This window comes from Sarcophilus harrisii, chromosome 4 (assembly GCF_902635505.1).
Source record: "Sarcophilus harrisii chromosome 4, mSarHar1.11, whole genome shotgun sequence".
Taxonomy (NCBI): Eukaryota; Metazoa; Chordata; class Mammalia; order Dasyuromorphia; family Dasyuridae; genus Sarcophilus; species Sarcophilus harrisii.
In genome coordinates this window covers 455,919,623-456,030,330 of record NC_045429.1, presented here as the reverse complement: position 1 = coordinate 456,030,330, position 110,708 = coordinate 455,919,623, and the positions used below count along the sequence as shown (strand labels likewise).

The 110,708-nt window shown below is 40.5% G+C and overlaps 1 protein-coding gene across 3 annotated transcripts; it reads right to left on the bottom strand.

Annotated features, from left to right (window-relative positions):
• Positions 1 to 31,550: 31,550 nt before the first annotated feature.
• Positions 31,551 to 81,477, bottom strand: CAB39 (calcium binding protein 39). Of its 3 annotated transcripts, none has more exons than XM_023503750.2 (9): positions 81,372 to 81,477; positions 76,321 to 76,480; positions 60,271 to 60,435; positions 52,947 to 53,065; positions 42,317 to 42,485; positions 40,404 to 40,463; positions 37,306 to 37,371; positions 35,681 to 35,824; positions 31,551 to 34,281 (listed from the first exon to the last, which is right to left on the bottom strand). In XM_023503750.2, exons 2-9 carry the CDS (start codon positions 76,432 to 76,434, stop codon positions 34,093 to 34,095), a joined length of 1,026 nt encoding a protein of 341 aa, XP_023359518.1. In that variant the 5' UTR covers positions 76,435 to 76,480; positions 81,372 to 81,477; the 3' UTR covers positions 31,551 to 34,092. The 3 variants fall into 3 exon arrangements, with proteins under 3 accessions (XP_023359518.1, XP_031824027.1, XP_031824026.1); XM_031968167.1 differs by lacking the exon at positions 81,372 to 81,477 and adding an exon at positions 81,275 to 81,348; XM_031968166.1 differs by lacking the exon at positions 81,372 to 81,477 and adding an exon at positions 81,261 to 81,341.
• Between the last annotated feature and the right edge of the window lie 29,231 nt (positions 81,478 to 110,708).

Sequence of the window (110,708 nt, the reverse complement as noted above, 5' to 3'; positions counted from 1 at the left end):
GGTTTTCTTGGCAAAAATACTGGAATCGTTTGCCATTTCTTTCTCCAGCTCATTTGATAGATGAGGAAACTGAGGCAGAGTTAAGTGACTTGCTCAGAATCTCACAGCCAGTAAGGGTCAGGGGGTGGATTTGAATTCGAGTCTTCCTGACTCCAGACCCAGTGCTCTATCAATCGCCACCCCACACCTGACGCACAGTAGGTGTTTTGGAAATACTTTTTCTTTATTATTGTTCTGTAAGAAACAATCAGCAGGATGATTTCAGAGAGGCCTGGGGAGACTTACAGGAACTGATGCTGAGGGAAGTGAGAATCAAGAGAACATTGTAGACAGAAACAACAAGATTATGTTGCGATCCAGGAGCCAGCTGCCAGTGGCAGCTGGAGGCCTAACTCAGACCTGAAGGCTAAGGCTGGTCCTTAACATTATGGGATGATCAGCTGTGACAGGCCGGGCTCTTTTCAACGAGATGCTTCAGGCCAGCTGTGATGGGGAGAGCCGTCTGCACCCAGAGGACTGTGGGAACTGAGAGTGGACCACAACACACCATTCTCACCTTCCTGTTGTCCCTTGCATCTTGTTTTCTTTCTCAGTTTCTTCTTCTTGATCTGATCTTTCTTGTGCAGGAAAATAATTGTGGAAATATGTAAAGAAGAACTGCACCTGTTTAATCTATATTGGATCACTTGCCATCTGGGGGAGGGGAGGAAGGGGGGGGGAAATTTGGAATATAAAACTTTTACAAGGGTGAATGTTGAAAATTATCCATGCAGATGTTTTGAAAATTAAAAAATAAATACTTTTCTTCTTTCCTTCCAGCAGATTGTTGCAAGCACTGTGAAGAGAGGGGGAGCCTGCTTCATTTTGGTCCTTGTGTTCCCAGGTTTTCTGGGATCTGGAGGTTTTTTTTTTGTTTTTTTTTTTTAATAAACAGAATAATGACTTCACTGGGATCAGGCTCTCCCAGCAGTACAACTCCCTTCTTGCTTGGAGCACTGGGAGCTTGGTGAAGAAGCCTGGGAGCACTGGAATCCTGGGCCCCTCCTGGGGTGGGCTGCCCTCCTGGGCTTGGCACACAGCGAGCCCTTCACCAGAGCCAGGATCCTGCCTGGAAGGGAGTTACCTGGCTCGGCCTTTTCCTTTGGGCTGAAAAGGAAACCCCAGTGGGGCAGATGGAGTGATAGCTGAGAGCTGACTTTTGACCCAGAACCGGCTCCACGGTGCCAGGCTGCAGCCACCAGCTCGCTCCTTGACTCCGGGCAAAGCCCGGCTCCTTGGGATCTCAGTCTGTTCCTCTGTCCAGGGGGGACTCAGAAGAGCCGTCTCTCAGAGCAGCTGGAAAGGAAACCTTTTTCTGAGTCCTAGAGAAATCAAAACGAGAGACCCTCCTGCCTTCCTTTTATGGGGACACAAACACAGCGACCTCACTTCCCAGCAGACAACGCTGCCGCCGCAAGGTTCTTAGGATCTTTGGTTTACTATGTCCAAAGGGCTATAAAACGTGCATCCCCTTTGAGCCAGCTGTGTCTCAGCTGGGCCTGTATCCCAAGGAAACCATAGAAAAGGGAAAATGAGCCACGTGTGCAAAAAGGTTTGTGGTGGCCCTTTTTGTGGGGGCCCTTTTTGTGGGGCCCTTTTTGTGGGGGCCAGGAATTGGGAAATGAGCGGATGCCTGTCAATGGGGAATGATTACATAAATCATGGTATTCACATGGAATATTCTTGTTCTACAAAAATGATGAACAAGATGATTTGTTTATTTCAGAAAAGTCTTTATTCCTTCTCATGATAAAGGGCCCGGCTCCCACTGTTCAAACATAAAGCCAAGGTGTGCAGGGAACTGGACAAAGAACAAAAACGTTTATAGCCCCTCCCCCCTCGGCTCATTTTTAACCAATGCAAGCAGGCAATATCAGTCCTTCCTTATGCTAATTATTCACAGCTATTAGGGGCCTATCAGAACACTTACTTTCTACAGATCCTTATAATGCATTTCCTGTCATCAAATTTGGAAATGTCCAATCAAAAGGGAGCTAGTGTAATGTCCCTTTTGCATTTACCTCATCTGAACCAACTGATCTGGGAAAGGCTTAGAAGGATTTACATGAACGGATGCTGAGAGAAACGAGCAGAACCGGGAATACACTGTACACAGTAACAGTAACAATGCGCCATGATCGACTGTCACAGACTCGTTCTTCTCAGGGCTTCGGTGAGCCCGGGCAATCCCAATCGACTTGGGACAGAAAATGCGTCTGCATCCTGAGAGAACTGAGGAGACTGACTGTAAGTCGACGCGTGCTAGGTTCGCTTCTTTTTTCTGTTTTTTTCCCTCTTGTGATTTTTTTCCTTTTATTCTGATTTTTCTGTCCCAACACGATTCATAAAGAAATGTGCATTTAAAAGTTGGTGTATATGTATAACCAGAAAAAAAAAAACCCAATTAATTTTAAAAATTAATTAAAAAAAAGGATCTTTGGTTTTGAACTGACTGAGGCAATTGAACCCAAGTCCCCAAGAGCGGCTCCGTTCCAGTCAAAACTGAATCTGTCCAATTTCCAAAAACATCAAAATGTAATAAAACCGGCACGGGCCTAAGGTCCTGAGGAGCCAAGGTCAGGTTTCCCCGGTGAGGCAGAAACAGAGTGTGGATGGAGGAGGAGGGGCCGGCCACCTTCACACACACACACAGACACACACACTCCCGGGCACGCTCACCCACGTGTGTGCACACACTTTCACACTTATACACACACATTCACATGTCACAACTCAGTGCAACCCACATGCATGTTCACACTCTGCACACTCATGTATACACGGCTACTACATAGACACTCATACACACTCACACACATTTACACACATATGCCCTCATACCTCCCAGTCTATTTCCTTCCAGTCATCCCCCTCCCCCCTTCCCCTGCCATTTTGGAGGGGTAGAGCTGGTGCTGAAAAGAAGCAGCGGACCCAGAAGTAACTGGACTTTGATCTGGAGGGGAAACTGAAGGCTTCAGGACCTGGGACAAGGACCAAAAACTACCCCGGGGCGAGTGGCAAGCAAGATGCCCTCAGCTGAGGGGGGAAGATGGCACAGTGGGCATAGAAATGACCATGGAAGAGGGCAGTCTGGCACAGTGGGCAGAGCCCCGGCATGGGAGATGATCTAGCTTCAACCCACCCCCCATGGCTTACTACCTTCTTGTCTGTAAAATGGGGAGGGGGGAGAAGGAACTAAGGCACCTTAAAGGTCTCATCTCTAGAGTGTTTGGTGACAAGGATGGGTTTTAACAGGGCCGTTTCTCCCAATGCAGAGAGACTGATTGCTCGGCTTCCAGGGCCTGCTTTTTAGAGCGCTGCGCTCCCCAAAGAATGCCTGAGATAATCTCCGCTCGGGTGTGTGACTCCCCCTTAGTTACTCCTCAGACTACACTAGAGTTTGAAAGCTGCAGGTAATGATCCCGGCTAGGGTTTTACTCCCGTTACTCACAGGCCCCATCAGTGTTTCCTTCAACAACCAGCCACATACATGATGGGCTCTTAGCAAAGACGCAAAAACACCATCACTCTTCCTGAAACCTAAGGAACACACCTTTCCACCCTCCTAATCAAGCAAAATAATACTGACAAAGTGCTTAGTGCAGTGTCCGGCACATGCCATATAAATGCTGGTTATTATGATTAATATTAAATATTTACATCTTTGGGGAAAATGGGCACAGCTTTAGAACACTGAGGCACACATGTAGGATACCCAGGTAGCAAAAACAATTCCTCACTCCTGGGCGGGTCCTGCAGAAACTCAAAGTCCCTCTTCATGTCACAGAATCCCCTGGGATGGGGTTTCAGCTGAGCTTGGCCCTCACCGGGCAGGAGATCCATAAGGTCCAAGGTTCTATTCCCCAAAGCCACGCTCTTCCTCCTAGCTCTATGTTTATTTGAAACATCTGCTCCCTCCAGTGGGCCATGAATAATCTTGACTCAAAGAACTTGCTGAAGGGGGTGTCTCTAGGCAAGACAACGCTCCGCCATGACTCAAGGGGTGCTGGGACAGGAGGAAGGGAACTGGCCGTCAGAGTGAGGAGGATCATCCGGTCTCTTCCCTCCTCCTTGCAGGGTCAGTCCTAGATGGGATTCGATTCCAGCCTTGATTGCCTTAAATTCCCAGATTAGGCTACTTTAAGGCCCCCAAAGTATTGCTGATTCATTTTTTTCAATCGTGCTGTTTTCTTCTTGATCCAATAAAGAGACTTTTGCACCTAATTAAGGAATCGAGGCAAAGAAACTTCTCATTTCTACAGTAAAACTTCATCCTGTGTGACTACGTCCCAGTTATTTGGGGATTTTTTTCATTGAGGATAGGGAGATCACACACACACAGAGGGAGAGAGAGACAGAGACAGAGAGAGAGGCAGAGAGAGAAGAAGAAAGAAGAAGAAGGGGAGCGGGGGGGAAGGATTGAAGGCAGCACCATTTCCCCAGACCTCTATGAAGAAAGGTCATTTGCTCTGATCAGTTCAACAAGCCTCTGACCTCAGCCTTTGGGTATTGGGGCAGTGGATGGGCCTGGGGCCAGAGTGGACCTGACTTCAATCTTCCCAACAATGAGACTGGCCTCCAAGCAGACGGTGCTACCCCAAGATGTGTCCTCCTCACTTTAGTGTCTCAGGAATGAGATAGGGAGGAGTCCTATCCAGGGAATGGGACTCCCAGGGATCCTTCCCAACCTTAAGCTGAGCTCTAAATAGGGGAATATGGCTGAGATTTTGTTCAGGATGCTAACATGGCAAGGGGGTGATCTACCCCTTGAAGGGTATTTGCTTCCTCCTTCACAGTGGTGGAGAGCTCACCATTCCCAAGCCTCAGTCTGGCCCGTGGGGTCTCTTAGTTTGCACCCACTCCAGTCTCCAAAACCCCATCCCCATAGGGACCTCCTTCCAAGGATGCCTTTCTCCTTGTTCAGGCAATTAGACGGAGCAGAGGGGAGCACTCCAGGCCTGGCAAGCTCAAATCTAGCCTCAAACACTTACTAGTTGGGTGATCCTGGGGAAAGCCTCTATCTGTCTCATCTATGAAATGGGGATGAAAACAACCCTCCCCTCCCTGGTTTCCTGTAGGTTTTGCCAACTTCCTAAGGAGGGCGCTTCCTGGCTTATGGCAGGAGGAGGGTTTTAAAGCAGGAAAACCCCAGGTGGGGGAGCACTACACAGGCTTCTCTGGGTCTTATGGGAACACCTCCAAGCCATTAGGGTCGCTGAGTCTTGTTCAGCGAGGCCCAGAGCCATGGCTAACCCAGGTGGGGGCAGACATGAAGCAGCTGCTTCAGTTCACTTTGGAGTTACAAGCACAGGTATTGTTAACCCGTCTGGGGACCTGACTAATCATCAGCTGCAGCGCTGGCTGTGATCCCAGCTTCCAAGTCAGGGACTCCTGGAAAACAGGGAAGCCCCGGGTAAGCTAAATATTTAGCATAATATTACACACATCACATAGATTATGGAAACGATCAATCCCATCACCACAGATCAAACGAGATAATATTCGTAAAATGCTTAGCACAAAGCCTGGTACATGTGGATCTGCTATAAAATGCTTTCCTCCCTTTCTTCCTTGCCAATCCCCCCCCCCCATCAGTGTCTCAGTTTTACCCAATAAAATCAGGGGACTGGACAATGACTACCACTAGCTTTACAATTTGAAAAACCCTTTTCAAATGTTACCTCGCTTTTTTAAATGACCCTCAGAGATAGGTACTCTCATTATCTCCTTTATACAGATGAACACACTGAGGCCAGCATAGGTCAAGAGTCTTTCCCAGGGTCACACAGCTTAGGTGTGACAGGGTCTCTCCCAGTTCTAATACCGCCTGTCAGATTAGGGCAAGCCCCTTAAACTCCCAAGTCCCCCAGTTTGCTCATCTCAACAATGAGAACATGACTGGATGATAAGTTGGAGGCTGCGGCAGATCCCACGGCCCCGGCCCACTTCTCCATGGGAGGAGGGACAAAGCATTCAGTCTGGTCCCTTTCACTGATCCTCCACGACAGTTCTGAGCCTCTTTTCTTGCTCAGACTTGTTCAAACCCCAGCGCCTGCCCCCAAGAATTCTGGGATGTTTGGAAGCTAGCCTGCCCAGGAGCAGTATCTGCAGTATTCCTCGGGGATGGATGAGCTGGCCTGCCGGTGCCGAGTCCTAACAAGCCGGGCAATGGTCAGGGGGTGGTTTGGAGAAAGGGAAAAACGACTGCTCCCCTTCTCCCAAAGCCGATCAATTTCTCAAATGAGATCATCTATGGAAAGAACTCAGTTGGCACTTAATTAATGCTTCCTTCCTTCTGAGTCTGAGGAAGGGAAGAGGGAGTTGTGGATCCTAGATTTAGAGCTGGAAACAGCCTCAGAAAACACTGAGTCCAATCCCCTAGTTTTACTTCTGAGAAAACTGAGGCTGGAGAGAGAAACGGAGGGGAGAACAACAGACAGCTAGCTGTAGCTCCCTTTGGGGAGACGTTGGCCAAGTTTTCTCCCCTCCCTGAGCCTGTTTCCTTTTTTATTAGTAGGTGATTGTTGGTTCATTAGGATTCCAGTCCTAGAGATAGAGAAGATCACAAAGAATATCTAGACCTGGCCAGGGCTCCTTTACCTTGTCTGTGTCCTGGGTATCTGGAGCACAGGAACTCTTCAGAAACGTATCAAATAAAATACACCCAATCACAAAGCAGCCAATTACAATGAAATACAGATATCACATTTGTTCTTTTAAAAAAAAAAAAGTTCATAGATCCCAGGTTAAGAAATCATGATCTAGCTCAACCCTCTCAACTCAGCTCAACTGAGGCAGAGGTTAAGTGACTCTTTCAGGATCATGCAGCTACCTAGTTAATGCTCAAGGATGGATTTGAGTTGAGGTCCTGACTCCAGGTCCAGTGTTCTATCCTGATTCACCACCTTGGCTATCCAATTATTAAGATCCATACTCCTTGTCATTTTATTATATTGGTTCAACCTGTCCATGAACAATGAATATTTCTCCACTGATTTAGGTATATCCATTTCTATAAAGAGTGTTTTGAGCTTCTATTCATCTAGTTGCTAGGTAGGGTTTGTAGGAAGATTACAAAATATTGTATGCGTTCTATAGTTATTCTGAATGGGAGTTATCTTTGTCTCTTTCTGTGGATTTTGTTAGTAATATGCAGAAATAGTTATGATTTAGATTTAGAATTTTCTCCAACTTTGATAAGATTAACAATTAAATATTGATTCTTGAAGGTTCTCCCAATATACTATTATATTACCTAAAACATCTATTATTTTGATTTCTCTTTACATATGCTTATCTCCCCAATTTCTTCTTTTTCTCCTTCTCCTTTTTCTTCTTCTTCTCTTCTTTAGCTAACACTTTCAATTATAAATCAAGTGGTGGGGGTGATCTCAAATAAATAGTGGATAAATGGTGGTGATAATTGTTTTGGAAGATGATAAGTCATAGCTAACATTTATATAGATCTTTTTACATTGATGATCATCTTCATAATAATGTCTTGGTAGGTGCTATTCTTGTCCCCATTTTATGGAGGAGGAAGCTGAGGTTTCCCTGTGTCACAAAGATAGGAAGTATCTGAAGAAGGATTTGAATCTGTCTTCTTGACTCTGCTTCATCTCTGATTTTATTGGAAAGGCTTCTAATTTAACCCCATTATATAGAATCCTGACTTTTGGTTTAGGCACTACTATTTGTCACATTAAGGAAAGTCCATTTGATTCTATTATGTCTGATGTTTTTAACAAAGCTGGACATTAAATTTTGTCAGAAGCCTTCTCTGCAACTATTGATGGAAATTACGTGATTTTTATTGTTCATGTTATTAAGATGTTCTGTTATATTTATAATTTCCCTATTATTGAAACAACCCTAAACTCCTAACAAAAACCCAACCCGGCAATAACATATAATCTTTCCGTCGTGTTGCTGTATTCTTTGCTAATGCTGTATAAATTATTTTTTCAACGCCAGACTAATCAAATTACCCAAAGATTACTATACAGAACCATAAAAATAATCATGAAATTCATTTGGCATATTAAGAAGTCGAGAATCTCAAGGGAAATAATGGGGAGTAGGGAAATGGGAAGGAAGGAAGGCGGCCTAGAAGTACTAGATCTGGAACAATACCACAGAACACTAATCCTCAAAATGATTTGGTATTGGCTAGGGAAAAAATGGAACAGATTATGTAATAACAAACAAAGGAAGCCAATGAATCAAGCAGGTCAGAGTTCAATAACAACAAAGACCATTGGAACCAGTGATACCACAAATAGTTATTTTCTGTTTAAAAGAAAATCAAGCTCTGTAGAATGTAGAGATTCACCTTTGTATGTACACTCCTCTCCTGTTCTACACTGCATTTGAAAATCCTCATTTTACCAGTGGATACCCATCAGTTGGGGAATGGCTGAATAAGTGATGCATGTGAATATAATGGAATGGTATTGTTTTATAAGAAACGATTTAACAGGCTGATTTCAGAAAACCTGAAAAGACTTAATGAACTGAGACTGAATGGAGCCAGCAGAACCAAAAAAATATCGGACACAGCAACAGCAAGAGTGTGTGATGATCGACTACAATAGATTTGGTTCTTTTGCAATTCAATAATCCAAGGCACTTCCAATAAACTTTGGATGGAAAATGACATCTACATTCAGAGAAAGAACTGTGGAGACTGAATATAGATAGAAACATACCATTTTCACCATTTTTTCCTTTTCTTTTTTCTTTCTTGTGCTTTTCCCCTTTTGTTCTGATTTTTCTTTCTCAACATGACTCATATGGAAATATGTTAAAAATGAATGTATGTGTATAACCTATACTGATTGTCTGATAGCTTGGGGAGGGAGGAGATAAAGAAAGAAGGGAGAAAACTATTTTGGAAATCAAAATCTTACAAAAATGAATATTGAAAACCATTCTTACATGTAATTAGAAAAAATATGTACTATTATAATACATTCAAAAAAAGAAAATACTCATTTTATTAATATTCATTTATGCTCACATCCCTCTACAAAGCAGTTGGAGGCAACCTTCTTTTTTCTAATTTTACGACATTTTAAAATTGTGGATGTTTTTTCAGTTGTGGCTCTTTCTATTTTGATGTTTGTACTTATTGTTGAACAAATGATAAGAAGATATGATTTAAGGTTAGGGTTAGGGTTAAATGTCCTACAGTTGACAAGGTTCTTTCCATTGTACTGCAGACAGCAAAACTTCCCATGGGAAAGACAATTTCCCATAGTCCTTCAGGCTAGCAACATCTTAATTTACTCCTTGGTCTTCTCAGGTCTGATTAAGCTCTAGAAATGCCATAAAAGAATAGAGAGCTAGAATGTTCACATAGTCATACACACGCACAACACACAAACTGTGCTACTTGACAACTAGCAAATTAAGAACATTAGTAAAAGCATTAAAATGATACTGCAGGATTGTCAAAAAATAGGTGTGCTCATACATTGTTGATGAAATTGCAAACTGGTAGACTTTTTTGCAAGATTTATTATTTGGCAACAGAAAAGTCATCTCATCCTTTGTTGTGTTAAAGCCTTAGCTGGGAATATACCCTGGAAGGGTTATCAAAAGAGGGAAAAAATACTCTTCAAAGATATTTTAATATTATTTGTATTTGAACAATGGAAACAACCTAAATGTCTAACAAGAGGGGAATGTTTAAATTAATTATGGAGAGTTGATGTGATGGAATATTATAATGCAATTATGACTCAAAAGTCTAAGAAATAGACTTTGGGAAAGCTGTAATCAAGAAGTGAAAATAAAAGACAACAGAACAGGAGACCAGAAAGACTGTGTACTGTTACCTCTGAAGGTCTTTAACCAAAGCTGGGGCCCTTTCAGTCTCAGGGACAGGGGCGTTTTGTGGATGGTCTCCTTTTCAGGTTCTGAGTTAGAGGAGCCAGATGGGGATATCCCTTCTGTGATGTGCCTTTCCCTTCCCTTCCACCCACAAACTCTTATCTTGGACTTTCCAACCTCAGTTTCCTTCTCTGTAAGACGAGGGGATTTGGTGCAGATGGTCTCTAAGGTCCTGTGACCTATGAAAGGCACAGTGCTCCTAGAAGCCTGAGCTGTTACAGAAGCAGCCAAGACCCCCGACCAAAATGGCAGCAGCTGCTCCATTTGGTACCAGCATCAGCCTCCCCTCTCCCACCCCATCTCCCATTCTGCTCCGCTCCACTCAGGCATGGCAGTCACTACCCTGGCCCAGAGCTGCCCCCGGGCTAAAGAACTTCAGATCAGACCAGAAGGAACCCGGGCAGCCTCTAGTCTGATGTCCACAAAGAGGAAGATGGCGGAGGTCAAAGAGCCCTAGGTTTGGAGTCAGGCTCTCCATTGCCCAGAGAACCAAGGCCCAGGAAGGGAACAGGATCAGTTTAACCAAGAGACCTCCCTGGGCCCTCCCAGTCCTGGCCCTTTGGGGTCCACAAGGTCCCTTCAGCTTAGACACTGTCACCTAAGACGAGTCTGCCCTTTCTTTATTTGGGAAGTCCTTGAAGCCGGCCATCTGGTGCCCCCGGACTTCCCCACTGGAAACAAGTGCATCATCTCAGGCAAAAGAAATGGGAGAGAGCCGAGCCAGACCCCTACTCAGGGCCGACCCAGTGCATCCACTAGCCCCAGGGACGGCAGCTTGTTCAGCCTCAGAGGATTTCTGCAGCAGAGATTTTCCCCAAAGGATTTGGGCTCCAGTTGTTATTGCGGAGGGGAGGGGCCAAGCAGCCTCTCATTAATCCAGGGATTGCTCTAATCTTTTCTCTTTATCTCCTGGCTATCGGCACATCTGCTTGCATCTCCATAATGCTTTCATTTTTTTTTTTTTTTTAATTCTCTGGATCCCTTTTGTTTTTATATCACAGTCATTTCTGGAAATGGAATGTCTGGTAGGGGAGTCATGGAGAGTGAAACTGGTGCAGAGAAAGAAAAAAGCATCAATGAAATTTAAAAATAGGAGCCCATAAGGAAGTCTAGAAGAAGGCCCAGACAGGCGGGGGAAATTTTGTTACCACCATATTAAATTTAATACACTTCTCAAGAGAAGGTAGGAGCCTTCAGGTTCAGACACAATTTTTTGAAAGGAGGAAACTGAGTGAACCAAAGTGACTCCATCTTGTAAGTCGGTTCTGGAGCCGGCTCTGCCCTGTCCCATTCAGTTATGGATCTAGTTCAATTTCTGTCTTGGGAGGGAATTGTAGTGCATTGGTTGGAGCCAGCCCTGCATGACTGGGAAGCTGGACCTCTACCTGTTGCTTCGAGCCTCTTTATGAAGGATGCCGGTTATGCTGACCAGAAGAAACTCGGGCAGATGCGAGGACTGATGCAGGAGCTCTCTCACAATAGTTCATCTCAAGCAACTCATGTGTCTTATCTGAAAACTGGCCCCATAAGGGACAGTTATTGTCTCCTTGTCTTTTTGACTGACTGTGAACACTTGAGGGGGAGTGGGATACCTATTTTTGAATTGCACCTCTTCACTCTTGGAATTTGGAAAGCCCCTAGTCTTTCCTCCAGTTAGAAATCAGATTACCCAATTTTGTATCTTGTTTACATCTTAATTATCTTCTTTTAATGAATAAAAACCTGTTATTTTGAACCCCGTGTTAAATCTGGACTCTAGATTCGGACCCAAGCTGAGGAGCCTGGTCCTGATTTGTTATGGATTTGACATGCATTGCTTCAGAAATCGATCCCTTGGAAGCTTGAACTTTTGTTTAGTCAGTCACTTCAGATTTCCCGCATCACAAAGAAATTCTTCTGTGTAACCTGAAATGCTCATGTTTGTCGGTGTCTAATAAATTCCTGATTAAATTTTTTTTTATATTTTGCATTTTTAAGTAACTTTAAAAATTCTGAACTGGCCACCAGAGGAAAAGAAGCATTTCCACATACAAAGCAAAACCCCCATGAACTGATGCTGAGCGAAAGGAGCAGAACCAGGAATACATTGTATGCAGTCACAGCAAGATTGTGCCATGATCGACTGTGGAGGTTTTCTTGGAGCAACCTTAGTCTCAGTTGAAATAAATAATTACTCCAAAATCTCAGCCAGCTGGTAAAAATGCAAACGTTTATTTCTCCTTCCAAATTAGCCCGGTTAGTTGAGGCCTATCTCTCTGCCTGGCTCCAAGAGATCTTGCAGCTTTGTCCTTGGCTTCTGCCTCTGCTTTCTTCAGCCTCCAGTCAGCACCAAGTTGGAAGATGCAATGAATCTCTCTGTACCTCCAGTCAGTTCCACCAGAAGAAGTAACTTTAAGCTTCAAAAGCTCCCTATATTTATGTGATCTCCCAAAGGTTAACTCCACCTTCTGGAGGGAGAGGGATTCTGGGTTATCTCCCAGAGTGCTCTCTGGTCCTAAGGAAGGTGTGAATTCAGATATCTCTTTCTAGACCCTGAATCTCCCAAACTGTGAGCTCCATTGAGTTCTTAGAGCTCTCTAAAGGTGTGAACACAAGCATCGTTTCCATCAGTTGTACTTAGTACCTAGTTCAAGTTCTGGCCCAAAATATCTTCTTCTAAGATCAAATCAACTCCAATGTCTTAACACTCTGTAAAGATTCCAACATCCGACTATGAAAGATTTGGTTCTCAGCAGTTCAGTGATCCGAGGCAATGCCATAGACTTTGGATAGAAAATGCCATCTGCATCCAGAGAGAGAACCATGAAGAATGAATGTAAATCAACACATATTCCACTCACTTGGGTTTTTTTTCTGTTCTTTTTTTTCTCTCTCATGGTTTTTCCCTTTTGTTTTGATTTTTCTCTCCCAACACGATTCATAAAGAAATGGGTATTTAAAAAACAATTAATGAACACGTATAACCAGAAAAATAAAGAAAACAATAAAAAAAGAAAAAGAAAGAACCCTCCCCCCCCCCCACAAAAAAAAGATCATTGCTTGGGAATTCACAAATATCTGTCACATACAGTTTGTTGATTTTTAATGGTATCCAATACATTCTATGTGCTACTTTCGAACCCTGGCAGTTTGCACTTCCTTCTGAACATCTGGTTCCTCTTCTGTGCTCATTCTTTTAAATTCTTCAATGACCTTTTTCTGCACCACCCTTCGTAGCCCCTCCAAAACTTTCTAAAAATATTAATAATAACTCACATTGATATGCTACAAAATGCCCCTCCCAAGTTAAACTCATTGCCCCTTAACTGACTGCTGTCCAGACCGATGTCACTTCCCTCAGCCCCTCCTCCCTCTGACTGGAGGGGGAATCCCAATCTCTTCCCAACTCCCATGTTCCACGCCCCTTTTCTACCACTTTTGTGCATTGTTTCTCCTTTTAGACCTTAAGATCCTCGAAGCCAAGAACTGTGTTTTCTATTAGTTGTAACCCCAGCATTCAGCATGAGTTGTTTAGTCATTCAGTCACATCCAGCTCCATGTGACTTCATGGACTTCCAAGGTACTGGAGGTTTTGCTAATTCTCCAGTGTTTCCCCATTTTACAGATGAGGAACTGAGGCAAATAGGGGTGAAGTGACTTGCCCACACAGCTGGTGTCTGAGTCCAGACTTAAACTCAGGAAAGGGTCTTCCTGACTCCAGCTCAGGAGCTGGGATGAGAGCTGAGCTTTCTACCGTGGTCCCACCGCACTCCACTCCACTTTCTCTCCACGTGGTGGAGGTGAGCCGGCTGTCAGACATGGGCAGGGAGTCTGGTGCATTTGTTGCTCGGGTCAGCTTGGTCTGAACAGCCCTGGCAGAGAATGGCAGCTATAGGGACTTGTCTGGGACTTTTTTAAGTCTTAAACAAGCCCATCCTCCCCCACAGAACCGGGTTCCTTGAGGTCGGCTCACCCCAATTCTGGATATCGTGGGTAGAAAAGCAATAGGGAAACACACCCTGACCCCAGACACTTCCTATCCAGGGGATGCAGCCATGTGGGGATGAGTCTGCCACAGCTCCCCAGAGCTGTCCTGCCCCCGGATTTTCAGTTAAATCCCCAAAAGACAGAAGTGGGAAAGGCTCAGCCGGCTGTGAGATCTGGCGGAAGAGTTTTCAATGTTCTTTATACCTTTTGTTACCTTCGTTACCACCACATAGAGGCCTTCCTCTCCACTCCCCCAGAGCCATCCTTGTAGCAAAGATCTAGCTCAGCTAAACCAACAGCAGATCAGCCTTGTCCGAGAGCATGTGCCAGGGTCCGGCCCAAGAGGAGGTGGGTTTTCCTTGGCCTCGCTTGTTATAATTCTCCCTTCCTCAGTTCCTCATTTTGGTGGCTGCTCTCTCCAGCCATGTTGTTTCAGGCATGTCTCATTTTTTCTTTCACTCTGTTTCATTCCGTCCATCCTCTTCCCGTGTTCCTCGGAATCCTTCATATTTGTCGTTCCCAACACGCCATCGTCGTTCTGAGATTTTCAGTCGTGTCGGACTTGCCATGATCTCATTTGGGGTTTCCTTGGCAGAGATACCAGAGATTTGCCATCTCCTTCTCCAGCTTTTACAAATGAGGAAACTGAGGTAACAGAGACGTGCCCATGGTCACCCTGATGGCCAGGGTCTGGGGCTGGCTTGGAACTTAGGAAGATGAGTCTCCCTTGGTCTGGACCTGACCCCCTCCTGTGCCACAGTTACTTTGTGGGAATCTCAGAAGGGGAGAGATGAGCGCCTACATGATGACATGATAGCAGTTTAATTGGAAACAAAAGACTAATGTCTTTTTTAAACCTTTTTAAAAGAGCCTGAATAGCTGTCACTCCTCGGCTGTGCAGAGCAGGCCGCCGGTCTCTCCCTACAAGGCCCCTTGTGACCATCGGTCATTGGCTGGGTGCCATCTTGTTGGGGGTGATGACAGAAAGTGGATCAAGACCCAGCAACCAAGGAACTGTGGAAAGCAAAGGCGAGGATGGGTGGCCAGTCAAGTCCGGCACCATTCACCTTCCTCCGACCTTCTCCCCCAGTCATAGCGTGCTCTTTTCCTGGCCTCCACCCCTCTACACCCATTACCCATGGCACAATTCTGTCACTGAGCTCAGATACCAGTTTGTTTATTCATGCCCCAAACAATGGATAACCAATTTATTTCCAGTGCTTTGCCATCACAAGAAGTTCTTCTGTGACTATTTTGGTTTCTTTGTTTGAGGGGAAGGAGGAAATAAGCATTTATTAAGCCCCTCCTGTGGGCCCAGCACCGTGCTAAACACTTTACAGTTGGTCTCCTTTGTTTGACTTCTAGGTAGATATCTAGAGAGTTCTGCGTCAAAGGGTTGGATAATCTAAACACTTTACACACAAAATTCTAAGTTCGTTCCTGCAATGTTTAGAACAATTCTCGCTCCCCTAACAATGCACTAGCTAATGCTTTTGTGAAAATTTTCTAGAGCAAGCCCCATTTTTGCAGTCATGTAACTGGCTGAGAAGTAGAGAGAAGAGAATATCCTGCGGGGCTGGTTTTGGCTGTTTTTTTTTTTTTTTTTTTTTTTTTTTTTTTTTTTTTTTAAGCATTGGATTCAAGAGAATAAAATAAATAAAAAGCCTTGTGGCCGAGGCTGCCTCGGGGCAGAAAGTGCCCCAGGGGGTTTTCTGAGGCTTTTCTCATTTACCTTGGCAAAGACCTCATTCAGAAAGCAGGACACTGGGCCTGGAATCCCCCAGGATTCTGAGGTCAGTTCTTCCCCTCACGATATTGTAGCAGGGATTTTTATCGAAATAAGAAAATAAAGTAGAAATTCTTAGAACAATCATTGGAGGACTCTTCTGTAATGAAGAATTCGAGATTTATACGAACTGATATTGGCACAGTTTAGTGGAATCAGGAGAAATTATAATGACTATAACATTGTGAATAGAAAACTCCACGCTAAACACTGTATAATTTATATTACATAAGGAGAAATTATATTATATATCATATAAGGAGAAAATGTATTAATACTCCCTTTTTTACAGAAGTGGGAGTCTATGGTTGCAGAACATTGGACATACTATCAGAGGAACTGTTTCCTTTTTCCTCCCTTTCTCTTTTATTCTTTATTATCAGGGACAGCCCATGGGATAATAGGACAGATATAATTGGAAATGAAAATATTAAAAACAAGATTTTAATGAATTATTTTTCGATTTCCATCATCACTGAAGATGGTGCATGTGGTATGAGGATCTGAGTATAACAGTTGTGGCTAGCCCAGGCTCTGCCCCTCAACAGCTGTAGGAATTGGCCAAGGGGACACTCTCCAAGCTCGAGTTTCTGCCCACGGCCTTATGTTCCCCATCTTAGACAAGTTTATTCATAGTTCAGTAATGAGGACTTGGACTACGGAGTCTGATTCCCAAAGAGATCATGAGAGAGAGGACTCACAGCTGCAAAAATATTTATATTTGTGGTTTATTTTATGCACCCACACACACATATATAAAATATGTGGTGACCCAAGACAGTTCCAATAGACTTGGGGTGGAAAGTGCCACCTGCAGCCAAAGAGTGAACTATGGTGACAAGTGCGGATCAAAGCCAACAAATTTTGCCTTTTTTTCCCCTTTTGCTTTTTCTCTTTCCCGTGGTTTTTCCCCTTTTGTTCTGATTTTTGTTTCCCAACATGACTCATATGGAAATGTTAAAAATGAATGTATATGTGTAACATATCAGAGTGCTTGCTGTCTTGGGGGGGGGGGGGGGGGGGGGAAGGTAAGGGAGGAAGGGAAAAAATTGGAACTCAGAATCTTACAAAGATGAATCTTGAGAACCATCTTTACATGTAATTGAAAAAATAAATAAAAATGATGGTCAGTTTTCTTGATGAGGCTTCTGCTACTTGAAGGCAGAGAGGGGCATCTTTCTCTCCCCCCTTTTCCTCCTTCACTCTCTCCCCTTTACTCTCTTGTGCTTTCTACTTCCCCTTACTCCAATTTTCACCCCTTTTCTTCAACATTGCAAAGTCAGGGAAGCCCAGAGTAAACTTCTAAATCTTTTTTTTTTTTTTTTGCATTTTTTTTTTTTTTTATTTAATAGCCTTTAATTTACAGGATATATACATGGGTAACTTTACAGCATTAACAATTGCCAAACCTCTTGTTCCAATTTTTCACCTCTTACCCCCCCCCACCCCCTCCCCTAAATGGCAGGATGACCAGTAGATGTTAAATATATTAAAATATAACTTAGATACACAATAAGTATACATGACCAAAACGTTATTTTGCTGTACAAAAAGAATCAGACTCTGAATTATTGTACAATTAGCTTGTGAAGGAAATATTTTGCATTTTTTTTAAAGGCAGCTTTTGTTTCAAAGTTGACTTCATCTCCAAATATATTGTTCCTTCCAATGTACACTGAGGTGCCCCTGGATTCTTCAAATTTGAGCAATGCCCCTCCCCCCCAGCAGGTGTTTATTCCCTTCCCTTCTCTCCCACTTTCACTCTGACACTTCTGGAATATTATCAAGTGAAATAACATTTGTAAAAGCACTAAGCACAAAGCCCGACACACAGCAGGTGTTTAATAAATGCTTATTCCCTTCTCTTCTCTTCCCAAGTAATTTTTATGATCTGACTCCAGTTAGAAGAAAGAAGATGTGGGGGAATGGAGAGGGACACAAATGGTTTTCTCCCATCCCATCCAATCAGAGACAGAGACCCAGCTCCCTGCCTGAGCACTGAGGAAGGGCAGAAATGGACACCAGGTTTATCTTGCTTGATGGTAAGAAAAGACAAGGTCACATGGCTAGTATCTAAGGCAATGGACAGGTCTTCTTGATTCCAAGTGCAGAACTTCACCTGCTAGATGATGATGACTCTGAAAAGTGGATCTGATTCCTGGCATTGCCTGATAAAGGCTTGGGAAGAGCCAAGAAAAGCCTTTTCCATTCCTCAGCTTCTGGCAGGAATTCTGGTTGGTAGGCAACTCAGAAAAGCCAGGAGTAGTTAAAATTCGCAGAAACTTTTTTTTGTTGTTTTCTACCATCTAAATTTCTCCCAGTATTCTTCCCCTTCTGCTTCCCAGAGAGCCATACTCATATAACATAAATTGGACTTTCAGAGAAGAACAAGAAAAAGGGAAGGGAAAAAACCTACATAGCAATGTCAGAGGGGAAGTCCTTTTGATGAGACTTGGAGAACTGACAAAATCAGGCCGCGTACTGGGGGAAGTTGGAACTGACAAAATCAGGCCGCGTACTGGGGGAAGTTGGCAGCAGAACGCCACCCGCGCTCTCCCAACCCTCACCACCTGGTACCACAAATTCTGTCTTCATGCCTCGCTTCCTGGTCTCCCATCATCGCAGCACAAAACAAAAGTCGGACGGCCAAGGTGGAGTGGATCAAACTGGGCTGTGCCCAGGGATTTTTTTCCCCCCAAAGCTGATAAAAAAAGCCAAAGTTATTCTGGTGCTGCCTAAGTGGACTTTGAACTTGAATATTTTACAATCCCAGGACCCAAGGATCTCACGTAACGAGAATACTAATATTTACAAAGCACTCTAAGGCACATAAACACTGTACATATATTACTTCATCTGGCCCTAATAACAGGTGGGAAGCTCTTGCTCTTAATTTTCTAGTGACTCGGTCAGTTACTAATTTGGATCTTCCTCACTCAGTGTTCTACCCACTGGGTCACCTCTGAGTAAGGAGCATCCTGGCTTGATCTTCATCCAAATCCAGACATCATCTATTTTTTGGAAATTCTCAGTCTGACTTTTGAATCCCAGAAGGACCTTGAGACTCTTCCAAGGTCAAAGCCCTTTTCTTCATATTCCTAAAGTGTTATTTGCCCATTATAATACTCCCTTTCCCCAAATGGACGTCTGTGGGACTCTAGTCACATAAGTATAGCTTGAGAGTTGGGAGATCCCTGAGGCCATTCAGTCCATTTTGGGGGGAGTAAGAAGGCTTAATGATGAGAAGGGACTTAAGATCACACAGGCAGTAAGACACGTCCTGCGATTCTTTCCATGGTACTATGGCAACTTCCTTTGGTTTAGCTGTTTTCCTTTATTGTAAGGGAGGCTTCTCTACACCTGGGTGGGAATCCAGGACTCTCTAAAAATGACTTTTTTTTATTTTTAATTTTTTTTTCCACTGAAGTTTTTTATTTTCAAAACATACAGATGGATAATTTTTCAATATTAACCCTTGCAAAACTTTGTGTTCCAAATTTCCCCCGCTTTCCCCTACCCCTTCCCCTAGATGGCAAGTAATCCAATAGATGTTGGTAAAAATATATTAAATTCAATATATGCATACATATTTATACAATTCTCTTGCTGCACAAGAAAAATCAAATCAAAAAGGAAAGAAAATGAGAAAGAACAACAACATGCAAACAAACAACAAAAAGAGCAAGAATGTATGCTGTGGTCCATACTCAGTTCCCACAGTCCTCTTCGGGTGTAGATGACTCTCTCCATCACAAGATCATTGGTCTGAATCATCTCATTGTTAAAGAGAGCAATGAATGACTACACTATTAAGGGGAAAAATCCAACAGTAAAATTTATCTGAACACAGCTGTTTTCTCTAGCAGTTCCATGATCTCAAGGTAGGGATGCTAGTACAAATTGCAACCTATCTGCCCATTCTTGTTCTGTAGAATCTTGGTCCCCATCTTTACACAAATTTGCTACAGCCAATCGAGGCCTCCTGATGGGATTTTGCTGTGCACAAGGGCAGCCCCACTGAGCTGGCCCCCTGTCATCTCCATATTTTGGGGGGAACTCCTTGTCCCCCATTGGGGGACACTTATTGGACTCCTTGTCTCTCCTCTCTCCAAATCATCCTCCAGAATCATGGCTCCAGAACACTTCCTAGGCTCAAAAGCAGGCAATGGTTCCCTCTTGCCCCAGGATCAATTACGACCTCTTTGGTGGGATCCGTGACATTGCAACGTCTGACTTGCAGGCAGATTTCCTATTTCTGCCAAACTGGCCCATCAGCTCTTCTCTAAAGTGGGAATTCCCTTCTGTCCCTCTGCCTTCGGAAGGCTCCTCAGGCCAGCAATGCCCTCTTTGATACCTTCTGGCCCTTACTACTTACTATTAGCCCCATCTTCCATTAGAAGCTTTTTTTAATCCCAAGGTTTGTTAGTATTTTCTTCCTCCCCAAATTGTCTTCTCTTTCTTTATCTGTGTAGATGTTCATTCATTCAATGTCCATTCAAATCAGCATTTATGCGACATTTGCCATACACAGGCACTAGACTTTGCCTTGAGGTTATACAACAAGGACTTAACGAGTCCTTGTCGAGTTGAAGCATGTCTTGTAAGACTCATGGTTAGGTCACAGCCAGCTTCTCCCTGCAACACAAGTTTTTCAAAGGTTCCTTTCAAGCTCTTAATTTTATCTTTATAGATGCGCTCTAATCTTTAAAAATATTAACAAAAATAAATATAAACCTATTTCCTCAAACAGAAAAAGAGTCTTCTAATATGATACCATGAAGTTCACACAACTTAGTTTTTAGAAGTATTTAACACTGTCATTCCAATACTGACGGCTTGTCTCTGTTCCCTTTTAATTTCCTTTTACTTATTTGATTTCATTGATGCTTTTTTCTTTCTTTTGGTTATGGCTTTCCCCACTCCCACTTCCTTAACAGCTATTGAGCTTTCTTGGAGCCCCTGAAATTTTTATTTTTTGGAGATGACACATCACAAGTATAACTTGTGTTAAATTGGATGGAGAATGATCCTGTGGGAAAAAAATGCTTCATTTAGAACTGAAGCTACTGAATTCAAATCCCAGTTCTGCCACTTATTGTGTCTGGGTGACATTGGGCAAGCTGCCCCCTTTTATGGAGCTCAGTTTCTTCTAGAAAATGAGGGAAATGATTCTATCAAAAATGTGGGTTTTTAAATAGACCCAATAAGGTCGTTCATCCTTCAGTGGGGAGGAACACTCCCTCACTTTAGGACAGCTCACGTCACTAACAAGTGACTCCTTACAAATCTGATTTTTTTTTTTTTACTTCCTTTCATTTTTCACACAGTAGTTTTGCCCTCTGGGGTCAAGCTGGAACAATTCAGTACCTCTTGCTTGTGACAATCCTTCAGATGCTTGAAGAGAGCTGGTATCCGTCCCCTCTGCCTTCTTCTCTTTTCCAGATTAAGCACATTTGGTCCTTTAAATATGCATTTGTTCAACTTCTCCAGGCTGATGCTCCTCAGGCTCGACCTTTTCTGGCTGAGGTCCAGAGACCTGGCTGGACCTGATGGATTAGGGGCCTGTTCTGCTCTCCCAGCCCCAAGTAAGAAGGCACCTGCCAACAAAGGGCAAGTAGCCATCAGTCCTAACCCTGAAGTTCGCTAACCCTCGTCCGAACACCCTTTGGACAGGGTCGTTGAGATCAGAGATCATGGATATGAGAAGCTTTGCAGACCATAAAGTGATTTAAAGTAATACTGGCTTAGATGGACACTGCCAATTTGTCCAGTTCTCTCCTTTTCAATTAAAGGCAGCTGGAGGGGCTCCAACCCTGGCACTGACCCACACTAGCACGTGGATCCAAGGCTTCCAACTGGGTTGAGAAAGGTCAATTTTCCAAGGACAAGATGGTGGACACTCTTCTGAGAAGGTTCTCAGGGATTTGTCAGACTCCACCCTGGTAAGATTCCATCCAGAGGATCATCTCCTGCGCTGAGGTCAGTGAAGGAGAGCAGGGACGGCCTGGCCGGCATCCCCACGATCCTTTCAAAATCGTTCTGAATGTTTCCTTCTGATTTTCTTTTTGTTTGCTCTGTGTATTTCTAAAAATGTTCCGATGGTGTTTGGTTTGGTTTGCATCACCACTGCTAACTGCACTCCTCTCTTCCTTAGACTTTCACTAAGTCCAACAAAACACACCTTAGAGTAAGTAAACAGTTAAAACAAATCCACCCAGTGGCAGGTCCCAAATTTCTCTGAGTCAAGATATGGAGGCGGTGTGCTTCATTCCAGGAATCCCAGAGGGCCCTTGCTTTAATCAGAGTTCTTTAATAGTTTCTCTTGCCAATGTTACTGCCATCGTAGGACATTTTCCTGGTTCATCCTGCATCCCTTCCTGCTTCCCAATACCATCCGAACTCTTCTCTTTTGCAGTTTCTTAAGGCTTGATAATATTCCATATCTACATATCACAACTAGCTCAGCCAAAGTCCAATTGATGGGCATCAATCTCTTTAGTTTCCAGTTCTCTGATTTTCCTTTTTTTTTTTTTTTTAATCATTCCTTGAGGACCAGGAAACTTACTGTGTTTCTGCCTCATCCCTTTCCTGCATTATCTTAAAAAAAAAAAAAAAAAAAAAAAAGTTTTTATTCACTTGTCTTGTTTTTTAAACCATCATAATTTTTTTTAGTATCTTCCCCTGTTCATCCTCTGTAACAAATAGTATTTCATCATCATGCCTCATGACTCCCCTCTCCCACTAACCTCATGTTTTCCTTCTAAGGATGGTGCATGAAACCATTTCAGTTCAATGCTCTTTTGCCTATTTCAGATAAGGATGAAGTTTATTTGATGCTTTCCTATTTCTGCCCACCCCACCCAACTTTGTGCGATATTCTCACATGCTCCCCCTAGGAGAAACAGTGATGTCTTTCCCCTCCCTTTTCTCATTTCTGCACTCAGAGGGCTATTCCTCTTTCCCCTTTCCTTTTCTCTCTGCTCTTCAGTCCTTCAGAACAGAACCCATTCACCCCCTTCCAGGAAAGCGTCCCTATCTCTTTATAGAATGTTAGTATATATCATCACCATAGAATCCATTTTAACTGCTTTAATACATTTTACCTTTCTAGGTTTCTTGACTTTTATGTTTCCATGTCAGATTTCCTTTTCGGCTCTGGTCTTCTCTGGAGGGGCACTTGAAAGTCCTCTATTCCATCAAAATGTGAGCAAAATAAAGATGAGCAATAACAGCATGGGCCCACATCCAGTGCTCCTGGCATTGCCCTTCCTAGTCTGCAGCCCATTGCCAACAAGCACATAGCAGGCAAGATGGCAAGGAGAGCCATGAGGGAGAAGCCAGGGCCGGCCAGAGGAAGGCTAGGTCAGTCTTGACATAGGGCAGATGTGTGAGCAGGGGTGGACAAAGGCCATCCCAAATGAGAAGGCATAGGTGAGAGGTGCTGTAGAAATAAACCACCCCCGTACAGGACACTTCAGACTTTGCAATACAGATAGATTCTTAGGATAATCATGTGAGGTGAAATAGCATCCCCATTTTGCAGACAAGGAGACTGAGGCTCAAATAAAGTGACTGGCCGATGGTGAGCACATAACTACCGAGTGTCATAGCCAGGACCTGAATCAAGATCTCTGGTAGAGGAGAAAACCAAACTAAACTCATTTGGGGTTTGCTGGAGTTGGACGCCGCTGCCTTTTGTGAACGGGTCTCCTCAGGGTGACTTGATACTACTTGGTATCCTGGAGAACCTGCCCCAAAAGGCCCAGGGCATGCAAGCTCTGCCCCAAATTGAATGTCAGTAATCACTTATTATGTGCCTCCTGTGTGCTAGTTATTAAGAGGAAACTGCTCCCACTGACTAATCTGAGCAACAAGGCTATTACTGACTGCTCGAATTAGGCTCCTCTGTCTGTAATGAGACGGTCACTTTGGAAACGGGATGATTGAAAGCCCATTTTAGAGAACGAGGGGAAAAGGGTGTCTCAGGGTCACTGGTTTAGAGCAGGAGCATCTTCTAGTTCAACTTTTTCATTTTTAAAGATGAAGAAATAGACCCAGCAAGGTGAACTGATGGGCTTAAGGTCATCCTGCTGCTAAGTACCTGGGCCAGAATCCGACCCCAGGCCTTGGACTCCAGATCCAGCCCCCTCGGCCCGGCACTGTCCAGTCTCCTCAAAGCCTGGTCAGGAATCTTCATTCATGCTTCAGTAAAATGGCTGCACGGCCACTAAGGGCCGCCTCCAGCTTTTAACATTTTCTGATCTTTGGGCCAACTATAGCAACTGGCAGTTTAGGGAGTGAGCAGGAGCAGCACGAAATGAAGCTGAGCAGGGTTCTCAGCTGATGACAAGGGGCAAAGGCAGGTTTGGGAGGTGGGCAGCAATTTTCCCATCCTTTCTACTGCAGGAGCATTCTAAGGGTTACTCAGGGGGCTCATTAGGGCTCAATCAATCAAAAGACCCTTACACATTTATTAAGCATCTGCTATGTACCAGGCACAACACTAGATACTAAGACCCAAATACAAAGGTTCGCCCCATATCTTAGATATAAGATACACATGATATCAATAGAAGACTATTTCAAAGAGGTCAAGCAGCTGCAGGATCAGGTTTCTCATAAGAGGGAGCTCAGACTCAGCAGGGAGTCTTTCTAAAGGACAGATCTGGGGAGAAAAACCATATTCAAGGCCCAGAAGGAGATGGAACCTCCTGAACAGGAAAAGCAAGTTGGTGAATGTGGCTAGATCACAGAGCGTGTTTAGGGAAGTGATTTACAATCCTTTTGAATAAGGGAGTGATATGGTCAGATCTGAGCTTCAGGAAGATCAATATGGCTGCTCTATGCAATACAAACCGTTTGCGATTGGAGCTGTGGGACTGAGCAGAAGGGGAAGGATGGAAGGGCTCTACTGCAGGTAGAACCCACAGGACTTGGTACATGCTGGAAAATTTGGGGTGAAGGAGAGTCAGGAGCCCAGGAGGGCAAAGCTGTTTTAGTAAGAAAGGGGTTATTCTGGAACAGGGAATAAAGCATCCTTGTTCATGCCCTGGAATCACTGGATAGATAACAACTGACTGGGGAAGAGGATGACTTCTTAAAATTCCCCATTTGGAACCACGAAAGGGCCTCAAAAAATGAAGGCGAGCTGCTCTACCCCAAGAGCTGGCAGCCTTTCGGCCACAGCACAGCTCCTCTACACCGGGACACTCCTGTCAGTCCTCTCCTTAAGTTGTCTCCTGTCCCTCTCATCGCATCGATCAACAAACCATCAGAGCAGAGACAGGGCAAGGGCAGGTACTGGCGGCTCCAGGGATGCTGGCCTTTTCCATCCAGCTCTCTTGAGCTTTCTCTGGCAAAACCCTCAGATTCTATCCAAACTTTGTTGTCACAAGCACAGGGGAATGTGATCCCCCAAAAAGCAGGAGGATGAAAATGAACCCCAAGAAAGGACCCCCAAAACAGCTCTCCAAGCAAGAGATAGTCTACCTCTCAGATCCTGGAGAAGAGAGGAATTTATCACCAAAGAGGAACTAAAGAACATTATGAAATGCAAAATGGACAACTTTGGTTACATTAAATAAAAAATTTTTGCACAAACAAAACCAACACAAAAATAATAGCTCCAATTGAGCTCCCAATAGCTGGGAGATAAAATTCTAAAGCCAGTGTTTCTGATAAAAGGCCTCATCTGTATAATAAAGAACTGTGTCAAATTTATAATACACATCACTCCCCAATTGAGAAATCGTGAAAGAATATGAACAATTTTTAGATGATGAAATTAAAGCCATCTATAGACATGTGAAAAAATGCTCTAAATCACTATTGATTAGGCAAATGCAAATTAAAACAACTCTGAAGTATCACCTCACACTTCTCAGATTGCCTAAGATGACAAGAAATTATAATGATAAATGTTGGAAAGGGTGTGAGAAAAATGGAACATGAACGCATTGTTGATAGAGTCATGAAATGATCCAACCATTCTGGAGAGCATTGTGGACCTATGCTCTCCCGTGGAGAGCCCTTTCAAGGCTACCAAACTGCGCACACCCTCTGACCCAGCGGTGCTACTACTAAGTCTATCCCAAGGAAATCATAAAGATCACAAAATCTTCTGTGAAAAAAAGTTTGTAGCCGCTCTTTTTGTGAGGCAAAGAATTGGAAAATGAGTAGATAGATGCTCATCAATTGAGGAATAGCTGAATATCAACTTATGGTATATGAAAGTAATGGAATATTCTTGGTTCTATAAAAAATGAACAAAACAAGGTGATTTTAGAAAGTCCTGGAGAGATTAACAAGAACTGATGCTGAGTGAAACAAGCAGAACCAGGAATACAGTGTACACATTAACGGCAAAACTGTGCAATGGTCCTTCAGTGATTCAAGGCAATCCCAATAAACTTGGATAGAAAATGCCGTCTGCATAGGAGACTGAATGTAAACCAACACATACTATGTTCACTCTTTTTTTTTCTCCTGTCTCAACATGATTCATAAGAAATGTATATTTAAAAATATATATATATAACTACATATAAACTATAATGTATACAATATCTTCTATACAATTCTTCTATACATATTTCCACATTTATCATGATGCACAAGAAAAATCAGATCAAAAAGAAAAAAAAACAAGAAAGAAAGAAAAAAACAGGCAAACAACAAAAGATGCAAATATTATGTTGTGATCCACCCTCAGTCCCCCCCCCCACCCCAGGCTGCTCTCTGGGTACAGATGGTTCTCTCCACCACAAGTCTACTGGAGTAGGCCCGAGTCATCTCATTGTTGAAAAGAGCTGGATGATAGCTTCTAAAAAGGCTATATTGGAAGCCCAAGTCACACCATTTCACATCCTAGATCTTCAAGGATAAACTAAACTTTTTTTTTTTTTTTCCAAATTAGGAGTATGGTCTTTGGGTTCAAAAAGTTTTACTTATGAGAAAGAACCTCACTCATAATAAGATTTGCAAAGGACCTGGCACTTTTACTCACCTTGGAGAGCCGATGATAAGAAGAACAGATTCAGAGAATTACAAAATTGAGCAGAAAGGAAACTCTGGAGATCCTCTAGCTCAACTCCTCCCATTCTGCAATTGCCTAAGGTGAGAGCTAGCAAGAGCCATAGCCTGAAGTCACAGAAACAGCATGGGATGCTGTGGTGGGCACTGAAGACCTGGGCGGCCATGGGAGATTCTTAACTTCTCTGGGGCCATTTCCTCATCCACAAAATGTAAGGGTAGGTCAGCCCACAAGGTTTCATTAAGAAACCACTGTTTTGGGGGGCATTGTGCAAGGTTACATTTTCCACAAACATGCATTTTGTAGAAACTAAAGTTTGCACTCTCTGTCCCCCTGACTCTTCCCTCTTCTACGTGTCCACATCCAGTTGGTTGTCAGGGCTCTTCAGTTGCCTCCTCAACATATTGACATCGACCTCTTTTCCTTCACTTCCCTGGGTACTATCCAACCTCAGTCTTTAGCACCTCTTGCTAATTCATCTTCCTGCTTCCAGTCTCTCCTCTCTTGAATGGAGCGTCCACAGAACTGCCAAAAGTAATCATTTCGGTGCCCAGGCCTAATGATGCTGCTTACCTCCCAAGAAAAACCTTCCTGATGATTCTAGAGGGAACCTCTCATAGTCAGGCTCCATTCAAACTACTTTTCAAACCTGGTTTCACATGGCTCCCCTTCCCATACTCTTTGCTCCAGACAGACTGAATTAGCCAGCAGCAAATATTTATTAAATACCCACCAGGCACTCTGCTACATTTTGAGGGTAAAAAAGAAAACAAACAACAAAAAAAAGGACAATCCCTCTTCTCAAGGGGCTATAACTAATGGGGCAACAATGTACACAATCTACGTACAGAGTAGAGAAATAATGTAAAAAGGAAAGGCTACCTGTAGAGGATGGGATTCAAAAGGGACTAAAGGAAGCCGGGAGGCAGAGATGAAAAAAGGGTGACCCACACAGGGAAAACAGCCAGAGAAAATGCTGGGAACTGAGAGATGGAGGTCAGCAGGCCAGTGTCACAGGCTTAAAGTACATGGTGGGGCTTGGAAAAGGGAGGAGGAGCTGTGGATGAAGGTTTTTTATATTTGGTCCTGGAGACCACTGTGGGCCACTGGAGCTTACTGAGTAGGGGGTACCATGGTCAGACTTGTTTTTTAGGAATATCACTTTGGTGGCTGAAAAGGGGATGGCCTGGAGTAGGGGGAGCCTTGAGGCAAGTAGAGCCTCTTTTCCCACTTCCCCCCAGCAGTGGCTAATAGATGGGAGGTGAGGAGGGTTGGATATTACTCAGATAAGTGAAGAGGCAAACTGAAGGGACCTGACAACTGAACGTGGACATGCAGAAGAGGGAAAACTCAGGGGTGACTGAGACTGTAATCTTAAAAAAAAAAAAAAAAAAAAAAAAAAAAGACTGTGGTAGCACTAATAAAAATAGGGAACTCTGAACAACTTAAAGGGGAAGATGTCAAAAATTCTGCTTTGAATGCATTGCACTAGAAGCGGTCCCCAAATGGGAGAGTTGGCAAGCAATGGTGACATAGGACTGGAGGTCGGGCTAGAGAACTGCGCCAATGGTACATGATGGGGCAATCAAGCAACAACCATTTATTAAGAGCCTACTACGTGCCAGGTACCATACTAGGTCCATGCTAGCAACTGACACTGTCTCTGCCACCGGGAGATGCAAACCAGAAGGGTGTCATGCCCATAAACTGGAGCAAAGGGGGTGTCCAAGAAGAGAGAGTCGCATTTCAAAAAACTACGAAGATGAAGCTGAGTCTTGAGAAAAGGACATTTCTCTGAATGAGTAGATCTTTTAAGATGGGAAATGGTTATGTTAACACATATTTAAGTTTCATTTATGAACAAAGCAAAAAACAAGAAATAAATATACCCAGGAAGGTTATTTTTAGCAAACAGAAAGGTCAGACAAGAAGAGACATTTCCAACTGTTCTCTCCCAAAGTCATTAAATTGTGTAAAATCTCCTCTCTACTTATACCCCAAGGAGACCAAAGAAAGAGGGAAAGGACCCACATGTAAAAATAATATTCATAGCAGGTCTTTTTGTAGGGACAAAGAATTGGAAACTCAGGGATGTCCATCAATTGGTTTCCACTCAAAAAATTATGAATATTATTATGCCATAAAAAGCAATGAAAGGAATGGTTTTAGAGAAAACATACAAAATGATACATAATGAAGTGAATGGAACACAACTCTGTAAAGACAAAGAAAAGTACTTTATAGACTTAAGACTTCAGATTCTAGAGGACTGATGATGACGGTTGCTACCCTCATTTCCTGACAGAGGGGAGGGACCTTCCATGCAAAATAAGACAGACACTCTTAGACATAATCAATGCAAGAATAGGTTTTGCTTGGTGAGGTATATTCATTACAAGGATTGAGTTTTTCTCTTCGATGAGAGAGAAAGTAATACTTACTAATTAAAAAACAAATATTTCCAATTTTTTTCTTAAAATTAATTTAATCTGAACATTTAAACTTGGCTAATTTAAATTATTTCTCAAACTAGTCTCAATTTAATATTGATAATATCATGAAAGTGTCTTGCAGATGAAAACCTGTGAACAGTTGTAGTGAAAAGATCACTTAACACTGGGTGATATCAGGCAGGTCCTTTTGGAACCTGGAGAAAAAGGGAGTTGAGAACTAGTGGAGCTTTAAGATGCCCTTGCTCCTCCCACTCCACAATTTGTAGGATAGGAAGAAACACTAGCCTGTGATCACAGCACCTCGATAATTTAATACGTAAAAGATCTGGGGAGCTTCAAGTCTGCTGACCAAGACAAACGCCCTCCCATTCCTCACATCCAAACAGCCAGGTATCTCAGTTCCCAGGCAGTTGAGTAGGTACCCAAGGAAACTGAATCCATATTAGCAAAATATTAACAAGAGTCATCTTCCACAGGACACGATTTGGGGACAATCTCATGAAACAATAAAATTAAATTTAAAAAGAATTTTGTAGTTAATCAACATTTGGAGATCATCCACCTCTGCAGCGCCCCCCTGGAAAACTGAAAGTAGCCTGAACACATCAAAATCTCCCAGAAACCAGTGACAGACTTTGTAATGGGACCCTCACTGCCTCTAAGCAGTGACAGTCCTAACTTGTGCGACAGAAGCAGAATTAGAGATTAGGGGAGTCGGGTAAAACTAAGGCAAACCAAAAGTTAGGTGTGACAGTTCTAAGACCAACACTCCAAACCGTCATTAGGAAAACATAAAATTCTAGCATTTAAGGAAATCAAATTTAGTAATTTTTTCTGATAAGTTCTATCATGTTAAAAACATACATTAAATGGTTATGTCTGAGTGCTAATTATTAACTTCACAGTTATGTTCTAATGTGTTCACAGACCAAAAAACCAAGAACAAAAAATGACAACTAAAAAACAGGTCTCGAGAAAATATCTTACATAGTGGAAAATTTTCATCTGAACTTCAAACCCCATCTGTGTAGAAGGGAACCTTGTTCAAGGGTAAATAGACCCAACCTGTGGAGAGAAACATTCAAGTTAATATTTTTTGTGAAGAATGTTTGGAAATTGGTTTCTGTATTAAGATAAAATTTATCTAATCGGTGGATGGGAGGTGTCAGGGCTTGAACAAGCAGGCTATTTTAAATGATTCTTTATCAGAGTTAGAACACAGAAGCTCATATATGCTTTCCAAATCAGTTTTCATTTGTATTAAAAGAAGGTAACTGGGTAAAGGTGTTGTGTAAAAACAAAGGAAGTTGGAAAGGCCTTAGATATTTTTTCAATCTCCCACTTAAGGTGACAGAGATGGCTCCCCAAGGAGCAAAACCAAGCTGCCCGACCCGGGGACCACGGCTTCAGCTCTAAGGCAGCCTTTGACTCAAGAAGGGATTAACATGCCCTTGTGACTTGGGCTTCATCTTCTCTCAGAAGCACCTCTAAGATGGTGGGATTGCAGTCCCTTCTAAGAATACAATCTGCTAAGGGACAACCCAAGGCCAGGCACTGCAGTGCCCCTGCCCACCCCAGCCCAATTCTCAGATCTTCCACCCTTCCTTCACAGCTAGGTCAGCACTGTGATGACCTGACACGGACAGCCCACTTCTGGAGGAAGAGGAAGAGACGAGGGAAGGAACTTTGTGAACCCAAGCCCTTCATCTGCCTTTTGGTAGAAGTGGTGCCGTCCCCTGGCCTTCTCTCCGCTTCCTCACGTGCCCGTCCCCCAGAAAGGCTGCCTTTTCTTCCCCAAGGAGCCAGAAGAATGGCCGAGATGCCAAGGCTATCTGGCACATTCTCATGCCGACTTTAGAATTCGTTTTCATTTTGCTAGGGCAATATTTCCTCATCTCTCCCGAGGCCCTTTCTCCCAGGAGCTTCAGGCTTCAAAGGCACTTAAGAGATCTCCAAGGCTGAGCCTGTGGTGTCGCATAGCGAGTATAAATAGCAGAGCTGAAGCTGCATCCACTGGCAGCTCTCCTGCCAGGGCCCACTGGCCACCTCCGGTGAAAGAATCGCATGGTATTAGGGGAGGGATGTGCATACTGATTTTGCCATAAGGCAGCAGACTTCTAAAAGGACCCTATTATATATATAATCAGCACAAAAACGATTATCAGAGAAGAGTGAGAAACAGATGACAATAGATAGGAAAGCAGCATGCAGTGAAAATGAGCATTTTGTAAGAGAGCTATGAATCTGTGAAACTCTCCTTTGAAATACAGTTTGTGTCCCTTTGGAAGTACATAGTGATTGTTTTTTGTGACAGAAGATGTTATTTGTACATCACATCACGGAATACAAGAATGTCAAAACACATTACAAAAGCAGACAATTTTGTTTCTTCAAAATTTTATTTCAATTTAAATTACAGGGCCAGCCAGATTTTCCAATATAAATGCATTTTCCTTGGGCAAAATGAAATGCTTTTATATGCAGTAGTTACAATTGTATACATCTCTACTTTTTTTTAAAGGGTAAAAGTCCCATGAAATAACTGCCTTAGTCTATGCGAGCCTTCCTAACACTTGAGAAGAAACCACTTTCAGTACAACTTTTCCATACTACAAACATGGCAAATGATCAGAACTCTAAAACATAACTTTTTCTTAACGCTCAATGTTTTCACATTCTGTTGTTCAAAAAACAAACAAACCCAAATAAAGAAAAAAATACCACAGCAACTGCCTCCAGAACCCAATAGGATAGTCCCAAACCCAGGCTCCATTTCCCACATTTCCCCCACCCCTTTTTCTGCTCTATGGACAGAAAACTTTTGTGCTAGGACACTTTGCCAGAGTGGAAGCTTTGATGTTCTGAGAAATATCTTGGCCAATCAGCTCTGTTCCACTCAGCTGTGACCAGGGCATGTGCCCTAAACCACCTACTATACAGTGCCGGGCAACAACGGTAATACTTACAATTCTTGCGGCCACTTGTGCCTTTCTATATTTAAAAAAAAAAAAAAAAAAAAGTGGAAACTTCCTTTTCCAGAAGTCACTTCCCTTATTTCCAATAGGAAATGTGGATTATTTTACAGAGTAGTTTCAGATTGCTTTAACCAAACCCATTATAATAGTGAGCTTCATTGACATTAAACAGAACCAAATGGACTCCATTTTCTTTAGAGTCATGCTCTATCTGGCTTCCTTTCATGAAGACTTTAAAAATTAACAGAAACATCAATCGAGAGTCCCATTCTACCAGCAGAGAAATAATTTAATTAGGAAGAGAGGCTAGCAAAGGATAGATAATTCTATAAAGTCCTTCATCAGCTGCAGCCAGGCGGCACTTGAACTTTCAGAACCTGATCCAAAAGCTGTGGAGTTGTGATCCTGGCAACCTTGGCAAGAGAACAGACGCCATTCCCCGATCACTCTGCTCAGCTACATTCCAGCAGGAGTTGTTTTGTTGTGGTCACAGTAACAAAAGTGATGCAACATCAGTTCTTTCTTTGTAAATACTGATAATTTGCAATATCTAGGGACGGGAAATGGGGTGGAGAGCAGGGAGGAACCTTTCCTGCAGGATATCTATGACTAAGAACTTATCATGGTCTACAAGAAGCTGAGGCTTCCATTCTTCAGTCTCACAACTATTGTACTGGACCACAGAGACACTAGGAGAGAAAAGGGGGTGTTCTATGGGGTCCCCACCCCTCACCCAAAGAATCAGCAGGAATTAAGCATCATCTTTACCATTTATTTATAGATCTGGCCAATATTATTCAGGAAGAATACAGTTTACTGGCTCCAGTTTCTATTTGAGCCTATTCTAATGGATGGCACCCAGTAAGAGAAGGGAATACAAAGAATTTGGTTGTTCTTCCCTTTAATGCTGCAGAAAGTACTCAGGAAAGTGTGAAATCAGCATTTCCATGGGATTGGAGAGATTCAATTACATAGGAGCATTCATTTTTGCAAAAACTCAATATTAGGTAATAGTTACAGACTAATACAATAACATTCTTCTGCTGTACAAATTAAATCATTTTAAAGAAATGAGTAGTCTAGTAGTTATATACAAAAGAAATCTGTAAGCACTGTTGAAATGAAATGTCACTGCTATTTCTACTGTCTTAAAATACCTTCAAAAAAGTAAAATGAACAAAAACCCTTGAACATCTCCAAGTTGACAAGTCTCAAGAAAATCAAATCAAATGTCCAAAAAAAAAAAAAAAAAAAAAATTTTTTTCCCCCTAGAAAGCACTGAAAAGCATATATACATTTTTCCTTATGAACTTTCTCAGGTTTCATTCACACTTTGGAAAAACTGCTAAGTTGCAATATCTCTATTAGCATGACAACTATCCCCCAGAGTGTACTTTTCTGATACATTTCCCCTTTGATTACAGATAAAGCACTGAACATTTGTTTTTTTGTTTTGTTTTGTTTTTTAAATCAAGGCATACAATCAGATACCAATGGTGCCAAGTGTGCGCAGGTCATGTTGTGCTCGGATCTCAAATAAGTGCAAATGTATTGGACTGAATTAGATTGGCAAGCATGCAACCTGTCACTTAACTACCTTTAACACCTTTTTTCCTGAATCAAAGATAACTTCTATGTTTGTTTTTTAAAACTTCACATTCCTAGAACCCCTTAAACAAGCAGTGTCTTTGAATTCTGAAATGACATAAAGATCAAGAAAAGGTCCACACGGTGCTCTAATGTGCAAGAAAGCAGCAGCTATGCTTTTCAACTTGGACTAAAAAAAAAAAAAAAAAAAAAAAGGAAAAAAGGAAAATGAAAAACCGTTCACTGAACAGCAGATTAGCAGTAATGTTCCTCATGAATCGATACGAGTGCCTGATGCTGAATATCTAACAGCAAATGCTGACTTGGGGTTTAATATTTTAGATGTTTGTTTATTGGAGATTAAGCTTCTTGCTGTGCTGGTCTCTTCAAATCCCTGATCTGTTTAACTAAATAGGTCTTCTCATCATTAAATTGTTCATCCTCGGTCCTGTCATTCTGAAACTTGCTGAGAAACTCAATCAGTTTCGTTTGGTTCTTGAGAAGGATGTCTAGGATTGGCTGTGTTTTGTTAGGATTGGCTACAAACACCTGCAGAAAAGAAGAAACAAGAACATTAGCCCACTCTCAACAACGGCCCCAACCTGTCTCATATACTGAAATAACAAAACCTGCTTATTTCTAACAGGGAGTCCTACTGTCCCCAGAATGTTTTACGATACTTGTCCACTGTCTGACATATACAAGTATGAAAATGAGAAGCATTTAAGCAACGTGAGGACTTTTTTTTTTTTAATTTCACCGAATTTCAATCTGTTAAAGGATAAAAATAAACAAGCCAACAGAACACAACCAGTAAGCTTTCTTCAGAGATAAATCCATGCCCACCCTAAAGTCCAAGTCAGCACAAACTGGTGCAATGAATGAGTAAAGGAGCAAGGGAAAAGTAATCTGTCTGTTTTAGCCCTTAATGCTAGACCTTTTAAACTTTCATACAAACACCGGAATGAGGCTGACGAGAATTGTCCAGCAAAAGGTATTAATGACTACATGAAAAGACTGACAATTAGAATATCCAAACAAGCCTTTGTTTGGCAGCTGCACTTTAGACCTATGACAATGACTGCGGAATATGGAGAACCCCAGACTGCCCGGCCCTCCCCCACTTCCTTCACTTCCACTGATGCTCAGGGGTGAGTCTTCTCCATTCAGGGCCGAGGAGAAGTCACAGAATGGAGATAGAGGCAGGGAGGGTAGGCCCAAAGCCCATGGGGAGAAGGGGAGGAGGCGGCAGCTGCTATCAGCACGGAAGGCCACACAGGGCAGGCCACGGTGCTTGCTGTTTGTTACTCAGCAGGGAAGTGAGATTTGCTCTTGGGCGGAACATTCAGGGGACTCTTGCTCTATTTTCATAATGGAGCAAGATTCTGGGCCCAAAGATGTGAACATGGATTCTTAAAACCAATAGCATCGAAAATAGGGGAAAAGTTACTCCCAAAGGCAAGTCTGTAGAGAAAAGTAAAATTTCTTCAAAGTGCAAACGATCCCAGTCTTTCTGTCCTTGTGTTCTCCAGTACCAGAATTTTAATATTTTAGTCACACTCTCAGTACAGCTGACTAATCAGTGAGGGAGGAGTGAGCAGAAGCTGGGAGACCCAGAGTCAGTCACCTTACCTCGGATTCTCAGCTTACAATAAGGTTACCGAGAATGCTGGAGGTAGAGTGCCCTGAGCACAATGCCAAGAAGCATCGAATTCATGGACTGACTCAGAGCAGGAGGGGCCCTAAGGAGCTCAGCGGTCCAAATGACTCATTTTCCAGGTCCCAGGAGCAGGCTGGTCCCTTCCCATCCCAATTTGCAGGTCACAGAACTGAGGCCCCTAGATGTAGACTGTTACTATTATACAACAACCGTTACATAACCAGATGATTAATTCTAAAAAGATTTGCAGATTAAGAAAAGATCCAGGAAAAGGTTTCAATACTGTACCTTAAAGACATGAAAGGCCTCAAACTGTATGTTGCGGCTCTTGTCTCGCAGAAGGTTCATCATCAGTTTGAGGTTTTCAGGTTTACTGATATATTTTGTCATAATTGTGAAGTTGTGTCTGTCTAACAGAAGTTCCCCAAGAAGCTGAGAAGAGATTTTTAACCAAGATGTGTTACATTAGGAACAAATCTGTTATAAGAATACCTCATTTAATTGGATTGGTTTGAAAACAAGAGGCTCCTCCTAATTGATTTCTTAGTGAAGAGCTAGCCCTTAGAGAGTCCGAGCGTATGTGATATTTTCATCACTTGGGATGGAAATTTTTCCAAAACTGATTTCATAGTTTGCAGCCTCCTCCTCAGCGCACATCATATGTCATTTTCCCCTTTCTTAGTGACTCAGGATCATCAGCACGAGCACAATCCCAGTCCTTAAAGACCAAGTTCTAGGAGTGGCCTCTGAGCCAGTCTCCTCCTCTCCAGAGGACACCCCGTCTTCCATATCCCTGACAGCGGCTCAGTTTCTGCTTGAATACCTCAAGAGGCAGCTCTAATACTGACCATCTCTAACAGTAAGAAAATTGCTCTGGACCTCTGCCTCTCTCCAACTTCTCCCTGACTCCAGTTCTTGACTTTAAAATTAACTGCACAGACAGCATACCCCACACTTCCTCTTCCACTTGCAGTTTGCTCCTTCCCGTCCCCTGCCCTCCCAGGCCCTCCTACATTTCCTCAATTCCTGGGGGAGTGACTCTGGTGACTTGGAGCAGAATATCCCATTCTGGAGGCTTCTTTACCGAGCCCACCACTAACATACATTACAAGCCCTCTTCTACTTTGTGGACAACCTTTACATGCTGCCATTGCTGAAAAATACAGCCTGTGGCCAACCTGAAGCCTGGCTGGTCCTCAGGTGGCGAGAGCCCAAGGTCTGGGGCCTCCTTCTGAGTCCTGCTGAGTAGGTTGGGCCAGAGCCTGCTCTTAATGGCTCCCTCCAACCCTTGTGGAAACCGGCACCAGACTAGGGTTCTGGGTTCTACATTATCTCTTTTTAAAACTTCCATATTCCTCATATAATAAAAGAATTCATAGAGCAAAGGGGAGAAGAAACCCTCAGAAAGTGACAGTCTGCTTCCACATGCTCTCAGACACCATCACCTTTTCTCTGGAGGGAGCTAGCATTTTTATGAAGGTCGTCACCAGGGAATTGCTATAGAAAAATGATTAAATTTGGATCTTCAATGGAAAACAGGCCTCCTGTCTAAGAACTCGGAAGAATTTCAACACGCAGTAACACCTCCTCAGACGCTTTTATACGAGTCTCCTTCACAAGACCTCAAATTTTCCACAATCAATGAGCGATTCCCAGGCCTGGCAGAAGCCTGTGCCCTCCGAAGGGCATCCTGTAGCCCACAGCCGGCCGGCCGCCGCACAGGAGTCCCTGTAGCCTCAAGAAAGCCTCCTTCCCGGCTGTGGCTGGTGCCTTAAAGGAGACCCGCTGCTTCTTTCCCATCTCGTTAGCACAGTGAAGTGGCCTAGGTCCCTAACCCACACATTCTACCCCTGCCACCTGCCCCCCTCCCCAGCCAATTTCCACAGAAATAAAAATGAAGCAGAAGTCCATACCTTGAGTGACTGTCTTTTTGTCACATAATTTTCTGAATGAAGTAATTTTTCATATTCACTGAAGAACTAAGAAGAGAAGAAAAACATTCATGGGTTTTCCTCAAAATATTAGACTGAACTAACCCTAATGCCACATAAAAATGCCTGCGACCCTTTTCCAGGACCCATTTTCCCCCTGGGGTTCCCAAGTCCTCTAGGAGCTCACCTTCACTTTCTGGCTTTTCTCACTAGAAATGCCCACTCCTGTACAGCCCCCCGCCCCACATCCGGTACTTATAGCCAATCTTTTCATTGATCCTTTTCAAAGGTCTCCCCCCAATCGCCCTGATTCCTCTCCACTCCCAGGCCAGGTTTTCCTGAGAGCTCCAGGTGATTGGTCACTCTCCCTTAATCTATTAAACTTACAGCTTCTAGAAAGAGGCATTTCATCAGACACCATGAAGACTCGCTGTTCCTCAGGACATGAATTTCAAACCTGCCCGGCCACCTTGTGCCTCCTCCCTCCAAGCCCCTCCATGACAGCCTTATCCTGACCCACCCTGCCTCCTCCCCAGCCATGGGTTCTGACCTCCTCCCCTCCCTTCTGGACTCACTCCTCAGTGGCCACAGACCATCACCACCTTTACTCAAATCATTCCAGGTACAAAGAACATCCCCTTCTCCAATCCCATGGGCCCAGCGACCTCAGCCTGAGCCCACAGTGTCCCAGCCCAGGCCTCCTTCCACTGGATGCCTGTTCTCCCCATCACCTCTCCCTTCTACTCTCCCTGATGATGCCATTCCCTGGATGCCTTTTCTCTCTGATCCGGTAGGATCCTGGCTGTGGGAGGCTCACCACAGCCAGATCTCCTCCCCTCAGTGGCCACATCTTGGCCCCAGCTGCCCTCTTCTCCCTCCCAATCCCGACCCTTTGCCGAGCCTCTTCAGCCCGGTCTTACTCTCGAGCTGCTTTCTTCTTTGTCCTGCCAGCAATTCTGCTTCGCCAAGACCAAGTTCTGGGGCCCTTCTCTCTGGCTAACCAGCTAGGGTTCCTCAGGTGGTGAGCTCAGCAGCTCCGGGGATTCCAGGGCCTTCTCTGGGCCCAACACTCCCAAACTGGAACCAACCCTCCCTGAATCACCAACTCCCTGCTGGTCGTTTCATTGGGATGTCCTTGAGGCATCTCAAACTCCCCAGGAGCTCCCCTCCCCGCCCCCCCCACTCACCTCCTGCTGCTGGGATGCTGCCATTTTAGTGCATAGTCCATGACCTCAGGGTGTCCTCACTCAGCCCCTCCCCCAACTGCCAGATCCTGCCTTTTCTCCACAGAACTTCTCTCATGGGCGGCCCCTCACCAGCAGGACTATTACAACAGCCTTCTAACCACCTCCTGCCTCTGACCTCTTGCTATTCCAATGCATCTTCCACAGAGGTGAAAATCCTTTCCGCCCCACATACTCTGACCAAGCCTGGCCCCTCCTGAGAAACCTGCCTAAGAGCAGAGCCCGGATCCTCTGAACCACCTTCTGACACTCCCCTCCTCCATGCAGTCATGGTGCTCCCCCAACTGTCCTCACCCACAGTGCTCCCTCATGCCTGAAGTGCTCTCAGCCCTCGCTTCCACCTCCAACCCAGGGCAGGCACTGTCTCCCCCCCGCCCCCCCACCTTGTATCCCCAATCCTTCACTCAGTACCTGGCACACAGGGAACTCAATAAAAACAAAGCTTTTTCACTACCTTTTTGAGGGCCACCAGATCTGCACCGTTTCCCGAGTTGCCCACCACAATCGCTGGTCTCCTGCCGCCTCCTTCCCACACTGTACTCATGGAATAGCCCTCCCCTCTCTCCCCCATCCCCAGCCAGATCTGGCAATCCTCATACACCTGGCAGACAGCACACGCCCAAACACTGAATGTACCGACTCCCGCTCCCAAGTCTTACTCAGGCAACCTTGGACTTTAATTAGGAGCTTTAAGCCCTACCCTAAATGCTGTTTTACTAATTTTCAGTTTAATGGCAAACATTAAACACAGGGCAAACTTAAAAGGAAAGCCCGTAAGTAATCCAAAGCTTGGGAAAGCCCTCCCTCTGGTGGAAGCATTTATCATTACACCAAAGTCAGAAATCCTAATCTTTAGGACAAATCCAAGAATGAACATCAGATCTGGAAGGGACTCCACACAACACTAGTCCAGCCCATTCATTGCAGATGAGGAAACTGAGGCCGTAGGGAGTTTAAGGGATTTGCCTAAGATCAAAAAGAAACTGCCTCAAATTTTATAAAGAAAGAAAAGGGATGCCCTTTGGATAGTTTTTCTTCAAAGAAAACAAAGGTGTTTTGTGGGCTGGTGTTTCAAACTACTGACATCAAGAGTCCCCCAGGAACCCCACACAAGTGAGGTCCCACAGGAAGGTCTCCATCCGAAGGCTCTCTTATCTTCAGGGGTAAGAACACACTTGTAAGTGAGGGGACCTGGGACGCCTCAGAGAAGGTGGTCCCTGAGAACATCCCTCTGGGCAATGGCTAAATGAAGTGTGTGTGGACGGAAGAAATATGAAATATGGCGAGCTGGACCACAGAACGTCAGACAAGGTGTCTGTACCATACAGAAGCAAAAGATAATATAATTACCACTTAAGGTGTTTAAAAAAAGGCAGAAATACGGCCAGACAAAAACCATTCTGGCAGCCATAGAAAGCAGCCTAGGGAGCTCACACATCATCCCCTGCACAGAGATAAGTTAATTAACAAAGAGAAGGGAATCTTCCTTTAATTATCCACTCCTTTGAAAAAGGAGAAAAGCTTAGGTAAATCCACTTTAACTTCATCTTGGTGGTCTCTACTAGGCAGATTCAAATTATATTCTGGCATGATTTTTCTCTAGATACAGAGTCATAAGAACTTCACACCATTTGGGCCTCAGTTTCTCCATCTAAGAAAGGAAAGGTTATTACAGAAACGAATAAAACAGTCCCAAATCTAAAGTTTCTTTGAGATTCAAATTCTAGGATTCTATTTATCATCTAATCTTAATGTTTAAATATTTACTCCTTCATTTCTAGTAGCTAGAAGAAATTAACACTTATAATGCAGTTTTATAATTTTGTATAGACTCACTCTATCATAATGCTGTTCCAAAAATTCGGCACTCAGCAACTTGTGTCTTGTAAGTAAATCCTAGAAAAGAAATTAGATTCTCATAGCTTTTCTAAATATTTAAGGTTTTTAACGTTCTAAGCCCATTCTTCAACCAATGAAAAGTTTTGATATGTTAAAAATGTCTATGCAATACTTACGGGGGAAATTAACTGAAAATGTAATCAGCAACATGAAATAGTCATAATTTGAAAGAAATAACAAAGCAGCAATATAATAGTATCCTGACATATTGTTGATTCTGGATCCCACAAAGATCACACTGAAACATCAAAGCAAGTAGGACCAAAAGAGAGGAAATGATGAGGTGTGGGGAAAGGGCAAAGGAGGGGTAGGAATAGCAAAAAGCAAGTGTAAAATACTAAAAAGACTTTAAACAAAGTCATATATCGAAATCTTAAGAATAAAATCGTTCACTTTATGACTTTGTGTTAAGAGTATTTCAACAACCAGATTATTGTGGTAGCTTTAGTTAATGGCACTTAGTCACCAAAATGAATCAAACTACTAAAATGCAATTTTAAATCATCTGTAGCAAGTTAAATGATTTTGTTTAAAGGGAATCAAACGAGCTGAGGGAAAAAGGAGAGAGATTCACATAATCAATTATTACCCTGAAACTTATATCTTATTTCTGAAGTAGAATCTCATTTAAAAAAAAAAAAAAAACTTATCACATTTAAAGAAAAACGAGCTGGCAAGCTAACATTGACAAGGGCTAATAAAGTCGAATTAAGGATTCCCTCTCATCTGACCTGTGGCTTCAAACATGTGTTACAAGCTCTCCTTTAGGAAAGCCCAGACTGCTTCCTGGGATCCAATGGGATTATGACCACAAGCATCCATTTACATTCAATCTCATGCAGAAGATAAAGAGAATTACTTGCAATTAATTAATCTTTTCCTTCAAAAATAGAGAATTTAGCTTACTGCCAGTTACTCAGTAAACCACCAGTGTAACTGAACACCCTAATGGCTTACACTGAATCCTTTCTTTTAAACTTTGTCCTAAATTTTAATTATCCTAGGCCTCGTTCAAGGTGTCGTTAAGTGTGTCTATTTAAGAGAGTGTACCATGAAACTTTTCCAAAACTCATTTCCTCAGTATATTCATGGCTTTTCTTTGGTGTTAAAAACCTTTGGAGGTGGGAAAGGAGAAAAAAAAATGAGCTATGGGCCTTTAGATTCTTTAAGAGGCCCCAGAGGCGAGAGTGTTAAAGCAAGGATCAAATTGTCTTCTTTACGGTAACTGGAAAAAATAAAATACTATTTACATTTTGTTTAAAAACCAAGATTCATTTTTCTCTGAATCAGATGCTTCAGTAGGCAGCTGCTTTTCATTCCTTGAAGCTACAGATTCTACCTACTTCTATTTATTATGCCCATTTCCCCCAGATTATGTTTCTTGTATGAGATACTAGTCTTAGATAATCATCATTTTTAACTGGAGTAAAATAAAACTAAACATTAACAGTAAAGATTTTTGTTCACTATACACTAAATTATATATGGGGGGAAAAAATACAAGTTTCAAATTTTTCCTATATATCCTGTGAGGTTTAGACATGAGAATTGAATTAATTTTGTTTCAAATCTAACAAATAAAGATTAAATAAAATAAAGGAAGAAATGAAGTAAATACTTTAAAATACCCAACCAGATCCTCCCTTCTAGCTGTTTTTGAGAGCTCTGCTATTCCAAAAGTCCCCCTAAGAAGGCAGTAATATACTAAACATCCTACAGAGAAGCAAAGGCAACTGGGCCCTTAGCAAGTCCATCAGGTTAGCCCTTGCAAAACTTCTGTCCCTGGGCGTGTACCCAGGGACATACCTGCAAACGTGTGTGCACCATCAGTTCCCTCATTTATACGTTACCTTGAACGTGGCAAATGCATCTGAAGCTATGTCAAATGTGGACATTTCAACATATCTGAAGAAATCATAAAACTGCTCTGACCACAAAATTATTTTGGCAAGAGGTTCATGTCTGATGCATTCTCTCAGCATTATTCCACAATTAAGAGCAATTTCTGGAGATTCGTACCTGGAGAAAGAACATAGTAAAAATACTTTGAAAAGATCTCAACACGCTGCCCTACTGCCCCATTCTGGGCAGATCAGGGTGCTAAACTTTGCTGTGAATGCCATGGGAGCAGAGAGGTCGGGTCCATGGCGTACCTGTCCTGTCTTCGTCAGCCCTACTGTTTGTTATAGAGAGGCCGGGAGAGGTTGCAGGACTTCTCTGAGGACCCTAACCAGGGAATTTTACTACTGTTAATTCCTAAAACTAACAAAAACCCCACTCAGATGACATCACTGCGATGAGGAGCGGGGTGGGTAATGTGCATCCATGTGGGACTTTTCACGACCTATCTTTTCTTGACAAAGATACTGGAGGGCTTTGCCTTTTCCTTCTCCAGCTCACTTTACAGATGAGGAAAGTGGGGCAGGCAGGGTCTGGCCCACATTTGAACTCAGGGAGTCTTTGGACCTCGAAGCCCCACTCTCTCTGCATGGTGGCACCTGGCTGGGGCCCCCCCAAAAGAAAAGATGTTTACAGGAGCGTTTCATACCAAACCTCCCTGAGTCTGCAGTTTGGCTCGTTTTACATTGGGGCTCTTAGCTTTTCAGACAAGGACCCAAACTGAACCCAAGAACTCTGGTTTGAAGTTGCTGAGAAAGTAATTCGCTCGGGGCAAACATCAGGTCTTCTGCCTGGCAGCTAGTTTTCCCACTTGGTCACCTTTTTTTTTTTTTCCCCATCCCTCATACAAGTTGCCAAATTAATGTTCCTAAAACACATGCCTGATGTTCTACTGCTTCTAGGATGAAATAAAAACTTCCTGGCTTTCATTTAAAACATCTACACAAGCTGACTCTCCTTCCCTTTTCCTGATTTATTCCATCCTCCTCCTCAACATTCCAACCAAACTGGCTTAACTGGCTTGCTTCCTCGATCCCCACATGTCATGTCCCATTTCTGTTTTGTCATCCCAGCTGAAAGTCACTCCCTAACTCATGTTTATGCCTCATGCCTCCACTCAGGGACTGTAAGAGACCATCCTTCCTATTCTCCCCTTAGTGTTCTTTTCAAATTACCCTAAATTTACTGATTATATAAAGTATATATAATAAACATCTCAATCTGGATCCAAAGCCTTTGACCACCTGGCTCCAGGCTGTCTTTCCAGGCTGACTCCCCATTACTTCCCCTCACACAGTCTCTATCCCTTTGCAAAGGCTGACCTATACCTGTTGGTGCCCACCCTGCCTGTATTAATGTTGTACATGTTAAGTATGCATTGTCAACTGTGAACATGTCATATCCTCTTCCCAGTAGATCAGAAGCTCCTTCAGGGCAGGAACTGTCTCATTTAAAAAATATATAGTATTTTATTTTTTCTGGTTACATATAAGTATTGATTTTTTAAATACACATTTCTTTTTAAATCATGCTGGGAGAGAAAAATCAGAACAAAAGGGAAGAACCATGGGAGAGAAAAAAAAAAAATGAAGGGAAAAAGTGAATATAGCATGTGTTGATTTACATTGAGTCTCCGTATTTCTTTCTCTGAACACAGATAATGTTTTCTGTCCAAAGTTTATTGGGATTGCTTTGGATCACTGAACCACTGAGAAGAACCAAGCCTTTCATAGTTGATCATGGCACGTTCTTGGTGTTATTGGTACAACGTATGCCTGGTTCCGCTTGTTTCACTCAGCCCTAGTTTGTATAAATCTTTCCAGGCCTTTCTAAAGTCAGCTTGATCATCATTTATAGAACAATAATATTCCATAATATTCACATACCATAACTTATTCAGCTATTCCCCACAACTGAAAACTACTCATTTTCCAAATCTGTCACCACAAAAAGAGCTGCTACAAACATTTTTGCACATGTGGGTCCTCTATGATTGCCTTGGGATACAGACTCAGTAATGGCACTGCTGGATCAAAGTTCGATTGCCCTTTGGGCATAGTTCCAGATTACTCTCCAGAATGGTTGGATTATTTCACAACTCTACCAACAATGCATTAGTGTTCCTGTTTTCCCACATCCCCTCCCACATTTGTCATTATCTTTTCCTTTCATCTTAGCCAATCTGAGAGGTGTTAAGTGGTATCTCAGAGCTGTTTTAATTTGCATTTCTCTAATCAAAAGCAATTTAGAGGATTTTTTCATGACTATGGATGGCTTAAACTTCACTTTATAGTAGCTTATGTCTAATAAAAATACTTGTTGACCCATCCTCCAAAATCTTGTGTCAAGGAAACATATAGCCCTAAAAACAGTTTAAACATCTAGCACGCTCTCAAACTTGGTCCTGCAAGAGTGGCTCCCTCAGACTGAAGTTCTTGATACTGCTTATGACCTTGGAAAGGAGGGAGTCTTCTCTGCTTCTCTTCCTATCCAAACATTTTACTGAAAATACCTGGAATATGCTGTACAAGCCTGCCAAGAGGTGCTCTATACCTGTGACCTCCACCTACTGCCTCCCTCTCTACAAGCTCCAACATTTGACAAAGCAAGCTTTCATTTCTTCCCTTCCACAGGTTTCCCATGAATCAGGAAAACTTCCACTTTTCTGTCACTCTTTTCATGAATGGGCTACAAAGATTTTTCTCTTTCTTCTTCCGATATGAATTCCACTTCCTTATCTGGTACTCAAATGACACAAAATTCACCTGAATTCCTCTAGTGTTATTTTGACAGTTCATAATACTCCTTCCATCTCCTCCCAGTTTTAATTTGTGACATGGCTGGCCAAGTTCTCCTTTTTTTTCTTCTTTCTTTTTTTGGAGGCAGAGTTAAGCAACTTGGCCAGGATCACACAGCTAATAATTGTTTGAAACCAGATTTGAATTCAGGTCCTCCTAAACTCCTGGTCTGACACTTAATCTACTGCATCATCTCACTGCTCTCCCTGCTTCTCTTTCATCAGCTGCATATTTCATAAAATGTATATTTGCATATGCCAGATTAAAATATAAAAATAAAAATGAAGGACTTCTCGCCAGGAATGGAAGAAACTAACAAGACCTAAAAGGGGAAAAACAACTTTATTCGATGTTACTCTTATTATCTTCAAAAGATTTCAAATAGCAAAGGAGGAAGAAGAGGAAAATTGTGTATGTGTGTTTGACCACTAAAGTTAGACGCCAGAGTTAAGGTAATGTTATAAAGATATTTATAGGGGGCAATCTGCAAGAAGGAATCAAATAAACGATAAGTATTTATTAAAGTTATTTGAGAGAGGCCCCATGTTCAATCCTAGGGGCACAAGGCAAAGTATGTACATGGAGAATAAATGCATGAGCAATAAGAATCAGTGATAAAACCTATAGCCTGCCATTCCTATGTAACAAAGGCCTGGGTTACAACTGAGATTAACTAGAAATCCTTATGGGACAAGGCAGTTAGAAAATTAATTTTAACACAATCTTAGTGGGTGAGCCATGTGACTGGTTTATGGCTTTGAAAAAAAGTAAACTCCTACTAAGGTAGAAGAAAATAGGCTAAAAGGTGATGGGGGGGGGGGGGGGGGAGGGGGTGGGGGGTGTTAAAAAGAGGGGTATGGGGTATTAAAAAGATATCCTTATGTAAAGAAATGGAAGATCCAGTGGAGATCACTGGTAAATAAAGACAAAGGCAGATGGAGAAGCCACATGATTACTGAAATACAGAAGATCACAAGCCTGGCCCAGAGCAGGATGCAGGGACAAAAAGGGACTTCACTTGTTCAGGTGCCTGCTGGAGTCCTTTATGCCAAAGTAAGACCACTACATATTTTCCCAACTTGCTTTTTAAAAGATAACTTCATTCTTCAAAAGGTGGAGCAACCAATAGGGGAGTGTCCTTCTAGATCTGAAACCAGCAGACAAGGAACAGCTGGCCGGGAGCCCTGGGAAGCTGGGAAAAGACCCAAAGCTAAAGAACAATCAAAGACACATGCACAGGGAATGGGGAAGGGGCTGATGAAGAGGGAGGGGCTAGCTGAGCACTGAAGAAGGCGGGAGAAGCCTTGGGAATGGAGGGCAGAAAGTCAGTGGGCTGGAAGACAAAGCAAGGAGGGAAGGGTCACTGCTGTGCCAGGAGTACCCACAGGACACTTACCACCATCACTTTTGTACATGATACAGGGGCAGAGAAGTGAGGAGGAAGCACAGCCCAGGAGTGTGAAATCGTACCCCGAGTGAGAGGGATGGCTAAGCAATGAGAAAGGTGAGCACCTACTAAGCACCTCCTGTGTATCTGGCACTGTGATCAACACTGGCAGACATTCTCATTTCTCACCACATTTACACCTGAAGAAATGGAGGAAGACGGGGGCTGAGTGAACTTTGCCAGCGTCACTGGCCAGGGAAGTGGCCGGACTCGGGTCTTCTTGGCTGCAGGCCCCCACTCCATCCGCTGTGCCAGAGAGGGGGTTCGCTTCTTGCTTCTAACACCGCTGTGATCATTACTCACAGGAGAGGCGGCAGACAGGTTTCGCTTCAGTTTCCCCGGTCAGGGAGATGCCTCTGGACTGGAAAGGCACTGAAGGCCAAGAGAAGGGCCCGGCCGAGAGGGCTGCGGGGCCGTCCTTGGTTGTCTTTTTAGGAGAATGGCGTGGAGTCTTCCAGAGGAAACCAAGCCCCTGCGCTGAGCTTCTTGATAAAACAGCACAAGAACATGGTGGCCCCCGTCTGTGAAGGAAGGCACTGAGCAGGAGAAGTGAAGGTTGTCTCATCATGGGGGTGACCACGGTGGAGAACGCTCCTTTCTTGCTCGTTTTTTCCAGTTGTTTGACTCTTCCTCATCCCATTTGGGGTTGTCTTGGCCAAGACATGGCACCGGTGGGCCATTTCCTTTTCCAGCTCATTTGACAGATGAGGAAACTGAAGCAGACAGACTCACCCAGTTACGAAGTGTCTGAGGCTGGATTTGAACTCAGGAAGCCAAGTCTCCCTGACTGCAGGCCAGGCTCTCTGGGCCCTGTGGTATCCCCTGCTGCCCCAAAAAGTGTGCCAAGGGTTAAATATGTGACAGATCCCCTCAAGCTCCTTGCCTGCCAATGACAGCAAGATGTCAGCAAAATTAAGTGGATTCAGAACTGCCTGAAGGAGCCTAAGAATAGTCATGGAGGATCTAAGGTCCATTGGGAAGACCCAGCCTGACTGGGCAACATTTTTATTAGTGACTAGAATAAAGACATGGAGCCCACATTTCTCTATTTCCCAGATGACACAAAGCAGAGAGATCAATAGCAGACCAGATGACAGTGAGGTCCCAGAAAGATCTGACCAAAACGTGTTGCTAGTATCATAAAGTAAAATTTAATAGCAATCAAAGTGAAGTCTTACACCAGAGTAAAAAAGCCAACTTCACAAACAGAAGCCATCTGGGAAAGACCCAACAGCAACCATTACATTAACAGGCCAACAGTTTGCTCAGATACCTCCTGCCTGAAGGGCATCTCCTTCAAGTTCTTAGCCATAACAAAAATTGGTCATCTAGATTTTTACACATTCTTTTTCTCCATTCTTTGATCTCTTTAGGGATATAGATCTAGGACTTCAGGGCCTGACTTTTAGAATGCTTTCCAGAATGGCCAAACCAATTCAACAACTGTTTTAAAGAGTCTATTTTGCTTTCGCCCCTCTAGCATCCATTATCTTCTTTTTCAGTCATCCTTAGCAATCTGATGGGTGTGAAACAGAACCTCAAAGTTGGTTTATTTTGCATTTTTCTAATTATTAGTGATCTAAGCATATATGAGTGGGCACCAAGTGTGCAGCTGTAAGCATTACAGGTACAATTAAAGTATTCTGATACTAGGGACAAAATGCTTTACACTGAATCTCCTTCCTGAAACCTCGTATCTTTCATGGCTAGTACTGTTGTTTAGTCATTTTTCAGCAGTGTGATTCGTTGTGGCCTCTTTTGGAGTTTTCTTGACAAAGATAATGGGGGTAGTTTGCCATTTTCTTATCCAGGAGAAGAATCTTCACTATCTATTCCCTGTATAATGAATCAGGCAAACACTCAACCTAAGCAGAAATCGGACACAGGATAATGCTAGCAACCAAACTGGGCCCTCAGAAAAGGGAGACAGGACTGCGGAATGCTACAGATGCTGACACGCCTGGCCGGTCCAACTGAAATGCCTTTTCTTCTCTAAGTTTTTGTTCCAATGATAGGGCAGATGAAGAGGGATTTTAGAAATTAAATAAGAGAAATACAAAAGGTGTATTTGGAAAAAACCCAACAGCCCCACCAAATGAGTTTGTTTATCTTTCTTAAGTTTCCTCTATTAGATGAATTTTTATGTCAAATGCCTGCTGCCCTTTATGTTTCCTTCCCCCACCAACAATGCTTTGTACTCTTCCCTTTTTACTGAAAATCCATTCTTCAATGATATTTATGATCTATGTCATTAAAGAGTAAAAACTGATTTTCTTTGTTTTTTGGGGAAAAATATTGTAATGTCTGGACTAGTTCTTTGAAGGAACTCGGGATCAGCCCGAGTCCTTGGTCTTAGTGGAGGAGTGAAGGAGGCAGGAGACTCACGAGGATGGATGGTCAAAGATGAAGTCCAGAGTCTTCTTTGTGTCTGTGTGGGTGGCAGAGAAGCCCATTCCCAGTTCTCCCAGCCCTTAAATACTTCAGTACAACTACATCACTACACCAAATGAGCATGTGCAACCATTACATGATCAAATCACATTAAGTATATGTTTAGAGAATCATTATCTCCCACTGAGTAGGTACTTAACTTATAAGCACCCTGCTGTCCTTGACTCAAGTACACATTTTCAGAGTTCTGGCCCTTTACAAAATATACCAATTAATCCTCTCATTTGGTATAAGTAACAAATAGTCTCATACAATTTGGCTGATTTTTTTCTTGGCATGCAAGGTTTCTCCATGATTGTAAAATATATTGTTTAAAGCTGAAATCTAGAATTGGTTGATATTTTTAAATAAGCTATGTCTCTCCTCTATTGTACCTTTTTACCTATTTGCATTTTACATATTTTCCCAAGGTTTTGGATAATTTTCTTGCATAACTTCCTAAAAATGTTATTTTCAGGCTTCTTATCTCATCATATTTTTCTAAGAGACCAAAAGCTCTCAGTTTTTACTGCATTTCATCTCCAGGATTGGTTGTTTTGCCAAGAGAGCTGTCTCTGTAACAGAGAAATTCAGGGGCGTGCCCAATCTTGCTAGCTTTTGATTTTATTCTGTTTTCCCCCTTAACATTCTTGTATAGAGTATCTACTCATTAAAGAAATTCTCTATCATTTGCATCATAACTGATCTATTTCTCTTATTTGTCCCTGATTTGTGGGAAAGTTATTTCCACTTCAATTTCCATTGTCATTTCTTCCTTTAATTCCTTCTCTCTCTCTCTAGATAAATAGATATTCCTAAGCCATATTTTAAACTTTTCTAGAAATTTTGAAGATTGACATCCTTCTGGGTATCTTTTTATTGTTGTCCCAATTCCTACCCATAATTTAAAAAATGTTATTCAACTTTTGAAGCCTCACTTTGGTGGCTCTCTCTCTCGCTTTCTCTGACTCTGCTGATTTGAAGTATTTTTCTTCATAGGCCTTTTCTATCCCTTCCTGGAAGCTTGCTATTCTGTTATGGTAAAGTTCTTACCATTCTGAGAAGATGGGGGTGGGAGGGGAGAAGAGACAGGCTTCTTCCTTAACCATCTTCTCAGAAGTTCCAAATACTCTGTATAGCTCTCTGATGCCCTTATCATGTATTACTTATGTTTCATCATTATCTGTGCAAGTGTCATATCCTTTTGCTGCCTACAAAAGCAGATACCAGGGCATATCTATATTTTCTATCTCTGCTCACACCTGCTCTGCATACAGGAGGGGCCAAACCAATTTGCTGTTGAGTCATCTCTGAATTTTCTCCGTCACCCCTTCCCTTTACCCCTGGCCATTATCTTCTGAATGTTCTTTCTTTGAACGTCTACAGATTCCATTTCTGCTCTCTTGGCACACTGCCAAAAATCTAGCTAGTTTATACTTTTCTGACTCCAGTCCGGTGACTGCAATTACCTCTTAATGTCTCCCTGAAATTCTTCCTGTGTACAACCACTAGATTCAACTCCCTCAAATCTTGTTCTAATGTCACTACAATGCTTTAGAAGCCACAATGAATGTTCCATGGCTTGACCAGTTAAGCCCAAATCCCTCAGCATGGTGTTCAAGGTTTTCCAGCAACTAGCTAGACCTGACTCTGCCCAAATTATTTTTCACAGCTCTAAAGCACTCAACTCTTGTAACTCCTTGTCCTCCAGGCATCCTAAGAAAGCACATTACTATTTCTTCCCTTTATTCATGCTTTTCTCGGGATTTTCCCTGCCCTAGGCAGTACCTACCTAGTGCTGGGCCTAGAGTCAAGAAGACTCATCTTCTGTAAGTTCAGATCCAGCCTCGGACACTCCCTAGCTGTGGAACTCTGGGCCGGTCACTTAACCCTGTGTGCCTCAGTTTTCTCATCTGTAAATGAGCTGGAGAAGGAAATGGCCAATCCCTCCAGTATCTCTGCCAAGAAACCCCCAAAGGAGCCACAAAGTGGAACACAACTGAACACCACCACTTCTTGGATACCAAATAAACAAAACCTGCCTGGGTTTTGTACCCTTCTTAAGTGTAAGCCCAAGCTACAACGGAGAATCACTGAATCCCTACTGCACACATGGGCTACTCCATCATGCTGGGTCATTTAGCTGTTCCCCACATGCATTTACCTCCTAACTGGGATGGCAAGGGAAGTGGCCTTCACATTTAAAAAAATCTCCCACAGTGCTTAGAATTGTGTAGAGACCCCTGCAGATCACTTACCACATGCTTCCTAATTTAATAAAATGCTTACACTGGTCGTCTTCTACTAAGCAAGAGTGTCAAAGGATCAAGTATCATGAACAACAAGTTGGGCAAGTTTTACTTGGGGGCTGCCTGCCTCCCCCTTAGGTGAAGTCCTAATCTGATAACTAAAAAGCACCCTATTATGCTGAACAACCTCTTGGTGGAAAAGCATGCAAAATACTAACCCCAAAACACCCAGAGCATAAATACACCCAACATCCCCAAACGCAAAGCGATACCAATAGAAAAATTTCCCATTGCATATAAACACTATTTGTGTAACACAGGGCAACAAAAACCCAGCCAACATAAAGGAAGCAACAAAAGTCCTACAATTTAAAACTTTATCATCAAATGATGTCTACAGTTTTTAAAATGAGGTTACTCATAGCAAATCTTTAACTACTCAAAAGTACAAACCTGATTATTAACTGATGTATGTTACTTTGTTTTCCAATCAACAAGTTTCTGAGAAAGGAAACCTTAGCTCTGTTAATGCAAAAGAGTTCTTTAGAAAATTCTCTGAGCATGCAATTCTGCTTTTCTAAGGTAAAAGGGCACACACAGTTGTACATCACAACAGGAGTAGTCCAGTATCTGAAATCTGAAGAGGAAAAGGCCAATGTGAGCTTGTGGATAGACTACGATCACTGTGTGAACCAGCCAAGTGAGGAGACAGGGCAAGCTAGATCATCACAGTAAGCAGTCCTTCCAGTACCATGTGTGTAAGCATATCCACTAATTTAAGAAAACACCACAAAGCTAAAAGCAAACAGAGGCAAACCACAGTCATAGCTCCACAGATTATAAATAAATACGATATAGAATTAATAGGTAACCATGACCATCAGCAGCTAGTGATGAGGGAGGAGGAAGTTTTTTTCACTTAGTATTTTATTTTTCCCCAGTTACATATGAAGATTATTTTTAACATTTGCTTTTAAAACTTTGGGTTTCAAATTCTTTTCCTTCCTCCCTCCCCAGACCCCTCATTGAGAAGGCAAGCAATTCAATGTAGGTTATGCATGGGTAGTTATGAAAAACATGGAGGAATTTTTTTTAGGTTTCAATTGTTTTTTTGTTTGTTTTAAATATTAGGCTACTCAAATATAAAAGTCTGCTGGTCCAATGGCAATTCCAGGGAGAGGCACCCTTAGGTGGATTAGTGAACATACATATTTAACAAGAATCAAAGTTGCTGCATTATAAATGGATACTTTGTTTACTATTTTTGACTTCTTACTCCTGTAAGATAAATTTTATCGCTTTACAAAAAGCAAGCAGTCCAGAAAGTTTATCTTCAAAACAGGTGATTACTCTGTCCTACCAACACTAATTTTACCACCAATTTTTCAAAGCTTAGACAACTTAGACAAAAGCATCAAGTATCTTTTCTTGAATAGAGGACTTCTGAATTCTAAAAGTCATGTCATCCAGTTTCAACTTTAAGTTTCTGTTGGTATCATAGCGTTTTTTATATATTGACAGTGCTCATGTTTAAGACCCACGGGGAAAATGCCCTGACAAAACTACCATGAAATGTTTTCACTACATCTGCCATCTTTCTTTGGCTTAAGACAATCTTTTTTAATTTAGAACATAAAAGTTGTAATATTGTACATACCCTTTTAATAACATGAACAAAATATTCTGTTGAGTGCAGATATATTCAACGGTAGGAGTTCTTGTACCAATTTGTCTTCTGAGGATGTTGTTGAAAATTTGGGCCACATCTTTTTTGCCCTGTTAGAAATACAATCAATTATGCATTTACCTAACTAAATATATGTAATACAAAAAACCATGAGAGTAGCTATCTTTATAGCAGAGAATGACGACTTCTTTAGCATTTCCAGGATCTGTGATTTTGGCTTCCACTGACACAGACTATGTGACTATTCCTCCTTAACTAAGGAGATGGTCTTCAAGTGTTCTGTTGTCACCTTGGAAAAGACCTTCCCTTTTAATGAGGTCCATCTTCCCACAAAAAACTAAGTCTGGACTTAGTGGGATCCAAGAGACCTTCTACTCTGTTGCAACAACATTCTGAGATTTAGGGTCCCTTTAAAACTACAATAAAGTATAATAGAGTAGAACCCCAGTTCTAGTTTACTCCATAACTGGCTTTAAAATGTTCATAGCTATTTCTTAATTTATTTCAAACATTTTATTTCTTTCCCCAAAATGGAACAGCACTGACCTGGCTCTTGAAGCAAAGAGCTTCTAACTCAGCTAGAAAGGCTCAGCCTGAATCCAGAGAGACTCTTTCCCATAATTCTGCCATACCCAACAACTCAAATGAACAAAAAATATAAAGTAATGTCTAAGCAATGACAAAAAGGGCAAAGGGAGCTAAAAATACTAGATTTTTGATTACTCAACACACACGATCACACTCAGTCAGACACACACACACACACACACACACACAGAGTATTCCTTTCATCAATGAAATCAGAAGATGACAAAAAGTATCACTAAGTAGAAGGATAAACAGATAAGATTGTTCTGGGAGGATTACATAGACCCCATCACATGTCTACAGGCAAAAACAAAAAAATCTTTTTTTTTTTTTTTTTTTTTTTTTTTTTAAAAACAAAAAAATCTTATGGGACATTCGTTCATCTTGCCCCACAGTATTCAAAATGATCACCCAGCACTATGTGCTGCAAAGGATTATGAGGTGAGCAAAAAAAAAAAAAAAAAAACTATGCAGAACTTATTGAGAATGAGCTCAGACTGGTTCCTCATCATTGTGCTAGAAGATGAAAAGTGGTCAGAAATGCCTTTTGGGGTGGAGTAGAATGAAGGTCATAACAGAAAGAGGCTCTAGAAAGGAGAGAACAAAATGGCTCATGGGGTGGGATTGATAACAAATTGATGTAAGGAGGATGTAATAAAGCAATCAGCTGCCCCCTGCACATCTACGGTGGGTCTAGAAGAGGAGACTGAGATGAATAGGGCACCAAAAGAACTGACTGATGTGATTGCTGAGTGACTTAAAGTCAAAAGTTGTTCATTTTTTGATGTTGTGGAACCCCCTTTGGCAATCTGGTAAAGCCTACACACATCTTTTCAGAATATTCTGAAATGCTTAAAATAAAATAAGTAGGAATTACAAAGGAAGTCAATTAGATTGAAGTAATATTTTTTGAAAAACAAGTTGAGTCCTCCAGCTTAACAATTCCTGATCCAGGCCATCCCTGAGAATTCATGGAGATCAGTAAGATACTAATTATGAAGACGACAAATGTCCTGATTTTCAAAAATGAGAATGGAATCTTCCAGTTAGAGCCTAAGGATCTGTATTTTTTTTTTTAATAGCAATTAGCAAAATTCTAGAATGTGTTATTAAAGAGATGGTTCAGTGAATTTCTAGGGGAAAAAAAAAGCAGTAATCACAAAGAGCTGGCTTCATCAAGAATCAGTTGTGCCACACTAACATAATTTCCCTTTTTTGACAGAACTGTAGGTAACCAGGGAAATGCTACTAACCAGAATTTAACAAGCATGTGGCAAAATATCTAGGCTATCCCTGTGGAAAAGAGAAGTTTAAAGAAGAGTAGAATTTGATGGGTTTGGAACTGGCTGAATATACAAAGTCAAAAAATAGGCAGAGGTAGTTTTAAAACAAATGGGAAAGAGCTCTCCAGTGCAATGTTCATCACCTCTGTGCTCTGCCCTATGAGGCTTAACTTGAAGGCACAAAGGGCTTATCAATGTCATTGATGATACTGGGTTGAGGGAGAGTCGATGAGTTTAATGCCAGAGGACAGTCCTTTCGTCAAAAGATGTAAGGAGTGAATGGTCAGAAAGTTCCATAGTGTGACTTGACAGCTAAAAAAGTATGGGCAGATAGAAGGGCATGATACCAAGGAGAAGCTGTAGTCTAGCTTGGCCAGACTCCATATCTAAAGTGTTATTTTAGGTTCTAGGGACCATGTTTTAAGAAGAATGCTGAAAAGCTCTTACAGAGCACCCAAAAAGAAAGCAATCAAGATGGTAAGAAGGTAATCCTGCTACATGAGGATGACAGGAAAGAATTCAGATGTTTAAGATGGAAAAGAGGAGATTTGGAACGAGGGAGGGAGGGGGAAAGAGTGGGAATAATAACTTCCTCAAATATCTGAAGGATTGTCATGTGGAAAGGGGAAATCTTACAGATCAAAACTAGGGGCAAAATTAGAAGAAAAAAACTAGAGTTTGACATAAAATGAAAACATCCTGGGATGTGGGAAAACTGGGACACTAATACATTGTTGGTAGAGTTGTGAAATGATCCAACTAATTCATGAAAACAATTTGGAACCATGACCAAAGGGCCATCAAACTGGGTATACCCTTTAATCTAGCACTGTCTCCACTAGGTCTGTATTCCAAAGAGATCATAAAAGAGGGAAAAGGACCCACATGTGCAAAGAGGTTTGTAGCAGCTCTTATTGTAGTGATAAGGAACTAGAAACTAAGTGCTTGAACCTCATTTGGGAAATGGATGAATGTTATGGGATATTATTCTTCTGTAAGAAACGATCAGCAGGATGATTTCAGAGAGGCCTGGAGAGACTTACAGGAAATGATGCTGAGAGGAGTGAGAACCAAGAGAATATTTGTAGACAGAAACAACAAGATTATGTGATGATTAACTGTGATGGATGTGGCTCTTTTCAACAATGAGGTGATTCAGGCCAGTTCCAATAGATTTGTGATGGAGAGCCATCTGCATCCAGAGAGAGGAGCATGGAGACTGAAAGTGAATGACAACATAGTATTTTCACCTTTTTTGTTGCTGTTGGCATGTTTGTTGGTTTTTTCCTTTTGAACTTATTTTTCTCGTACAGCATAATAAATGTGGAAATACAATCAGAATTACACATGTTTAACCTACACTGGATTACTTGCCGTCTATGGGAAGAGGGGAAGGAGGGAGAAAAATACAGAACACAAGGTTTTACCAAGGTAAATGTTGAAAAATATCTTTGTATGTATTTTGAAAAATAAAAAGCTATTATTAAAAAAAAAAATTCCTAGTAGAGCTATTCAGTGTCATAGACTGCCCCAAGAGTGGACTCTTCCTTCACTCAGGGGCTGCCACTAAAGACTGGATGGCTACTTTAAAGGGATGGTGTAGAGGGAACTGGTATCCAAAGATGGACTGGATGTGATCAAGGATTCTTAGCCTTCATGTATGTGTTTGTCATGGATCCCTTTGGCAGTTTGGAGAAGCCTACGGACCTATTCTCATAAAGATGTTTTTTAAATGCATAAAGTAAAATACAAAGAACCTCAATTATATTGAAATATAGATCTCAAAACATTTTTTTTTCCCCACAAAGGGTCACAGATTCTTAGGTTCAAAATCCCTGGTCCAGATAGTTTCCAAGGTTCCTTCTGAGATTCTGTGACTGAACATTGGGCCAAAATTTCAAATTCCACTGGGGCTCAAAAAAAAAAAAAAAAAAGATTCTAGTTGGAGAAAAGAGGGAAGAAGAATTTTTCTGAAAGTAATCTTGAGAATTTAGAGTACTGTACCACCCTAAGCGAGTCAAAGTGTGATATGGCAACCAAGAAAGCTAGTAAGATTGCAGGCTGCAGAAAGAAGAGCCAGGACTGATTGTCATGAGCAATCACAAAGGAGAAGATTCCAAAAGAACAGAAAAGACCACAAGCGAGACTTTTACCAAAGCATCAGTACACTGATGCTTCTGTCTTTCTTCTTTATGAAAACAGCCTAAGCATGCAATGAAATGGTCTGCAATGAAAGCATGAGAAGGGATTAGGCAGACTCTCATGGACGATTTCCTACAGATTAAATGAAGTGCAGAGAGTATTAGATACTACTATATCAACTGTTTGCTAACTTTAAAAACGCATTCAATGCAATAAAAGTACTGCTTTGAAGGCTCTCTTCAAACAAGTTTTTCCTGTGCCTGTTAAGGTCACACAAAATACTATGATTGAATGACAATGGAGAGAACTGTCAAACTCTCTCCCTCTGGCTTCTTACTCAATTGAGGGTCACGCCGATTGTTCAGCTAGCTCTTTTTTTTTTCTTTTTTGCTGAGGTAATTGGAGTTAAGGGACTTGCCCAGGATCACACAGCTAGGAAGTATTAAGTATCTCAGGCTGGGTATGAACTCAGGTTCTCCCGAGAGACAAGAGAGACAGAGACAGAGAGAATGAGAGAATGTAGGTATGTGTATAGAGAGGCTACACATAAGAGAAGTAATGATTTGTAAAGAGCTATGACATCCATCAAGAATACAAGCATGGGAATGGGGTGGATGTGAGATACTGAGAATGAGGAAAAAAAAAAACAAAAAACAAAAAACAAATGAAGAGAAATCCATCCAGAGGCAGTACCGAAAGCCCCCAAATAGTCAATGAGCCAGAAAAGTCGGTCGAATGTTCTGGAGCAGCACCTCCTCCAGTGAGAATTTATTAAAGACCCAGACAAGAATTTCAGGGGAGAAGTCATGGACAGGTTGTGATCTGTGTTGGTGGACACATGGACAAAACCACAGATCCAGCTAAATCATTTATTTTATCCTACTTGGTAGTTTCAAAATTCTAACTTCCAAAACTTAATCGATTATTTTCAATATGTTAACAATAAAGGAATCACAAAAGTAACAATCTAAGATAATTCTGAAAGACTCATGATGAAAAATGCCATTAAGTATAGACTGAAGCAGACTTTTAAAAAGTTTTCCTTTTCTTGTGTTTTTACTGGAGGGGGCGGGGGGGGCGGAGGGAGGTCTGTTTTTCTCCCCAACATGCATGACTACACATGTATGATCTATATCAAATTGCTTGCCTTTTCAAGGGGGGGGGGGGGGGGCAGAAGTGAAAGGGTAGAAGAGAATTTTTAAGAAGCTAATGTTAAAAATTATTTTTATATGTAACGAAAACTCTAGTTTACTATAGATTCTGTCACCCTCTCCAAGTTTCTAACTTCCAAATTCAGTTTCAGCAACTAAAATACAAAAACTTACTCCTTTTCCCTATTATATCCACATAGACAGTGACTCCCAGGAGCTTGGAGTAAGCCTCTGCCCTGGTGACCGTGGGTCTCGGAGGCTACTTACTCTGTTACAGACTCATACATGATGTACAGCACAGGCTGCACATCAACCTTGACTCAGAAAGTGATGACAATCCTGTATCTTTGTCCCTCTCAAGTGGAAGGGGAAGAAGAGGGAGTCCCTGAGGGGACAGATCAAGGGGCAGGGGTGGCACAGCAAAACTGCTCCAAGACCAGTGGAGAGGAGCAGCAGCAAGGAGCTGGGGATCCGGAGAAAACAGGAAGGATTCAACATCACAGGGAATGGCTACTTTCTAAGGTGAATACAGAGCTTCCCCCAAGTCTCCAACCTATGCTTGAAGGTTTAGGGCAACTAAGTTTGTTTCTCAGATGAGCACACGCGTGAAGAATGTGCACTAACATCCATGTATCAAGGCTGATGGATGGATAATATTGTGCCCATAGCAAAGTATTCCTAGAGCAGAGGGCCAAAAGACAAGATATTTAAAGGCAATCTTGGTAGTCCCAGTAAGCATCCAATACATATTTAAGTGCCTATTGTGTCTAATTCAATTCAAAGAAATTTGATTCATAAACTTTTATTAACCACCAAAAACATTTAAGACATTTTTAAAAATATCTGTCCCTGTCCTCAGAGATATGAGAAGGGAGGTGGGGAGAAAGAGAGAAAGGGAGAGAGTAAGGGAGGGGAAGAAAGAAAGAAAAAGGCAGAAACAGAGAGACAGAAAAATAGAGACAGTGAGAGACAGGCACAGGGATGGAAAGAGACACAAAGAGGGAGACAGACAGAAAGAGACAGAGACAGTGAGACAGAGAGAGGGAGAAATAGAAAAAGACAGACAGAGACAGAAAAACAGAGACAGAGAGAGTGAGAGTGAATGAGAATCTGTGTGAGAAGGCTAGAAAGGTGTACCAGAGCTTCATTTTGGAATTGGGGCTTTCAGAAGCTTGGCTAAAGAATCATTTTAAACCTAGACTAGGTACCTAGAGAGACCATGACAGTTTTTCAGCTGAGGATGTCACTTATTAAGATGGTTCTAGAACTGTATGAAAGATCATTGGCAGCAAGAAGGCAGGGAGACTGTTTGGAGGGAACAGTAGGAGCTGCAGGTCTGAATCAGCACCATGGGAGATGGAGTAGAGGACAGATGCAAGAGATGCTGCCGAGCTGGCAGAACTGACAGAACTTGGCAGCTGATCGGCTGAAGGGACTGGAAGGAACATCAGGGGGTCTGGAAGGGGACAAAAGGGCTGTCAACAGAGTGGGAAGCTGGGAAGAAGGTCAGTTGGGCTTTGGCAGCCATGCAAAACCAGAATTCAGGAGAGACTCCAGCGTAGAGGTGCTGGGTGGGCAACAGCACCCAAAGTGTGTGTGTGGGGGGGTGTGGGGGGGTGGGGGGGGAGGCCTGGTATCCAAGGTCTGAGCAGATACACAAGGTCCTCCTCTCATGAAACTTCCAACTCCTCCCTGACCTAGGACACTGTCTTCCTTTCTACTTGCCAGAATGTGGTCTTTATTTTTTAGCTCAGCTCACTAAACCCATCTGGGATTTTCTTCTCTCCTTTAAGATTTCAAAATGCTTGGGGACCAGGTGATTCTGCGTCATTCCGTGCAATATGCCAGACACCCGAGTGGCTACTAAGCAAATGAAATCTACACTATCTCAGGACACAGAACAACGAAGGAAAGCTCCTGTCCCTCAGGGGATGATGGACAGAGAACAGAGGTCGGGAGCTATCCAGTCCTGGCTCTGCTGCCAAAAAGGGTTGTATGAGTTCATCTATTTCAAAAAAAGATGTGGAGGGGGAAAAAAAAAAAAAAACCTAACCTTACTCTTCTGGTACATTCTGGTGAGGATCCAGTGAGAAGACTGGGAAAGGTCTAAGGTAAATGTTCTGTTCTTACCTCAAAATCAATGAGCTGTAAGTCAGCAACCAGCGTGCTGAGGAGGCCGCTGTTGTACAGCTCCTGGGCAAGCTGGGCCACAGCCTCTGTCTGTGGCTCTTTTTCATTGGTGCCATACAAGATTTCCTTCATAGCAACCAGGTTTTTGGAAACCTCTTCTGTAGCCTGATGAAACAAAAGATAACAAATAGTAAGTATTCCCAGCACCAAAGCAACTCAACTTTCATTATATTTACTTTAACAGAAGAAAGTTTTATTAAAAATTAAAACAAACCAACAGATTTTCTCCACGGTATGAATTTTTAACATGGCTTAATCTGTCAAAAGAAACTAACCTGCTTTAAATAACCTCTAATCTGAATCAGAACAAAAATGAATGACAAGGAAAATACAGTTCCAGCAGTTTAAAGGGCGCTTTCTTCAAAACATTTACTTCCTTAACAAAGTATCCACTCACTGAATGACCAAACAAATTTCTTTAAAGGACACCTTCTTGATATAGTAGGTTGGTACATTCCTCTCTAATGGACTGGCTTTCAAACTGGCAGAACATGGCAATCCCCTTGGTGGCTCTCTAATGCAATATATTCACCTTTAAATGGCCAACTTGAAGTAAAATCCCTTTCCTTGAACTTTTAGATACTGTAAATAAGTATTTTGTTTCCCGCTCTTCAGTTCTTTGAAAAGACACATCTAAAAATTCTCCTGACAACTTAGTGTTTTCCCGCTAGATTTTTCCTAAAAGCAAAATTATGCCCAATTTGTTCTGTACTCAGATCACTCTCACCAGTAGCAAACCCAAGCTTGGCTCTTCTGGAGCAGACCCACATATCATCTTGCCTTAACTTTCTTCTCCTCTAGATATTCTACATTACCCATTATTTCCACAAAACATTTGGTGGGAGAGAAATTTCAAACAAATTATGAAAATGCCGTTTTGCAGTGATAGCGTCTCTTGTCAACTCCCAGTGAAGGGACAAAGGTGTGCTGAATGAAAGCCAGGTCTCCCTGATCTACATCATGCTGGCTTTCTTTTCAATCTGCCACCATCAAGAATATTACCGAACCATGCAGGTAGAAAAGGGTAAGTTGTAATGTTACCAAGTAGAGTCATATTTCCATGATTTTCCTACAAAGCAATGATTTAATTGTAATTCTCTGCCTATGATGAGAAGGGCATGTTCTGTTCCCCTTATACTTTGTGAATGTAAAGTTCTTATGACAATTTGTTCATTCTTATTCCATAGGCATCGAGGTCAATAGAGGGCTGGGCTTAGGTCTGGAAGACCTAACTTTGAATCCTGCCTTAGACACTTAGCTGGGTAATCCAAGGCAACTCTTCTATCCTCTTTGAACCTCAGTTTCCTTATCTGCAAAATGGGGTAATTCCTCAAGAGAGCTGCGAGGATCAAATAAGATAACACAAGGCAAATATTTTGCAAACCATAACATGCTATATTCAATGCGTGCTACTGTCATTATTATTATTAGTTTTTTGAAACAAAAGCTTCTGCTCCTCATTTTCATTCTCTATCATCACCCCCATGCTCTGGATCTTATCATAGTTTCAACCTTCAAGATATTGGCCAGAGTCCATTTGTCCCTGTCTCACTGCTCCACGTCTAGCTCCAATGCTCTACCTGTTCACTAGGGCTGCCAATCCCTTCTGGGTCAGTGGATTGCCTGCCTTCCCTGGCCTCGATGAGTTAGCAGCTTCAGTGGCATCCTCACAAACACTGGGCCTGTATCCCAAAGAGATCATAAAGGAGGAAAAGGGACCTGTAATGTGCACAAATGTTTGTGGCAGCCCTCTTTGTAGTAGCCAGAAACTGGAAACTGAGTGGATGCCCATCAGTTGGAGAATGGCGGAAAGTGATGGTATATGAATGTTATAGAATAGCATTGTTCCATAAGAAACAATCGGCAGGATGAGTTCAGAAAGGCCTGGTGAGAAGGACCAGGGGATCATTGTACACGGCAACAGCAAAATTATATGATGATCAATTCTGATGGACGTGGCTCTCTTCAACAATGAGATGATTCAGACCAGTTCCAATGATCTTGGGATGAAGAGAGCCATCTGCACCCAGAAAGAGGACTGTAGGGACTGAATGTGGACTACAAACAGCATTTTCACTCTTGTTTCTGCTTGCTTGCATTTTGTTTTCTTTCTCATTTTTCCCTTTTTGATCTGATTTTTCTTGTGCAACAAGAAAATTGTGGAAATATGTATAGAAGAATTGTATATATTTAACATATATTGGATTACTTGTCGTCCAGGGGAGGGAAAATTATTTGGAGCACAAGGTTTCACAAAGGTGAATGTTGAAAATTATCTATGCACATGTTTTGAAAATAAAAATCTTTAAAAAATAAATAGGGTGAGGGTCCATCCAGTAGCTCTGTGCTGTCTCCCCACATTGAAAGCAGAAACTGTCGTGCATCACTTATGTCCTGGTGTTTAAGAAATGCCTTTTCATATATGCCTCCATCTTTATATTCAAGGTCAATCAATGACCAAGTAAGCAACAATGGTTTATTGAACAATGGCCTATTCCAGGCCCTCCAATGGGCATCAGGGACAGAAAGGCAACATGAGAGCTTACAGTCTAGCAGTGGGAAACCACACACGCACAAATTTTGTTGAGTTGTTTTTAGTCGTGTTTAACTCTCCATAACACCATTTGGAATTTTCTTGGCAGAGATACTGGATCATTTGCCATTTCCTTCTCCAATTGATTTTACAGATGAGGAAAGTCAGGGAAACATAGTAAAGTGATTTGTCCATGGTCACACACAGATAATGAATGTCTGAGGCCCTAAAGTAAGGGAGAATCATCTTCCTGACTCCAGGCCTGGTACTCTATACGCTACGATACCACCTGGATCCCCTATACCCAAAATAGCTATGTATAAAATAGATGTTAGATAAAGAGTCAGACAGCCTGTACAAGAGCAAGGAGGCAAGAAATGGACTGTTATCTGAGAGGACACATATATAGATAAGTGTTAGCGATTATAGAGAAGGGGAGGCAGGGCAACAAAGGAACCCTGTAGCTGGATCAGTAGAGAAGTAGAATAAGGCTGCAAAAGTATTAGAGACAAGTTGCAGAGGGACAAAGGGCAAGGAGCTGCTTTAAATACATGCTTTTGGAAAATCAGTTCAACAGTGGAGGGAAGAATGGCTGAGAAGGCAAAGAATTTGGAGACTGTGACTACTTTTTACTTTAAGCACTTGCTAAATCCATCCACTAAAAAAGCAAGCTTTTCCTCCTCCGGTCCCTCATCCGGTTTTCTGGACTTCTTCTGGTCCTAGTCAAGTCCATGTTATAATGCAATCCAGATCTCACTTTCCAATGAGATGGTCAGGGGCTGCGGCTTTCTCCTTCAGATCTTTAGTGCCTTGCCCAGTCCCCTGTTGAATCTGAGTATCACCCTCCCCACCCCCATTGAAGAGCTCTACACTACCTAGAAGGAAAAGGGCCCATTTCTTAGCCTAGCCTTTTGTCCTCCACAATCTGCTTCCAAATCTTCCTTCCCACATGTCTTATGGCTTTATCCTCCAGCTTCAACTACTTAGATCCAGCTCCCTCCTCCTTCCAAGCAAAGGCTGCAGGTACCAAGCCTGGAAGCCGACACCCTTCGATCTCCTCGAAAGCTTCAAGAGGGGGCTTTTTCACTCCCAACATGAAATCCAAGTCCTTACAAAAGTCTTAAGGCACCTCTGTCATTGTGTCCTCTTTCCCTTGTTCTATTATCAGGTTTTCTTTACTCAATAGGAAAATCTCTCTCCATGTAGTTATAATGTTCTTTTTCAGGTCTATGTCACTGGGTGACAAAGTACTTCCTTTTCTTCATTTTAATTACCCTCTCCTGGGAGATCTTCAGAAGTTCTAAAAACTTATTTCATTGATAACCTTGAATTTGGAAGCCATTTGAACTAACAACTTCTGTCTTTCTGGGCCTGTTTTTTCGTTCAAAAATACTTTCCTCATCTGATGAACAATGGTTAAAAATGGCCTGTTTCTTATAAAGTGACCCCACATGCCAAGACACCAAACTGTCTTCAGAGCAGAGTGTTTCCATAAAGCTCTTAGTCCCCAGAGTCCATATCACAGAACCAGAGTTCTAGAAGAGATCTCTACAAACCATCTAGTCCAATGAGTTTCTAACCAATAATACCTTATACAGCAGTGGAGATATAGCACAGCCTTATTAAAATGGAAATGGGAAATGGCTAACAAATAGATTAAAATACACTAAACTATAGATAATGTTAACATGGGGTTTTCTAAGTCAAGAAGTGGACAGCAGGGATCCTTAGGTAATGGTTCAATGGCCCCCATTACTGTTCTCCAGCACACCCCAAGTACTCACCAACTTCTGCTATTAACCCACTTCTGGAATGACACACTGTACTTCTGGACTGCTGTAAGAATCATTTCCCTTTTAACTAAAATCTGACTCCCTGAAGACATTTGTTCTGAGTTAAATCAATAAAGAACACAAGAACAGACACCAACATTAACTCAAGGATTCCATTTGTACAGGGGGAAAATTCCTTCTCTAAGGCAGTTTGAACCAGATCACAGCTCTGAGAATACATTAGAGGAAACAGTGACTTCTGCCAGTGAGATCACTCATCTTGCTCTACCATCATGCCCTCAGACTATCAAGGGTGAGTGTCTTCCCCCTTGCTTCTAGAATCCACCTCTGCAATGAATTAATGCTGCCCCAGGATGAAAAGGGCTTTAAACAACAGTTTCTAAGATCCAGATTCCAGAAAGGCTTCCTAGATAAGGATGGACTGCTTTTGAACATAGTTCTGATTAACTTTCTTTGATCCTTCTTTATTTCATCTCCAAGCCTCAAAGTTCCTGTCTCATCAGAAAGCTCAGTACACCATGGGAAAACATCTCAGATCAACTTCAACTGGCAGGTCTCCTTTCCACTTGAGAGGATTCAAGCAACTTACTCCCAGAAGGACTTGAAGGTTCCAAGATGTGCTACTGGTGAGAGACACCTTAAGAAGAGAAGATAAAACTGCTTCTGCATAACTATGGTAAGCATATCTTTGCCCAGAATTCTCTACCTGACTTGATGGTAATCTTGAGTTCCTAGATAAAGTTAAGAGAAGAACTTTCTTTGCCCTAAATCACTATCGTTTAGAGAAATGTAAATTAAGGCAACTCTAAGGTACCACTTCACATCTCTCAGATTGGCTAAAACAAAAGGAAATGATAATGGTAAATATTGGAAGGGATGTGGGAAAACTGGGACATAGTACATTCTTGGTAGAGTTATGAAGTAACGCAATCATTCAAACTATGCATAATCTTTGATCCAGTAGTGTCTCTACCGGATTTGTATCCCCCCAAAAAACAAATCCATGAAAAAAGGGAAAAGAACCCACATGTGCAAAAATATTTGTAGCAGCCCTTTTTGTACTGTCAAAGAATTGGAAACTGAGTGGATGCTCATCAGTTGGAGAATGGCTAAATAAGTTATGGTATATGAATGTTATGGCATATTATTGTTCTATTAGAAATGATCAGCAGGATGAGTTCAGAAAGGCCTGGAGAGACTGACAGGAACTGATGCTGAGCAAAACAAGCAGAACCAGGAGATCATAGTACAAGGTAACAAAAATTATGTGATAATCAATTGGGATGGATTTGGTTCTTTTCAACAATGAGGTGATTCAGGCCAGTTCCAATAGCCCTGTGATAGAGAGAGCTTTCTGCATCCAGACAGAGGACTATGGGGACTGAACGTGAATCACAACACAGTATTTTCACCTTTAATATTTGTAAAGTCCGGGCTAACTCTCTAGACAGCCTCAGGATCAGAGTCCGGATCAAAGTTCTTGGTCTTTAGGGGGAGAAGTAAAGGAAGCAGGCAAGCTGCCATGTGGCCAAAGATGTATCCTAGATTCTAGAAGTTCGGAGTCTCCAGCCTCTCTCCTTCTCGTCCTACAGTGCTACTTTAACCTCTTTTCCCCAGCTCTCCAATCCCTGCCTATGATTACCTCACCACCACACATTGAGCAAGCACCAATGGTCAGGAGAACCATCATATCACCATCTCATCTAAATATATATATATATATATATCCATTATCTCATAGTGAATAGTTAATTAACTTTAAGTGCCCCGATGTCTGATTCAAGTACACCTTTTCAGTGTTTCAGCCCTCTACAAATATTGTTGTTTGCTTGCTTTTTACTTTATTGGGTTTTCCCCCTTTTGATCTGATTTTTTTTTTTTTAATAGCATGGTAAATGTGGAATTCAGCAGAATCTCACCTGTTTAACCTATAGTGAATTACTTGGTACCTAGGGGAAAGAAGAGGTAGGGGGAAGGAATGGAAAAAAAAATTTGGAACACAAGGTTTTGCAAGGATAAATGTTGAAAATTATCTTTGCATTTTTTGAAAAACAAAACACTATCATTATTATGAATGAGAGAGACAGAGACAGAACGATAACACATTTTTGCAATCCTTGGAAATGAATGAAGAAGCCTCTCAGAAAAGGCCACATTTTGATTATTAATCACTCAATAAGGTCCTAAGAAGAGGAAGAGGAAATTGGTACACAGGGTAAGCTTTCACACCAGAATAGCTGCTCACAAAAATGCATAATCTCTGACCCATAATGAAGAAATAGTGACTGAGTATGAAGTGCTGGTGTCTGGTCCACAGCTATTAATATTCCTTCTCTTGCTCTTAACTTAGGGGCAACACTTTACACTGGGAGACACACTGTGAACTAAAAAGCTATGTCATGTTCCACCAGGTGAATGAAATTACTGAGATCTGGTCTCAGCTTCAGAGACTAAGAATGGGAGAAAGCAAAAACCCAAGATTTTTGATCTTCATTCTCTTCCAGATTCAGTCCATCTATTAAGGGGGGCATTATATTGACTTCTTTTTTGTTTTTTTCTGTCTTCCTGGCTTAGCTTTTCCCCCTGCTCCAGTGCTGTCCACACTCCCAAATTCAGAGAACCTCATGATGATCCTAAAGCCCTCTAAGTGGTAGAAAGCTTTCTAGACCAGAGGCGTCTAACAGAAATGAGGGCTACTAAACTACAGATAGAGGTCCTTGTGGATCACACATTGACTCATAAAACCATACATGAACATCATCCATGACCTAGTATATTTTTATTTTGTTGAATATTCCCCAATTATATTTTAATCTCTGTTCCAGAAAACCTCTATGAGGACCCTCTCCCTTCCTCCTCAAGGAGGGAGTATAGTAGAAGCAACAACCATTAAGATCTCCTACCAAGTAGATCTGTCTAGTTCTTTAGCTAAAATATAAGAAAAGCTGGCCCAGAAACTTGAGGGACAAAAAAGAGGATATAGCCCACCTGGGGCCAGTCCTTTAGATGTGGACTCTCACGAGTCACTGAATCCTGCCTTACTAATCAAAGAAGACAAGGGGGAACCTTAGCTAACCAAGCCAATGGATATATCCTCACTGAATAGTCTTTCATATTCATGACTAGGTAAATTTGTTTCTGCTAAATGCTAAATATGAGCATCTGACTTCATGATAATCTACCAGACTGAGCTGTGTAAGGCCTGGAAGTGACCGCCACAGCTTAAGAATAAGAAAAAGAAGACAGTGGGAGATGTGCTCCTGCAAAGGTAAAAGATTGTGACTGGACACTAAGAGCAGGGGATAGGGAGGATTACAAAAAGATGAGTCCAATATTCAAGTATGGTAACAAGCCCCACAGAGTTGGTGAGATACTCTGAGATCAGCTAGTACAATTGTGTCATTTTAAAAAGGAAAACCTTGAGTCCGGGAGTGGTTTCTTGGCTTCCCAAGGTGATCACAAACCCTGAGACAAGATCTGAAAGGGGCCAGTCTGAGGACTTAGACAGGGGCTTACATTCAGAGCTGACCTTTGAGTTCATCTAGTCTAGCTCCTTTACTTGAAAGGAAAGGGACCGTGTTTTATAGTCACATGGGCAGGCTTCAAAGCCCAGCTTCTGCCTTCATCCAGTGCTCTGTCCTCCCCAGCCTGAGTACAGCCAGTCAGGAGAAGATGGCAGACATTTCAGGGAAGAAAAGGTGATGAGTCTGATTCTCAACAAAATGACTTTGGGGAGATGTGTCAGCACCACAGACTTGCCAAGGCTGGTAACAGAGAAATCTCTTTGGGCTCAGGATGCAGATGGAGAACAGGAAGTAAACAAAACTATATGTAGTGGGGAGCCACACCCACCTAGAACAGCCTGAAAACCCCAAGTAGCTCCAAAGTCCATCTGCCTTAGCAAAGGCATCGCCATTATGGCCCAGCAGAGAGGGGTGTGATGCTTCTGTGAGGCCGTATGAACAAAGGGATTCTCCTGTTTCAATGCTGATCCCTCCCCACCAAAGGTTCAGTCCATTTAGGAATGGCATCCAAAAACTCCTGTCCTGTGTCTGTGTTCACAAGAAGGGCAGGACTCCTAAGAGTTCTAGCTGGTGGGAGGCTCTAGCTGGTGGGAGCTCAGCCTTACATGATGATCAGTGCCTCATCTGGTTGGATTAGAAACCAGAGTTTGAATTCTGACTCTGCCGGTGTAACTAGGAGCAGGAGTTTCATCCCAGCTCCATCTCCTGAACCACAAGTGGACCAGGAGGCCTCTAGAGTCCTCTGAGACACTAAATTCAAGATCCTAGAAAAGGAAACAAGGAACTAGAACTGAACCCGAGAATTTTAAATTAAAGATGCTAATGAGAACTGGGCTGGATATCAAGACACAAGTTCCACTCTCAAATTTTACGTTAAGGGGCAGAGGAAAGAGGCAGAAGGAGAAAGAGAGGAAGAGAGAAAAAAGGGAATAAGTCCATCCAGCTTAGATTTCTAAAATGAAGGAACTAAAGTACAGCTAATAGTCCTTTCAGGTTTAAAAAAAAAAAAAAAAAAAAAAAAAAAAAAAAAGTCCTTAGGTGCTACACTGTCTATTGTCTTCAGTTAGCCAGTGTACACCCTGGCTCCTAACTGCTTTGACCACAACCAATAATTATGTCAATGATTTTCAACTCATCTAAAAGGCAAGGATCTCAATGACAATATGCATGATGATACTGTGATGGATCCATAACCACTCCTTCTGCTCATGGGGGCTGAAACTGACACCATTTTCTCCAAAAGACTTTGCTGTGGGACAAAGACAACACTGGCTTTTTGGGGTTAGGCTAACAAAGCACTCAAATATTCCATAACACCAAGCTGGAAAGGCTTTAACTATGATGCCAGCAAAAGTTTTTATCTCCTATTGAAGACTTATCCTAAGACTGATTCATTACCAAAATAGTGGTCATTAGGCGAGTAAGACTAGACTAGAAAAGCTACTGAACCAAGGATAATACTTAAATGAATGTAAAACATTTATTTCAAGAAAAAATAGATATTTCATATTAATAGGAGAGAATTTTCTTTATATATCAGCTCTAGAAGGCTATTTCATACTTGAGTATTTTAGTCCTCTGAGCTAAAAGAGCAGAGCTCCTATTAATAAACTTGTTGTAGGTACCTAAGATTATTCTAAACAAGTTTAGTATCATGAGTCATCGATGAATGTTCTGAAAGCCTCCTTCCTTTCTCCTTCCTCCCCACCCAAATTATCTTCTTTGTCAATGTACCGATTTTCTGGTAAAATGAGTGAATAAACAAAAAGAACTTGGGAAAGGCATCCAAAAGCAAAAGGGTGTTGTCACTATGTTCTGAAATTTAATATATCCTTAATAAAAAGATCTCAAGGAGATTCCTCTTTTCACAAACAATTCTTGTTTTCTGTTGTTTTTGGTATATGAAAACATTTATACTTTTTAATTATTATTAAATTAAGTTCATAATTTTAAAAAAATCTAAATGCAATGAAAAAGAAAATGAATAATAGTAAAGAATAAGCACAGAAAGTCAGTGTCCTAAAATTGAAAATTCCAACACTCAGATGTTAGGGAGTAAATTATAAAAATCTAATATATCAGGTGTGTCCTTTCATTTAAAAAAGGATAGTTAAACAACAAAGGAACCATTACTTTAAAAGAATAAGGGGTAAGAAGAATGGTACAGGCTAGAGCCTTTGGCTTCCTTCACAAAGCTTGTCAGAATTCAGGTCCAACTATTTGTACAATTTCTTCTATAACAACTATTCATAACATAAAATACCTACGCCTGAAACGTGATTTTGAAAGTGCATTCTCCCCCACCCCCAGACACACACACACACACACACACACACACACACAGTAAAAGAATCCCTGTCTGATCCACCCTGACCTTAATTAAAAGCAAAACGACCTCACTTTTGACTTATTAAAAGACTGGCAGCTTAAAGCTCTAGGCATCTTGTGCCTGCTGCTAACTGCCTACGCCCAGCGCTCAGCCCGCTCGTTCATGCCCGATTCTTCAAGTCCTCATTGGGTCTGGCCTGGAACTCAAGACAAATCTATCCCCTGGGCCCCGTTACTGTCTTGGCACTTCGTAGGTGCCTAATAAATGCAGGACAGCTAGGTAGCGCTACAGGGGATAAAGTACCATACTTGGAATCTGGAAGAACTGAAAACTGGGTGACCTTGGACAAATCTGCCTCAGTTTCCTCCCCTATAAAATGATCTGCAGCAGGAAGTGCAAATTACTCCAGTACCTTTGCCAAGAAAATTCATATGGGATCACGGACATGACTGAACAACAACAATAACTGTTTAGTGACTTGATTGATTCTAAGTCACTGAATCTCTAACCTTTCACCAGTAACATAGAACAATACTATTTGCCTGGTTAATCACACAATATTCTTGTGAAAAATCAAGATATTGTTCATGAAAATATTTTTCAAAAGATGACACACCACATAACTTAAAAGAAAGATGAATGTTATTCTAAGACCATGCATTCTACCTGGCACAAACCCTTTTAACTTGGTTTTACATAGTAAATTTTAGCACACTTGTAAAACTACTCAATTTGCTTATTATCCTTGATCTGTTTTGAGCCAAACTGTGCCAAAAATTTGGGAAGAGAAATGAGTCAATGAACCAATTTATTCTAACTTCTCTTGTGTAGCAAAGTCATTCATATAACCCAAAGATAAACTACTAAAGGCAGGCTTTTGAAGGCAAATGTTCATCTATTCTTGGCCTCAGCACATGACCCGAGCTCAAGGCACTGACTTCCCTGCCCTTCCTTTTTGTCCCCTGAAAGAAACAGCAGCTGCTGGAAAGGGACTCCCCCTCTCTAGTGTACTAGCAATCAAGTACATTCAAAAAATCCCTCCAGACTTGCAGCCTTAACATCAAACCAAAACAAAGAACTATTGAATATACATTGCCAGGAAAACTACCAAAAACTATGGACAGGTGAAAGGAAAGGATGCAAGACCATTTGAGTTTGTAGAGCAAAGGAGACATTTTTTGGTGATTTTACATAATTTTACAGGGCTTACTCAGGTCATACAGAGTTTACTTTCATCAGTGTGAAGAGAAAGATTAAAAACTCTGGAACTCAAAAGTTTAAAAAAAAAAGTAAAAAAAATGGTTTTACATGTAATGAAGACTTCTGTGCTTTTCTAACAGTGGGAAAAAATACAACAAAAATGGCTAACAGAGTTAAAATTCAAGATAAGCCAAAAGATGGTCAAGCAGGCCCTGCAATCAAATAATTATTTCTCCTAGCACTTAAAAAAAAATAAAAATAAAAATAAAATCTATTACTGAATCAGTGATACAGGGGAAAAAAAAAAAAAGAGGTACTAAATAATATGAAAAAGGTCAAATAACCAATTTTCAAAGAAGAAAAAGAATGCATTATGCAAATTAAAGGCCAGTGAGTTTGGCTTGGATTCCTAGTTAGTGAATACTTAGAAAAGGAAACTGCTAATCACTAAATACCAGCACCGCTTTGTCAAGAATGAGTCAGGTCCATTTCCTTTTCTGGCAGGCCAAGAAAGCTTAAGACAGAATATATATGTCAAGATTTAACAAAATATGACAGAACTTCTCATACTCTTCCTAAAAGGAACAGGGCTCTCTGAATCTACATTAGAGGAAACTGGCAACCAGATGAATGATCAGACCCACTCCTTAGGCCAATGTCACTTTGGAAGGAACCCTCTAGTAGAGTATCAAAAAGACTTGTTTTGGGGTCTGTAATGTTTAACTTCTGTATGAAATCAAAGATGGTAGACCCATCCAATCTGTAGATGACATAAAGCTACAGGGGAGAGCTAAACAAATAAGGATCCTTTTAAAAAAAATACTTGACATTCTGTAGCATAATTGCTACTTAGCTTTAATCACTGACTGGGTGTGGCCTCAAACTGAGTCCAGCAGATGTCTGCTTAAAAAGGCCAAAGTTTCCCATTGCACCCCGGGCCATCTCCAGCTTTCCTGATCTCTATCTGACCACTGGATCCAGCCGACTCTAGAGGGGAAAGAGGATCAGGTGACCTCCCACAGTCCTCCCTCAAATCCAATTCATTTGCATCATGGCACCACCTCTCCAACTTCATGGTCCTCTTTGAGAATGAAGGACAAACAACAAAAACAATCAACAAAGTCCAAGTCTGATGAAAAAAAATTTAATGAGCCTAAGTCCTATATTTTTTGTTCAAAGATTAATCCCACAAGTGCAGGAGGTGAAAGACAAGAGTACCTGGGTAAAGATCTGGGGATTCTGATTTACTATAAGCTTAAGGTGTCAAAAGTGAAATGGCTGTCAAAAAAGTCAATGCCATCTTAAGCTGCATTCAAAGATGAATAAGGTCCAGAAAAAAGAAAATTATCTTCTGCTTTGCACTCTGCTCTAGTTGAACATTTTTAATATTTCTAGAAGGAGGAAAATATAGTACTTTACAAATCTGAGTGCATTGCACAAAGCGTTTGTAAATCTTGACTCACCATTTCTTTACATGAAATCTACAGAAATATTTTTCTTAAATATTTCGAGTTCATCCATGAATAAATGTATCATTTAAGCATTTTTATAAAATACTATCTCTTATACTTTACTATTATAATCATAAGTATAATGCTAAGCATGACTTTGAAACAATTGATCTTTCTGCCTTTTTTTTTTTTACTTGATTTTTACTTATCATTAAAAAGGAAAGTTACCTGAGATTAAGATTTTATCAACAGATTTATACTCGAGATTAATGTTTGATTACTACACAAGCTTAAAATGGAGAAAAAAAAAATTATCGTGGGCTAGGCCTGACTCAGGCTGACGCTGCATGTCAGATCTGAGATCATGAGGAAATGAAACACTTATGGACAGACCATTCAACAGTCAACAAAGGATGTTTACTTAGTCATAGTATGAAAGACACTCAACAAGGCAAGGAACATGAAGAATGTGGCTGAGGTGGGTGTGTTGTTTCATAGAGACAATGCATGTGGTAAGGAAACGGGGCAAGGGCTGACCACTCCAGCACCCTGACGCTGGGGCCGGCCTCTGCTATACCCATCCACAAGTGGGAAGCAGTGCCACCAATGCATTGAAGCTCCTGGGCCAGAGCTCTCTCACTTTTAGGGAAAGGACTGGTCTTCCCTACATGCTAATCCGGATGGGTATTCTTACCACAATGGATATTGTTAAATAATTGCTTTAAGAATACAGCTGAAGAAAAATTCCCCCAAACCATGGGCACCTGATGTAAGAACAGCCAAAATTTTTGCATATTATTAATAAATATAATTTATATCTTGGACTGAGTTATCTTTCTACATAATTCTTATTAGGCAACAGTAATTTTTTAAAATGTGTTTTCAAGGTACCCAGAGATGATTTTCAAGATATCTCAAAGAGAAGACTCCTGCAAATTAGGAAGACTCACAGACAGAATTCTATCCACTCCACCAAAAAGAAGTCAACTTTAGAGTTAGTTATCAGCAGTTAATGACCTTCATGCTTACTCTCGCATTTCTAAAATATCTTTATGATAAAATCTATGTACATGCTAAAGGTATGATTGATAAAAAATATAAGGCAGACAGACCACATAACTGATAAGGGAGGGATGTAGAATAGAGGTTCTTAATCTGAAGTCTATTGACCCTTTGGATTTAGGGTCCATGAGACTGAATGGGGGGGAAAAATTATATATATATATATATATATATATATATATATATATCTCCCCCCGGAAAGCCTATGTATTTTACATCACATGAATTTAAAACCATAATTTTCAGAAAAGGTTCATAGGCTTTACCCGGCTATCAAAGGTTAAAAAAAACACACAAAAAGCTAAGAACACCTGATGGAAAGAATAAAAAACACTACTTGTTTCTTTTTGTCATTTCGTAGAAGGGGAAAAAAACCTTAGGTTTTCCACAAATATTGTATAAGATTCTTGGACCAATATATCCTTAGAACTAGCTTTGTTAGGCGATCTTCTAATATTCTAAATATCAAACAAGACGTAAAACTGGGAAACAAATGTTTGCCAAAGGTGCCAAATGGACAGTTTCAAAGATAATTAAAAAGTGATCTGAACAGATTAGAGTCAAGTGAATAGAACCAGAAGAATCTTCTATATAATAATAAAAACAACTTTATAACATTTAAAATCTCTGATCAATGTAATTATGAACCGTGATTCCAAAGAGCTATATCCTCTGACAGAGAAGAAAGGACTCAAAGTGTGTTAAAAGACAGATATTTTGGGGCATGATCAGAAAGAATTTATTTTATTTGACTATGCAATTTTTAATAAGGCTTTTCTTTTGTTTGGGGGGGAAATGGGATGGGGTGGATAAATGCTTGTTAACTGAAAATAATGCTTTTTAAAAAGAGAATCTAAATCATAAGTCAGAATAAGGAACTGCAAATCATCCCAAATTATGGAATAAAATACTAAAGAGCTTTGAGAATCTCTTCAAGAAAATATAGGCCAGTCCTAAATCAATGGGGATTGAAAAAGGACCATCATTTTCACTGAATGAAATATAGAATAAAATATGCCATAAAACCCAATCTGACAACACAACTTAGATACAAAAATGATTGAGCTAATATGAGATAAGAAAATCCTGTGGTTATCATTTGAAAATAATTTTACAAGATTTAAAAGTTAAGCCAGAATAAAGTCTAATTGGAATTCAAAGTTTCTGAACCACCCCAGAATTTCATGTTTATATGTGATACAGTCAAAACAAAATCAAAATGGTCAAAAGATATGAGCAGACAATTTTCAGATGAAGAAATTGAAACCATTTCTAGTCATACAAAAAGATGCTCCAAATCACTACGGATCAGAGAAATGCAAATTAAGACAACTCTGAGGTATCACTACACACCTCTCAGATTGGCTAAAATGACAGGAAAAAATAATGACGAATGTTGCAAGGGATGTGGGAAAACTGGAACACTGATATATTGTTGGTTGAATCATTCTGGAGAACAATTTGGAACTATGCCCAAAGAGTCATCAAACTGTGTATAACCTTTGATCTAGCAATGTTTCTAAAGGGTTTATATCCCAAAGAGATCTTAAAGGGGAGAAAGGGACCCACGTGTGCAAAAAAGTTTGTGGCAGCCCTTCTCGTAGTGGCCAGAAACTGAAAACTGAATGGAGGCCCATCAATTGGGGAATGGCTGAATAAGTTATGGTGTATGAATGTTATGGAATATTATTGTTCTGTAAGAAACGACCAGCGGAAAGATTTCAGAGAGGCTTGGAGAGACTTACAGAAACTGATGCTGAGGGAAATGAGCAGAACCAGGAGATCATGGGTACACGGCAACAAGATTATAGGATAATCAATTGTGATGGACGTGGCTCTCTTCAACAATGAGATGATTCAAGCCAGTTCCAATGGTCTTGTGATGAAGAGAGCCATCTGCACCCAGAGAGAGGACTGTGGGAACTGACTATAGTTCACAATATAACTCTTTTTGTTGTTGTTCATTTGCATTTTATGTTCTCTTATTTTTTTCCTGTTTGATTTGATCTTTCTTATGCAGCAAGATAATTGTACAAATATGTATACATTTGAAAAAAAAAAAAAACCACACAAACGTAAAATCAAGCCAAATACCTACCTTTTCTGCTTTCTTGTCAGAGATGTCTTGTTTCTCTAAAACTGCCATACTTTCCTTCAGATTCTTCACTATGTCTGCTGGAGACTTATGAGATTTTCCAAATGGGAATGGCATGACTGCAAGCTACACAGAAGGCTTCTGTCTCCTTTTCCTGCTTTATCTGTGAAAAGGACCCAACACAGTATAGGTGAGAAAAAAGAGGTTTTGAATTCCATAGAAAGAACAAAGGAGTTTTATGTTAGACAAACTAGAATCTAGTCTGAGAGAACTAATACTTTGGAAATATTGACACAAATTTAAGGTCTGAAATCGGGAAAACAGGCATTAACCTACCAAATTCTATGACTAGAAATAATGCCACTGATCATAATACTCTCAGTAAATATTACCTCCACAGTGCTTTCACTCATTTGGTTCAGATAGTGCCTAGTGGAAAAGATGGAGGTTGCTACCATAGCCCCACTTTCCTAAATAAGGAAAAATAACAGGTTCTGGGTCATTCAAGCTGTCCAGAGCCATTCATTAATGCTGTGACCCTGACAGGCAAAGTTGTCTGTTCAAGGGAGTCTCTAAAACACTCCTGAGAGTCAAGATTTTTCTGACAGGCTCAATGAGCCTCCAGTCTCCTAGGATCTCTTGTACAGTGGAAATTTTACTGGTACAGATGGATAGGCCCCTATTCTATACCTTAAAACCTTAGAGAGTTGTCTGGGGTACAATTCAATGACTTGGCCAGGATCAAAGAACCAGTATGAGTCAAGGCGAGTACAGAAGGAAAGCATTCCATAATCTGAGGTTCCTTTTCAGCCCTGACATTCCAAGTTCTAGGCTCCCTCCCAGTCCTGATACCGACTTCCCTCCAGTCTTTTCAGTCAATAATTGCTATTTATTACACTAAAAAATGCCTTTACTCCCGCTAAACTAGGCAGCATGCACCAGGCACATGTTTTCAATTTGTGATCAGTCCTAAGCCTGCCCTATAAAGCATCCACCCACTCCCCAAACAGCTTTCTGCCTTAAACATCACTTAAGCCCAATCACACCTTAGCATTGGGAGGGGACAGAAGGTGGAACAGGAAGAACACCCTTTGACTTCCTTCTCAGAATTCTTTTATGCAGGTCCTCTTGCTATCCAAAATCTCTAAAAGCAACAGGGTACCACGGACTCTCCTGCCCATAATGCAGAATTATTTCTAATTCCTTTTCCTTTCTCTCTCCCCTCCCTCCCCCCCCCACCTTTCTCATGAATATATTAGTTAAAATAAATTGTATTAAAATAATACAGATATGGATGACCAATACCATTGCTTCCTCACTCTTTCTTTAATGCTCTCAGAGTTGCTGCTCAAAGGACTCTGGTTCGTTGTAGACTATAATATGAGGAATGGCAGGTAGCTCAGCTCACAAAATAAAACAAAATGAAAATGAAAACACACCCAGACCAAACAATTTAATGGAGAAACCCAGTGAGGAACTACAATAAATGACCTCTTCCACACGGGAATTCAAGGACACCAGAACAGTTGGCTGTGACGGACACCCAGGAAACCAAAGTGGATGGGGCCACACTCAAGTTTTATGTGTCCTGCTTTGTATATAGGAATGAATGTTGTTGGGGAGTGGGAGGGAAGGAAGAGGAAAAGGAATGAATTGTGCTGCCCATTCTCCAAATACTAGGCTAAAGATGCTAAGGCTGATGATGTTGGAAAATACAAACAGTTGCCCTGCCCCCCCCCCCCCCCCCCCCCCCCCCCGGGCTGCTCCCAGTTTGAGGGAAGCAGAGAACTAGCCATGCTTATTTTCCTGCCTCCCTGGTTTGTGGCTCTATCCAGGAGCTCTTTCACCTGCTTAATGAGCACAAACACATGTGCATACACACATATTATTCCATATGAAAAATGAAAATTTTCAAGGGAAACAACATTCATTTTAAAATTCATTTGCTGTCCCTGAATCGAGCTTTCCTGCCCCCAAACCTTTAGATATTTGTCTAAACAGCTGGCCCTTTAGATTTCCTTACTGTTCACCTATTCAATTCCTACCCAGGTTATACTATCTAATTCATAGGCCATGTCTTTCAGAAAGTTTTCCCCAAAACATTTTCTCTTGGACTTCACACTGCACTTTTGAGATATATATATAGTGCATACCTGCAATGTCAGGTAATACTGTTTATCCTAAGTATCTATGTTGGTACTTTGACCTCCTACCAAAACTAGAATAGCTCCTTCAGGGCAGATCCAATCTTACCCAAACTCTCCTTCTCCCAACATGATGTCAAGTTAGAAATATTCAAGAGCTGTGAGCACAGAACTAGTAAAGAGATCAAGCTCCGATACAAAGATCGGAGAGTCATTTGCATCGAACTGATAAATGAAATCACCACCATCTTCAAGGATAGCTAGCATTTATATTATGTCTTAAGATTTGAAAGGCATTTTACAAATAAATAATGACATTACTATGGCACTTTACAGATGAGGAAACTGAGGTTGAGTAATCTATCTGAAGGTTAAATTTGAACTCAGGACTTCCTGACTGCAGCCCCAGCATTCTTCCACTGGGCCCCCTGGCTGCCTCCAGATAGCTCCTAGCTTTTCTAAAAAAGTTTCCCCGAGAGAAGAAGGCTAAAGGCAGAGCTTTGGCACACACCTCCAGTAAGCCTGGATAAGAAGGAGTCAAGACATGTAGGAAGAAAACCAAGAAGAAAACTCAGAGAGGAGAAGAGTGTTCGAGAGGATGGGACAAATGCAAAGAGATCCAGTAAGGATGATGTGTGAGAAATGGGCACTGGATTTTACCATTAAGAGATCCCTGTTAACTTTGGAGAAAGCAGTTTCTGTTGAGTGATGGATGAGGTCATGAATGAGAGGAGAGGAAGGAGAGAGAACCAGCACCACCAGCTTTTTCTAGGAGTTTGGCTAAGAAAAATCAGACAATACATAGTGCAAGCAATCAAGTACTCCCTAAGAGCTGTGAACAGCAGTCCCAAAGCACAGCCCTGAGATGTCACTCCCATTTAATAAGCTCTAGAGGTTCCTTAAGATAACTACAAATTCTGGCTTATACATAAACCCTTTCGCAAGCCAGCTCTATCTACCTGGCCGTCTATGTCCCTTCCCTCACCGGGCAGTCCAGCCAAACTGGACCTCGTGCTGATCCTCACACACAACATTCCATCCTTGTCACCTGAGAATCTTAAAATTCCTCATTTCTTTCAAAGCTCAGATCAAGGACTACTCCCTGAGGCCTCTTCTGACCATATATGTCCTCCTCAGATCTAGCACTTTCCTGCCAAAAAAAAACAAAAAAAAACAAAAAAAAAAACAAAACCCTGAATTTACATAGTAGATATTTACATGGACATATGTTGTTTTCAGATCGAATGTAAACTCCTTGAAGGTGGGGCTGGATCATTTTCCTCTGTATCCCTAGCACAGTAAGGAGGACTTTTTGACTAACCAACTGACCATAATCCCTCTACAATTCACTAAGTAATCTTATCAAGGTGCCCTGGTTTAAGCCATCCCCCTGCAGGCATTCTGGCCCAAAGTGTCCAGACTTCCTGGATAACAGATGTGTGGCTCACTGTCTCCAGCCCGAGAGGACCACTCAAGGTCTGCACACTGCCAGCCCAACCTCCAAATCTTTGGATCAGAGGAGACAGCATCTATCTCAATTGGCTCTCAAAGATCCAAAGGCATCATTAGGAACATTGGTACTCGGTATAAGTGCTGCATGAATGAGGATTCAAACGATGCTTGCCAAAGTTACTAACAAGGATGATGGTATTCTAGAATATAGCCGAGTCATCCTGTGCAATAACTGCAATATGGTGACTGGCCATCAGACACAACCTTCCAACTTCTGCATTTTCTCTGGCTGTTCCAGGCCTTTCTCATCTCAGCGGCCTAGTCTCTCTCCCTGGGTTCCTTCCTTCGAGGGTGAGCTTATGACCCACCTTCAGAAAAAGTCTCTTCCAGTCTTCCTTAATCTTAAAGCCTTCCTGAGGATAGCTGTTTGCAAGGGTGTTGTCTCAACCATCAGAAGAAGGACTATTAATGAACTTTCTTTGTATCCCTAATTCTAAGCCCACATTAGATACTTCATAAATGCATATTGAGTTGAGTTGGGATACATATATCCCAGTGGTAAACTCCTTGAGGAAAGAAATGGTTTCTTTCTCTGTATCCCCGTCCCTATGAAAATGCCTTGCACACAGCAGACAAATAACAAATGTTTGTGGTTGACCTTAGTCATGGAGTCATGTGAACCCGAGCCTAATGGCCTGGGACATGACGGACTTTTGCAGTTTTTCCAGGCCCTTCCCTCTCTGTCAGCTGTCACTGCCAACAGATTTGCTTCCAGCAGACTCTGGTCCCTCACTTCACACTGCTGTTCAGTGTAACTCAGGCTAAGGAGAGAACAAAATGACCAAGGTGGGAAAAAATCACTGCTGTATATTTTATGTACGAAACTAAACCAAGCACCTATAACCTTCATTCCAAAATGAACATACTCAAGCTTGTTTCCACCTAGATGGCTAAGTACCAGTAGCTGGAGCGATCACCTTAACATAAGCTAGAACACCAAGACAGAAGCATGCAGGGTCAGCACAACAGCTACCATTTTAAAAGGCATGCGATGAGCCAACACTTCTCAGAGATATCAAACTTCTTTATGAAGCCCCTGGCATGACGTGGGTAGCAGGAAGTAACATTTCAAAGATAGGACTGCAATTATTAACCACCAGAAAATAGCCTCATCTACAAAATCAAAGATAGTACAGTCTTCCTCTGCACCTCATCAGAACCCAGCACCCCCAGCTCTACCAAGTTTGTGCAAACTGTACTTTGTTGACTGATTACTGAGGAAGGGAAAGGAGATCCATCTGTATTTTTCTCACACCCCCTGTTCCCACAGTAGCTATGACAAAATACCTCTTCTCACAAACCTCTTCCGTTCCCCTCATGGAGAGGCCCCCAAGTCTCCTCCTATACTGAGAAAAGAGATCATATTCTCCTTGAGCAGCTTCGGTTCTCTCTCCTCACCTCGGGTCTCAGGAAAGGGGAGCCCTTCTTGCCAAGGCAAACTGTAGAGGGTCACAGTCAGTGGGGAAACTCTGGGTAAGGCATAAGACCCTTCAGCTCAGAGGGAACCTGCTGATAATGTCTGGTTCGAGGTCCCACCTCCCTTAAGGGCTCTCCGCCTTCCTGAGAAATCAGGGGGTGGTGACAACCTGTGCTGAGATTGAAGCAGAGTGATAACAGGTGGAAGAGTGATACCAGGTGGCAAACAACATAGCAAGTTGTTTATGTGGGTCCTATCTACTCAGAGTTGTTTTTGTTACATTATAAAAAGAGGAAAGCCCTTGAAATAAACAGACTCCATTTTCCCACCATCCTCGGGAGTCCTGTCTCATCACTTCTCCACTAGGAAGGAATATCTTAATCACCCTGGTGTGAGGGATCTAGAAAGCAGGACACAACAGCAAACCCCTCTCATTCAGACCTTGTTCCCAATCTACTCCTCCATTCTCTGGGAATTTAGAGTTTAGCCCCTCAATGATTCCCTATCATCTTCATTAACTTCAGCTGCTTCCCTGTGGAGTCCAACATTCCCCCGGCCTTCCCTGGACCCAAACTCTCGGGATTTCCCATCACTCCTGGTTCCAAACCAAAGAGAACAAATGTAATTCTCCTTTCACACCAAGGACTTTAAATGTCTGCAGCTGGCTCTCATACCCCCTCCAATCTTTTCCTGCCCAGCTTCCTTCCTTCCATTCCATGTCCATGTTTCCAAGGTCTTTCATGAGCTTGCTGCCCTTCCTGTGCCCACAAGCACAATGCTTAGAACAAGCAGACCGCGTCAGAAAGAACTGCTTTCTAATCCCTCCTCCAAGACTTCCCTACAGTTGCTGTGTGACCCCACGTTAAGTCACTTAACCCCTCTCTGTCTGCCTCAGCAATCTCTCATCTGTACAATGGAGTATCTAACAGCATAGGGTTACTATGAGGATCCTGAAATCATATATGAAAAGCATTTTGTCAACCTTAAAGCACTACAACAAGATGCCAGAAATTGTCTTCCACTGTGGAATGCTGAACTGAAGAAAATACTTGAGCAGAGTTCTGCTCTGGGTGGCACATTTTAGCAACAACACTACAATCTGGAAGAAGCTTTTAAAAGGCAAAAGCTACACATGCAGTGATTAAGGAGAGTTAGTTATGGCATTTCCTGAAAGATGAGACCATACTTCATACAAAGTATTAGGAGGTATACAATATGATAAAGACAGAAATACTTCTTTAGAGAAGATATGAAACTGATATTTTAAAATGAGACTACAATTCATAAAATCATTTTAAAGAAGTCATCCTTCAAATTAAAACAATTTAAAACCAGATGCCATAATAAATTCAAGATGTATAGATAACCAAAATGAGTCCCACATTATTATGTGGTATAATGGGTATAATGTGTTTGAAATGTATTTAAATTGGAACTAACAAGTTTAATACAGTGGCACAATGAGCTTCAACTTTTGAGACAATCTCCTTTCAAAAAGTCACTGCAATTTCATAATCTAGCCTCTCAAATTTCAGTTGAAGTCTTTCGTTATTCTCTTTCTTGTTTTCTTTCCCCAGCGTACCTAGGATGATGCTTAGACCTTGATTGTAGAAAACATTCAAAATGTAAAGTGACTCTCCTCCATGACATTTCCAAAACACATTTCAGAGTGTTTCTCAGATTGGCAAGGGGTAAGAGGAAGAGATAAAAGAAGTGCAGATCCTTTAAAAATTTTTCAAGAGTTGGCACAGCAGGTAAGCAGAATGCCTCTGATTTACAATCTTATTGTATGTAATGGATTTTTACTTTTCAAAACAAATTTTTGTTGAGTTTAGACCACAATTACTTCCCAATTCTCCCAATTCTCACTGTCTTGTACCAAATAAGCATGTAAATGAAATGAAAAATCAGTATCTCATAATGTCTAGAAACATATGGCTCCTTCCACATCTATAGTCCTTACCACCTCTTACCAAAAGGCTAGAGGTATGTATCATCACTATTAATTTTCTACAGTCATTATAAGACACTGCATTTATAAGAATATGGAAAGCATTTTTAGAAGTTTAACACAAAAAATTCACCAACAGAAAAATTGCATTTAATGGTCAGAAGGCAGTAATAACCATAAATACTCTGAAGTCCTACAAAGTAGATATTCTATCTCTGAATGGAAAAACAAGGGCTGTTTTCTCTCACAGCATTTTTTTGGATGAAATATGCTCGTTATTGATGTACTGGCCTAAATAATTTGGGAAACTGCTACTTGTTCCTTAGTTCAAGGAGAAGCATTTTAGGAAACACAGTATTTTTTGGTCCTATTACTACCAGCACCTATCAAAGTGCTTTCAAGATATAGGTAGGCAAGACAGAAATTATTAGGCACATTTTTACAGAGAGGTCAACAGGGGTTCAGAAAGAAGTGACTTTATACCTCCCTCTTCCCCCAGTCACACAGTTTTGTTTTTGTTTTTTTTTTTGCTTTGTTTTGTTTTATTTGTTTTTTGCTGAGGCAATTGGGGTTCAGTGACTTGCCGACTGTCACCCAGTCCGGAAGTGTTAAGTGTCTGAGGCCAGATTTCAACTCAGGTCTTCCTGACTTCAGGACTGGTGCTCTATCTACTATGCCACCTAGCTGCCCTTCCAGTTACACAGTTAATAAAGGGCAGGGCTGATTCTGAATCCAGCCTTCTGAATCAATCAAATATTCTTAGTGTTACTCAGTGTAAAATAGGAGGAGATAGTCAAAGGATCACTGGACTTTAGACACCATATAATCCAGCCCGCACACTTATTTCGAAGCAATTTGGCTTCTGACCTCATTATTCCACTGAAACTGCTCTCTCCAAAGTCACCATGATTTAAGTGTCAGATTGAATGGTCATTTCTTACTTCTCACCTTGGCCCTCCCACTTCCGGATCTCTATAAACTATGAGTCATCTTCTTCTGGATGGAGAGTTTCAGGACATGGCTGTTGAGGAGTTCTGGTCCTCCTACCAGTCTGAGTCATCCTCAGTCTCCAGGGCTAATTCTTCACTTTGGACATGCCCATTAACCAAGGATTTTCTCCAAAGTTCTATCCCAGGCCCTCTTCTTCCTCTATATTATTTCATCATCACTAATGAGCTCCATTATCATCTCTAGGTAAAGGATTCCCAGATTGATATTGGTCACCCCAGTCTATGTCCTGACCCACACCGGTTTTCAGACATCTCAAACTGGATGGTCCACAGATACTACAAAATCCTCTCCTCTTTCTAAGTTCCTTATTATCATCAAGGGCACCATCATCTTCCCTGGGTGACTTACCAGGCTTTACAACATCTCTCCTCTAACCCTTCTTAGAGTTTGGTAAAACCTACAGATATCTTATCAGATCTAATATTTTTAAGTGAAAAGGGGGAGGGGGAAATGTAAAGGAAACCTAATTATATTGAAAATTAATTATCAAAGAAAATTTTTTATATCCAAGGGCATTAAGAACCTCAGCTCTCACTCACTGACCTGATCAACATCAAGGAATTTAATCACCATCTCTATGCAGATGATCCCTGTGTAGGGACAAGTCAATTCCCCAAGAGCCTCCACAGCTGTGGATAGTAACACCTGAAGGAGTTGCGGGGCAGCCTTTGCTGACACAGGTTGGAACTAGGAATGAGATAAAATGGAGGCAGAGGTAAGAGAAGGGAAATCAGACAAAGCAAAGGCCTCTTAGAGAACACTCTCCCAAAGTCCTTTGTCAAATGCCTTTTGGATACAATGGACTGGACCGTCCCTCCTCTTCCAAAATTCCCCATTTGTTGAGGGCACTACCATCCTTCCAGTATCATCATCAACTTTTCACGCTCAGCTACCACTCAAATCCAATGCATTGCCCAACTTCATTATTTCTATCTGCATATCTTTCATGCATGCCCCCTTCTCTCAAACACTCAACTTAACTATGGCCTTGTTCACCTCATCATCACTGTTTGCCACCACAATAGCCTATTAACTGGTCTCCTTCCCTCAAGTATCTCTCCATTTCAATCCATTCCCCAATCAGTTCCCATAATGATTTTCCTAAAGCTCAGATCTCACTAGATCACTTTCCTTTTCAATAAACTTGAATGGTTATTGCCTCCAAAACCAACTCTCTGCCCTAGCTTTCCACAAATAGGTCAGTTCTTATATACTTCCCTCCCTCCATACAGAAATCATTCACTTTTGGCCATTTGGCAGTTTCTCAAACGGGACATGCTCTCCTCCAACTCTATGCTTTGTATTGCCCACCCATTTCTAGAATGCTTTGTCTATTCATCTAGGCCACTTCCTTCAAGACTGCACCCCAAGCCCACCTTCTGCACACCTTCCCTAGCTATTTACAAGTTGTCTCCCCCCTTAGAATTCAAGCTCCTTACTATGCCCAAAAGGCTATCAAACTGCAGACCCTTTGATGCATATCTGTATATCAAAGAGATCATGAAAGGGGGGGGAAAAGGATCTACATGTGCAAAAAAATCTGTAGCTGTCCTTTTTGTGGTGGCAAGGAATTGCCTGAGTGGATGCCCATCATCTGGAGAATGGCTGAATAATGATATGTGAATGTGATGGAATATTGTTGTTCTATAAGAAAAGATGTGCAGGCTGATTTCAGAAAAGCCTGGAAAAACTCATAAGAACTACGTGAAGTGAGCAGAACCAGGAGAATCTTGTACACAGTAACAAGATTATATGATTATCAACTGTGATGGACTTGGATCTTTTCAACAATGAGGTGATTTAAGGCAATACCAAAAGACTTGTGATAAAGAGAACCATCTGCATCCAGACATAGGATTTTTACCTTTTTTTGTTGTTGTAGTTGTTTGCTTGTTTTTTACTTTCTTGTTCTTTCTCCCTTTTGATCTGATTTTTCTTCTGCAAGCATGATAAATGTGGAAATATGTTTAGAAGAATTATAAATGTTTAACTTATACTGGATTGCTTGCTGTCTCAGGGAAGGGAGAAGAGAGAGAGAAAATTTGGAACACAAGTTTTTGCAAAGATGACTGTTGAAAACTAGCTTTGCATGTATTTGGAAAAATAAAATACCTCCAAAATTTTTTTGAAAGTACAACAACAACAAAAAAAAAACAATTTGAGCTCCTTGAGGGTTGTGGCTGTTTCTATTTTTTTTCTCCTCAGCTTAGCGCAGTGCCTGAAATAAATTCCTAAAGTCCAAGTGACAAATAATTATTGCTATCATTATTTATTATTGCTAACAATTTGGGTCTTTTAAAATTGGAAAATCACTTTACTTTTACTATCTCATTAAGTCCTGTTAGATAGGACATGACAGATAATAGGGATAGAAGGATAAGGGAAAGGAACTAAATGTGAAGGTAAAGAACAAACTCCTAGCAATGTAGACCCTTTCTTTGCAACTTAAGAGAGCTAAGAGTAGAAGTAACAAACATTCAGTCAAGCAAGACTTTTGTGTGTAAACTGGACCAAATCAAAATGTAATTAGGGGGCAGTTAGGCAGCACAGTAAATAAAGCACCAGCCCTGAAGTCAGGAGGACCGGAGTGCAAATCTGGCCTCAGAGAACTTAAACACTTCCTAGCTGTGTGACCCTGGGAAAGTCATTTAACCCCAATTGCCTCAGCAAAAACAAAAACAAACAAAAAAATGTAATTGGGAAATATTTAACAAAATAAAAATAAAGCCTAGAGAATATTAATGTGGTTTCTAAGTCCATATGTGGCATGCAAGAATACTCCTGAACGACTTCATGAGTCCATTTCTGTTGGAGTTGAACCCCCCCCCTTGCCCCAGAAGCTGTCTCACCATGCCTTACCCTAATCTACCCCCTCATATTATAAGTTACTCTTATCCCCATTTTATAAAGAACAAAATTAAAGCTTGGCAAAGATAGGGCTTGCCCTAGTGCAGAGCTAAGAAATGTCAATGGGACATTCAGTTCCAAATTTAGGATTCTCTTTACTACATCCAACTATCCCATCCCTAGACTATTCCATCAGACCTGGAACCAAGGAAATACAGAAACCAAAAGGGATCAATCTGACCCGAGGGAGCCAGAGTCAGAAACCAAAAGCTAGGAGTTGGTCAAGATCTCTTCTCAATGAAGTTCCAGATGATCCTCAATTCAGAAGACAAGAGGCAAAATAATATCCATGAATAGAACATGATAAAATGGACAATGTTCACCTATGCCTTGTCTGAAAATGTTAATAATAGATAATTCATAACATAATAATCATCCTGAAAATGTAGCATGCATTTCTTTGCTTAACACTCTATGGATCAGTCCTCTCTGCTTAGATGGGGCCTAAGTCTACATGGCAGCTCTGCCCTCTCTAGAGAACTCCAATTCCCCACTACCAGCTTCCTGTTAGACATCTCCTGGACTTCCTGTGGACATCACAAACTCATCTATCCAAAGCAGAACTTCTCATTCCCCCTCCCCTCACCCTCTTACTTGCTTCTCTATCAAACAGAATCCTTTTAGACACCCAGATCTTGCCATCTCAGTGTCATCCCTGATTCTTCACTTCACACTTAGTTGCCAATTTCTGTCCATTCTCCTTCTGTTCTCCCTCTAGCTCTTACCTTCATCCCCATTCCCATTCTCTCAATTTACACAGTTGCCACCTTAGATCAGGACTTCATATTGCCTTCTGTTTCCAGTTTCTCCACTCCATCCTACTCCGCACAGCTACCAGGGATAATTCTACGATTTTAAGTTTTACCATGTCACTATTTTCCTCAATTCCATTTCTTCTGTGAGCCTAAAAATTTACTTCCACAAGATCCTTCTCAGTACAAAATTCCCAATATAATCAGATCCTTTGCTTCACATAATTGAAGTACTTCAAAGGCCCTCAGAGGTCAGCTAATCCAATTCAACAGCTACCCAACCACATCCTTGAAAAAGCTCACGTTCTTTAAATCAATAACTTGTGCCACAATGAAAAGACTCCTGGACCCAGTCAGAGAACCTGGTTTCAAATACTGACATTGACATGGACTGCCTATGGGCTCCATCTTCTTCACTTGTCTAACATATACTGAGACTGGTATTTCTCTCACAGGCCACAAAGGATATCCAGGATTAATCAAGGTACCCTGTGGAGAGAGAACTCTTACAGTGCCGGGTGCCTTTAACCATGAAATATCAGTAATACTGATAGCAGAATGACTGTTAAGGAAAGTAGATACTGTGAGGTTAATGGTGATGGTTCTAAACTTTTCCAAAGAGAAGACTGCTCCTGGCAGCCAAAGGTGATCTCCTACAGAAGATTTACTGGAGGACATGAACAAGAATCAAAGAGAATAAGAAAGTGTGACTATAAGAAAATAGTCCCCATTTCATCACAAACCCAACATACAAATTAAATTATATTATAATCAAAAGATCTAGAGTTAATTTATCTACTTTAGTAATAAAGGTAGTATAGAACAATGCTTCATGTAGAATAAAGGGAAGCTTTCAGCATAGTATTGTGCACGTACACTGCATTTGAAATCAACACAGGTGTCGAAGTTCTTTAGCATTTCTTCTTTACAGATAATGCTTATTTTGGACTTTCAATGGATATTAAATATGAACATTCCTTTCAGCTCTAAATCAACACAATTATCCAATGAAATTGATCTGAAAATCTCACCTATACAGAATCAATCAATACACATTTATTAAGCACCTAGTTAACAATTACAGGGAAAGAACACTACCAATCAGGAAGATTAGAGAAGGCTTCCTAGAAGAAGTGTTAACTGAGCTGTGAAGAAATATACAATAATGAAAGCGGAAAAAAATTGTCTCCGAAAGGCCAAAATAGTATCACAATGCTTTACTTAAAAGAATCAGAGTCTGTCAGAATCCTTTCAGAGATGTGACTAGACTCCCAGATCCTTCAAGAGATGAAGCAGAATAAGGCAGCCCCCATTACAAAGTAAAATAAAATTAATAATATTTTTAGACAAAGTATCAAGTGTTCTATATTGTTCAGCTCTTGATAATGCAAGACAGCTGTCAGAAGTGATACAATGGGATACACTGAGAGATGTCTAGAAGGCATTCTCTTTTCTACTGCGGGGATGGTCATGTCTAAGCAATAGCTCACCATCACCCTACCTTTTTACTTAATTTACTTTGCTATTCTGTAATAATTAATTGCTTTGCTATTAAAGGAAAAAAGGAATAAAAGCCACTCTACTTTTATAGCTTCAAAATTTGTTCCACAAGCTACCGGTCACAAGTGCAGAGATGGGGAGAAACTGCTGACAGTGTGGTTGGAAGGATCTATTTCCTCCATTCATTTTTAAAGATCTAGTTGTTCATCACCCATATTTGGCAGATGAAACAAAAATAATTTTCTCTTCCATATCCTGGTGCAAATCTCAATTAAATATCAAAAGCTTCATTTTCATAGGCTCCTATATTAAATACCTTAGGCAAAACACTATCAAACAATAGTTTATGTACTCTGATATGGATGTTAAGATAATGTATTTATTCTCTATCAAATATTTACAAATTACAAAGGGAAACAAACAATCCAAGAAAAATTATCTTGTCTCTAAGTGATCTTAACCAAAATGACATTTAATATTTTTAGAGTGATTTTTGTGACTTACAAAATACTTGCACAGACATTCACTTGATACTTATTGAAAAAAAAAAAAAAAAAAACTTCCATACACATGTTTAACCTATATTGGATTACTTGCTGTCTAAGGGAGAGGGGAGGGGGCGAGGAAGAAAAATCTGGAACACAAAAGTTTTGCAAGGGTGAATGTTATATTTTGTAAAAAAAATAAATGTATTTTGAAAAATAAAAGGGTATTATTTTTTTTTAAAAGAAAAAAATTCCATGTAAGCAAAGTAAAATTCGTCCATATTTTACAAATGGGGAAAGTGAAGAAGCTCTTAAAAAGCTTAAGTGCTACATAAATTCCATTCTAGCTTTTCTGATTCTTGTGAACGAAGAAAACAACAATATTAAATGAATAAACAAGGTCTGAATTACACAGCTAAATTTGATTAACTTTTCATTACAAACCTATCATCTATACATTTATTTAAAACTCCATAGAAAATACAGATTTTTCAGGTTCTACCCCACTTTTGGGGGTAACACGTGTTAAAACTTAGCTAACAATGTTGTATGTCTTTTATTTCTCCTATAATCCCTTTTAAATTACCTAGTTCTGGTCCATAATGACCTCTCTCCCCCTCCCTCCCTCTCTTTCTGAAGAAAAACAATTAGGAAGATGACAGGAGCAGCACACTGAGGACATGAGACTCAGCCATGCAGAGGCACACAGACAGAAGAAGCTGGAGGAAGATGAGGAAGAGCTGGAAAGTGAGTCTGGTTGGTCTCTGTAAAGTCTAGTGATGTATAATGAGTATGGAAAAATAGGTTATAGCAAGGTCATGGAGGGCTTTAGCCACAATGAGAGGAGTTTGCATTTGATCCTAAAAGTAAGGGGAAGCAACTAGAGTTTACTGACTCCGTCACTAGAGTAAAAGAATCAGATTTGTGAGTTGAAAGCATTATTCTGGAATTCATGTGAAGAATTAACTGAAGAATGAAGAGATTAGAAACAGAAGGAACACTGGTGCAGTCCAGGTAGAGGTTAAAAAGGGCCTAAATTAAGAGTGATGGCTGAGCACGAATAGAGAAGATGAGTATTGTAAGAGAATAGAGGAGAATTGTAGGAGAAGAAGAAAATATGGTAGAGACAGTAACCATGATAAAATGTGGCAGCTGCTTGGCAATCCTAAAATGAGAAGTCCAGTGGTATTTGCCCAGATGTCCTGGGATAGAACAGGCTGTCAATGCAAGAAGTATGGGTGCTAAAACAGGAACACATTATTTAAGATGCAACCAGTCCAGGGTTCTGAGCTCCCTGTGACTTAATGATATCCAGTCACAGCCCACTCCCAAAGATCTGTTTTTCCTTAGAACAGAAGATCTTAGTAAATCAATAGCTGAATTTGGCCTTTTGCAACTAATTCTACTCTCTAAGGTCAAGCAAAACACAGCTAATCTTTCTTAATCACACCAGGCCTTCAAAGACTTTGACAAGCATTCTCTTCTCTAGAATAAAATGTCAGCTTCTTGAAATAACCTCTTTGCATCTGCCTTCCTCTGGTTAATCTCTTGCTTATCAATGTCCTCACTAAAATGTGGCCCCTAAACTGAGCACAATAAAATACAGAATTCTGATTGAGGCTAAGTTCACTAAAACTCTTAGCTTTTCCCAATTTTTTTTACTTGTGACATTGTTGGATTTTTTAACTGTACATGTATCCTTATTAAAATTCATGTTACTGGATTCAGCTCAGTATTTATCCTGACAAGAGCTTTCTTGAATTCCAACTCTGTCATTAAATGGGTTAGCCGCCAATTACTTCTCATTCCCAGCTTCATAACAAACACAATTTGATAATTATACAATTCTTATCTTTATGTAAGTCATTGATAAAAACATTAAAAGCACAGACATGTACAGACCCTAGGGCACGCCACTGAAAACCTCTTTCTGAGCTGACTTCAAATCATTAATTAGTACTTTTTTTCATCCAATCAATAAAGACGTGATACCTTTTTGTACTGCCGTCTAGCACACCTCTCCCCATCTTTTCCACAACAACAATATATAAGGATTTGTCAAATATTTGGTTACATCAAATCTAAAGTAGTTCCTTTTTTAAAAATCAATCTTAAAATTTTTAAAAATCAATCTATTTAAAAAGGAAATGGAAGGAGTGCATTATGTATGACCTGTTCTTGATTATGTCACACAGATACTTTCTGATCACCTCTTTCTTATCTAGAAAAGATTGTTTTCTATTTGAGGCATTCATCTTCTGACAAACAAAATTATAATTAAGAAAAGTCAAGAAATTACTGTTGCTTTGTTTTTGGCAGAGTTCCAGCATACCTCCTGATAAGAGATGTCTCCCACTATTACAATGTCCCTCAGTTTTGTGATCTATATTCCAAATTCATCCTTTCTGTCCTACTGATCTTCAGTAATTTCTCTCCCTCTTTCCTTTTTTTTTCCCCCCTGAGGCAATTGGGGTTAAATGACTTGCCCAGGGTCCCACAGCCAGGAAGTGTTAAGTGTCTGAGGCCATATTTGAACTCAGGTCCTCCTAACTTCAGGGCTGGTGCTCTATCCACTACACCACCTAGCTACCCCTTCTTCAGTAATTTCTAATGACAATATTTCTGATGCTATTTTCCATTAATCTTTGCCTAATTATTTCTGCTCCTTGGGTCCCCCAAATCTCACTCCCAATTACATATACCTTTTTAACTTTACCTGGTTTTTTGAGTAAAATATTACATCTCCTGTAATATTCCAATCCAGGAACTTATCACTGCCATGATAACTACAAGACCAATTTTTTCACCTCACTTAAAATAACCTCTCATTCATGGTTTGTTACTCATATTTTGTGCACATATGAATAAATCATGGGTTTTATGCAGTTATTTTCTTGGATTTTGCCTCCTGCGAATTTCTGAGTGTTTTGAATATGCTTTTGCCTACATTACACATACTTTCTATGTTATGTGTCTTGGTGGAAATATACAAGACACTTTTATCCCTTCCTTCCTTAACCTTTGGTAAGAGTATTTTATCCCTGGTCAGGAGACTGGAATTCCATATTTTTAAGGCTATGAAATCCAAATCCTATTTTCTGTTGTCTTATGTTTAACCAACTATTCACCTCTTATTCCTGCCCTTTGCTTTTGAATCCTTTGTTTTCAACAGGAAGCAGTCATGAACAAAACCACCACTCTGCCCCTCGGGCCTAGAATCTCTTTCCCAAATCTCAGTAATCTTATTAATGTTTTCTATTTTCCTTCCAGCAATTGCAGTTATGGTTCTGAAGGATTCCTGCACAAGCCCAAGAAAGGCAGCAGCCCATCTACGGTGCCAGTCTGATGAGTGACTGCCCCAGCAGATCACTTAACATCACTGCTCTTTGTACTTCTCATCTCTCACTTGGAAGCACCTTCTTCCTCTTCAGTGTGGACAGCTTTATCCACTGAAGAAAAGCATATGATTTTTTTTTTAGGCAAGTAGGCATGAATGCTCACTCTCTCCTTTTCCCTTTTTCTTCTACACCATTCTCCCAATGAATCAGGAGTTCCTGTGACTCTACAGGACCTTTCCCCACTGATATTACCACCCCAGCTAAAATGAAGTCTTCTTAAAAAGAGAGCATTTCCTCTTTTTTTCCCTGACAACTCAAAGAGCACAGAGGCCTTTGGCAAATTAATCTGATTTTTTTTTAAAGCAAGAACAATGTTGAATTGATCAACTATCAAATTACCCATTCTTAATGTCTCAATTCAAGCCCTTTGTCTTTGGTAAAGCCTTCCCAGATCTCTCCAACTTACAGTACTCTTTTTCCACCATGAAATGAGAGCACTTATTGCCTCCTCATACCAACTGTTGGAAAATTAAACAGAGAAGTAGGTGAATGACCAAAAAGGAAAAAGAATGAAAAAGGAAAGATGGAAAAAAAAAAGAACATCAATAAAACATTTTTTAAAAATACACCAGAGAACTGGGCCTGTATCCTAAAGAAATCATAAAGGAGGAAAAAGGACCCACACAAAAATGTTTGTGGCAGCTCTTTTTGTAATGGCAAGGAACTGGAAACTGAATGGATGCCCATCAGTTGGAGAATGGCTGAATAAGTTATGGTATATGAATGTTACGGAATATTATTGTTCTGTAAGAAACAATAGGGAGGATGATTTCAGGGAAGCCTGGAGAGATTTACATGAACTGATGTTACGTGAAGTAAACAGAACCAGGAGATCATTGTACATGGCAACAGCAAGACTACCCGATGAGCAATTCTTAATTGATTAATTAGTTCTTGTATTTTAACCAAATGATTCACAAATTTATCTTCAACTAAATTAAGAGATATATATATTAATATTCTTTATAATCCACCTCTACAATACCGTGTGGTACATACTGCTTTTTTCAACAATTAATTGGTTTAGGCCAGTTTCAATGGTCTTGTGATGGAGAGAGCCATATACACCTAGAGAGAGGACTGTGGGTATTGAGTATGGATCACAACCTAATATTTTCACTTTTTTTTGTTGTTTGCTTGCATTTTTTCTTATTTTTTTTCCTTTTTAATCTGACTTTTCTTTTGCAGCATGATAATTGTAGAAATACATATAGAAGAATTGCACATGTTTATTAACATGTATTGAATTACTTACTGTTTAGAAGAGGTGGGAGGAAGGGAGGGAAAAAAATGTGGAACACAAGGTTTTACAAGGGTGAATGTTGAACATTATCTATGCATATGTTTTGAAAATAAAAAACTTTAATTAAAAAAAATACACCAGAGAGCAGAAAGTTCAGAAAATAAAATGGACAGAATTTTTTAAATCATTACTGAAATTTCAATATACAATTTAAAAAATAATGAATTATTTAAAGTTAATCATCTTCTAGCTCCCAACATTTCTAAGAGTGCAGCCTTAATTAGTTCTTGTATTTTAACCAAATGATTCACAAGTTTATCTTCAACTAAATTAAGAGATATATATTTTAATATTCTTTATAATCCACCTCTACAATACCGTGTGGTACATACTGCTTCTAATGTGCATTTCCTCATTCCTTTGCCATTTCCTGACTCTACAAACTGAATTTTTACAGACTAGTCCATATAAACGTTTTCCCTTCCCATAAAACAAGGGAACTTTGTTGCTTCTGACCATTCTAGTCATTTGAAAAACTTTGCTGCCATATGTCCTTTGAAATTATGAAGCTTTTTCAAGAACAGGACTTCACTGAAAACAAAGGACTTGAGTTGAGACATTACGAATGGGTTATTTTTAAAGCTGATCAACTCAAAGATGTTCTTCCTCCTTAAAGAAAAATCAAAAAGTACTATTCCCTAAAGACTATCAAACTTTGATCCTGTAATGGGCTGGAGTTGAGCAGATGCACTGAGGCATCTAGATCTGTATCCCAAAAAGACCATAAAAGAGGGAAAAGGACCCACATGTACAAAAATGTTTATAGCACCCCTTTTTGTAGTGGCAAGAAACTGGAAATTGAGTGGATGCCCATTAGTTGGAAAATAGCTGAATAAGTTATAGTATATGAATGTAACGGAATATTATTACTCTATAAGAAATGATCAGCACGATGATTTCAGAAAGGCCTGGAAAGACTTACATGAACTGATGCTAAGTGGAAGTGAGCAGAACCAAGTGTACAGTGTACACAAGCAACAAGATTATGTGATGATCAACTGGGACAGATTTGAATCTTTTCAACAATGAGGTGATTTAGGGACAATTCCAGAAGACTTGTGGTGGAGAGGGCCATCTGCATCCAGAGAGAAGACTGTGGGGATTAAATGTGGATCACAACAGAGTATTTTCATCTTTTTTGTTGTTGTTTGCTTGGTTCCCCCCCCCCCCCTCTTTTTTTCTTGTGCAGCATGATAAATGTGAAAATATACTTAGGAGAACTGCACATATTTAACCTATACTGGATTATTTGTTGACTGGGGGAAGAGGGAGATAAAGAGGAGAAAATTTTGGAACACAAGGTTTTGCAATGCTGAATGCTGAAAACTATCTTTGCATGTATTTTGATAAATAAAAAGCTATTGTTATTTTTTAAAAAAGAAAAGAAAAATCAAAGTAACTTGTGGAAGTCATCTGGAAAATGCCTCTTAATCAAAGTCTATACATACCAACTTTGGGGAGGGGGAAGGTTGACAACAAAAAGAGGTGTCAGCGAGGAGCTATCAGAGAACTAGTGATCGGAAAAGAGTTGTTTCAGACAGTATGTAGCTGGATACTGTCATATATCCTTTCAGTGGGCTAAAGCACTTCTTTCCAATTATGGCAGTACAGTTTAGACTGGATCTTTTGGCCTGGTTGTTTTTTTGGGCATTAGGCCAAAGATGAAAATAGAAAGACCTGAACCTTGGACCACTATAATTTGTGTGCCTGCTTCTAATATCACAGAAATAAGTTGCCATGCGGTTAACTTGGTGGGAAATCTATTTTCTCTAAAACATAATTTTAAACACCTAGGAGAAAGATGTAAGAATCTCCCAATAATAAAAAATGACATGTATCCAGAACTTCTTTAAGGGATGTAAAGAGTCTTATAACATTAGCTTATTTAATTTAGTGTATTCCCATGATAGCCACAGTCTTTTAAAATTCTCCGTGGTCTCTTCAGGTTTTATTTAATCTTACTTTTAAAAAACATGTCTGCACTGGAAACTGAGTGGATACCCATCAGTTGGGAAATGGCTGAATAAGTTATGGTATATGAATGTAATGGAATATTATTGCTCTAAAAGAAACAATAAGCAAGATGATTTCAGAAAGGCCTGGAGAGATGATGATGCTAACTGATGAACTGATACTAAGTGAAGTGAATAGAACCAAGGGAACATTGTACACAGCAACAAGAAGATTATGCAATGACCAACTTGCCGTGGCTCTTTTCAACAGTGAAATAATTCAGGCCAATTCCAATCGATTTGTGATGGAGAGAGCCATCTACATCCAGAGAAAGGGCCATGAAGACTGAATTTTGGAATGCAACATACTATTTTTACATTTTTTGTCATTGCTGTTTGCTTGCTTTTTTTTTTTTATCTAATTTTTCTTGTGCGGCAAGGTAAATGAGGAAATATATTTAGAAGAATTGTACATCTTTAACTATATTGGATTACTTGCTCTCTAGAAGAGGAGGGTGAGGGGAGGGAGGGAGAAAAAAGGTTTTGCAAGATGAATGTTGAAAATTATCTTTGCATGTATTTTGAAAATAAGTTATTGTTAAAATATATATACATTTATATTTCAATATTTCTACAAGCATTTCAGTCATAATTCATAGTACATTCTTCTCTAGCAAATTATATTTTTGTGACAGTAAAAATTGACTATTTACTTTTTATTTTCCAAAGAGTAGGTGAAGCCATTTACTTGACTGTCTACAGATCGTGTATAATATGGTACAGACTCCTGTGAAAAGATAAACTGGTAGTGAACTTCAAATAGAAAAATAAACCCAAGGTATATTCCATGAATGATTAAAAATTTTAGACTTGGTTCAAAATGTGCGCAATTACCAGTTAGCATGTCTTAGATTATTAAAATATATCCTTAACTTAATAAAGAAATTTGAAATTTAGATTTCTTGAAAACCATTCTTAAAATGTAATGATAGAGCTATGTAAGGCTCTAAGAGGGAATGATTCTGTGGCAGGACCAGAGGGCTTCTGACACACATGCCCTATATGACAAAAGTAAAGTTGTTTGACATCTCAATGCCTCAAGCAACTAAATTTGCCAAGTTAAAGAAAAGCTGGAAATCTCTATTAGCAGGAGGACTCTGCATACTGTTTTCCATCAGCAGCGCCAACCCAAAAAAAAAAAAAAAAAAAAAGAGGGGCCACAAACTATACCTAAGGATTTATGCCTGGACCTGTCTACTTAGAAAAACAGATAATAACATGGATGTCTGCTTGATGTTATTTAATTATTTGGCTAAAAATTTCCCAATTACATTTTAATCCGACTAGCACATTGATAGTGTTACACAGTTTGAGACTTCTGTCATACACCAATGAACTTAGGAATTAGGATTTGATTTTAAGCAATGACACTTAACAGCTGTGTGGTGAAGTTGAGTAATTTCAGACCAACAGTTGTACTGGACTCTCTAGGACCCCAATCATGGTTTTCTTGACAGAGATACAGGAGTGATTTGCCATTTTCTTCTCCAGCTAATCTGACAAATGAGTAAACTGAGGCAAACAGGGACAAGTGACTTATTCCGGATCACACAGTTACTAAAAATACATTTCATCAGTTTTTAAATTGATGTTTTTCAAGAGGTATTAGCTTTGTAACATTGGGCAATTCACAACCCGAGTTTCAATTTTTTCACTTACAAAACAGGGATTATATTTGAACAATCTTTCTCCCTGAATTGTAAGGAAAACATTTTTTTAAATTTTTAAAAGCTCTATATAAATGTGATTTTATCATTAATTATTCTTCAGGGTATATGATGAAGAACATGAGAATAAACCCATAATTCAATTACTTAAAATATTTTATACAAATCTATGATCAAGAGAGCATAAATTGGGGAATGGTTGAACATGCAGTATTTATATGACTGTGATGGAATAATAATTTGCCTTAAGAAATGTTGGGGATGGTTTCAGTAAAACCTGGAAAGACCTTTAGGAATTGACACAAAGTGAAATAAGCAGAACCAAAAGATCACTGTATACAGTAATAACAATATTGTAAAAATGATCTAACATGAAAGACTTAGCAACTCTTGATGGAAACAATGATCTAAGACAAATCTGAAAAATGTTCTCCACCTCCAAAGAAAGAACTGATAAATTAATTCTGGGTGCAAGCAGGGAAGATTTACATACCTTAAGGGGATGATGGCTGGGGAGTAAAGGATAAGGACAGGAACAGGATCCCAAAATTAAAGATTAAAGATCACTAGGTTAAAGATATGTAAGGGATAAGGAAATAATTGTAAAGAGGATTAAGAATTTGCCTGAAGTCATACAAATAGAAAAGTACATAGCTCTGGGCCGTGAACCCAGGTCATCTGACACTAAATCAAAAGCCCTTGCCACTAAACCCATCTAGGCAGCCCTAGAGCCATGATCTTCATCTGATGATATTGGCAGATATTCCCAAATCTGGCATTTCTCGCTAGATGAGTAGTGGTATTTAGGCTAGGAAAAACAGTTTGGCTCAGCAGATACTTCACCACATTGAAAGCTGGGAAAACTAGATTCCAGTCCATCAGAAATTTACTAATAGCATTAATTATCTCAGAGCTTCCTTATCTGTTAAATGAGTAGTATGATACTTATGCGGAAACCTATCTCACAGAATGATGTGAAGAAAGTTCTTTCCAAACCTTAAAACACCACATAAATGAGTTAATATTATCATATAAGATGATTACTAAGATTCCCTCTGGCTCTAAAATTTTAGAATTCTATAAAACTTAAAACAGATTGTGGAGGACCTTTGAATTTGAACTTCATCTCATAGGCAAAGTTTTTGAGAGGAGAGTCAGAAGTTGTCTTCTATAACAACTGGTGGCATGTAGAATAGATAGGTAAGAAGGGAAAAGTCAAGAAAAGGAGGCCAGGTTAGAATGGTACGCAAGAATAGAATGGAAATAGGAATGGAAAAGAGGGAATTTTGGAAAAAGAACTAAATGGATTTGGCCAACTTACTGAATGACTGGATGCTAAAATCCAACTTCACCAAGAAAGTACGACTACAGCTGACAGTATTTTATCTATTTTTTAAGCTCCACAAACTTGTCTGACACATATTATGATACAGCTACACAGTAAGCAAAGAGGCACAAAGAACTTAGCAAGAAAAGTCCATGTTTCGTATAATCCTTGTCTTAGAGGTATTTAAAATACAAAAAGTTTAGGGTTATCACTTCTAAAGGTTATCACATTTTTGGAAGGCAGCCTCTACCCAGAGTCCAGAAAATGTTCCCTGCCCCTAACCCTAACCCTAAATCCACTTTTTACCCGTGAGGCTGTTTGGCACAAAAAGACTTACCCAAATTGACTATTACAGAGATCACTCATAGAAATCAGATTTATTAGAATCTCCAGAAGCAAACCCCATCCTGGATAGGACGAGAACCTTGAAAATGCTTACAGCTTTTATACATTTCAGACAAAGAACCTCCAAAATCCCACCCTCTATATTTTGTGATTGGTCACATAAGTCTACTGTTCCCCTAGTTGGTCAATGGAATGTAGTAGACAAGGTGATATACAGCTTCTTCGGCCACATAGACCAGGCCTTATCTAAAATCATGTGACTCTGAAGAAGCCGAAACTGAGGCCTATAAGGCTTGATCTACTTTAGAATCTGTAAGTTCTTCACCTTTTCCCACACAAGGCCACATTGATGATGTAGTTATAATATACTAATTTAATGGTATTAAGACAAAATACTTGTGTGCCAAACAATTAAAATCCTAAGTTATAGAATTTGGCTGTAAAATAATGAGTTTGATAGTTTAAAAAACATGCTAGAACAAATGTTCTTATAAGTTTCAGCTTTAATAAATTGTGAATAAAAGTGAAGTTCCCTTAACTATTTTCAATTCAACTCAACAATAATTCATACATGCTTGGGAAGAGAGCCATAAAGTATGATGCTAATGATTTCCAAAGTTTAGATAAGATGAGGTCTCCGGCTTCATGGAAATTACAATATGCACACAAACACTTCTAACTCTAACATACAATATTACTTAAGTGCCTAAAAGAGAAAGTGTTTTGTAGCACCTACAGAAATTCAACAAAGTAAGGAAGACATTCATTCTAGATACATGTCTCACACTGCTCTTAAGCAGTCGAGTAAGGCAGGCAATATGAAAACAACTATCCACAAGCTATATAATAAATAAATTGGGACTTATTTATTAAGGAAGATCAAGAAAGGATTGTTGCAGAAGGTAGAATTTTAGCTGAGGGAAGCCAAGAAAGACAAAAAGGGGCGAGGAAGAAGAGAATTCCAGGCATAGGAATAGCCAAGGAAAAGTCCAGAACAGGGGGAGATGGAGTTCCCTGTATGAGGAACAATGAGGAGGCAATGTAAAAAAATGCCCCATTAGGAACCCTCTGCCCTTTTCTTCTCCATACTTTCTCATTCGCTGCCATGCTTCAATGAATTACAAATGATTCCCAAATGTACACAGAGCCAGCTCTTCTCTCCTGCGAACTCCAATCCTGTCACCCAATGAGGAAAAGTCCTTTCTCCCTACACGTTGCCATGGCCCCTGAGATTCAATTCTGAGATTCACTCTCATTCACCCTCCGCAGCCAATCAGATGCCAAATCTAGTGATTTTTTTTTTCTCCAGACCAATTCTCTCATTAGTTCCATTCTTTCCATTCACACAGCTGTAACCCTAGGTTAAGACACTCCATCATTTTAAGTGGACTATTGCAACCACCTTCTATATGATCGGTTTCTTTTGGTCTCTTCTCCATTCTAATCTGCACTCCATATACAACTGCCCAAAAAATTATAGGTGTGACTATATATTTATTTATAGGTGTGTTTAATTAATTTAATTAATAATTAATATATTAATTATAGGTGTGACACACACATAACCCCCATACATCCATAATCAATAAACTCCAATGAATCCCTATTACAGCTAGACTCAAATGTAACTCCCCTAACTTCCCCTGCAAACACTCTCAAGGCACACTGACCAACTTCTTGTCCCTCGTACACAGCATTATTGCTGCTACTCTCGTCACAGTCTATTCTCTTAGGCTCTCTCTCCTCATGCTTCTTGGAGTCCCTGGCTTTGTTGAAGACTCAGCTCAAAGGCTACCTTCAATCCAGGACTTTTTCTAAGTCTCACAGTTGCTAATGTCATCCTCACCCAAATTTCCTCGTATCTGTTTTGTATAAACACATACATGTTACCTAGCTTGTTAAAATGTAAGCTTCTGAAGATAATAACCATTGCTCTTGTCTTTTTATCTCCCAACACTTAATCAGTATCTGGCAGGCAGTAGGAGCTTTAATAAATGCTTGATTAATGAGAAGAAATAGAGGGGAGTTGCAATCTACATGATTTCCCAACAGTGACTAGTTTTGAACCCTTCCAGTATTCTTCAAAATCACCCAATTTGCCTGTCCCACTTCAAACAGAAGCTTTCTCCCCGCCCCCACCACCACCTCTGTCCCAAAATCTATGGCCTTTCCTTCTTTTTTGATCCCCAATCCTTGGAGTCCTTGAAGCTCTTGCTTAATCTTCAGCTCTAATAATATTTCAATCTTTCCATTTAATCGTTTGACATCTTCCTTTCTGACTACAAATAAGCACAGGTCTCCCTAGTTTTTAAAACTGACAAAAGAAAAAAATCTTCTCAATCAGATGACACCTGCTGACCTTCCTTCCCACATGTAAAAGTGAGCAGACTTGTTCTATCTTGCCTCAAAAGAACAGAACAAGGGGAATTACAGAAATACCAATGTAAGAAACAACTCTCTAACAATTACTGCTATCTAAAACTAAAAATAAGCCATACCTGCCTGAGAATGTATTAGATGAGATACTTCCCTTGGACAGGAGTTTACTTTAAGGCTCTTTCCAAGTCACAATTACTCCAACTTTTAGTAAGATGATGCCTCTGCTTCATTATTCCTCCCATTACTTCAAGGAAATGGGTTTCTATTCTAGTAATATTAAACCTATACTCTCAATAATCCCAAATGACTTCTTAATAAATCCAAATTCTCATTTGAAGCTGTAATCCAACTGGTTCATGTCACAGAGCAGACCCGGGAGGTTGTGTCCTCTTACAGGGCACACACTAAATTTGGATGCAGAGCCTCCAGATTCCAAATCTAGCTCTCTCAACATGCAGCCTTTTCTTGGTGTTCACCATACTATATTTTCCCACAGTTTTGCCCCTTCTGATCACTTTTTTCTTGAAACTCACTTTAGGTGCCTGAATTAGACTGGATTTCCTCTTTCTGTGCTACTCATTTTTGTGATGTGCTGATTTCTTTCTGAACCAGGTACTGTCTGCGCCCCATCCCCCTTCCCCAAGGGGCTCCTTGTACTTTCTCAGCTCCATAATCCACTATCCGGACTTCAACTATCATGTTAACAGAGATAAAGAAAACCCAAATCTTTTCCCCAGACCCACACGCTAAAATAATGAACATCTAGTGATTATTTTGTTCAATAAAGACAAATGCAAAGAAATGAAAACAAAATCAGTTAAGAAACATTTATTAAGTACTTATTGTGTGCCAGACATTGTTCTAAGAATGTCTAAGAAGGTAATATCTATTGGACATGGGAACCTGTGCTAGGAGGAGTCCCAATAGCAGCTCAACTGTACTATTTCAGAAGCTTAATCACCTTCTCAAATCAATAAACACTTCCCTCTCCCTGCTGAGGGCATTTCAGGATCCTCAGAGATCCTTCTCTCCCTCAGACATGTCTCTCACATCTACACTCTCCCTTCCCCTGCTATCATCAACCCTGTTACTTTACATCCAAACCCATTTGCCATTTTCTAATTCTCTTTCTGGTTTTCCTGCCCCCAAATTCATCTTCCACACTGAACAGAATTTTTTTCTAATAGCAGAGCTCTTTTCACCATATCACTCCCTGTCCCTCCCTATAGATTTTTCCATTTGATGATCTCACCAGCTCCCATGGTTTCCATTATCTTTGTGCACCTGACTGATTCCAAATCTAGATAATCAACTCTGACCTCACCTGAGTTACAGTTTCCCATCACCAACTGCCTTTTGGGCAGACTGAACTGGATATCCCATAAACATTTTAAACTCAGTATATCCAAAAGAGGGGGCAGCTAGATGGGGCAGTGGATAGAGCATCAGCTCTGAAGTCAGGAGGACCTGAGTTCAAGTCTGGTCTCAGACACTTAACACTTACTTCCTGCCTGTGTGACCCTGGGCAAGTCACTTAACCCCAATTGCCTCAGGGGGGAAAAATAAAAAAGTATATCCAAAAGAGAATTCAGTATCAACACCACTTCCTTCACTCTCCTGCCTTCCCCTCTTCCCAAGTCTCCTAAAACCATCTACGGCATTAGTCCTCTCAGCATCATCCCTCACTCTTCTTTTTCACTGACCCTACATATTGAATGCCCAATCTTGTCTTTTCTACTTTCACAACATCATTAGGGTGAGTGACATAAAAATCCTTTTTTTTTTTTTTTTGGCTGAGGCAATTGGGATTGACTTGCCCAGGGTCACACAGCTAGGAAGTGTTAAGTGTCTGAAGTCATATTTGAACTCAGATGCTTCAGGACTGGTGCTCTATCCACTTCACGAACTAGCTGCCCCAAGATATCCATTTTTAAAATTCACTTTTTAAAAATGACTTTCCTGAGGGTAAAAGAAAAAATGTTTTTTGGAGGGAGAGGAGGTCCTTCTCCTGTATGCCAAGAATAAGCACTGGGCCTCGTACACTAATAGATGCTTGTTAATTATTCAAAGTTCAAAGCCCCTAGCTTGGTATGCAGGGTACTTCATGATATGGACCTACCTTTTCAACCAAATCTACATGCAGATTTAACTAAAACATGCATCACTCCCAATATACCCCACAAGTTTAAGTCTTCATATACCTTTACTCATGAGCTTCCCTTACCTGGAAAACTTTTTCCCTTCTCTCCTCTTTTTCCCATGCTCTAGTTACAAATTATTCAAGGTCCAGATGAAATGTTATTATGAAGCCTTCTCCTCCTCACAATAGAAAAGATTCCCCCCCGCCATGCATTCCCACTGTATGTGTCTTATTCATTTTGCTTGTCACTACCTGCTTTGTATTACACCTGCTATATTCTGCCATGTATTATGGCACACGTGTGAGCAAGTCCTATTTAACAAAGTAGAATGTAAGCTTCCTGATTTGTTAACTTCGTCATCTATGTATTCTTGTAATACCTAATATAGCAAAAAACCTCATACATAGTAAGTGCTCATTTAATAGTTGCAGAATGAATGGAAAACTCCATTGTTTTTCCATATTTTCCAAAACTTCCTGAGGGAATTATGTGTTTAGAAGTTTACCAATATGAGGAAAAAAATTTAAAACTTCTAAATTAGGCAAAATATTCAAGACTCTAAGCAAGTTTTGTACTAGAGAGGGAACAACAAAGAGGAATTAGTGAGTGGCTTTATATCATTTTTCCATGGCAAAATAAAATGAATTATTATCTAGTAAGAATTTAATCCTAACAATGAGAATTACTGAATGAGTTTTACTTTTAAATTTTATTTATTTAATATTTTTCTCCAGTTACATTTAAAACACTTTTTTATTTGTTTGTAAAACTTTTGGATACCATGTTCTCTCCTTTATTCCCATCCACAATTAAGAAACCACATGTGAAATTATGTAAAACATTTCCATAAAGGTCATGCTGTGGGGGAGAAGGGGGGAACAGATCTCCCACCCTAATGGGAAAAAAATGAGAGAGAGAGAAAGAGAGAGAGAGAGAGAGAGAGAGAGAGAGAGAGAGAGAGAGAGAGAGAGAGAGAGAGAGAGAGAGGAGGCACACAAGCACAACATGCTTCAATCTGTATTCAAACAGAGAGAGAGAGGAGCGCACATAACAAGCAAGCCATGCTTCAATCTGTATTCCTGTATTCAGACAACCAGTTCCTTCTCTGGGTAAGGATAAAATTTTTCATCATAAGTCCTTCAGAGTAGTCCTGGATTGTTGTACTGCTAAGAATAGCAAAGTTACATTGGTCATCCCAAAACACTGCTATTACTTTGTATACAGTATATTTCACTTTACTTGAGTTCATGGAGGACTTTCCAAGTTGCTGCTGCTGTTTTGTTGTTTTTTTTCTGAGAACATCCTGCTCATCACTGCCCACAGAACAATATTCCATCACAAACACATACCACAATTTATTCAGTCATTCCTCAATTGATGGACATCTCAATTTCCATTTTTTTGTCCTGAAAAGAGAGCTTCTATAAATATTTTTGTGCATATATGTCATCCCTTTTTTTAGTTTTAATCTCTTTTGGCATTCATACTTAATAGTGATGTTGTTAAGTCAAAGAATATGCATGAATTTATAACCTTTTGGGCATAGATCTTTTGATTATTTATCAACTGGGGCATGGCTCTTATGTTTTTATAAATTTCTCAGTTTCCCTTAAGTTTAAGAAATGAGACTTTATCAGAGAAACTTGGTTGAAAATTCTTTTTACAATTACTATTACTAAACTTTATTTTCCCCCATTTATTCTATTCTCCTTTCACCCTGTCCCTCCTTCAAAAGTGTTTTGCCATTGACCACTTCCTCCCCAATATGTCCTCTTTTATCATCCTCCTGCTCCCCTTTCTTGTATCCCATTCCCCTCCTTTTTTCCTACAGGATAAGATAGATTTCTATACCCATACTGAGTGTGTATGTTATTTCTTCTTTGAGCCAGTTCTGATGAGAATAAAGTACACTTACTCTCTCCTTCCCCCTTTTCCCTTCTACTGTAAAAGGTTTTTTGCCTCTTTTTTAAAGGCAGATAATTGACACCACTGAGTAAGTTTTGACAAACGAGTTTTATACTTTGGATTGTAATTCTGTGATTATATTTTTTTCAAAGCAGATATGGCTACATTCTGTTTGTTCTAATCTAAAAATTCATATTCTCCCTGGTCAGCTTCTTGATCTTCTAACTTGGACATTAAATGTTCCAGTGAAAGAACCCATTAACCATTTATTGACAGTCTCTTTCTTCTCCCTCCCTCACCCTCCACACACACAAGTGTTTATATGTGTATATATACATGCGCACACAAAGCTATTTGTGATAATATTTAACACATGAGTATTCAGGGAACAGAGCATTTTTAAAAATCTTTTACCTTTGATTTAAAAAAATTTTTTTCCCTGAAATTAAGCCTTTTCTCCTAAGTCCACAACTCTCCCAGTTTTGGAAGACAAGGAAAAATACATGTGCAGACATACATTCATGAATGCATTAATACACTAGTATGTGCATGTGTGCATATTTCAGCCAGCGAAGCAGCACAGGAGCCCACTAGATTTGGGAGTCAGGAAGCCCCAAGTTCAAATATTGCCTCAGTCACAAAATAGTCTCTCTCTCAGCCTATTTCCTCATCTAGACTAACAACAGTAACTGGGTTTTTTGTTTTTTTTTTTTTTTTTGTGAGATTCAAATGAGACATGTCTCACTTTACAAATTTTAAAGGACTAGAAAAATGCTACTTTTCATTACTGTCATTATTACTTCTGCCTTGACAGCAGCAAGGTCCCATTTTTTAGATAAGCCATTGTTCGTTTTTTTTTTCATATGATCAACTTTCTCCTGGTGGATCTTGATGTTATCAAACTTCTCCGAGTCTGTGTTTATACTTGATTAATTCATTAAGCAACACTTTATACATTTTGGAGAAAACTATTTTTTATAATATGCTTCTAAAATATCAATAAATGATTCTAATGAATCCAGATGGAAAGGCTATTCCAGGTTAATATGTGTTAATTTAAAAAAAATGACAAAATCTGATTTTTATTTTTATCTATGACATCAGTCAAACTATTTGAAAATATAGACACAGCCCACCCATTCCTTTTGGTAGGGCAGACTGGACACCAGAGTAACAGCAACTAAAGGTTCAATCTGTGCCACTGTTTCCCTTCTATCTCCCTAAAATTCTTCACCCCTCTTCTATTCAAGAGGGAATTAAAGCTAAAATTGTTTCAAAGAGACAAGTAACACTTGCCGAGTTTGAATCCAAATAGCTGCCTTTGCAACACATTTATCTTAATAATGCTTTTTCCTGACATCACCTGATTTCCTATCAACTCGTGGAGAGAATAAAAACAAAACAAAACAAAAAGTTCAAGTATTAAGGAACTAATTAAAACACACATGATTTGGCAGCTGCCACAATAAAAGACAGGAGAACCTGGAATATAATATTTCAATATATAAATAAAGACATAATTTAGAACAATTTATTATGTGAAACTATACTTCTGAAGGGCAGGAAGGAAGGGACTTTTTCAAAAGGAATTGCAAGCATTCTTGGGGAGGGAGGGGGGAACAAGAGCTAAATAAAATATCTTTGAAATGTAAACACAAGAATCAAGAGAAACTTAGAAAAGCAAATAAACTGGGGCAGCTGGAAGGGAATATAGGATAAGGAGATATTTATGTTCTAGAAAAAACAAATGTCTCTTAATACCCCCAATGTTTTCAAGGATCACAGAATTGAATGAGACAAAACGTATTCTTTTTTGATAATCTCAAAATCATAAAAAATGACTTAGATGATCAAGATACGATGAATGAGTCATCTAGGCAGTTCTTTCTCCAAAACCCAAGAGCTAACACTCTATGTAATGGAGATTTTAGGGGTAAAGCAAAGATACTAATTGTCAACATTACTATGTAGCAAGAGTGCTAAAATACTAACATAACAGCAAAAGAAGGGGGAAAAGAAGCATAGGCAAAATAAGAATTTTAAATTTTTTTTTTTTTTGCAAATGGCATGATGACATAGAGAATTCTAACTTCAACTCAGAACTATATATATATATATATAATATGCCTACATGATGTATAAACCCATTAGAGGTGCTACCAAGACATACATAGGAGTTATACAACAAGGAGGAATAATACAACTATAAAATACTCTTTTACAGAAATAATGATAGACTCAGATAACTGAAACAATATTAATTGTTTAAGGATGGGGTGGACCAACATAATAAAAACAATGATACTACCTAAAATAATTTACTTAGTGTTATAACAAACTACTAAAGAAATACTTTACATAATAGGAAAAAAAAAATAAAATGGATCTGGAAAAACAAAAGGTAAAGATTCTCAAGAGAAATAGTGGAAGAAAATTATTGAGAAGGAAATTGGTCTACAAGTTCCAGATCTCAAACTTCACCATTAAGTTCCTTTCTGGACTGCTCTCTAGGACTTTCCAGGCTTTCTCTAAATACCCTGGAAGTGTACTCTGCTGTTAGGCTTCCCACAGGAATGACCCTCCAATCCTTCTGGTTAGTGAGTGTTACCAGGAACCTCCCTTTGAAGGAAGAAACCCAGGCCAAGTATATACACAGAGAGGGCCCTCATTTTTCTCATGCTCTACCTACTTCTCAGCTTCCTTTTGTGCCTTTCTTCCTCCCTCAGAACATCAACTTTTTTTTTTTTTTTTTTTTTTTTGCTGAGGCAATTAGGGTTAAGTAACTTACCCAGGGTCACACAGCTAGGACCTGTTAAGTGTCTGAGGCCACATTTGAACCCAGGTTCTCCTGACTTCAGGGCTGGTGCTCTATCCACTGCAGAACATCAACTCTTAAAGGGTTGAGAGATTGTCGTCCTCTCGATAAGACACTGAGCAGCCACCTGGAACAGGCATCTGATAGCTGGTCTAAGCAGCATAATAGATAGAGTGCTAGGCCTCTATCAGGAGGATCTGAGTTCAAATCTGACCTTAAACAATGCCTGCTATGACTCTGGACAAAGAACTTAATTTCTGTTTGCCTCATTTTCCTCACCTGTAAAATGAGAATAATAATAGCATCTCTCTTCCAGTGTTATAAAGATAAATAATAATTGTAAAGCATGTAACACAGTATATGGTATATAGTAAGTGCTATACGAATTTAGATATTATTATGTAATAAGTGCTTAATAAATACAGATGACTTACAAAAACACAATCTTCAAAATCATTTGATACTGGCTTAAAAAAAAAAAAAAGAGTCAATTGATTAAGTTTTTTTGCAAATCAAAAGTATTTGATAACCCCAAAGACTATAACTACAGGGTAAGAGCTAGCTGACAAAAACTGCTGGGAAAAATCCCTCTATTTTTGTCCGCCTGCATTTTTGATTTCCTTCACAGGCTAACTGTACGCTATTTCAAAGTCCGACTCTGTTGTACAACAAAATTACTGTTTGGACATGTATACATATATTGTATTTAACTTATACTTTAACATATTTAACATGTATTGGTCAACCTGCCATGGGGGGGAGGGGGGGAGGGAAGGAGGGGAAAAACTGAAACAAAAGGTTTTGCAATTGTCAAGGCTGAAAAATTACCCATGCATATAATTTGTAAATAAAAATCTATTAAAAAAAAAAAACTGCTGGGAAAACTGAAAAACAGCCTGGCAGAAATTCAGATTAGATCACTATTTACACTATACTCCCCAGTAAGTTCCAAACAGCTATATGATTTAGATATAAGTGCCATAAACAAATTAGAGAAAAAAGAAGCTACCTTTTCAACCTATATAAGGCAAGAGACATGAAAAGACAAAAGAGAGAGATAATCACATAAGACAAAACTTACCATTTTGATTACATAAAAATGAAAATGTTTTGCACCAACAAAATCATTCCTAAAGATTAAAAGAAATCTATTAACTGGAAAACTATTTTTATAGCAAATTTCTCTGATAAAGGTCTTATTTCCAGGATGTATAAAGAACTGATCCAAATATATAAAACAAAAGTCATTCCTTAATAGTTATCAAAGAACAGGAACAGTTTTCAAAAGATATCAAAATTATCAACAGTCATTCAGTAAGAAATGCTCCAAATCACTAATAATTAGAGAAATGAAAATTAAAGCCAGGATATGATTCTACCTGATACACATCAGAATGGCAAAGATGACATAAAAGGGAAA

Coding starts and splice junctions, on each gene's coding strand:
- CAB39 (XM_023503750.2), bottom strand. CDS start 76,434: ATGCCATTCCCATTTGGAAAATCTCATAAGTCTCCAGCAGACATAGTG. Junction 53,066..60,270: donor TACAGCTCATTGATTTTGAG/GTAAGAACAGAA, acceptor TATTTCTAACAG/GGCAAAAAAGATGTGGCCCA. Junction 37,372..40,403: donor TGGAACAGCATTATGATAGA/GTGAGTCTATAC, acceptor TTCTCTTCTTAG/TTCTTCAGTGAATATGAAAA.